Source organism: Pseudopipra pipra, chromosome 31 (assembly GCF_036250125.1).
Source record: "Pseudopipra pipra isolate bDixPip1 chromosome 31, bDixPip1.hap1, whole genome shotgun sequence".
Taxonomy (NCBI): Eukaryota; Metazoa; Chordata; class Aves; order Passeriformes; family Pipridae; genus Pseudopipra; species Pseudopipra pipra.
Window position 1 is genome coordinate 152,978 of NC_087579.1, and position 138,627 is coordinate 291,604.

The 138,627-nt window shown below is 50.4% G+C and overlaps 4 protein-coding genes across 6 annotated transcripts in view; 3 read left to right on the plus strand and 1 right to left on the minus strand.

Annotated features, from left to right (window-relative positions):
* The window catches only part of LOC135404319 (ankyrin repeat domain-containing protein 26-like), a 10,403-nt gene extending 3,675 nt beyond the window's left edge, over positions 1 to 6,728 (plus strand). Inside the window, exons 7-14 of the mRNA XM_064639038.1 lie at positions 1 to 3; positions 473 to 754; positions 1,289 to 1,512; positions 2,315 to 2,447; positions 3,249 to 3,530; positions 4,182 to 4,417; positions 5,095 to 5,307; positions 5,999 to 6,728. The exon at positions 1 to 3 is cut by the window's left edge and continues 91 nt beyond it. Of these exons, the coding sequence (XP_064495108.1) occupies positions 1 to 3; positions 473 to 754; positions 1,289 to 1,512; positions 2,315 to 2,447; positions 3,249 to 3,530; positions 4,182 to 4,417; positions 5,095 to 5,284 (1,350 nt within the window). The 3' untranslated portion in view covers positions 5,285 to 5,307; positions 5,999 to 6,728. The remainder of the gene's footprint in view (positions 4 to 472; positions 755 to 1,288; positions 1,513 to 2,314; positions 2,448 to 3,248; positions 3,531 to 4,181; positions 4,418 to 5,094; positions 5,308 to 5,998) is intronic.
* A 25,340-nt stretch (positions 6,729 to 32,068) lies between these two features.
* On the plus strand, positions 32,069 to 41,458 carry LOC135404320 (ankyrin repeat domain-containing protein 26-like). The gene is made up of 14 exons (XM_064639039.1): positions 32,069 to 32,405; positions 32,829 to 32,943; positions 33,193 to 33,366; positions 33,455 to 33,561; positions 34,232 to 34,322; positions 35,269 to 35,444; positions 35,615 to 35,708; positions 36,178 to 36,459; positions 36,994 to 37,217; positions 38,020 to 38,152; positions 38,955 to 39,236; positions 39,888 to 40,123; positions 40,801 to 40,946; positions 41,412 to 41,458. Exons 1-14 carry the CDS (start codon positions 32,188 to 32,190, stop codon positions 41,456 to 41,458), a joined length of 2,325 nt encoding a protein of 774 aa, XP_064495109.1. The 5' UTR covers positions 32,069 to 32,187.
* A 19,594-nt stretch (positions 41,459 to 61,052) lies between these two features.
* Positions 61,053 to 69,185, plus strand: LOC135404321 (ankyrin repeat domain-containing protein 26-like). Its single transcript, XM_064639040.1, has 14 exons — positions 61,053 to 61,270; positions 61,688 to 61,802; positions 62,052 to 62,225; positions 62,314 to 62,420; positions 63,091 to 63,181; positions 64,128 to 64,303; positions 64,474 to 64,567; positions 65,037 to 65,318; positions 65,853 to 66,076; positions 66,879 to 67,011; positions 67,167 to 67,238; positions 67,814 to 68,095; positions 68,747 to 68,982; positions 69,161 to 69,185. Exons 1-14 carry the CDS (start codon positions 61,053 to 61,055, stop codon positions 69,183 to 69,185), a joined length of 2,229 nt encoding a protein of 742 aa, XP_064495110.1.
* An 11,456-nt stretch (positions 69,186 to 80,641) lies between these two features.
* Positions 80,642 to 100,129, minus strand: LOC135404324 (butyrophilin subfamily 3 member A1-like). Of its 3 annotated transcripts, XM_064639044.1 has the most exons (11): positions 100,055 to 100,129; positions 99,453 to 99,517; positions 99,184 to 99,342; positions 98,876 to 98,941; positions 95,793 to 95,963; positions 95,132 to 95,473; positions 93,519 to 93,794; positions 93,088 to 93,189; positions 90,636 to 90,803; positions 89,107 to 89,157; positions 80,642 to 81,972 (listed from the first exon to the last, which is right to left on the minus strand). In XM_064639044.1, exons 5-11 carry the CDS (start codon positions 95,923 to 95,925, stop codon positions 81,416 to 81,418), a joined length of 1,629 nt encoding a protein of 542 aa, XP_064495114.1. In that variant the 5' UTR covers positions 95,926 to 95,963; positions 98,876 to 98,941; positions 99,184 to 99,342; positions 99,453 to 99,517; positions 100,055 to 100,129; the 3' UTR covers positions 80,642 to 81,415. The 3 variants fall into 3 exon arrangements, with proteins under 3 accessions (XP_064495114.1, XP_064495112.1, XP_064495113.1); XM_064639042.1 differs by having other exon boundaries at positions 99,184 to 99,517; XM_064639043.1 differs by lacking the exon at positions 100,055 to 100,129 and having other exon boundaries at positions 95,793 to 98,941; positions 99,184 to 100,032.
* Between the last annotated feature and the right edge of the window lie 38,498 nt (positions 100,130 to 138,627).

Below are 138,627 nucleotides of genomic sequence, written 5' to 3' on the forward strand. Positions count from 1 at the left end.
TCAGTAAGCTGGTGCTAAATTTGCCTTTTTGTGACTCTTGAGCCTAGTTGCCTCTTTGTGTGGGGAAAGTGTCAGATGAAGTTTTCCTGGAGAGCCTAGGGGAGCTCAGTTTCTGCCTTCTCCTCAGTAGAGGCTGCTCAGAAAGCAGCCTGGTCCTTTTGCCAGCTGCTACAAAAGCCCCGAGGGTATTTGCTGTGCTGGACACTGGAGGAATTCTTAGATTCTAAATGAGGAGTTTCATCCTGAGCTCCAAGGGAGCCGGAAGTATTGCTGCCAGGAGTGTCTCCCAAATTCTTAAGCAGGTCTAAAGTTTCTTCTTTCTGTCAGGGAATCTTTCAAGTGTTTTCTAGGCTGGTTTCCAGTAGAGGAGAGATACAGTTGCGATGGCCACCCCCTTGAGAAGTTTTCCCAGAATTCACTGCCTTCAGATGCCGCTGAGTTTCCTTTCCTGTTTTTTTTGTCCTGTGTCCAGGGTGGTGAACTTTCCCAGCAGCTGGACATGGAGCCTAGAAGAGGCATGCTGCTCGAGGCTCAAAAGCAGGCTTTGCAAGGAGAGCTGTCCAGTCTGCGTGGGAAGTGTGAAAACCTGGAGAAGAGCAAATGTCAGCTGCAAGAAGAGGTGGCAGAACTCGCTCATCATTTGGAGACTTTGGTGCTGGATGGCAGCCAAAGAGAAGAATGTAGAAGAGACGTGGAGGAACGAGCTGACCAGGAAAGAAGTCAAAAGCTACAAGACGTCAGCCTCGTTTTGCAAGTAAGTGAATTTCTCCCCAGCGTCCACAGGCACTACGTAAACTTCTGTTGTGGCCATGGGTTTTGGTGTTTTTCTTTTGCTCCTGTATTCTGTGGGTTAGCTTCTGTCTTTGCTGAAGACAGTGGCAGAAGGCAATCTGGTTGGGCAGGAGTGCTGTCGTGGGTGTGTCACGTGCCGGCAGGTCCCTGAATGCAAAGGCTGCCCAAGGCAGATTGTCAGGTTGCAGTGCTTGGGAGGTATCTCTGTGGGCTGCTCTGCTTCTCACTGCTCATCCTTGAATGAGTTTTGCAACTTGCAGCTGTCATGGCCAGACCTAGAGGGGCTGCTTTGTCCTTGTAGGGGGGGAAGGTGCTCCGAAAAGGAGTCACTTAAATGACAGGGGTGGGGGTGAGGGGGTGGACATGCTGCTGGGAGTGAGGAGGCAGAGCCGCCTCTCTGAGTAAGGCTGGGCCCTTGAAACTGGGTGCGTGCAATTTTGTGCTGGGCAGAGCTCTCTTTTTCTTGTGGTGGTTGAAGGTGCACTGTCTCCTTCAGGCACAGGCCCGATTAGGACAAATCAGAGACAGTCATTGTGATTCCGTGAGAATCCAGTTGGAAGACAGAATTAGAGGCCTCGAAAGTGAATTGGACAGGGTAAAAAGAACCCAACAAGAGAGTGCTTCTCGTAAAGAAGCAACGCAGGCAGAAATGACGATGTACAAAGACCTGTATCTGGAGGAAGTGAAAACCAGAAGATGCCTAGCCAAGAAAGTGGAAAGGTAAGTCCCTGCTTTTTTTGGAGTGGTAATAAGAGACTCCTTTTTCTTCCTGCATTTTCCTTGGAAATCCATCTTCTCCATCTGGCCAGCATTATTGCCCTCCACTGGCCAGCAGGGTCTGATGGAGTTGCCAAGACATTCTCCTTGATATTTGAAAAGTCGTGGCAGTCAGGCGAAGTCCCAGGTGATGGGAAAAAGGGAAACTCACTGTGCCCATCTTTGAAAGGGGTGGAAAGGAGGGCCCTGGGAACTGCCAAGCTGAGTCCAGAGGAGGCCAGCAAGGTGGTTAGAAAGATGGAGCAGCTCTCCTCTGAGGAAAGGCTGGGCCAACTGCAATACTTCAGCCTGGAAAAGAGGAGGCTTTGGGGTGACCTACTGGTGGCCTTTCGGTGTGTGAAGGGAGCTTACAAGAAGGAGGAAGAGAGTGCATTTCAAAGAGCATGTGGGGAGAGGACAAGGGGGAATGGCTTCAAATGGCAAGAGAGTAGGTTTAGATTTGATCCTAGGAAGAGATTGGTCCCTGTGAGGGTGGTGAGGACCTGCAACAGGTTGCCCAGAGAAGCTGTGGATGCCCCATGGCTGGAAGTGTTCAAGGCCAGGTTGGATGGGGTTGTGAACAACCTGGTCTCGTGGAAGGTGTCCCTGGCCACAGCAGGAGGCTTGGAACGAGATGATCTTTAAGGTCCCTGCCAAGCCAAGCCATTCTAGGCTTGGATGCTGTCTGTGGCGTTTCTGTGAGACTGTGGGGGAAAGGCTGGTTGTTCCTGTGTTTCATGGTTTTCTTAACTAATTTGCTGTGCAGGTTGGAAAAGCTTCTGAGGCTAGAGAGGAGGAAAGTCAGGCTTAATGAAGAGAAAGAAAGCCAGCCCCAGCTGGAGGAAATGAAGAAGAGTTATTCTGAAAAGGTCAAGGAAGTTGACAGATTACGAAGAGAGGTGAGCCTTGCTCTGGGTGGGGCTTTTTGGTTGTTCCTTCTTTTGAAAGCTGGGAGACGCTTTCCCTCTATTTCTTGTCATGTTGATGATTTTTTTCCCTTGTCTGCATTTTGGGTGTGATGGGCTTTTCTTAATGCTCCTTCTGCTGTTGCAGTGGGAGATGACTCTAAGTAATCCGGAGGTAGTTCTCCTTCTGGGGAAAGATGCAAATGTTAAGGACAAAGCAGTAAGGTGTAAGGGCTGATGGAGGCCAGGCTGTCCTGCAGAGGAAGGGCGAGGCGAGAGTGGCAGCCAGCCTGGCAGGGTGCGTGAGCTGAGGGGCCAGGGAGCCGTGCCACAGGCCCTGAGCAGGAAGAGCAGAACAGGTCCCCTGAGAGTGAGCGGGGTCAGCCAAGAGTGCAGATCTCCCGACTGGGCCTGAGGGATGGGCAGGTCCTTGCAGGACATCATGTGCATGGGCTGAGAGCAGTGGGGCCCAGCTGAGGCCTGGCTGCAGCTTGAGGGAGGCTGTGACAGCGTCCTCTGGGTGTGACAGATGAATTGCAGTGATTCCTTTGGAGTGCAGAAGCTTGGAGCATTTTTGCAGGAGGAACTCGGAAAGGATGGGAAGCTGAGGAATCCTATGACAAATGATGGGAAAGCTGTTCTTGCTGGAAAAGAAGAGGCTGGTTGGACTTTGTTTCTAGTCCTGAGGCAGCAGATGATGAATATAGTCTCCCTGGCCACCCCCTTTTGAGGTTTTCCCAGAATTCACTGCCTTTCCATCCCGCCGAGTTCCTGTTTTTTTCTTTCTGCCTGCAGGTTGCTGAACTTTCCCAGCAGCTGGACAGGGAATGTCAAAAGTGCACGCAGCTGGAAGCCAAAAATCAAGATTTGCAAGACGAACTGTCTACCCTGCGTGGGAAGTGCGAGAACCTGGAGATGGACAAATGCCAGCTGCAAGAAGAGCTGGCAAAACTCCGGCATCATTTGGAGACTGACTTGGTGGATCGCAGCCAACTCGAACAATGGAAAAAAGAGGTGGAAGAGCAAGCCGACCGGGAACTCAGACAAAAACTCCAGGAAGTCAATGAGTTTTTGCAAGTAAGTGAATTTCTCCCCAGCATCCACAGGCACTACGTAAACTTCTGTTGTGGCCACGGGTTTTGGTGTTTTTCTTTTGCTCCTGTATTCTGTGGGTTAGCTTCTGTCTTTGCTGAAGGCAGTGGCAGAAGGCAATCTGGTTGGGCAGGAGTGCTGTCGTGGGTGTGTCACGTGCCGGCAGGTCCCTGAATGCAAAGGCTGCCCAAGGCAGATTGTCAGGTTGCAGTGCTCGGGGGGTATCTCTGTGGGCTGCTCTGGTTCTCGCTGCTCATCCTTGAATGGGTTTTGCAACTTGCAGCTGTCATGGCCAGACCTAGAGGGGCTGCTTTGTCCTTGTAGGGGGGGAAGGTGCTCCGAAAAGGAGTCACTTAAATGACAGGGGTGGGGGATGCTCTTCTTGTCTTTGAAGAATCCTTTTCGCTGTGCTCTGTCCTACAGATACAGTGTGTCTTCCTTAGTAGCTTTGAATAAGAGTGCAAAGAATTGTTTGCCTTGGTAGCTGCTGGGTTCTGCCTTGGTTGCTGCTGGGAGTGAGGAGGCAGAGCCGCCTCTCTGTGCAGAGCTGGGCCCTTGAAAGTGGGTGTGTGCAATTTTGTGCTGGGCAGAGCTCTCTTTTTCTTGTGGTGGTTGAAGGTGCACTGTCTCCTTCAGGCACAGGCAGCCCACCAGGACACATTAGAAAAAATCCGAAGCAGTCATCTGGACTCCCTGAAAAACCAGTTAGAAGAGAGAATTAGAGATCTTGACCGTGCACTGGGAAGGATAAGAAGCAACCAAGCAGAAAGACCTTTTCAAAAAGAATCCACCCAGGCAGAAGTGGAAAAGTATAAAGAACTGTATGTGGTGGAAGCAAAAAGCAGAAAAAGCCTAGCCAAGAGACTGGAAAGGTAAGTCCCTGCTTTTTTTTACTGGTACTAAGAGACTCCTTTTTCCTCGTGCATTTTCCTTCTTAAATCCCTTTTCTACATCTGGCCAGCGTCAGGTGTGAAAGCATAACGTGGCATCTTTGTGGGGAAAGTTCCTTAAGACCTTGCCTTCATCAGACCTGTCTTCCTTTCTCTTTAGAGTTCCAGCAGTAACAGCACAGTAGCGCCACTCTGGCATTGCTGGTGTCTTTTTCAAGTTGCTGTTGTTTTAGCAGGCAGTCTTTTTGCCAGTCTCTAATCTCCTCATCCTGTGGGGGAGAGAAAAGACGAATCTTGTACCCTTTCCTGTTTGAATGAGGAGAGGCCTCTCGGAGAAGAGAGTTGGATTCTGTGAATCCAAACTAAGAAGGCTCTTGTTTGGCTTCGGTTTTGGCAGCGGGTCTGAGGGTTGAGCTTTCCTTGAGAAGGCCAGGGTAGGCCAGAGTTCTTCTGGAGGTGACACTGTCTGCTCCTTGCACTTGGTGTGATTTCTTAGAAACAGGCCCTGTGAACAAGCTCCGATCAAAGGATGTGCTGGTTTTGGACGGTCTTAATGCCCTTGGCTTTTAGAAGTGGGGTAATAGTGAAGGCTGTGGAGGGTAACTTTGCGAAAGCCTTCCTGCCAAAGATGACTCTGTGTGTGCTTGTGAATGTTTCAGAGCTAATGAGAGACTTGCAGAGGCCAACACCAAGCTCTTTTTGGAGCGCCACAGAAGCAGATCTGCAGTCCCAAGCAGCGCCGTCATCGGACACCTGGCTGCAAATCCACTTCTGGATTCAACTGGCCTGGGACGTCTTGGCACCGGTTTGGGACCGAGCAGAAGCCTGGGTCTCAGGCATCTGTGGTAAAGTGGAAGACTTCTGGTCATCAGGTTTGTCCAAATTTTCCAGAGTGGTCCAAGGCCCAAAAATACGGAACTGGAAGCAATGAGCTGTGGAACTCCATTCTTTGACAAGAGAAACCGTGGGAAAGAGCACTGTGGCGCAGGAACCTCCCCCCTAAGTTCTCCACTAAATTGACACATAGGGTGTGTGTGACCTATTTGAAATGGCTGATGTCACCGTGAGTGCCAAATGCCACCAGACATCTGTGAGACACCTTTTTCTTCATCAGTGATCTTCGTTCTAGCAGTTTCTTCCCTGGACCTTGCTTTAATCTGTTACTCTGGATAGGAGGCATTTGCTGGTGTAGTTCCTGCTACGTCTTCCTCCATGAAACAGCAGAGCTCCCTACTCCTTGGGAAGTCTTCACGGCCTTCTAATTTTGCAGCAATGCTGCAAGCTCTGCAATACCGCTGGTCCGAGTATGCCCTGTAGTCAGCAGTCAGTGTGATAGCACATCCCTGCCAGACTGCAGAGCATGATAGCAGGAGACGTGGAAACCACGCGCCAGGAGTTGTAATCAGCGGGACAGGCGCGTAGCATGGGATTGAGGCATGGGCAAGCAGGAGGCTTGGAAGCAGATGATCTTTAAGGTCCCTTTAAGGTCCCCTTTTGGGGTTTTCCCGGAATTCACTGCCTTTCCATCCCGCTGAGTTCTTTTTTTGTTCTTTCTGTCTGCAGGTTGCTGAACTTTCCCGGCAGCTGGAGAGGGAATGTCAAAAGCGCACGCAGCTGGAAGCCACAAGTCAGGGTTTGCAAGACGAGCTGTCTAGCCTGCGTGGGAAGTGGGAAAACCTGGAGAAGAGCAAATGCCAACTGCAAGAAGAGCTGGCAAAGCTCCAGCCTCATTTGGAGACCAGTGTGGTGGATGGCAGCCAGATCATGGCTAGGCTTGGCCAACGAAGATTTGGAAGGGCTCTCCCCACATTTGCTACAAGCGCGCTGGTGGCTAAAGAGGCCAATGCGAGACAGTCAAGATGGGTTGCAAAAGGCACAGCAGAAAGACTCCTTGGATGGGATCGGCAAGACACGATTCTTTCTGCGTTGTCTTCTCTCTTCGATGGTGATCCTGCGTGCGTTCTCAAAGGAAGCAGCAGCGTTAGAGACAGTGTGTCTGCAGACCTCTCGATTGGAGGCCAGAGTAGACCAGCGCTGGAGACCAATGTGGCCAAGGCTGAGATGTTGCTTCAGGGAGTCCTCGTGGCTCCTTTTGCGGGCTCCTCTCTTGCAGCAGCCAGTGGCAAGTTTGCCATAGATCACGATCTTAGGGAGGCGGTAGTCCTCCATCCTGGAGACGTGCCCTGCCCAACGCAGCCGTGTTCTCAGCAACATGGCCTCAGTGCTGGTAATTGCTGCCTGTTGTAGAACAGACGTATTAGTTCCGTAATCTGAGCAGCGGATGTTTAGGATTGTACAGAGACAGCGTTGATGGAAGCGTTCGAGGAGTCACAGGTGGTGGCGGTAAATGAGCCATGATTCGGACCCATCTGAGAGAGTAGACAGCACTATGGCTCTGTAAACCCTGATCTTTGTACTTTTCTTCAGGTGTTTATTTACAAGGACTCCCCGAAACAACCTCTCAGCCTTGGCCATATTGATCAACATAACTGGTCTACTCTGACCTCCAATCGGGAGGTCTGGAGACACACTATCTTTAACGCGGCTGATGCTTTTGAGAAAGCACGCAGGATCACTCTTGAGGAGAAAAGACAACGCAGAAAGAATCATGCCTTGCAGAATATATCTCCTAAGGAGTCTTTCTGCTGTGCCTTTTGCAACCGGCCGTGTCTATCTCGTGTTGGCCTTTTTAGCCACCAACGCGCTTGTAACAGACGTGGGTAGATCCCTTCCCAAATCTTCGTTCGTGAAACCTGGCCATGATGATGATGATGATGATGATTATTTCACCAGACTCTTTATGGAGTCTTCCGAAAGCTCTCGATGCCTTTGGTAACCTGTTGTGTCCCCTAGTAGGGGCAGTATCCAGTTCATTCTTCACGGGTTGTTGTGTAATGGACTGAATTGCTGAGTCTTGACCTACACGGTTGGTCCTGAAAAGAGTCTGAAAGTGTTCAGAGCATCAATTTAGAACGGCGGTTTCACCTGTGAGAAGCATTTGACCATCTGCGCTGAGTAGAGGGCTTTGGGCCTGGTCTGTCGGTCCATATGCTGTTTTCAAGGCCTCCTAGAATCCTCTGTGATCACCCGTATCTGCGCATAATTGAATTTTTCCTGCTAGATTGATCCACCCCTTGTTTTGGATGTCACGAAGTTGCTGTTGGAGGTTGCTGCCTGCGAGACGAAAGGCCGCTTTTCTTCCATGAGCAGATGGCTGAGCAAGGTGTGCTCGGTGGGCAGTTCTCTTTTTCCTCCACAAATCCTGGATCTCTTGACTGTTTTCATCCAAGCAGCCCTTGTTCTTCTTGAAGGAGAAGCCTAAGGATTCTTCAGAGGACTGCAGGATACTATTTTCCATAGGTTGCCCAAATGATTCAGGAGAGGGATCTATGGAATGATCCTGGAGCCTAGTTTGAAGGTTTGCCTGAAAGCTGTCTCTCCCTTTAGCTGATTGAAGATCTTTAACTTGGAATCTCCTGCTCGGAATACCGGCCCTTTTAGGTTTGAACTTAAGGTTGAAGTGAAGTTTACAGCCAAACAGAACACTAGAAAAGGGATGTGGAAGAATGCGCCGAGCAGGAAATAAGACCAAAACTACAAGTCTGGTTCTCTACTCAACTGGGCATCTTGTCAACAATTTGAGTCTGAACAACCTCAGTCTGTGAGGAGGCTCTTGACTCCCGCTAGGTGTTCTTATGCCAACTTGGTCTTGAATAAACTGAAGAGTCTAGTAGGTGTCCTTGTTTTCTTCTGTTGCCCCTGCCGACTTTGCTTCTGCCATTCCCCGATCCCAAGGCTGTCCCCTCTTCTTCCCTCTGCTTGCCTCTGGGACAGGTGGGGACCTGTCCAGCTTGGGCAGAAAGGGCCTGGCTGCCAGAACTGTCCCGACATTTGAGGAGAACTGCTGCGTTTGGTGACAGAATTGGAGCTCTTTGGACCTAGGTGGGAGGGATGAGGAGAGTCCTATTTTTGAAGGTTTATTAAGGCTTTCTTCCCGGGCCGGGAGTTAAGACTTCTCTCTCTACCCTTGGTCTGAGTGCAAATCAGTGCGGCAGACAATTTCAAGGCTGAAAGAGAAGCCAGGCCTGAAGGCCGAGCCAGAGCTCTCCTCTGCTCCCTTCAGCTCTGCTCACAGCTGCATCTTCAGCCCGTCCCAGAGGCCAGGCAAATGCATCGGGGACATGCGCAGTCACACATCCCCTTCCTCCGTGAAGGCTTGAAGCACAGTCGTGTAACGGCGGAGGGGTTCAGACAGAAATGCACACAAATCAATATGATTGGCAAAAATGTCCCCTTTATTAGAGGAAAAGCAGCTTATATGCTGCTTGTGATGCAGAGACATGTGATTCTTTTTCAGGTTACATTGGATACATAAGGTAAACACACTGAGCTGTACATTACTAATTGGACCACACCAGGTGTCCATAAAACTTGTTTTCCTGCCAGCATAACTCCTCCGTCACCCTGGCACAGGACCTGCAGTCATATTAGTGGCGCAGTATTTTTTTTACTGTCTGTACCCAGCCATGCCAAGGTGAAGGTCGCAGAAATGCAATGGAAACTGTTCACACAGTTTCTGTCCTCCGACAAATCCCCCGTTGAAGTTTGAACAGTTTAAATTGCATTTCTGTAACATTCCTTATTGTATCCACAACATCTCAATAAGCGCAAACATACAACAACACCACCATCACCAATAAACTCAACAACCTATTGACCCTAAGATGTGTGCTCTCAAAGTGTGCCTAAAAGTACTTCTTTAAATGTAGGGTTTATTCTTAAAACTTCCACTCTGTTCAGAACATCCTTGGAAATGGAATTCCATTAAACTCTGGGCCATATGTCTTCTGTTATTCTTTTTCACCCCTTGGCCCTCGAATAACACAATGACATGATCGTATATTAACACTGGATCTTCCGTTTCTATTGCACTCTTTGCATACCATTCTATTGCAGCCCAGAGAGTTTGTTCAGGATTTCTTGCCATTTTATGGGAAGGTATCGGTGTATTTGTTTATCCAAAAGTGTTTGTGTAAGTGAATATTCACACACATACATGCATACATTTTCATTCATGCACTTTCACACGGTGGCCACCATCATTCAAACACACTTCACACACACATACTTTTGAATCTCATTTTACTGTCTCATGAGTTACGAAACCATACTAATTCTCTAGTACCTTATGGTGTTAAAGCTTCTCCACCAAACAGGTGAACTTTCCTCCACCAATACCCAGTGAATAATCTAAGATCTTAACCTTCTATAATTATATGCTTAAACATACTAAAAAATTGTGCTCCAACAAAACTAAAAATACTGTGCCTTAACAACACTAAAATGTGCTCATAATGCTGACAAATTGTGCTCCTGTAATACTTACTTTAAAGTTCGTACACTCTCTTAAATCCTTAATTTCATGTGCTTAAAAAAAAATATACAAAAATATACTAAAAAGGTGTATATGACTAAGAAAAACTATGCTTATAATACCAAAAAGAATTGCGCTCCAAAAACTGTGTTCTAACAATATTGAGGAAACTGTTAGCCACAACAGCTCCTGATGTTACCATTGTTACCTGCAGAAAACAGCATCAACCTTGTTCTTTCTTTCCAAGGTTTCATTCATCATGCAGGCAGCTACCAACACCTGTGTACAAAAAAAACCTTAACATATGAAACAACTTTTGCAAATGAACTGAGGGGGTTGCCACCTGTTCTCTCCCCGTTTCTGTCTTGCAAAAGTGTTTTACAAATTCTTAAATCACTGACCCCTATACCAAATACATAGCATTGTCTGGCAACTTGGTAGTAGTTTTCAAACTGGACAAGCAATCCACCCTTTTAAAGTTTTTCTAGTTTGGATATGATATAGAATTTTACCCCAAAAATTGTTATTGCACAATCACATATAATCTTGGGAAGACTCGTAAGCCAAAAGGTTTCTGTCATATGCTGATTCCAAATAAATCTTGCTACCCACTGTAACACTACTGAGATGAAACACAAATACAAGCACTGCAAAATAGTTAATGTCTGATGTAGAGTTCCCAAACCACACCAGTCTGCCTGATCTTCACAAACATCACTGATGTGACATGAGCAGCACAGAAACAGAGCGTTGTATACAGCGACAACCCTTAGGCCTCAGGATGTTAAAAGTTCTATAGTTTTCCATTGTCTTCCTTTCCCCTTAGTGACACGTCTGCCCTATCTCAGTCAAGAAATCATCTTCTAAATCCGCATCTAAACAGACATTCCTCTGCTCCACAGTTTGCACAGGCAACACGGAGACAAAAGGTGTTTTTCGCAGAGTGTGATCTTTTGGCAGCTCTGGATGAGTTGTGGGGAGAGAATCCTCCTCTGTCCTAGATACCAGTGACAAGCAGTCTGCAGTGGAGCTGCTTTCCAAACAGCTGAATGTTTGTGTACATTCAGTGGTAGACCTATTTCTGTTTTCTCACTTTTTCCTCTTTGGCAAAGGCTGTTTGGTTCAAGTTGGCTGCCAGAATGCAGGAGTGCTTTTGATTCCTGAGTATGTTCTACCTCAGTGCTGGCTTCCTGCAGTTCATCTTTGTCCACTTCTTCATGCATCAGGCACAGATTTGTATTAAACTCACATTGAACTTCACAAGCTACAATATTAGTAGGTTTCTTTGGATTCTGAGATACACTAATGTCTTTAAAATCCTTTCCACTGCTGTCTTCAGTTACACTTTGGACTTTGGCTTCTGGATTGTCAGGTAAACTTTCAATCTGTCCGGGTGTAATTTCCAATATATTTTTTTTTTTCTAAGTTGATTGCACTACTGGTTAATTGGTTAATTATTTCTGCATCACTGTATGTTTGAATTCATAATGATTCAGTGAAGACAAGTCTTCATCCTTGGATTCATATTCTTTGTGAGATATGAATGAAAGCACCTCTGGCATAACCTCTGCCAAACTATCTGTGTTTGTTTCCATACAGATTATCTCTTTTTCAGACATCTCTACTGGTGCTGCAGATTGGCTGTAACTTGCACTGGCAGCAACAGCTGAAGGGTGACATCAATATGGTGTCTCCTGTGAGGAAAAAATCTGTCTCTGTTGTTATGTCTTCTGCAGATATTTGTCCATAATCCGTTTCTTGCATAGTTTTCAAATTACTCTCCCCAGACCTGAGGAGACAGTCTGTAACAGTTGATTCTGCTCCATGTCCAGCCAGTGTCTGAAACTCATAGCTGCTTACTAGAGAGCAGTTCTTATTTGCTAAGTCACTGAGAAAGAAACCTTCATCACAACGTGTTGGTATTTTTTGTATTGGCAAAAGCTGCCCATGGTTTCCAAATTGGATGTGTTTTACTGCAGATGTCTGTGTTGAGGTCATATTAAGAGCAAGTCCCATAGAAGATTCAGCAGTAGATGCACTGACAGATGCACTTCCCCTGCCTGAATCTGTCACACTTAATTGTGCCATCAAGTTATTATAGTCATTGTCAAGCTCATCTTTTGAAAAAGTTCGCATTTAAGTCTATGACAGTGAAAAAATACTGTTTGATCTTTCTGTTTAATACTCAGCCTTAAGCTACATGTGCAGTTCAGAAGGATATAGAAGGCCAGATTCCAGCTTGCAGCCGGTTCCTTAGATGTGATCTACATCATCTGCTCGTATTTTTAGTTCTTTTACCTATGAAATTTCGGTAAGAGAACAAAATTCACAACATAAGCAGCACAAAGGAAAACAAATAACTAGTTGTAAGAACATGTAACTCCATAATCGTGGAACAACAGCACAGAACAGGTAAAAACTACACCTGTTATATTAAAATCCTAAATCACTCACAGGTTTTAATTAATTTCCTGAATGTAAAGCTAACTAAATCTAGCTTTGAGATCGTTATATTGGGAGGCAAACTAGAAAAATTTTACTAAATTCAACCTGACTCTAGTAACTCAGCTTTATTGCAATCTCTACTGATTTCCTGACAGATTATCATGTGGTCTCCAGACATTTCTGCTTTATAAATCAAATGGGCATAAAAAGTTCTAATTCACGCATCAATAGTTTTGGAAAAGTGTAATTTAGCAATCTGCTCTTTTATCGGTATAAACACACGCATTTTGCATCTTGTTAGGTTATTTTAAAAATAATCTGAAATTCATGTAGTATAACTGTTGACATAACATCAGTGCCAAGAGAGATAAGTCAAACTTCACAGCATAGTGTGTGCCTGAGTAGTGTTTTTAGAAAAGCAATTAGGCTGTATGCTATATCAGCAGTTATAAAACATTTAAAAACGTATAATACGTTTCGTTTGACCAAACTGCTCTGTACATACTGTACGAATCCACGACAGAATTAAATATATTAAAATCTGAAAAAAAAAACCATGTACTTGCTGCTATGTTATAAATAGAATATTAACAATTGCTTAAACAGCACATGAAATGCAACTCAAAGTTGCAACTCTATCATAAACACAGAAGAAAAAAAGAAAGGAAAAAATAATGAATTCACTAAGTTTGACCAAGGAAAAGAAATAATATCAGACAGGAATGTAAACTAAACATCCAAATGTTAAAATCAGCTGAGTAAACCTTTTTAAATACAATTCTAAAGATGTGATTTCCACTGTCACAATAACTTCTCAGTTTATAACAGGAAGATAGATGTTTTACCTAAGAATTAAGGAAATCCTCAGCCTGCTAGCTTTCCATTTATCTTATTTGCAGATTTGTAGTTTTTGGTGTATAAGTTCTACTCTCTCCCTAGTCCTGAGAAACTGCTGGAGGTGGTTTGAGTCCCACCCAGTTGCTAAGCAACAAATGATCTCTATTGTGTGAACCTTATGTCTCCTGCTAAGACTGAACACGAAATTTGGGCAGAAGGTCTTTACAGGGGTAAAATGTAACTAAAAACAAGGCAATTCACTAAAGCTTTTATATAAAGGTTCATTCTCTGGGAAACTCTTAAAATTTCTTGCATGCTAACTTTTAGTAAAACACAATCTTTTAGTTTTAAGTTATCTACAAGTGAGTAGAAGGACTAAAGAGAGAGATTCTGCTTTCTGTTCTCAATTACCAACATGCCTGGATTCTGCGGGGCAACTCCCCCGCAAGCCAGTCACCGCCGAGCTGCTGTTCCCCGGGCTGCTCCGTGCGCCGTGCAGCTCCCGGGGATGCCCGCAGAAGTCTGGCTGGCTCTGCAGAAGTAGCTGTCGGCGTTGCCTCTGTCGCTGAGGTGCCTCTGCCGCCGAGGTGCCCCTGCCGCCTTTTGCCGTGGCTGCCAGCGCCGCCTCCCCCACGGCCGAGCTCGGCACAGCGGCAGCCCCAGCGCGCAGCTCCCAGCCCTGGCGCGCGGCCCCAGCGCCCGCACGCCGGACTCTGGCAGCTGTTTGAGTAATCCTAAAGGGAATTTTTATGCTGTTATGTGTACCCGAGACACTCTAACGGGAGGAAATTCTCCCGGACTCTCACCTCTGGGTTTTAAGTTACTAACAAACGTATGGTCGCTTCTCCACACATGCACTAGCACGGTACCGTTAGTAATACAGTGAGCTCACAACAACATTGGACACACAACACAATTAACACGAGAGTTAACAAAAATACGGGAAGGCAGTTCTCTAGCCTGCCTCTCCTGTCAACGAGAAGTGGCACTTTTTCGGTGTTGCTCGTTGTGCTAATATAGCATCTTCTAATGCAAGGTTCAATAGCTGCTACTTTCTTTCATGTGTACTATACCTGGAAACGGTGTGGGTTTTTTTTTTTTTTTTTTTTTTTTTTTTTTTTCCGAAAACAGCGTCTGTTGCCATGGCAGCGATTCAGTGGCTTTCTTCCGGGTTTCGTGGTGGCTTCAGGCGCCAGCGGTGCAGCGCCATCTAGGGACGCGGAGGCTCCCAGCAGTGTCGGTCCAGTTGACACATGCGCAGCAGCAGGCACAGAGAGGAGCGACAGTGTCGACCGCGCAGCCGCAAGAGAGAGCGGTGCTGCTGGCACGGCTCCGGCTTCATTCCCCGCAGCTAGTGATGTTCCTGCAGCCCCTACACGTCCTGCTGCTACATGCACGGTGCTAAACGGAGGTGATCCCGCTGCTGTTAAGGGTCCTAGCATTCGCAACTTCGCAGCCGCAGGCACGGGGATCCCCCCTACAGCAGACCGAACGGGGCGGGGACCCACCGTAGTCCCGGCATCTCCCGACAGAGCCGTCCGAACCTTCATGAGTTCCCGTCGCTCAGAACTTAACTCTCGTAGCGACTGAACTGCCAGACGCCAAAGCAGAGTACACTTTCCAGGGGTTCCTGACCCCGTAGAGATCTCGTCCCAAAACAATTCCTTTATAGCGTCCCTTGTGGACACCTGAAAGGCGGTTCGAGCAGCGGGAAGTAGAGTCCTCGCTCTCACCCATGCCATCAACCCCTTAGGGGCGGTTCCATCAGAAACAGGCTCTCCTAGAGAGAATATATATCGGAGGAGCGTTTCCGCGGCCTCATCCCCTTCGGATGCCGCGGGCCCCATGCTCTCTCCCTCGGTCGACTCACCGGGCCAGGGTGAGATTCCTCTGTACCATGCGCATGGCTTTGTTCCGTGATGCCGGGGACAGCATCACCTCCCACGACCGCTTCCCTCAGCTCCTGCCGTTCGCCTCGCGTCCCTGCAGAACTCGACGAAGCAGAACTCCCTGCTAAACGGGCGCCAGATAACGGCGGAGGGGTTCAGACAGAAATGCACACAAATCAATATGATTGGCAAAAATGTCCCCTTTATTAGAGGAAAAGCAGCTTATATGCTGCTTGTGATGCAGAGACATGTGATTCTTTTTCAGGTTACATTGGATACATAAGGTAAACACACTGAGCTGTACATTACTAATTGGACCACACCAGGTGTCCATAAAACTTGTTTTCCTGCCAGCATAACTCCTCCGTCACCCTGGCACAGGACCTGCAGTCATATTAGTGGCGCAGTATTTTTTTTACTGTCTGTACCCAGCCATGCCAAGGTGAAGGTCGCAGAAATGCAATGGAAACTGTTCACACAGTTTCTGTCCTCCGACAGTCGTGTTAAGATCCTGGCCTACAGGTGAGCTATTGCTTCTACTGGGTTGCCAGAGTCTTCCAGTGCTTTCGAGCCCTCCTCTTTGTGTTCTGGGCAGAAGACAATGGGTGAGCTTGTGGTAGCCATAAAACACAGGCAACTCCCTGATCCTGTGGGAAGCGGATGGGTTTGTAGCCCGCTGTAAGAGGGAAAGTTGGGAAGGATGCTGAAGCTGAAACCATACGCCGTTGAAATCTCAACCCAAACAATCTTTATTCCCAAGAGGTGGCCAACAAAAGGAAAAAACCCCAAGAGAGAGGAAGGAGGAGAAAAATAAGCCCTCGGTACGACTCCCCCAGTTGCCCAGGTGTTGCTTCTGAAGTTATCTTCCCGACCCAGAAGGCCTAGAATTGCCCAGAGCAGAAGCTGCATTCTGGGAGAGTCGGCAGGCTCACAAGATAGCCGGCGTGCCCGCCAAAGGCAACGTTGTCCTTTGATGTGAAGCTTGCGTCTGCCGAGCACGAGCCATCCGCTTTTTATCCAATTGATTGGCGATGTCCACCTGGGCAGGTGTGGTCAGCACCGCCCAGCCAGAGGCCTTCAGTCCCTCCCAAAGTTCTGGAAGCGGTGCCCCTTCTGCGCACGCGTGTGTCCTTTGGAATCCCCCCCGTGCTTGCGCGCTGTACTTCAGGGGGTCTTTTCTAAATGAGTCTGGGGGCGTACTCCATCACCCTCCTGTTCCCTTTTTTCTTCAAATGCCCTTGGAAGGTGATCAGGCAATAATAAGACACCAATTAATTGTAGTTTGTCCAAAACGCTTCCTTCAAGGACGAAGTTGCCGTTTCTCAGTGCTTGTTTTCTCCTAAGTTGGCAGGAAAAGGATAGACCCTCCCAGGCGGCTGGGCCAAAGAGAGACCAAAAGTATCAACATCCAATTAAGCCCCGATACAGCCGCAAAGAAAAAGGGAAATTTCTTCAGCCCGCTTGCGGTCCATTGTAGCGTCCCTCCCCTGAGCAAGCTGGTGCAGAAGTTGTGGGCCTTCACTTGGTGTTGTCATTGGGACCAAGTGGGACAAGATGTGTTTGAAAGTTTCTTGCTGCCCTGCTGTGTGCTGCCTGTTGGCTGGTGGAGCATCAGCAGAGCAGAAACTGACTGTTGGCATCTGGCAAAGCAGCAGGTGAGAGCAGTTGCGAGGGGGGGAGGGGGGGGCGAGGTATCTGCTCTTCAAGAGGGACAATGTCAGGGTTGAAAACAAGTCTGTGGGAAGGCAGACAGAGCTAAACAAGTCCCTGTAAGTCTGTAAATGCTGAACCATCATGGTGTGATGCAGGGCAGCCAATTGTGATATATGTTTATGAAAAAACACCAATGGTATTTTAACATGTATGTTATGCCCAGGGCTATGAGTCAGTGTTCTGTTCCAATAAAGGTTCTTTCCTCTCCTGTCTTGTTGCTTGGAAGTAGACTGTCTGCGTATTTTCTTTTATTGACCGCCACAACAATAACAGGACAAGAGAAAGGAGTTGGGGAATTGTCCTGGAAGTCTGGTCTGGTGGGCTTGGAGCACTGGGTGGGCATTTCTTGAGAGCTGTGGTGGCCCCCGCCTGCTTGGGCTGGGATGTCACTTCATGCTGAGCCTCATTTGATGGCAGTGTGCCCAGAGGCAGCCCGGCTCCAGGCTGAAGCAAAAAGCCAGAGCGGGTGATGGGGAGCTGCTCCAGCGCCTACCGCAGCCTGCGGCCCGGTGGGAGCGTCCCGGGCCCTGCCCCGGGGCGCCCTGAGGCGGGGCAGTGCCCACTCCCGCCGGCCGCCCTCACAAGGCCCAGGCCGCCTCCTTCCCACAAGGCCCAGCAGGGCCGCCCTCACACCTGCCCCGCCCTGCCCTGCCCCGCCCGGCCCCACCCTGCCCCGTGGCCTCTGTCACACCCCACGCTGACGTGCTGAGCCTTCCACCAGCCATTGTGACACCACAGGCGCCAGTCGGGCACGGCTTTGTTGGTACCCGCAGCCGGCGCCCAGAGCTGCTGTAGCCTCTCGGGGAGCAGCAGCACATCCCGCTCGGGGAGCATTGCGCGCCTGTATCGCCGTCTTGGCAGCTGCAGGCCACGACCACTGCGCAGGGCGACCTCGTCTGCCTTGTGCTTTCTACCCTGTGCCCGTCCTTATTGTCGTCCTTGTCCCCTTTGTCACCCTCCCCCTAAACCTCCCCCTCGTCCCAATTCCTCATCCCTACTTGGCTCCCGGCAGCCCGCCGGGGGCTTCTTGCACTCCTGCTGCTGGGAGCTCCAAGCAGGGCCATGCCGTGGCTTCTGAGCAAGGAGCGGCGGCAGTCGCCCTCCAGCAGCCGCAGTGGGCAGCCCTGGGCTGCCACCAGCTCCAGCAGCGCCTCCCAGCTCCGGGAGCAGGGGCTGGGCAGGCTGCACCGCGCGGCCGCCTGCGGTGACCTGGGCTGGCTGAGGCGGTGGCGCTGGTACATCAAGGTAGTCGGCATCGACAGGCGAGACCAGGAGATGCGGTGAGTTCTGGGCCACGCTGACGGCACAGCTTGGCTGCTCCTGAGCCAAGCTGCAGTAGTCCTGGGCAGCCCTCTCTTAGGGATAAGGCTTGAAAAATGAGATTTGCCCTGTCAGCTGGGAGAGGGAACTCTTGAGCTTTTCACTGCTCGGAGCTGCCGGCCGGGCTCCAGCGCTGTTGGAAAGGCGTGTTGCCCACCTGCCGCTTGGCCGTGGTCTCTCTGCAGGGCTGTTCTGCAGCTGCTCAACCCTCACCTGTTCTCTTCTGCCCTCTGGCTGATCAGCGCAGCATTGCAGCAGCAGCAGCAGCAGCAGGAGGAGCAGGAGGAGCAGAGTCGGAGCAGGGTCCCCAGGGTGCTGGGTAGAGACACAGCTTGGGCTCGTCCTTTGTCTGTCTGGGTTAAGAGTGTCTGTTTAATTTTTAGGACACCTCTGCATCTGGCTTCGGCCAATGGCCATGCAGATGTCGTGAGATATCTGCTAAGAAAGAACAGCCAGCCCAACCTCGCTGACAGCTTCAAGAGAACGGCCCTGATGAAGGTGTGTGGAATGCCTTCTGAGCTTGGAGGTGGGGCTTAGTGCTGGGGTGTTAAAGGGGAGGTGTCTGGCAGGATTCCTTGCAGCGCAGGGCCATAGAAACACGCCTATTGCAATGGGCACGGCACAGCCTCTGTTAGCTGATCTTTGCAGATGGTCTTCTATGGCAGCATTCAGGAGCTGAGGCAGTTGTGGGAGAGGGGGATGGATGTAAAAGTTGGAAGCCTTTCCCTTTTGGTGTGTTGTTGCCAGGCAGTCCAGCAGGAGCAGGAAGAATGTGTTGCTGTTCTGCTGGAACACGGTGCCGACCCCAATCTGGCAGACGCGGACGGCAACACTGCCCTTCACCTGGCTGTCCTCTCTAAAAATACAGCTGTAGCAGGGCTGTTACTGGAGCATCATGCCAAGAATGATGCTCAGAACCAGGTAACCTTGGCATGTGGCTAAAGCTGCTCTTTCCAAGAGCTGCAGAGCTTGTCTGTGTCTTTCTAATGGGGATTCTTTCTCCTTTTAGTGGGGATTTACCCCCTTGAAACTTGCAGCCTTGCAACAGCATGAGGAGATTGTGGAGTGCCTTGTGAGCAAAGCAGCTGACAGGCACGCTCAAGGCCAGGGGGAAAGGTGAGGGCTTTGTCAAAAGAGCACCCGGGCCTTCTGGGTAGTCTGCAAGTGTGAGTGAGACGAGGGGCGTGGCAATGAGCTGGGAAAAAGAAGGAGGAGCCCCGTGGAAGCAGTTCACTGGGTGACTGGTAAATACAGGTCTCTGCACTTGGCTGCTCTCGTAGCTTTGGGGCTCTCACCCTTTGTCCGCTGAGGTCTGCAAGAAAGCCTTGTCTGTGGTGCCCTTCCCCCCCACAGAGCCCGAGCCATGGGGAAACTTGCCAGTAGCTCAGCAGCGTGGCTGCTCTGCAGGCCAGGGGGGTTTGAGGCAAGGCAGAGTTGGTGCGTGAAGTGCTCTGAAGGGAAGCGCTGGGGGAAAGAGAAGCAACACTGTCCCAGGGGACACGAGGGGCTCCGAGCGCACCGAAGGAGAAAACTTGCTGCCATGGAGATGGTCAGGCGGTGGGGCCTTTGAAGAGCAGTGCAAGGAGCCCTGAAGAGCACGGCCTGAGCTGGTAGTTGAGGCTGCTTCAGGGAGGCCCCTTGTAAGAGAAATTCTCCAGTGCTTGCATGGACTTGGCTTTGCTTTCCCGGAGCTTGTAGGAAAGGGGGGAAGAGGTCTTTTGGGAGCAAGCAGGGGAAAAATGATGCAGGATAAGACATGTTTCCGATGAACTTTTGGATGCTTTAGGACTGCTCTTGTGGTTCCTGGAAGCCATGAGGCTCACCTGGAGGAAGATAATCTGCGCTTCCAGGAGGAGTTGGACAGGGCTGACGCGGAGGTATGGAAAGCCTGTCCCCACAGGGATAAACCTGGGGGTGCTTGTTGCTTCCTCTCCATCACAAAAAGGGACAAAACAGTATTCTGGGAGCCACTCTGACAGAGACCTAAGGAAGCGGCAGTTCCATCAGGCTTTGATCTGCCTCTGTCCCTCCGGCCCCCTGCCCCACAACCCGCCATGCTGAGGCAGAGCTGCCTCTCCTTAGGGTTTCACTCCTTACCGCTCAGGGGGGCAGGGGTTCCTCTCTTTCTGCTCCATTGGAGGTCTTCCTACTTTAAGAAGACTCCCCACGCAGCCCTGGCTCCATTCTCGACTCCAGGGCAGGTCTGTGGAGCAGTTCACCTGGCTGCCTTTGCTGAAATGGCAGTTATCAGCTCGTCAGTGATGCCACCCTTCCTGACCCCACCCCACTGAAGCAGAACTGCCTCTCCTCAGGCATCCACTGCTTCCTGCTCAGGGGCTGCTGGGCGCCTCTCTCTGCACTACAGTGCGGGTCTTTCCCACTGAAGAAAACTCCCCGTGCTGCCCTGGTGCAATCCTGGGCTCCAGAGCACGTGTGCCAGAGCACTTGGCCTCTGCCACTTGCCAGACGCCTTCCTTTAGGAAGATGAACTATTTCAGTGGTCTTTTCCTGGAGTAGCAAGCAAGGGAATACAGGAAGTGTCCCAGGTGACCAAAAAGGACGGAGGGGCAGTGTCGGTGCTTAGAAGCGTGCTGTAGGAAAGCAGTGGAGGGATAGGAGAGGCTGCTGTAAAAGAGGACAAAGGCCTACACTTTGTGTTCATGGGGCAGTAGAAGTGAAGCTTTGAAGGGACTTGAGTGGATTGCAGTTCTTTGGGCAGAGGGGATGCACACAGACATGCAGCACCTGAGTTCTTCAGCAGCAACTGGCTCCTCTCTGGAAAAGCTCCCCTGACAACTGTGGATTCTTCCCGTGATTTTACAGCTGCGGGAGGAGGAAGAAAAGCATCTTCAGTCTGAGCATCGCGTTTGTGACTTGAAGACTGCCTTGGATGACAAGGGAAGAGAAGCAATAACATCTTCCCAGAAACTGCAGGACCTCCCGTTGGCATCTTGCGAGACTAACATGACTGTAAAACAACTGGAAGAAGAGGCGCAAGAGTAAGAGAGTAACCCAGTGAAGCGAGGGCTCTGTGGCTTTGGGGGATTGGGTGGAAACAAGGGGAGAGTCAGTGGCATTTTGAAGGACACTTCTGCTGTGGCTTCTGTTCCTTAGCACAGTTTGTCTGGCATTGGATTTTCTGGTAATAAGAGCTGTATTTCTTCTTAAGCTTTGCAAGTGAAAAGAGCAGATTGGAAGGCACTGTCCAGCAGCCAAGCGATGGCGTTGAAGCCCTTCCGAGAGCCCTGCAAGCCTCTGCCTCAGTAAGCTGGTGCTAAATTTGCCTTTTTGTGACTCTTGAGCCTAGTTGCCTCTTTGTGTGGGGAAAGTGTCAGATGAAGTTTTCCTGGAGAGCCTAGGGGAGCTCAGTTTCTGCCTTCTCCTCAGTAGAGGCTGCTCAGAAAGCAGCCTGGTCCTTTTGCCAGCTGCTACAAAAGCCCCGAGGGTATTTGCTGTGCTGGACACTGGAGGAATTCTTAGATTCTAAATGAGGAGTTTCATCCTGAGCTCCAAGGGAGCCGGAAGTATTGCTGCCAGGAGTGTCTCCCAAATTCTTAAGCAGGTCTAAAGTTTCTTCTTTCTGTCGGGGAATCTTTCAAGTGTTTTCTAGGCTGGTTTCCAGTAGAGGAGAGATACAGTTGCGATGGCCACCCCCTTGAGAAGTTTTCCCAGAATTCACTGCCTTTAGATGCCGCTGAGTTTCCTTTCCTGTTTTTTTTGTCCTGTGTCCAGGGTGGTGAACTTTCCCAGCAGCTGGACATGGAGCCTAGAAGAGGCATGCCGCTCGAGGCTCAAAAGCAGGCTTTGCAAGGAGAGCTGTCCAGTCTGCGTGGGAAGTGTGAAAACCTGGAGAAGAGCAAATGTCAGCTGCAAGAAGAGGTGGCAGAACTCGCTCATCATTTGGAGACTTTGGTGCTGGATGGCAGCCAAAGAGAAGAATGTAGAAGAGACGTGGAGGAACGAGCTGACCAGGAAAGAAGTCAAAAGCTACAAGACGTCAGCCTCGTTTTGCAAGTAAGTGAATTTCTCCCCAGCGTCCACAGGCACTACGTAAACTTCTGTTGTGGCCATGGGTTTTGGTGTTTTTCTTTTGCTCCTGTATTCTGTGGGTTAGCTTCTGTCTTTGCTGAAGACAGTGGCAGAAGGCAATCTGGTTGGGCAGGAGTGCTGTCGTGGGTGTGTCACGTGCCGGCAGGTCCCTGAATGCAAAGGCTGCCCAAGGCAGATTGTCAGGTTGCAGTGCTTGGGAGGTATCTCTGTGGGCTGCTCTGCTTCTCACTGCTCATCCTTGAATGAGTTTTGCAACTTGCAGCTGTCATGGCCAGACCTAGAGGGGCTGCTTTGTCCTTGTAGGGGGGGAAGGTGCTCCGAAAAGGAGTCACTTAAATGACAGGGGTGGGGGTGAGGGGGTGGACATGCTGCTGGGAGTGAGGAGGCAGAGCCGCCTCTCTGAGTAAGGCTGGGCCCTTGAAACTGGGTGCGTGCAATTTTGTGCTGGGCAGAGCTCTCTTTTTCTTGTGGTGGTTGAAGGTGCACTGTCTCCTTCAGGCACAGGCCCGATTAGGACAAATCAGAGACAGTCATTGTGATTCCGTGAGAATCCAGTTGGAAGACAGAATTAGAGGCCTCGAAAGTGAATTGGACAGGGTAAAAAGAACCCAACAAGAGAGTGCTTCTCGTAAAGAAGCAACGCAGGCAGAAATGACGATGTACAAAGACCTGTATCTGGAGGAAGTGAAAACCAGAAGATGCCTAGCCAAGAAAGTGGAAAGGTAAGTCCCTGCTTTTTTTGGAGTGGTAATAAGAGACTCCTTTTTCTTCCTGCATTTTCCTTGGAAATCCATCTTCTCCATCTGGCCAGCATTATTGCCCTCCACTGGCCAGCAGGGTCTGATGGAGTTGCCAAGACATTCTCCTTGATATTTGAAAAGTCGTGGCAGTCAGGCGAAGTCCCAGGTGATGGGAAAAAGGGAAACTCACTGTGCCCATCTTTGAAAGGGGTGGAAAGGAGGGCCCTGGGAACTGCCAAGCTGAGTCCAGAGGAGGCCAGCAAGGTGGTTAGAAAGATGGAGCAGCTCTCCTCTGAGGAAAGGCTGGGCCAACTGCAATACTTCAGCCTGGAAAAGAGGAGGCTTTGGGGTGACCTACTGGTGGCCTTTCGGTGTGTGAAGGGAGCTTACAAGAAGGAGGAAGAGAGTGCATTTCAAAGAGCATGTGCGGAGAGGACAAGGGGGAATGGCTTCAAATGGCAAGAGAGTAGGTTTAGATTTGATCCTAGGAAGAGATTGGTCCCTGTGAGGGTGGTGAGGACCTGCAACAGGTTGCCCAGAGAAGCTGTGGATGCCCCATGGCCGGAAGTGTTCAAGGCCAGGTTGGATGGGGTTGTGAACAACCTGGTCTCGTGGAAGGTGTCCCTGGCCACAGCAGGAGGCTTGGAACAAGATGATCTTTAAGGTCCCTGCCAAGCCAAGCCATTCTAGGCTTGGATGCTGTCTGTGGCGTTTCTGTGAGACTGTGGGGGAAAGGCTGGTTGTTCCTGTGTTTCATGGTTTTCTTAACTAATTTGCTGTGCAGGTTGGAAAAGCTTCTGAGGCTAGAGAGGAGGAAAGTCAGGCTTAATGAAGAGAAAGAAAGCCAGCCCCAGCTGGAGGAAATGAAGAAGAGTTATTCTGAAAAGGTCAAGGAAGTTGACAGATTACGAAGAGAGGTGAGCCTTGCTCTGGGTGGGGCTTTTTGGTTGTTCCTTCTTTTGAAAGCTGGGAGACGCTTTCCCTCTATTTCTTGTCATGTTGATGATTTTTTTCCCTTGTCTGCATTTTGGGTGTGATGGGCTTTTCTTAATGCTCCTTCTGCTGTTGCAGTGGGAGATGACTCTAAGTAATCCGGAGGTAGTTCTCCTTCTGGGGAAAGATGCAAATGTTAAGGACAAAGCAGTAAGGTGTAAGGGCTGATGGAGGCCAGGCTGTCCTGCAGAGGAAGGGCGAGGCGAGAGTGGCAGCCAGCCTGGCAGGGTGCGTGAGCTGAGGGGCCAGGGAGCCGTGCCACAGGCCCTGAGCAGGAAGAGCAGAACAGGTCCCCTGAGAGTGAGCGGGGTCAGCCAAGAGTGCAGATCCCCCGGCTGGGCCTGAGGGATGGGCAGGTCCTTGCAGGACATCATGTGCATGGGCTGAGAGCAGTGGGGCCCAGCTGAGGCCTGGCTGCAGCTTGAGGGAGGCTGTGACAGCGTCCTCTGGGTGTGACAGATGAATTGCAGTGATTCCTTTGGAGTGCAGAAGCTTGGAGCATTTTTGCAGGAGGAACTCGGAAAGGATGGGAAGCTGAGGAATCCTATGACAAATGATGGGAAAGCTGTTCTTGCTGGAAAAGAAGAGGCTGGTTGGACTTTGTTTCTAGTCCTGAGGCAGCAGATGATGAATATAGTCTCCCTGGCCGCCCCCTTTTGAGGTTTTCCCAGAATTCACTGCCTTTCCATCCCGCCGAGTTCCTGTTTTTTTCTTTCTGCCTGCAGGTTGCTGAACTTTCCCAGCAGCTGGACAGGGAATGTCAAAAGTGCACGCAGCTGGAAGCCAAAAATCAAGATTTGCAAGACGAACTGTCTACCCTGCGTGGGAAGTGCGAGAACCTGGAGATGGACAAATGCCAGCTGCAAGAAGAGCTGGCAAAACTCCGGCATCATTTGGAGACTGACTTGGTGGATCGCAGCCAACTCGAACAATGGAAAAAAGAGGTGGAAGAGCAAGCCGACCGGGAACTCAGACAAAAACTCCAGGAAGTCAATGAGTTTTTGCAAGTAAGTGAATTTCTCCCCAGCATCCACAGGCACTACGTAAACTTCTGTTGTGGCCACGGGTTTTGGTGTTTTTCTTTTGCTCCTGTATTCTGTGGGTTAGCTTCTGTCTTTGCTGAAGGCAGTGGCAGAAGGCAATCTGGTTGGGCAGGAGTGCTGTCGTGGGTGTGTCACGTGCCGGCAGGTCCCTGAATGCAAAGGCTGCCCAAGGCAGATTGTCAGGTTGCAGTGCTCGGGGGGTATCTCTGTGGGCTGCTCTGGTTCTCGCTGCTCATCCTTGAATGGGTTTTGCAACTTGCAGCTGTCATGGCCAGACCTAGAGGGGCTGCTTTGTCCTTGTAGGGGGGGAAGGTGCTCCGAAAAGGAGTCACTTAAATGACAGGGGTGGGGGATGCTCTTCTTGTCTTTGAAGAATCCTTTTCGCTGTGCTCTGTCCTACAGATACAGTGTGTCTTCCTTAGTAGCTTTGAATAAGAGTGCAAAGAATTGTTTGCCTTGGTAGCTGCTGGGTTCTGCCTTGGTTGCTGCTGGGAGTGAGGAGGCAGAGCCGCCTCTCTGTGCAGGGCTGGGCCCTTGAAAGTGGGTGTGTGCAATTTTGTGCTGGGCAGAGCTCTCTTTTTCTTGTGGTGGTTGAAGGTGCACTGTCTCCTTCAGGCACAGGCAGCCCACCAGGACACATTAGAAAAAATCCGAAGCAGTCATCTGGACTCCCTGAAAAACCAGTTAGAAGAGAGAATTAGAGATCTTGACCGTGCACTGGGAAGGATAAGAAGCAACCAAGCAGAAAGACCTTTTCAAAAAGAATCCACCCAGGCAGAAGTGGAAAAGTATAAAGAACTGTATGTGGTGGAAGCAAAAAGCAGAAAAAGCCTAGCCAAGAGACTGGAAAGGTAAGTCCCTGCTTTTTTTTACTGGTACTAAGAGACTCCTTTTTCCTCGTGCATTTTCCTTCTTAAATCCCTTTTCTACATCTGGCCAGCGTCAGGTGTGAAAGCATAACGTGGCATCTTTGTGGGGAAAGTTCCTTAAGACCTTGCCTTCATCAGACCTGTCTTCCTTTCTCTTTAGAGTTCCAGCAGTAACAGCACAGTAGCGCCACTCTGGCATTGCTGGTGTCTTTTTCAAGTTGCTGTTGTTTTAGCAGGCAGTCTTTTTGCCAGTCTCTAATCTCCTCATCCTGTGGGGGAGAGAAAAGACGAATCTTGTACCCTTTCCTGTTTGAATGAGGAGAGGCCTCTCGGAGAAGAGAGTTGGATTCTGTGAATCCAAACTAAGAAGGCTCTTGTTTGGCTTCGGTTTTGGCAGCGGGTCTGAGGGTTGAGCTTTCCTTGAGAAGGCCAGGGTAGGCCAGAGTTCTTCTGGAGGTGACACTGTCTGCTCCTTGCACTTGGTGTGATTTCTTAGAAACAGGCCCTGTGAACAAGCTCCGATCAAAGGATGTGCTGGTTTTGGACGGTCTTAATGCCCTTGGCTTTTAGAAGTGGGGTAATAGTGAAGGCTGTGGAGGGTAACTTTGCGAAAGCCTTCCTGCCAAAGATGACTCTGTGTGTGCTTGTGAATGTTTCAGAGCTAATGAGAGACTTGCAGAGGCCAACACCAAGCTCTTTTTGGAGCGCCACAGAAGCAGATCTGCAGTCCCAAGCAGCGCCGTCATCGGACACCTGGCTGCAAATCCACTTCTGGATTCAGCTGGCCTGGGACGTCTTGGCACCGGTTTGGGACCGAGCAGAAGCCTGGGTCTCAGGCATCTGTGGTAAAGTGGAAGACTTCTGGTCATCAGGTTTGTCCAAATTTTCCAGAGTGGTCCAAGGCCCAAAAATACGGAACTGGAAGCAATGAGCTGTGGAACTCCATTCTTTGACAAGAGAAACCGTGGGAAAGAGCACTGTGGCGCAGGAACCTCCCCCCTAAGTTCTCCACTAAATTGACACATAGGGTGTGTGTGACCTATTTGAAATGGCTGATGTCACCGTGAGTGCCAAATGCCACCAGACATCTGTGAGACACCTTTTTCTTCATCAGTGATCTTCGTTCTAGCAGTTTCTTCCCTGGACCTTGCTTTAATCTGTTACTCTGGATAGGAGGCATTTGCTGGTGTAGTTCCTGCTACGTCTTCCTCCATGAAACAGCAGAGCTCCCTACTCCTTGGGAAGTCTTCACGGCCTTCTAATTTTGCAGCAATGCTGCAAGCTCTGCAATACCGCTGGTCCGAGTATGCCCTGTAGTCAGCAGTCAGTGTGATAGCACATCCCTGCCAGACTGCAGAGCATGATAGCAGGAGACGTGGAAACCACGCGCCAGGAGTTGTAATCAGCGGGACAGGCGCGTAGCATGGGATTGAGGCATGGGCAAGCAGGAGGCTTGGAAGCAGATGATCTTTAAGGTCCCTTTAAGGTCCCCTTTTGGGGTTTTCCCGGAATTCACTGCCTTTCCATCCCGCTGAGTTCTTTTTTTGTTCTTTCTGTCTGCAGGTTGCTGAACTTTCCCGGCAGCTGGAGAGGGAATGTCAAAAGCGCACGCAGCTGGAAGCCACAAGTCAGGGTTTGCAAGACGAGCTGTCTAGCCTGCGTGGGAAGTGGGAAAACCTGGAGAAGAGCAAATGCCAACTGCAAGAAGAGCTGGCAAAGCTCCAGCCTCATTTGGAGACCAGTGTGGTGGATGGCAGCCAGATCATGGCTAGGCTTGGCCAACGAAGATTTGGAAGGGCTCTCCCCACATTTGCTACAAGCGCGCTGGTGGCTAAAGAGGCCAATGCGAGACAGTCAAGATGGGTTGCAAAAGGCACAGCAGAAAGACTCCTTGGATGGGATCGGCAAGACACGATTCTTTCTGCATTGTCTTCTCTCTTCGATGGTGATCCTGCGTGCGTTCTCAAAGGAAGCAGCAGCGTTAGAGACAGTGTGTCTGCAGACCTCTCGATTGGAGGCCAGAGTAGACCAGCGCTGGAGACCAATGTGGCCAAGGCTAAGATGTTGCTTCAGGGAGTCCTCGTGGCTCCTTTTGCGGGCTCCTCTCTTGCGGCAGCCAGTGGCAAGTTTGCCATAGATCACGATCTTAGGGAGGCGGTAGTCCTCCATCCTGGAGACGTGCCCTGCCCAACGCAGCCGTGTTCTCAGCAACATGGCCTCAGTGCTGGTAATTGCTGCCTGTTGTAGAACAGACGTATTAGTTCCGTAATCTGAGCAGCGGATGTTTAGGATTGTACGGAGACAGCGTTGATGGAAGCGTTCGAGGAGTCACAGGTGGTGGCGGTAAATGAGCCATGATTCGGACCCATCTGAGAGAGTAGACAGCACTATGGCTCTGTAAACCCTGATCTTTGTACTTTTCTTCAGGTGTTTATTTACAAGGACTCCCCGAAACAACCTCTCAGCCTTGGCCATATTGATCAACATAACTGGTCTACTCTGACCTCCAATCGGGAGGTCTGGAGACACACTATCTTTAACGCGGCTGATGCTTTTGAGAAAGCACGCAGGATCACTCTTGAGGAGAAAAGACAACGCAGAAAGAATCATGCCTTGCAGAATATATCTCCTAAGGAGTCTTTCTGCTGTGCCTTTTGCAACCGGCCGTGTCTATCTCGTGTTGGCCTTTTTAGCCACCAACGCGCTTGTAACAGACGTGGGTAGATCCCTTCCCAAATCTTCGTTCGTGAAACCTGGCCATGATGATGATGATGATGATGATTATTTCACCAGACTCTTTATGGAGTCTTCCGAAAGCTCTCGATGCCTTTGGTAACCTGTTGTGTCCCCTAGTAGGGGCAGTATCCAGTTCATTCTTCACGGGTTGTTGTGTAATGGACTGAATTGCTGAGTCTTGACCTACACGGTTGGTCCTGAAAAGAGTCTGAAAGTGTTCAGAGCATCAATTTAGAACGGCGGTTTCACCTGTGAGAAGCATTTGACCATCTGCGCTGAGTAGAGGGCTTTGGGCCTGGTCTGTCGGTCCATATGCTGTTTTCAAGGCCTCCTAGAATCCTCTGTGATCACCCGTATCTGCGCATAATTGAATTTTTCCTGCTAGATTGATCCACCCCTTGTTTTGGATGTCACGAAGTTGCTGTTGGAGGTTGCTGCCTGCGAGACGAAAGGCCGCTTTTCTTCCATGAGCAGATGGCTGAGCAAGGTGTGCTCGGTGGGCAGTTCTCTTTTTCCTCCACAAATCCTGGATCTCTTGACTGTTTTCATCCAAGCAGCCCTTGTTCTTCTTGAAGGAGAAGCCTAAGGATTCTTCAGAGGACTGCAGGATGCTATTTTCCATAGGTTGCCCAAATGATTCAGGAGAGGGATCTATGGAATGATCCTGGAGCCTAGTTTGAAGGTTTGCCTGAAAGCTGTCTCTCCCTTTAGCTGATTGAAGATCTTTAACTTGGAATCTCCTGCTCGGAATACCGGCCCTTTTAGGTTTGAACTTAAGGTTGAAGTGAAGTTTACAGCCAAACAGAACACTAGAAAAGGGATGTGGAAGAATGCGCCGAGCAGGAAATAAGACCAAAACTACAAGTCTGGTTCTCTACTCAACTGGGCTGGAACATCTTGTCAACAATTTGAGTCTGAACAACCTCAGTCTGTGAGGAGGCTCTTGACTCCCGCTAGGTGTTCTTATGCCAACTTGGTCTTGAATAAACTGAAGAGTCTAGTAGGTGTCCTTGTTTTCTTCTGTTGCCCCTGCCGACTTTGCTTCTGCCATTCCCCGATCCCAAGGCTGTCCCCTCTTCTTCCCTCTGCTTGCCTCTGGGACAGGTGGGGACCTGTCCAGCTTGGGCAGAAAGGGCCTGGCTGCCAGAACTGTCCCGACATTTGAGGAGAACTGCTGCGTTTGGTGACAGAATTGGAGCTCTTTGGACCTAGGTGGGAGGGATGAGGAGAGTCCTATTTTTGAAGGTTTATTAAGGCTTTCTTCCCGGGCCGGGAGTTAAGACTTCTCTCTCTGCCCTTGGTCTGAGTGCAAATCAGTGCGGCAGACAATTTCAAGGCTGAAAGAGAAGCCAGGCCTGAAGGCCGAGCCGGAGCTCTCCTCTGCTCCCTTCAGCTCTGCTCACAGCTGCATCTTCAGCCCGTCCCAGAGGCCAGGCAAATGCATCCCCTTCCTCCGTGAAGGCTTGAAGCACAGTCCTGTTAAGATCCTGGCCTACAGGTGAGCTATTGCTTCTACTGGGTTGCCAGAGTCTTCCAGTGCTTTCGAGCCCTCCTCTTTGTGTTCTGGGCAGAAGACAATGGGTGAGCTTGTGGTAGCCATAAAACACAGGCAACTCCCTGATCCTGTGGGAAGCGGATGGGTTTGTAGCCCGCTGTAAGAGGGAAAGTTGGGAAGGATGCTGAAGCTGAAACCATACGCCGTTGAAATCTCAACCCAAACAATCTTTATTCCCAAGAGGTGGCCAACAAAAGGAAAAAACCCCAAGAGAGAGGAAGGAGGAGAAAAATAAGCCCTCGGTACGACTCCCCCAGTTGCCCAGGTGTTGCTTCTGAAGTTATCTTCCCGACCCAGAAGGCCTAGAATTGCCCAGAGCAGAAGCTGCATTCTGGGAGAGTCGGCAGGCTCACAAGATAGCCGGCGTGCCCGCCAAAGGCAACGTTGTCCTTTGATGTGAAGCTTGCGTCTGCCGAGTACGAGCCATCCGCTTTTTATCCAATTGATTGGCGATGTCCACCTGGGCAGGTGTGGTCAGCACCGCCCAGCCAGAGGCCTTCAGTCCCTCCCAATGTTCTGGAAGCGGTGCCCCTTCTGCGCACGCGTGTGTCCTTTGGAATCCCCCCCGTGCTTGCGCGCTGTACTTCAGGGGGTCTTTTCTAAATGAGTCTGGGGGCGTACTCCATCACCCTCCTGTTCCCTTTTTTCTTCAAATGCCCTTGGAAGGTGATCAGGCAATAATAAGACACCAATTAATTGTAGTTTGTCCAAAACGCTTCCTTCAAGGACGAAGTTGCCGTTTCTCAGTGCTTGTTTTCTCCTAAGTTGGCAGGAAAAGGATAGACCCTCCCAGGCGGCTGGGCCAAAGAGAGACCAAAAGTATCAACATCCAATTAAGCCCCGATACAGCCGCAAAGAAAAAGGGAAATTTCTTCAGCCCGCTTGCGGTCCATTGTAGCGTCCCTCCCCTGAGCAAGCTGGTGCAGAAGTTGTGGGCCTTCACTTGGTGTTGTCATTGGGACCAAGTGGGACAAGCTGTGTTTGAAAGTTTCTTGCTGCCCTGCTGTGTGCTGCCTGTTGGCTGGTGGAGCATCAGCAGAGCAGAAACTGACTGTTGGCATCTGGCAAAGCAGCAGGTGAGAGCAGTTGCGAGGGGGGGAGGGGGGGGCGAGGTGTCTGCTCTTCAAGAGGGACAATGTCAGGGTTGAAAACAAGTCTGTGGGAAGGCAGACAGAGCTAAACAAGTCCCTGTAAGTCTGTAAATGCTGAACCATCATGGTGTGATGCAGGGCAGCCAATTGTGATATATGTTTATGAAAAAACACCAATGGTATTTTAACATGTATGTTATGCCCAGGGCTATGAGTCAGTGTTCTGTTCCAATAAAGGTTCTTTCCTCTCCTGTCTTGTTGCTTGGAAGTAGACTGTCTGCGTATTTTCTTTTATTGACCGCCACAACAATAACAGGACAAGAGAAAGGAGTTGGGGAATTGTCCTGGAAGTCTGGTCTGGTGGGCTTGGAGCACTGGGTGGGCATTTCTTGAGAGCTGTGGTGGCCCCCGCCTGCTTGGGCTGGGATGTCACTTCATGCTGAGCCTCATTTGATGGCAGTGTGCCCAGAGGCAGCCCGGCTCCAGGCTGAAGCAAAAAGCCAGAGCGGGTGATGGGGAGCTGCTCCAGCGCCTACCGCAGCCTGCGGCCCGGTGGGAGCGTCCCGGGCCCTGCCCCGGGGCGCCCTGAGGCGGGGCAGTGCCCACTCCCGCCGGCCGCCCTCACAAGGCCCAGGCCGCCTCCTTCCCACAAGGCCCAGCAGGGCCGCCCTCACACCTGCCCCGCCCTGCCCTGCCCCGCCCGGCCCCACCCTGCCCCGTGGCCTCTGTCACACCCCACGCTGACGTGCTGAGCCTTCCACCAGCCATTGTGACACCACAGGCGCCAGTCGGGCACGGCTTTGTTGGTACCCGCAGCCGGCGCCCAGAGCTGCTGTAGCCTCTCGGGGAGCAGCAGCACATCCCGCTCGGGGAGCATTGCGAGCCTGTATCGCCGTCTTGGTAGCTGCAGGCCACGACCACTGCGCAGGGCGACCTCGTCGCTTTCTACCCTGTGCCCGTCCTTATTGTCGTCCTTGTCCCCTTTGTCACCCTCCCCCTAAACCTCCCCCTCGTCCCAATTCCTCATCCCTACTTGGCTCCCGGCAGCCCGCCGGGGGCTTCTTGCACTCCTGCTGCTGGGAGCTCCAAGCAGGGCCATGCCGTGGCTTCTGAGCAAGGAGCGGCGGCAGTCGCCCTCCAGCAGCAGCAGTGGGCAGCCCTGGGCTGCCACCAGCTCCAGCAGCGCCTCCCAGCTCCGGGAGCAGGGGCTGGGCAGGCTGCACCGCGCGGCCGCCTGCGGTGACCTGGGCTGGCTGAGGCGGTGGCGCTGGTACATCAAGGTAGTCGGCATCGACAGGCGAGACCAGGAGATGCGGTGAGTTCTGGGCCACGCTGACGGCACAGCTTGGCTGCTCCTGAGCCAAGCTGCAGTAGTCCTGGGCAGCCCTCTCTTAGGGATAAGGCTTGAAAAATGAGATTTGCCCTGTCAGCTGGGAGAGGGAACTCTTGAGCTTTTCACTGCTCGGAGCTGCCGGCCGGGCTCCAGCGCTGTTGGAAAGGCGTGTTGCCCACCTGCCGCTTGGCCGTGGTCTCTCTGCAGGGCTGTTCTGCAGCTGCTCAACCCTCACCTGTTCTCTTCTGCCCTCTGGCTGATCAGCGCAGCATTGCAGCAGCAGCAGCAGCAGCAGGAGGAGCAGGAGGAGCAGAGTCGGAGCAGGGTCCCCAGGGTGCTGGGTAGAGACACAGCTTGGGCTCGTCCTTTGTCTGTCTGGGTTAAGAGTGTCTGTTTAATTTTTAGGACACCTCTGCATCTGGCTTCGGCCAATGGCCATGCAGATGTCGTGAGATATCTGCTAAGAAAGAACAGCCAGCCCAACCTTGCTGACAGCTTCAAGAGAACGGCCCTGATGAAGGTGTGTGGAATGCCTTCTGAGCTTGGAGGTGGGGTTTAGTGCTGGGGTGTTAAAGGGGAGGTGTCTGGCAGGATTCCTTGCAGCGCAGGGCCATAGAAACACGCCTATTGCAATGGGCACGGCACAGCCTCTGTTAGCTGATCTTTGCAGATGGTCTTCTATGGCAGCATTCAGGAGCTGAGGCAGTTGTGGGAGAGGGGGATGGATGTAAAAGTTGGAAGCCTTTCCCTTTTGGTGTGTTGTTGCCAGGCAGTCCAGCAGGAGCAGGAAGAATGTGTTGCTGTTCTGCTGGAACACGGTGCCGACCCCAATCTGGCAGACGCGGACGGCAACACTGCCCTTCACCTGGCTGTCCTCTCTAAAAATACAGCTGTAGCAGGGCTGTTACTGGAGCATCATGCCAAGAATGATGCTCAGAACCAGGTAACCTTGGCATGTGGCTAAAGCTGCTCTTTCCAAGAGCTGCAGAGCTTGTCTGTGTCTTTCTAATGGGGATTCTTTCTCCTTTTAGTGGGGATTTACCCCCTTGAAACTTGCAGCCTTGCAACAGCATGAGGAGATTGTGGAGTGCCTTGTGAGCAAAGCAGCTGACAGGCACGCTCAAGGCCAGGGGGAAAGGTGAGGGCTTTGTCAAAAGAGCACCCGGGCCTTCTGGGTAGTCTGCAAGTGTGAGTGAGACGAGGGGCGTGGCAATGAGCTGGGAAAAAGAAGGAGGAGCCCCGTGGAAGCAGTTCACTGGGTGACTGGTAAATGCAGGTCTCTGCACTTGGCTGCTCTCGTAGCTTTGGGGCTCTCACCCTTTGTCCGCTGAGGTCTGCAAGAAAGCCTTGTCTGTGGTGCCCTTCCCCCCCACAGAGCCCGAGCCATGGGGAAACTTGCCAGTAGCTCAGCAGCGTGGCTGCTCTGCAGGCCAGGGGGGTTTGAGGCAAGGCAGAGTTGGTGCGTGAAGTGCTCTGAAGGGAAGCGCTGGGGGAAAGAGAAGCAACACTGTCCCAGGGGACACGAGGGGCTCCGAGCGCACCGAAGGAGAAAACTTGCTGCCATGGAGATGGTCAGGCGGTGGGGCCTTTGAAGAGCAGTGCAAGGAGCCCTGAAGAGCACGGCCTGAGCTGGTAGTTGAGGCTGCTTCAGGGAGGCCCCTTGTAAGAGAAATTCTCCAGTGCTTGCATGGACTTGGCTTTGCTTTCCCGGAGCTTGTAGGAAAGGGGGGAAGAGGTCTTTTGGGAGCAAGCAGGGGAAAAATGATGCAGGATAAGACATGTTTCCGATGAACTTTTGGATGCTTTAGGACTGCTCTTGTGGTTCCTGGAAGCCATGAGGCTCACCTGGAGGAAGATAATCTGCGCTTCCAGGAGGAGTTGGACAGGGCTGACGCGGAGGTATGGAAAGCCTGTCCCCACAGGGATAAACCTGGGGGTGCTTGTTGCTTCCTCTCCATCACAAAAAGGGACAAAACAGTATTCTGGGAGCCACTCTGACAGAGACCTAAGGAAGCGGCAGTTCCATCAGGCTTTGATCTGCCTCTGTCCCTCCGGCCCCCTGCCCCACAACCCGCCATGCTGAGGCAGAGCTGCCTCTCCTTAGGGTTTCACTCCTTACCGCTCAGGGGGGCAGGGGTTCCTCTCTTTCTGCTCCATTGGAGGTCTTCCTACTTTAAGAAGACTCCCCACGCAGCCCTGGCTCCATTCTCGACTCCAGGGCAGGTCTGTGGAGCAGTTCACCTGGCTGCCTTTGCTGAAATGGCAGTTATCAGCTCGTCAGTGATGCCACCCTTCCTGACCCCACCCCACTGAAGCAGAACTGCCTCTCCTCAGGCATCCACTGCTTCCTGCTCAGGGGCTGCTGGGCGCCTCTCTCTGCACTACAGTGCGGGTCTTTCCCACTGAAGAAAACTCCCCGTGCTGCCCTGGTGCAATCCTGGGCTCCAGAGCACGTGTGCCAGAGCACTTGGCCTCTGCCACTTGCCAGACGCCTTCCTTTAGGAAGATGAACTATTTCAGTGGTCTTTTCCTGGAGTAGCAAGCAAGGGAATACAGGAAGTGTCCCAGGTGACCAAAAAGGACGGAGGGGCAGTGTCGGTGCTTAGAAGCGTGCTGTAGGAAAGCAGTGGAGGGATAGGAGAGGCTGCTGTAAAAGAGGACAAAGGCCTACAGTTTGTGTTCATGGGGCAGTAGAAGTGAAGCTTTGAAGGGACTTGAGTGGATTGCAGTTCTTTGGGCAGAGGGGATGCACACAGACATGCAGCACCTGAGTTCTTCAGCAGCAACTGGCTCCTCTCTGGAAAAGCTCCCCTGACAACTGTGGATTCTTCCCGTGATTTTACAGCTGCGGGAGGAGGAAGAAAAGCATCTTCAGTCTGAGCATCGCGTTTGTGACTTGAAGACTGCCTTGGATGACAAGGGAAGAGAAGCAATAACATCTTCCCAGAAACTGCAGGACCTCCCGTTGGCATCTTGCGAGACTAACATGACTGTAAAACAACTGGAAGAAGAGGCGCAAGAGTAAGAGAGTAACCCAGTGAAGCGAGGGCTCTGTGGCTTTGGGGGATTGGGTGGAAACAAGGGGAGAGTCAGTGGCATTTTGAAGGACACTTCTGCTGTGGCTTCTGTTCCTTAGCACAGTTTGTCTGGCATTGGATTTTCTGGTAATAAGAGCTGTATTTCTTCTTAAGCTTTGCAAGTGAAAAGAGCAGATTGGAAGGCACTGTCCAGCAGCCAAGCGATGGCGTTGAAGCCCTTCCGAGAGCCCTGCAAGCCTCTGCCTCAGTAAGCTGGTGCTAAATTTGCCTTTTTGTGACTCTTGAGCCTAGTTGCCTCTTTGTGTGGGGAAAGTGTCAGATGAAGTTTTCCTGGAGAGCCTAGGGGAGCTCAGTTTCTGCCTTCTCCTCAGTAGAGGCTGCTCAGAAAGCAGCCTGGTCCTTTTGCCAGCTGCTACAAAAGCCCCGAGGGTATTTGCTGTGCTGGACACTGGAGGAATTCTTAGATTCTAAATGAGGAGTTTCATCCTGAGCTCCAAGGGAGCCGGAAGTATTGCTGCCAGGAGTGTCTCCCAAATTCTTAAGCAGGTCTAAAGTTTCTTCTTTCTGTCGGGGAATCTTTCAAGTGTTTTCTAGGCTGGTTTCCAGTAGAGGAGAGATACAGTTGCGATGGCCACCCCCTTGAGAAGTTTTCCCAGAATTCACTGCCTTCAGATGCCGCTGAGTTTCCTTTCCTGTTTTTTTTGTCCTGTGTCCAGGGTGGTGAACTTTCCCAGCAGCTGGACATGGAGCCTAGAAGAGGCATGCCGCTCGAGGCTCAAAAGCAGGCTTTGCAAGGAGAGCTGTCCAGTCTGCGTGGGAAGTGTGAAAACCTGGAGAAGAGCAAATGTCAGCTGCAAGAAGAGGTGGCAGAACTCGCTCATCATTTGGAGACTTTGGTGCTGGATGGCAGCCAAAGAGAAGAATGTAGAAGAGACGTGGAGGAACGAGCTGACCAGGAAAGAAGTCAAAAGCTACAAGACGTCAGCCTCGTTTTGCAAGTAAGTGAATTTCTCCCCAGCGTCCACAGGCACTACGTAAACTTCTGTTGTGGCCATGGGTTTTGGTGTTTTTCTTTTGCTCCTGTATTCTGTGGGTTAGCTTCTGTCTTTGCTGAAGACAGTGGCAGAAGGCAATCTGGTTGGGCAGGAGTGCTGTCGTGGGTGTGTCACGTGCCGGCAGGTCCCTGAATGCAAAGGCTGCCCAAGGCAGATTGTCAGGTTGCAGTGCTTGGGAGGTATCTCTGTGGGCTGCTCTGCTTCTCACTGCTCATCCTTGAATGAGTTTTGCAACTTGCAGCTGTCATGGCCAGACCTAGAGGGGCTGCTTTGTCCTTGTAGGGGGGGAAGGTGCTCCGAAAAGGAGTCACTTAAATGACAGGGGTGGGGGTGAGGGGGTGGACATGCTGCTGGGAGTGAGGAGGCAGAGCCGCCTCTCTGAGTAAGGCTGGGCCCTTGAAACTGGGTGCGTGCAATTTTGTGCTGGGCAGAGCTCTCTTTTTCTTGTGGTGGTTGAAGGTGCACTGTCTCCTTCAGGCACAGGCCCGATTAGGACAAATCAGAGACAGTCATTGTGATTCCGTGAGAATCCAGTTGGAAGACAGAATTAGAGGCCTCGAAAGTGAATTGGACAGGGTAAAAAGAACCCAACAAGAGAGTGCTTCTCGTAAAGAAGCAACGCAGGCAGAAATGACGATGTACAAAGACCTGTATCTGGAGGAAGTGAAAACCAGAAGATGCCTAGCCAAGAAAGTGGAAAGGTAAGTCCCTGCTTTTTTTGGAGTGGTAATAAGAGACTCCTTTTTCTTCCTGCATTTTCCTTGGAAATCCATCTTCTCCATCTGGCCAGCATAATTGCCCTCCACTGGCCAGCAGGGTCTGATGGAGTTTGCAAGACATTCTCCTTGATATTTGAAAAGTCGTGGCAGTCAGGCGAAGTCCCAGGTGATGGGAAAAAGGGAAACTCACTGTGCCCATCTTTGAAAGGGGTGGAAAGGAGGGCCCTGGGAACTGCCAAGCTGAGTCCAGAGGAGGCCAGCAAGGTGGTTAGAAAGATGGAGCAGCTCTCCTCTGAGGAAAGGCTGGGCCAACTGCAATACTTCAGCCTGGAAAAGAGGAGGCTTTGGGGTGACCTACTGGTGGCCTTTCGGTGTGTGAAGGGAGCTTACAAGAAGGAGGAAGAGAGTGCATTTCAAAGAGCATGTGCGGAGAGGACAAGGGGGAATGGCTTCAAATGGCAAGAGAGTAGGTTTAGATTTGATCCTAGGAAGAGATTGGTCCCTGTGAGGGTGGTGAGGACCTGCAACAGGTTGCCCAGAGAAGCTGTGGATGCCCCATGGCTGGAAGTGTTCAAGGCCAGGTTGGATGGGGTTGTGAACAACCTGGTCTCGTGGAAGGTGTCCCTGGCCACAGCAGGAGGCTTGGAACGAGATGATCTTTAAGGTCCCTGCCAAGCCAAGCCATTCTAGGCTTGGATGCTGTCTGTGGCGTTTCTGTGAGACTGTGGGGGAAAGGCTGGTTGTTCCTGTGTTTCATGGTTTTCTTAACTAATTTGCTGTGCAGGTTGGAAAAGCTTCTGAGGCTAGAGAGGAGGAAAGTCAGGCTTAATGAAGAGAAAGAAAGCCAGCCCCAGCTGGAGGAAATGAAGAAGAGTTATTCTGAAAAGGTCAAGGAAGTTGACAGATTACGAAGAGAGGTGAGCCTTGCTCTGGGTGGGGCTTTTTGGTTGTTCCTTCTTTTGAAAGCTGGGAGACGCTTTCCCTCTATTTCTTGTCATGTTGATGATTTTTTTTCCCTTGTCTGCATTTTGGGTGTGATGGGCTTTTCTTAATGCTCCTTCTGCTGTTGCAGTGGGAGATGACTCTAAGTAATCCGGAGGTAGTTCTCCTTCTGGGGAAAGATGCAAATGTTAAGGACAAAGCAGTAAGGTGTAAGGGCTGATGGAGGCCAGGCTGTCCTGCAGAGGAAGGGCGAGGCGAGAGTGGCAGCCAGCCTGGCAGGGTGCGTGAGCTGAGGGGCCAGGGAGCCGTGCCACAGGCCCTGAGCAGGAAGAGCAGAACAGGTTCCCTGAGAGTGAGCGGGGTCAGCCAAGAGTGCAGATCCCCCGGCTGGGCCTGAGGGATGGGCAGGTCCTTGCAGGACATCATGTGCATGGGCTGAGAGCAGTGGGGCCCAGCTGAGGCCTGGCTGCAGCTTGAGGGAGGCTGTGACAGCGTCCTCTGGGTGTGACAGATGAATTGCAGTGATTCCTTTGGAGTGCAGAAGCTTGGAGCATTTTTGCAGGAGGAACTCGGAAAGGATGGGAAGCTGAGGAATCCTATGACAAATGATGGGAAAGCTGTTCTTGCTGGAAAAGAAGAGGCTGGTTGGACTTTGTTTCTAGTCCTGAGGCAGCAGATGATGAATATAGTCTCCCTGGCCGCCCCCTTTTGAGGTTTTCCCAGAATTCACTGCCTTTCCATCCCGCCGAGTTCCTGTTTTTTTCTTTCTGCCTGCAGGTTGCTGAACTTTCCCAGCAGCTGGACAGGGAATGTCAAAAGTGCACGCAGCTGGAAGCCAAAAATCAAGATTTGCAAGACGAACTGTCTACCCTGCGTGGGAAGTGCGAGAACCTGGAGATGGACAAATGCCAGCTGCAAGAAGAGCTGGCAAAACTCCGGCATCATTTGGAGACTGACTTGGTGGATCGCAGCCAACTCGAACAATGGAAAAAAGAGGTGGAAGAGCAAGCCGACCGGGAACTCAGACAAAAACTCCAGGAAGTCAATGAGTTTTTGCAAGTAAGTGAATTTCTCCCCAGCATCCACAGGCACTACGTAAACTTCTGTTGTGGCCACGGGTTTTGGTGTTTTTCTTTTGCTCCTGTATTCTGTGGGTTAGCTTCTGTCTTTGCTGAAGGCAGTGGCAGAAGGCAATCTGGTTGGGCAGGAGTGCTGTCGTGGGTGTGTCACGTGCCGGCAGGTCCCTGAATGCAAAGGCTGCCCAAGGCAGATTGTCAGGTTGCAGTGCTCGGGGGGTATCTCTGTGGGCTGCTCTGGTTCTCGCTGCTCATCCTTGAATGGGTTTTGCAACTTGCAGCTGTCATGGCCAGACCTAGAGGGGCTGCTTTGTCCTTGTAGGGGGGGAAGGTGCTCCGAAAAGGAGTCACTTAAATGACAGGGGTGGGGGATGCTCTTCTTGTCTTTGAAGAATCCTTTTCGCTGTGCTCTGTCCTACAGATACAGTGTGTCTTCCTTAGTAGCTTTGAATAAGAGTGCAAAGAATTGTTTGCCTTGGTAGCTGCTGGGTTCTGCCTTGGTTGCTGCTGGGAGTGAGGAGGCAGAGCCGCCTCTCTGTGCAGGGCTGGGCCCTTGAAAGTGGGTGTGTGCAATTTTGTGCTGGGCAGAGCTCTCTTTTTCTTGTGGTGGTTGAAGGTGCACTGTCTCCTTCAGGCACAGGCAGCCCACCAGGACACATTAGAAAAAATCCGAAGCAGTCATCTGGACTCCCTGAAAAACCAGTTAGAAGAGAGAATTAGAGATCTTGACCGTGCACTGGGAAGGATAAGAAGCAACCAAGCAGAAAGACCTTTTCAAAAAGAATCCACCCAGGCAGAAGTGGAAAAGTATAAAGAACTGTATGTGGTGGAAGCAAAAAGCAGAAAAAGCCTAGCCAAGAGACTGGAAAGGTAAGTCCCTGCTTTTTTTTACTGGTACTAAGAGACTCCTTTTTCCTCGTGCATTTTCCTTCTTAAATCCCTTTTCTACATCTGGCCAGCGTCAGGTGTGAAAGCATAACGTGGCATCTTTGTGGGGAAAGTTCCTTAAGACCTTGCCTTCATCAGACCTGTCTTCCTTTCTCTTTAGAGTTCCAGCAGTAACAGCACAGTAGCGCCACTCTGGCATTGCTGGTGTCTTTTTCAAGTTGCTGTTGTTTTAGCAGGCAGTCTTTTTGCCAGTCTCTAATCTCCTCATCCTGTGGGGGAGAGAAAAGACGAATCTTGTACCCTTTCCTGTTTGAATGAGGAGAGGCCTCTCGGAGAAGAGAGTTGGATTCTGTGAATCCAAACTAAGAAGGCTCTTGTTTGGCTTCGGTTTTGGCAGCGGGTCTGAGGGTTGAGCTTTCCTTGAGAAGGCCAGGGTAGGCCAGAGTTCTTCTGGAGGTGACACTGTCTGCTCCTTGCACTTGGTGTGATTTCTTAGAAACAGGCCCTGTGAACAAGCTCCGATCAAAGGATGTGCTGGTTTTGGACGGTCTTAATGCCCTTGGCTTTTAGAAGTGGGGTAATAGTGAAGGCTGTGGAGGGTAACTTTGCGAAAGCCTTCCTGCCAAAGATGACTCTGTGTGTGCTTGTGAATGTTTCAGAGCTAATGAGAGACTTGCAGAGGCCAACACCAAGCTCTTTTTGGAGCGCCACAGAAGCAGATCTGCAGTCCCAAGCAGCGCCGTCATCGGACACCTGGCTGCAAATCCACTTCTGGATTCAGCTGGCCTGGGACGTCTTGGCACCGGTTTGGGACCGAGCAGAAGCCTGGGTCTCAGGCATCTGTGGTAAAGTGGAAGACTTCTGGTCATCAGGTTTGTCCAAATTTTCCAGAGTGGTCCAAGGCCCAAAAATACGGAACTGGAAGCAATGAGCTGTGGAACTCCATTCTTTGACAAGAGAAACCGTGGGAAAGAGCACTGTGGCGCAGGAACCTCCCCCCTAAGTTCTCCACTAAATTGACACATAGGGTGTGTGTGACCTATTTGAAATGGCTGATGTCACCGTGAGTGCCAAATGCCACCAGACATCTGTGAGACACCTTTTTCTTCATCAGTGATCTTCGTTCTAGCAGTTTCTTCCCTGGACCTTGCTTTAATCTGTTACTCTGGATAGGAGGCATTTGCTGGTGTAGTTCCTGCTACGTCTTCCTCCATGAAACAGCAGAGCTCCCTACTCCTTGGGAAGTCTTCACGGCCTTCTAATTTTGCAGCAATGCTGCAAGCTCTGCAATACCGCTGGTCCGAGTATGCCCTGTAGTCAGCAGTCAGTGTGATAGCACATCCCTGCCAGACTGCAGAGCATGATAGCAGGAGACGTGGAAACCACGCGCCAGGAGTTGTAATCAGCGGGACAGGCGCGTAGCATGGGATTGAGGCATGGGCAAGCAGGAGGCTTGGAAGCAGATGATCTTTAAGGTCCCTTTAAGGTCCCCTTTTGGGGTTTTCCCGGAATTCACTGCCTTTCCATCCCGCTGAGTTCTTTTTTTGTTCTTTCTGTCTGCAGGTTGCTGAACTTTCCCGACAGCTGGAGAGGGAATGTCAAAAGCGCACGCAGCTGGAAGCCACAAGTCAGGGTTTGCAAGACGAGCTGTCTAGCCTGCGTGGGAAGTGGGAAAACCTGGAGAAGAGCAAATGCCAACTGCAAGAAGAGCTGGCAAAGCTCCAGCCTCATTTGGAGACCAGTGTGGTGGATGGCAGCCAGATCATGGCTAGGCTTGGCCAACGAAGATTTGGAAGGGCTCTCCCCACATTTGCTACAAGCGCGCTGGTGGCTAAAGAGGCCAATGCGAGACAGTCAAGATGGGTTGCAAAAGGCACAGCAGAAAGACTCCTTGGATGGGATCGGCAAGACACGATTCTTTCTGCATTGTCTTCTCTCTTCGATGGTGATCCTGCGTGCGTTCTCAAAGGAAGCAGCAGCGTTAGAGACAGTGTGTCTGCAGACCTCTCGATTGGAGGCCAGAGTAGACCAGCGCTGGAGACCAATGTGGCCAAGGCTAAGATGTTGCTTCAGGGAGTCCTCGTGGCTCCTTTTGCGGGCTCCTCTCTTGCGGCAGCCAGTGGCAAGTTTGCCATAGATCACGATCTTAGGGAGGCGGTAGTCCTCCATCCTGGAGACGTGCCCTGCCCAACGCAGCCGTGTTCTCAGCAACATGGCCTCAGTGCTGGTAATTGCTGCCTGTTGTAGAACAGACGTATTAGTTCCGTAATCTGAGCAGCGGATGTTTAGGATTGTACGGAGACAGCGTTGATGGAAGCGTTCGAGGAGTCACAGGTGGTGGCGGTAAATGAGCCATGATTCGGACCCATCTGAGAGAGTAGACAGCACTATGGCTCTGTAAACCCTGATCTTTGTACTTTTCTTCAGGTGTTTATTTACAAGGACTCCCCGAAACAACCTCTCAGCCTTGGCCATATTGATCAACATAACTGGTCTACTCTGACCTCCAATCGGGAGGTCTGGAGACACACTATCTTTAACGCGGCTGATGCTTTTGAGAAAGCACGCAGGATCACTCTTGAGGAGAAAAGACAACGCAGAAAGAATCATGCCTTGCAGAATATATCTCCTAAGGAGTCTTTCTGCTGTGCCTTTTGCAACCGGCCGTGTCTATCTCGTGTTGGCCTTTTTAGCCACCAACGCGCTTGTAACAGACGTGGGTAGATCCCTTCCCAAATCTTCGTTCGTGAAACCTGGCCATGATGATGATGATGATGATGATTATTTCACCAGACTCTTTATGGAGTCTTCCGAAAGCTCTCGATGCCTTTGGTAACCTGTTGTGTCCCCTAGTAGGGGCAGTATCCAGTTCATTCTTCACGGGTTGTTGTGTAATGGACTGAATTGCTGAGTCTTGACCTACACGGTTGGTCCTGAAAAGAGTCTGAAAGTGTTCAGAGCATCAATTTAGAACGGCGGTTTCACCTGTGAGAAGCATTTGACCATCTGCGCTGAGTAGAGGGCTTTGGGCCTGGTCTGTCGGTCCATATGCTGTTTTCAAGGCCTCCTAGAATCCTCTGTGATCACCCGTATCTGCGCATAATTGAATTTTTCCTGCTAGATTGATCCACCCCTTGTTTTGGATGTCACGAAGTTGCTGTTGGAGGTTGCTGCCTGCGAGACGAAAGGCCGCTTTTCTTCCATGAGCAGATGGCTGAGCAAGGTGTGCTCGGTGGGCAGTTCTCTTTTTCCTCCACAAATCCTGGATCTCTTGACTGTTTTCATCCAAGCAGCCCTTGTTCTTCTTGAAGGAGAAGCCTAAGGATTCTTCAGAGGACTGCAGGATGCTATTTTCCATAGGTTGCCCAAATGATTCAGGAGAGGGATCTATGGAATGATCCTGGAGCCTAGTTTGAAGGTTTGCCTGAAAGCTGTCTCTCCCTTTAGCTGATTGAAGATCTTTAACTTGGAATCTCCTGCTCGGAATACCGGCCCTTTTAGGTTTGAACTTAAGGTTGAAGTGAAGTTTACAGCCAAACAGAACACTAGAAAAGGGATGTGGAAGAATGCGCCGAGCAGGAAATAAGACCAAAACTACAAGTCTGGTTCTCTACTCAACTGGGCTGGAACATCTTGTCAACAATTTGAGTCTGAACAACCTCAGTCTGTGAGGAGGCTCTTGACTCCCGCTAGGTGTTCTTATGCCAACTTGGTCTTGAATAAACTGAAGAGTCTAGTAGGTGTCCTTGTTTTCTTCTGTTGCCCCTGCCGACTTTGCTTCTGCCATTCCCCGATCCCAAGGCTGTCCCCTCTTCTTCCCTCTGCTTGCCTCTGGGACAGGTGGGGACCTGTCCAGCTTGGGCAGAAAGGGCCTGGCTGCCAGAACTGTCCCGACATTTGAGGAGAACTGCTGCGTTTGGTGACAGAATTGGAGCTCTTTGGACCTAGGTGGGAGGGATGAGGAGAGTCCTATTTTTGAAGGTTTATTAAGGCTTTCTTCCCGGGCCGGGAGTTAAGACTTCTCTCTCTGCCCTTGGTCTGAGTGCAAATCAGTGCGGCAGACAATTTCAAGGCTGAAAGAGAAGCCAGGCCTGAAGGCCGAGCCGGAGCTCTCCTCTGCTCCCTTCAGCTCTGCTCACAGCTGCATCTTCAGCCCGTCCCAGAGGCCAGGCAAATGCATCCCCTTCCTCCGTGAAGGCTTGAAGCACAGTCCTGTTAAGATCCTGGCCTACAGGTGAGCTATTGCTTCTACTGGGTTGCCAGAGTCTTCCAGTGCTTTCGAGCCCTCCTCTTTGTGTTCTGGGCAGAAGACAATGGGTGAGCTTGTGGTAGCCATAAAACACAGGCAACTCCCTGATCCTGTGGGAAGCGGATGGGTTTGTAGCCCGCTGTAAGAGGGAAAGTTGGGAAGGATGCTGAAGCTGAAACCATACGCCGTTGAAATCTCAACCCAAACAATCTTTATTCCCAAGAGGTGGCCAACAAAAGGAAAAAACCCCAAGAGAGAGGAAGGAGGAGAAAAATAAGCCCTCGGTACGACTCCCCCAGTTGCCCAGGTGTTGCTTCTGAAGTTATCTTCCCGACCCAGAAGGCCTAGAATTGCCCAGAGCAGAAGCTGCATTCTGGGAGAGTCGGCAGGCTCACAAGATAGCCGGCGTGCCCGCCAAAGGCAACGTTGTCCTTTGATGTGAAGCTTGCGTCTGCCGAGTACGAGCCATCCGCTTTTTATCCAATTGATTGGCGATGTCCACCTGGGCAGGTGTGGTCAGCACCGCCCAGCCAGAGGCCTTCAGTCCCTCCCAATGTTCTGGAAGCGGTGCCCCTTCTGCGCACGCGTGTGTCCTTTGGAATCCCCCCCGTGCTTGCGCGCTGTACTTCAGGGGGTCTTTTCTAAATGAGTCTGGGGGCGTACTCCATCACCCTCCTGTTCCCTTTTTTCTTCAAATGCCCTTGGAAGGTGATCAGGCAATAATAAGACACCAATTAATTGTAGTTTGTCCAAAACGCTTCCTTCAAGGACGAAGTTGCCGTTTCTCAGTGCTTGTTTTCTCCTAAGTTGGCAGGAAAAGGATAGACCCTCCCAGGCGGCTGGGCCAAAGAGAGACCAAAAGTATCAACATCCAATTAAGCCCCGATACAGCCGCAAAGAAAAAGGGAAATTTCTTCAGCCCGCTTGCGGTCCATTGTAGCGTCCCTCCCCTGAGCAAGCTGGTGCAGAAGTTGTGGGCCTTCACTTGGTGTTGTCATTGGGACCAAGTGGGACAAGCTGTGTTTGAAAGTTTCTTGCTGCCCTGCTGTGTGCTGCCTGTTGGCTGGTGGAGCATCAGCAGAGCAGAAACTGACTGTTGGCATCTGGCAAAGCAGCAGGTGAGAGCAGTTGCGAGGGGGGGAGGGGGGGGCGAGGTGTCTGCTCTTCAAGAGGGACAATGTCAGGGTTGAAAACAAGTCTGTGGGAAGGCAGACAGAGCTAAACAAGTCCCTGTAAGTCTGTAAATGCTGAACCATCATGGTGTGATGCAGGGCAGCCAATTGTGATATATGTTTATGAAAAAACACCAATGGTATTTTAACATGTATGTTATGCCCAGGGCTATGAGTCAGTGTTCTGTTCCAATAAAGGTTCTTTCCTCTCCTGTCTTGTTGCTTGGAAGTAGACTGTCTGCGTATTTTCTTTTATTGACCGCCACAACAATAACAGGACAAGAGAAAGGAGTTGGGGAATTGTCCTGGAAGTCTGGTCTGGTGGGCTTGGAGCACTGGGTGGGCATTTCTTGAGAGCTGTGGTGGCCCCCGCCTGCTTGGGCTGGGATGTCACTTCATGCTGAGCCTCATTTGATGGCAGTGTGCCCAGAGGCAGCCCGGCTCCAGGCTGAAGCAAAAAGCCAGAGCGGGTGATGGGGAGCTGCTCCAGCGCCTACCGCAGCCTGCGGCCCGGTGGGAGCGTCCCGGGCCCTGCCCCGGGGCGCCCTGAGGCGGGGCAGTGCCCACTCCCGCCGGCCGCCCTCACAAGGCCCAGGCCGCCTCCTTCCCACAAGGCCCAGCAGGGCCGCCCTCACACCTGCCCCGCCCTGCCCTGCCCCGCCCGGCCCCACCCTGCCCCGTGGCCTCTGTCACACCCCACGCTGACGTGCTGAGCCTTCCACCAGCCATTGTGACACCACAGGCGCCAGTCGGGCACGGCTTTGTTGGTACCCGCAGCCGGCGCCCAGAGCTGCTGTAGCCTCTCGGGGAGCAGCAGCACATCCCGCTCGGGGAGCATTGCGCGCCTGTATCGCCGTCTTGGCAGCTGCAGGCCACGACCACTGCGCAGGGCGACCTCGTCTGCCTTGTGCTTTCTACCCTGTGCCCGTCCTTATTGTCGTCCTTGTCCCCTTTGTCACCCTCCCCCTAAACCTCCCCCTCGTCCCAATTCCTCATCCCTACTTGGCTCCCGGCAGCCCGCCGGGGGCTTCTTGCACTCCTGCTGCTGGGAGCTCCAAGCAGGGCCATGCCGTGGCTTCTGAGCAAGGAGCGGCGGCAGTCGCCCTCCAGCAGCAGCAGTGGGCAGCCCTGGGCTGCCACCAGCTCCAGCAGCGCCTCCCAGCTCCGGGAGCAGGGGCTGGGCAGGCTGCACCGCGCGGCCGCCCGCGGTGACCTGGGCTGGCTGAGGCGGTGGCGCTGGTACATCAAGGTAGTCGGCATCGACAGGCGAGACCAGGAGATGCGGTGAGTTCTGGGCCACGCTGACGGCACAGCTTGGCTGCTCCTGAGCCAAGCTGCAGTAGTCCTGGGCAGCCCTCTCTTAGGGATAAGGCTTGAAAAATGAGATTTGCCCTGTCAGCTGGGAGAGGGAACTCTTGAGCTTTTCACTGCTCGGAGCTGCCGGCCGGGCTCCAGCGCTGTTGGAAAGGCGTGTTGCCCACCTGCCGCTTGGCCGTGGTCTCTCTGCAGGGCTGTTCTGCAGCTGCTCAACCCTCACCTGTTCTCTTCTGCCCTCTGGCTGATCAGCGCAGCATTGCAGCAGCAGCAGCAGCAGCAGGAGGAGCAGGAGGAGCAGAGTCGGAGCAGGGTCCCCAGGGTGCTGGGTAGAGACACAGCTTGGGCTCGTCCTTTGTCTGTCTGGGTTAAGAGTGTCTGTTTAATTTTTAGGACACCTCTGCATCTGGCTTCGGCCAATGGCCATGCAGATGTCGTGAGATATCTGCTAAGAAAGAACAGCCAGCCCAACCTCGCTGACAGCTTCAAGAGAACGGCCCTGATGAAGGTGTGTGGAATGCCTTCTGAGCTTGGAGGTGGGGTTTAGTGCTGGGGTGTTAAAGGGGAGGTGTCTGGCAGGATTCCTTGCAGCGCAGGGCCATAGAAACACGCCTATTGCAATGGGCACGGCACAGCCTCTGTTAGCTGATCTTTGCAGATGGTCTTCTATGGCAGCATTCAGGAGCTGAGGCAGTTGTGGGAGAGGGGGATGGATGTAAAAGTTGGAAGCCTTTCCCTTTTGGTGTGTTGTTGCCAGGCAGTCCAGCAGGAGCAGGAAGAATGTGTTGCTGTTCTGCTGGAACACGGTGCCGACCCCAATCTGGCAGACGCGGACGGCAACACTGCCCTTCACCTGGCTGTCCTCTCTAAAAATACAGCTGTAGCAGGGCTGTTACTGGAGCATCATGCCAAGAATGATGCTCAGAACCAGGTAACCTTGGCATGTGGCTAAAGCTGCTCTTTCCAAGAGCTGCAGAGCTTGTCTGTGTCTTTCTAATGGGGATTCTTTCTCCTTTTAGTGGGGATTTACCCCCTTGAAACTTGCAGCCTTGCAACAGCATGAGGAGATTGTGGAGTGCCTTGTGAGCAAAGCAGCTGACAGGCACGCTCAAGGCCAGGGGGAAAGGTGAGGGCTTTGTCAAAAGAGCACCCGGGCCTTCTGGGTAGTCTGCAAGTGTGAGTGAGACGAGGGGCGTGGCAATGAGCTGGGAAAAAGAAGGAGGAGCCCCGTGGAAGCAGTTCACTGGGTGACTGGTAAATGCAGGTCTCTGCACTTGGCTGCTCTCGTAGCTTTGGGGCTCTCACCCTTTGTCCGCTGAGGTCTGCAAGAAAGCCTTGTCTGTGGTGCCCTTCCCCCCCACAGAGCCCGAGCCATGGGGAAACTTGCCAGTAGCTCAGCAGCGTGGCTGCTCTGCAGGCCAGGGGGGTTTGAGGCAAGGCAGAGTTGGTGCGTGAAGTGCTCTGAAGGGAAGCGCTGGGGGAAAGAGAAGCAACACTGTCCCAGGGGACACGAGGGGCTCCGAGCGCACCGAAGGAGAAAACTTGCTGCCATGGAGATGGTCAGGCGGTGGGGCCTTTGAAGAGCAGTGCAAGGAGCCCTGAAGAGCACGGCCTGAGCTGGTAGTTGAGGCTGCTTCAGGGAGGCCCCTTGTAAGAGAAATTCTCCAGTGCTTGCATGGACTTGGCTTTGCTTTCCCGGAGCTTGTAGGAAAGGGGGGAAGAGGTCTTTTGGGAGCAAGCAGGGGAAAAATGATGCAGGATAAGACATGTTTCCGATGAACTTTTGGATGCTTTAGGACTGCTCTTGTGGTTCCTGGAAGCCATGAGGCTCACCTGGAGGAAGATAATCTGCGCTTCCAGGAGGAGTTGGACAGGGCTGACGCGGAGGTATGGAAAGCCTGTCCCCACAGGGATAAACCTGGGGGTGCTTGTTGCTTCCTCTCCATCACAAAAAGGGACAAAACAGTATTCTGGGAGCCACTCTGACAGAGACCTAAGGAAGCGGCAGTTCCATCAGGCTTTGATCTGCCTCTGTCCCTCCGGCCCCCTGCCCCACAACCCGCCATGCTGAGGCAGAGCTGCCTCTCCTTAGGGTTTCACTCCTTACCGCTCAGGGGGGCAGGGGTTCCTCTCTTTCTGCTCCATTGGAGGTCTTCCTACTTTAAGAAGACTCCCCACGCAGCCCTGGCTCCATTCTCGACTCCAGGGCAGGTCTGTGGAGCAGTTCACCTGGCTGCCTTTGCTGAAATGGCAGTTATCAGCTCGTCAGTGATGCCACCCTTCCTGACCCCACCCCACTGAAGCAGAACTGCCTCTCCTCAGGCATCCACTGCTTCCTGCTCAGGGGCTGCTGGGCGCCTCTCTCTGCACTACAGTGCGGGTCTTTCCCACTGAAGAAAACTCCCCGTGCTGCCCTGGTGCAATCCTGGGCTCCAGAGCACGTGTGCCAGAGCACTTGGCCTCTGCCACTTGCCAGACGCCTTCCTTTAGGAAGATGAACTATTTCAGTGGTCTTTTCCTGGAGTAGCAAGCAAGGGAATACAGGAAGTGTCCCAGGTGACCAAAAAGGACGGAGGGGCAGTGTCGGTGCTTAGAAGCGTGCTGTAGGAAAGCAGTGGAGGGATAGGAGAGGCTGCTGTAAAAGAGGACAAAGGCCTACAGTTTGTGTTCATGGGGCAGTAGAAGTGAAGCTTTGAAGGGACTTGAGTGGATTGCAGTTCTTTGGGCAGAGGGGATGCACACAGACATGCAGCACCTGAGTTCTTCAGCAGCAACTGGCTCCTCTCTGGAAAAGCTCCCCTGACAACTGTGGATTCTTCCCGTGATTTTACAGCTGCGGGAGGAGGAAGAAAAGCATCTTCAGTCTGAGCATCGCGTTTGTGACTTGAAGACTGCCTTGGATGACAAGGGAAGAGAAGCAATAACATCTTCCCAGAAACTGCAGGACCTCCCGTTGGCATCTTGCGAGACTAACATGACTGTAAAACAACTGGAAGAAGAGGCGCAAGAGTAAGAGAGTAACCCAGTGAAGCGAGGGCTCTGTGGCTTTGGGGGATTGGGTGGAAACAAGGGGAGAGTCAGTGGCATTTTGAAGGACACTTCTGCTGTGGCTTCTGTTCCTTAGCACAGTTTGTCTGGCATTGGATTTTCTGGTAATAAGAGCTGTATTTCTTCTTAAGCTTTGCAAGTGAAAAGAGCAGATTGGAAGGCACTGTCCAGCAGCCAAGCGATGGCGTTGAAGCCCTTCCGAGAGCCCTGCAAGCCTCTGCCTCAGTAAGCTGGTGCTAAATTTGCCTTTTTGTGACTCTTGAGCCTAGTTGCCTCTTTGTGTGGGGAAAGTGTCAGATGAAGTTTTCCTGGAGAGCCTAGGGGAGCTCAGTTTCTGCCTTCTCCTCAGTAGAGGCTGCTCAGAAAGCAGCCTGGTCCTTTTGCCAGCTGCTACAAAAGCCCCGAGGGTATTTGCTGTGCTGGACACTGGAGGAATTCTTAGATTCTAAATGAGGAGTTTCATCCTGAGCTCCAAGGGAGCCGGAAGTATTGCTGCCAGGAGTGTCTCCCAAATTCTTAAGCAGGTCTAAAGTTTCTTCTTTCTGTCGGGGAATCTTTCAAGTGTTTTCTAGGCTGGTTTCCAGTAGAGGAGAGATACAGTTGCGATGGCCACCCCCTTGAGAAGTTTTCCCAGAATTCACTGCCTTTAGATGCCGCTGAGTTTCCTTTCCTGTTTTTTTTGTCCTGTGTCCAGGGTGGTGAACTTTCCCAGCAGCTGGACATGGAGCCTAGAAGAGGCATGCCGCTCGAGGCTCAAAAGCAGGCTTTGCAAGGAGAGCTGTCCAGTCTGCGTGGGAAGTGTGAAAACCTGGAGAAGAGCAAATGTCAGCTGCAAGAAGAGGTGGCAGAACTCGCTCATCATTTGGAGACTTTGGTGCTGGATGGCAGCCAAAGAGAAGAATGTAGAAGAGACGTGGAGGAACGAGCTGACCAGGAAAGAAGTCAAAAGCTACAAGACGTCAGCCTCGTTTTGCAAGTAAGTGAATTTCTCCCCAGCGTCCACAGGCACTACGTAAACTTCTGTTGTGGCCATGGGTTTTGGTGTTTTTCTTTTGCTCCTGTATTCTGTGGGTTAGCTTCTGTCTTTGCTGAAGACAGTGGCAGAAGGCAATCTGGTTGGGCAGGAGTGCTGTCGTGGGTGTGTCACGTGCCGGCAGGTCCCTGAATGCAAAGGCTGCCCAAGGCAGATTGTCAGGTTGCAGTGCTTGGGAGGTATCTCTGTGGGCTGCTCTGCTTCTCACTGCTCATCCTTGAATGAGTTTTGCAACTTGCAGCTGTCATGGCCAGACCTAGAGGTGCTGCTTTGTCCTTGTAGGGGGGGAAGGTGCTCCGAAAAGGAGTCACTTAAATGACAGGGGTGGGGGTGAGGGGGTGGACATGCTGCTGGGAGTGAGGAGGCAGAGCCGCCTCTCTGAGTAAGGCTGGGCCCTTGAAACTGGGTGCGTGCAATTTTGTGCTGGGCAGAGCTCTCTTTTTCTTGTGGTGGTTGAAGGTGCACTGTCTCCTTCAGGCACAGGCCCGATTAGGACAAATCAGAGACAGTCATTGTGATTCCGTGAGAATCCAGTTGGAAGACAGAATTAGAGGCCTCGAAAGTGAATTGGACAGGGTAAAAAGAACCCAACAAGAGAGTGCTTCTCGTAAAGAAGCAACGCAGGCAGAAATGACGATGTACAAAGACCTGTATCTGGAGGAAGTGAAAACCAGAAGATGCCTAGCCAAGAAAGTGGAAAGGTAAGTCCCTGCTTTTTTTGGAGTGGTAATAAGAGACTCCTTTTTCTTCCTGCATTTTCCTTGGAAATCCATCTTCTCCATCTGGCCAGCATAATTGCCCTCCACTGGCCAGCAGGGTCTGATGGAGTTTGCAAGACATTCTCCTTGATATTTGAAAAGTCGTGGCAGTCAGGCGAAGTCCCAGGTGATGGGAAAAAGGGAAACTCACTGTGCCCATCTTTGAAAGGGGTGGAAAGGAGGGCCCTGGGAACTGCCAAGCTGAGTCCAGAGGAGGCCAGCAAGGTGGTTAGAAAGATGGAGCAGCTCTCCTCTGAGGAAAGGCTGGGCCAACTGCAATACTTCAGCCTGGAAAAGAGGAGGCTTTGGGGTGACCTACTGGTGGCCTTTCGGTGTGTGAAGGGAGCTTACAAGAAGGAGGAAGAGAGTGCATTTCAAAGAGCATGTGCGGAGAGGACAAGGGGGAATGGCTTCAAATGGCAAGAGAGTAGGTTTAGATTTGATCCTAGGAAGAGATTGGTCCCTGTGAGGGTGGTGAGGACCTGCAACAGGTTGCCCAGAGAAGCTGTGGATGCCCCATGGCTGGAAGTGTTCAAGGCCAGGTTGGATGGGGTTGTGAACAACCTGGTCTCGTGGAAGGTGTCCCTGGCCACAGCAGGAGGCTTGGAACGAGATGATCTTTAAGGTCCCTGCCAAGCCAAGCCATTCTAGGCTTGGATGCTGTCTGTGGCGTTTCTGTGAGACTGTGGGGGAAAGGCTGGTTGTTCCTGTGTTTCATGGTTTTCTTAACTAATTTGCTGTGCAGGTTGGAAAAGCTTCTGAGGCTAGAGAGGAGGAAAGTCAGGCTTAATGAAGAGAAAGAAAGCCAGCCCCAGCTGGAGGAAATGAAGAAGAGTTATTCTGAAAAGGTCAAGGAAGTTGACAGATTACGAAGAGAGGTGAGCCTTGCTCTGGGTGGGGCTTTTTGGTTGTTCCTTCTTTTGAAAGCTGGGAGACGCTTTCCCTCTATTTCTTGTCATGTTGATGATTTTTTTTCCCTTGTCTGCATTTTGGGTGTGATGGGCTTTTCTTAATGCTCCTTCTGCTGTTGCAGTGGGAGATGACTCTAAGTAATCCGGAGGTAGTTCTCCTTCTGGGGAAAGATGCAAATGTTAAGGACAAAGCAGTAAGGTGTAAGGGCTGATGGAGGCCAGGCTGTCCTGCAGAGGAAGGGCGAGGCGAGAGTGGCAGCCAGCCTGGCAGGGTGCGTGAGCTGAGGGGCCAGGGAGCCGTGCCACAGGCCCTGAGCAGGAAGAGCAGAACAGGTTCCCTGAGAGTGAGCGGGGTCAGCCAAGAGTGCAGATCCCCCGGCTGGGCCTGAGGGATGGGCAGGTCCTTGCAGGACATCATGTGCATGGGCTGAGAGCAGTGGGGCCCAGCTGAGGCCTGGCTGCAGCTTGAGGGAGGCTGTGACAGCGTCCTCTGGGTGTGACAGATGAATTGCAGTGATTCCTTTGGAGTGCAGAAGCTTGGAGCATTTTTGCAGGAGGAACTCGGAAAGGATGGGAAGCTGAGGAATCCTATGACAAATGATGGGAAAGCTGTTCTTGCTGGAAAAGAAGAGGCTGGTTGGACTTTGTTTCTAGTCCTGAGGCAGCAGATGATGAATATAGTCTCCCTGGCCGCCCCCTTTTGAGGTTTTCCCAGAATTCACTGCCTTTCCATCCCGCCGAGTTCCTGTTTTTTTCTTTCTGCCTGCAGGTTGCTGAACTTTCCCAGCAGCTGGACAGGGAATGTCAAAAGTGCACGCAGCTGGAAGCCAAAAATCAAGATTTGCAAGACGAACTGTCTACCCTGCGTGGGAAGTGCGAGAACCTGGAGATGGACAAATGCCAGCTGCAAGAAGAGCTGGCAAAACTCCGGCATCATTTGGAGACTGACTTGGTGGATCGCAGCCAACTCGAACAATGGAAAAAAGAGGTGGAAGAGCAAGCCGACCGGGAACTCAGACAAAAACTCCAGGAAGTCAATGAGTTTTTGCAAGTAAGTGAATTTCTCCCCAGCATCCACAGGCACTACGTAAACTTCTGTTGTGGCCACGGGTTTTGGTGTTTTTCTTTTGCTCCTGTATTCTGTGGGTTAGCTTCTGTCTTTGCTGAAGGCAGTGGCAGAAGGCAATCTGGTTGGGCAGGAGTGCTGTCGTGGGTGTGTCACGTGCCGGCAGGTCCCTGAATGCAAAGGCTGCCCAAGGCAGATTGTCAGGTTGCAGTGCTCGGGGGGTATCTCTGTGGGCTGCTCTGGTTCTCGCTGCTCATCCTTGAATGGGTTTTGCAACTTGCAGCTGTCATGGCCAGACCTAGAGGGGCTGCTTTGTCCTTGTAGGGGGGGAAGGTGCTCCGAAAAGGAGTCACTTAAATGACAGGGGTGGGGGATGCTCTTCTTGTCTTTGAAGAATCCTTTTCGCTGTGCTCTGTCCTACAGATACAGTGTGTCTTCCTTAGTAGCTTTGAATAAGAGTGCAAAGAATTGTTTGCCTTGGTAGCTGCTGGGTTCTGCCTTGGTTGCTGCTGGGAGTGAGGAGGCAGAGCCGCCTCTCTGTGCAGGGCTGGGCCCTTGAAAGTGGGTGTGTGCAATTTTGTGCTGGGCAGAGCTCTCTTTTTCTTGTGGTGGTTGAAGGTGCACTGTCTCCTTCAGGCACAGGCAGCCCACCAGGACACATTAGAAAAAATCCGAAGCAGTCATCTGGACTCCCTGAAAAACCAGTTAGAAGAGAGAATTAGAGATCTTGACCGTGCACTGGGAAGGATAAGAAGCAACCAAGCAGAAAGACCTTTTCAAAAAGAATCCACCCAGGCAGAAGTGGAAAAGTATAAAGAACTGTATGTGGTGGAAGCAAAAAGCAGAAAAAGCCTAGCCAAGAGACTGGAAAGGTAAGTCCCTGCTTTTTTTTACTGGTACTAAGAGACTCCTTTTTCCTCGTGCATTTTCCTTCTTAAATCCCTTTTCTACATCTGGCCAGCGTCAGGTGTGAAAGCATAACGTGGCATCTTTGTGGGGAAAGTTCCTTAAGACCTTGCCTTCATCAGACCTGTCTTCCTTTCTCTTTAGAGTTCCAGCAGTAACAGCACAGTAGCGCCACTCTGGCATTGCTGGTGTCTTTTTCAAGTTGCTGTTGTTTTAGCAGGCAGTCTTTTTGCCAGTGTCTAATCTCCTCATCCTGTGGGGGAGAGAAAAGACGAATCTTGTACCCTTTCCTGTTTGAATGAGGAGAGGCCTCTCGGAGAAGAGAGTTGGATTCTGTGAATCCAAACTAAGAAGGCTCTTGTTTGGCTTCGGTTTTGGCAGCGGGTCTGAGGGTTGAGCTTTCCTTGAGAAGGCCAGGGTAGGCCAGAGTTCTTCTGGAGGTGACACTGTCTGCTCCTTGCACTTGGTGTGATTTCTTAGAAACAGGCCCTGTGAACAAGCTCCGATCAAAGGATGTGCTGGTTTTGGACGGTCTTAATGCCCTTGGCTTTTAGAAGTGGGGTAATAGTGAAGGCTGTGGAGGGTAACTTTGCGAAAGCCTTCCTGCCAAAGATGACTCTGTGTGTGCTTGTGAATGTTTCAGAGCTAATGAGAGACTTGCAGAGGCCAACACCAAGCTCTTTTTGGAGCGCCACAGAAGCAGATCTGCAGTCCCAAGCAGCGCCGTCATCGGACACCTGGCTGCAAATCCACTTCTGGATTCAGCTGGCCTGGGACGTCTTGGCACCGGTTTGGGACCGAGCAGAAGCCTGGGTCTCAGGCATCTGTGGTAAAGTGGAAGACTTCTGGTCATCAGGTTTGTCCAAATTTTCCAGAGTGGTCCAAGGCCCAAAAATACGGAACTGGAAGCAATGAGCTGTGGAACTCCATTCTTTGACAAGAGAAACCGTGGGAAAGAGCACTGTGGCGCAGGAACCTCCCCCCTAAGTTCTCCACTAAATTGACACATAGGGTGTGTGTGACCTATTTGAAATGGCTGATGTCACCGTGAGTGCCAAATGCCACCAGACATCTGTGAGACACCTTTTTCTTCATCAGTGATCTTCGTTCTAGCAGTTTCTTCCCTGGACCTTGCTTTAATCTGTTACTCTGGATAGGAGGCATTTGCTGGTGTAGTTCCTGCTACGTCTTCCTCCATGAAACAGCAGAGCTCCCTACTCCTTGGGAAGTCTTCACGGCCTTCTAATTTTGCAGCAATGCTGCAAGCTCTGCAATACCGCTGGTCCGAGTATGCCCTGTAGTCAGCAGTCAGTGTGATAGCACATCCCTGCCAGACTGCAGAGCATGATAGCAGGAGACGTGGAAACCACGCGCCAGGAGTTGTAATCAGCGGGACAGGCGCGTAGCATGGGATTGAGGCATGGGCAAGCAGGAGGCTTGGAAGCAGATGATCTTTAAGGTCCCTTTAAGGTCCCCTTTTGGGGTTTTCCCGGAATTCACTGCCTTTCCATCCCGCTGAGTTCTTTTTTTGTTCTTTCTGTCTGCAGGTTGCTGAACTTTCCCGGCAGCTGGAGAGGGAATGTCAAAAGCGCACGCAGCTGGAAGCCACAAGTCAGGGTTTGCAAGACGAGCTGTCTAGCCTGCGTGGGAAGTGGGAAAACCTGGAGAAGAGCAAATGCCAACTGCAAGAAGAGCTGGCAAAGCTCCAGCCTCATTTGGAGACCAGTGTGGTGGATGGCAGCCAGATCATGGCTAGGCTTGGCCAACGAAGATTTGGAAGGGCTCTCCCCACATTTGCTACAAGCGCGCTGGTGGCTAAAGAGGCCAATGCGAGACAGTCAAGATGGGTTGCAAAAGGCACAGCAGAAAGACTCCTTGGATGGGATCGGCAAGACACGATTCTTTCTGCGTTGTCTTCTCTCTTCGATGGTGATCCTGCGTGCGTTCTCAAAGGAAGCAGCAGCGTTAGAGACAGTGTGTCTGCAGACCTCTCGATTGGAGGCCAGAGTAGACCAGCGCTGGAGACCAATGTGGCCAAGGCTAAGATGTTGCTTCAGGGAGTCCTCGTGGCTCCTTTTGCGGGCTCCTCTCTTGCGGCAGCCAGTGGCAAGTTTGCCATAGATCACGATCTTAGGGAGGCGGTAGTCCTCCATCCTGGAGACGTGCCCTGCCCAACGCAGCCGTGTTCTCAGCAACATGGCCTCAGTGCTGGTAATTGCTGCCTGTTGTAGAACAGACGTATTAGTTCCGTAATCTGAGCAGCGGATGTTTAGGATTGTACGGAGACAGCGTTGATGGAAGCGTTCGAGGAGTCACAGGTGGTGGCGGTAAATGAGCCATGATTCGGACCCATCTGAGAGAGTAGACAGCACTATGGCTCTGTAAACCCTGATCTTTGTACTTTTCTTCAGGTGTTTATTTACAAGGACTCCCCGAAACAACCTCTCAGCCTTGGCCATATTGATCAACATAACTGGTCTACTCTGACCTCCAATCGGGAGGTCTGGAGACACACTATCTTTTGAGAAAGCACGCAGGATCACTCTTGAGGAGAAAAGACAACGCAGAAAGAATCATGCCTTGCAGAATATATCTCCTAAGGAGTCTTTCTGCTGTGCCTTTTGCAACCGGCCGTGTCTATCTCGTGTTGGCCTTTTTAGCCACCAACGCGCTTGTAACAGACGTGGGTAGATCCCTTCCCAAATCTTCGTTCGTGAAACCTGGCCATGATGATGATGATGATGATGATTATTTCACCAGACTCTTTATGGAGTCTTCTGAAAGCTCTCGATGCCTTTGGTAACCTGTTGTGTCCCCTAGTAGGGGCAGTATCCAGTTCATTCTTCACGGGTTGTTGTGTAATGGACTGAATTGCTGAGTCTTGACCTACACGGTTGGTCCTGAAAAGAGTCTGAAAGTGTTCAGAGCATCAATTTAGAACGGCGGTTTCACCTGTGAGAAGCATTTGACCATCTGCGCTGAGTAGAGGGCTTTGGGCCTGGTCTGTCGGTCCATATGCTGTTTTCAAGGCCTCCTAGAATCCTCTGTGATCACCCGTATCTGCGCATAATTGAATTTTTCCTGCTAGATTGATCCACCCCTTGTTTTGGATGTCACGAAGTTGCTGTTGGAGGTTGCTGCCTGCGAGACGAAAGGCCGCTTTTCTTCCATGAGCAGATGGCTGAGCAAGGTGTGCTCGGTGGGCAGTTCTCTTTTTCCTCCACAAATCCTGGATCTCTTGACTGTTTTCATCCAAGCAGCCCTTGTTCTTCTTGAAGGAGAAGCCTAAGGATTCTTCAGAGGACTGCAGGATGCTATTTTCCATAGGTTGCCCAAATGATTCAGGAGAGGGATCTATGGAATGATCCTGGAGCCTAGTTTGAAGGTTTGCCTGAAAGCTGTCTCTCCCTTTAGCTGATTGAAGATCTTTAACTTGGAATCTCCTGCTCGGAATACCGGCCCTTTTAGGTTTGAACTTAAGGTTGAAGTGAAGTTTACAGCCAAACAGAACACTAGAAAAGGGATGTGGAAGAATGCGCCGAGCAGGAAATAAGACCAAAACTACAAGTCTGGTTCTCTACTCAACTGGGCTGGAACATCTTGTCAACAATTTGAGTCTGAACAACCTCAGTCTGTGAGGAGGCTCTTGACTCCCGCTAGGTGTTCTTATGCCAACTTGGTCTTGAATAAACTGAAGAGTCTAGTAGGTGTCCTTGTTTTCTTCTGTTGCCCCTGCCGACTTTGCTTCTGCCATTCCCCGATCCCAAGGCTGTCCCCTCTTCTTCCCTCTGCTTGCCTCTGGGACAGGTGGGGACCTGTCCAGCTTGGGCAGAAAGGGCCTGGCTGCCAGAACTGTCCCGACATTTGAGGAGAACTGCTGCGTTTGGTGACAGAATTGGAGCTCTTTGGACCTAGGTGGGAGGGATGAGGAGAGTCCTATTTTTGAAGGTTTATTAAGGCTTTCTTCCCGGGCCGGGAGTTAAGACTTCTCTCTCTGCCCTTGGTCTGAGTGCAAATCAGTGCGGCAGACAATTTCAAGGCTGAAAGAGAAGCCAGGCCTGAAGGCCGAGCCGGAGCTCTCCTCTGCTCCCTTCAGCTCTGCTCACAGCTGCATCTTCAGCCCGTCCCAGAGGCCAGGCAAATGCATCCCCTTCCTCCGTGAAGGCTTGAAGCACAGTCCTGTTAAGATCCTGGCCTACAGGTGAGCTATTGCTTCTACTGGGTTGCCAGAGTCTTCCAGTGCTTTCGAGCCCTCCTCTTTGTGTTCTGGGCAGAAGACAATGGGTGAGCTTGTGGTAGCCATAAAACACAGGCAACTCCCTGATCCTGTGGGAAGCGGATGGGTTTGTAGCCCGCTGTAAGAGGGAAAGTTGGGAAGGATGCTGAAGCTGAAACCATACGCCGTTGAAATCTCAACCCAAACAATCTTTATTCCCAAGAGGTGGCCAACAAAAGGAAAAAACCCCAAGAGAGAGGAAGGAGGAGAAAAATAAGCCCTCGGTACGACTCCCCCAGTTGCCCAGGTGTTGCTTCTGAAGTTATCTTCCCGACCCAGAAGGCCTAGAATTGCCCAGAGCAGAAGCTGCATTCTGGGAGAGTCGGCAGGCTCACAAGATAGCCGGCGTGCCCGCCAAAGGCAACGTTGTCCTTTGATGTGAAGCTTGCGTCTGCCGAGTACGAGCCATCCGCTTTTTATCCAATTGATTGGCGATGTCCACCTGGGCAGGTGTGGTCAGCACCGCCCAGCCAGAGGCCTTCAGTCCCTCCCAATGTTCTGGAAGCGGTGCCCCTTCTGCGCACGCGTGTGTCCTTTGGAATCCCCCCCGTGCTTGCGCGCTGTACTTCAGGGGGTCTTCTCTAAATGAGTCTGGGGGCGTACTCCATCACCCTCCTGTTCCCTTTTTTCTTCAAATGCCCTTGGAAGGTGATCAGGCAATAATAAGACACCAATTAATTGTAGTTTGTCCAAAACGCTTCCTTCAAGGACGAAGTTGCCGTTTCTCAGTGCTTGTTTTCTCCTAAGTTGGCAGGAAAAGGATAGACCCTCCCAGGCGGCTGGGCCAAAGAGAGACCAAAAGTATCAACATCCAATTAAGCCCCGATACAGCCGCAAAGAAAAAGGGAAATTTCTTCAGCCCGCTTGCGGTCCATTGTAGCGTCCCTCCCCTGAGCAAGCTGGTGCAGAAGTTGTGGGCCTTCACTTGGTGTTGTCATTGGGACCAAGTGGGACAAGCTGTGTTTGAAAGTTTCTTGCTGCCCTGCTGTGTGCTGCCTGTTGGCTGGTGGAGCATCAGCAGAGCAGAAACTGACTGTTGGCATCTGGCAAAGCAGCAGGTGAGAGCAGTTGCGAGGGGGGGAGGGGGGGGCGAGGTGTCTGCTCTTCAAGAGGGACAATGTCAGGGTTGAAAACAAGTCTGTGGGAAGGCAGACAGAGCTAAACAAGTCCCTGTAAGTCTGTAAATGCTGAACCATCATGGTGTGATGCAGGGCAGCCAATTGTGATATATGTTTATGAAAAAACACCAATGGTATTTTAACATGTATGTTATGCCCAGGGCTATGAGTCAGTGTTCTGTTCCAATAAAGGTTCTTTCCTCTCCTGTCTTGTTGCTTGGAAGTAGACTGTCTGCGTATTTTCTTTTATTGACCGCCACAACAATAACAGGACAAGAGAAAGGAGTTGGGGAATTGTCCTGGAAGTCTGGTCTGGTGGGCTTGGAGCACTGGGTGGGCATTTCTTGAGAGCTGTGGTGGCCCCCGCCTGCTTGGGCTGGGATGTCACTTCATGCTGAGCCTCATTTGATGGCAGTGTGCCCAGAGGCAGCCCGGCTCCAGGCTGAAGCAAAAAGCCAGAGCGGGTGATGGGGAGCTGCTCCAGCGCCTACCGCAGCCTGCGGCCCGGTGGGAGCGTCCCGGGCCCTGCCCCGGGGCGCCCTGAGGCGGGGCAGTGCCCACTCCCGCCGGCCGCCCTCACAAGGCCCAGGCCGCCTCCTTCCCACAAGGCCCAGCAGGGCTGCCCTCACACCTGCCCCGCCCTGCCCTGCCCCGCCCGGCCCCACCCTGCCCCGTGGCCTCTGTCACACCCCACGCTGACGTGCTGAGCCTTCCACCAGCCATTGTGACACCACAGGCGCCAGTCGGGCACGGCTTTGTTGGTACCCGCAGCCGGCGCCCAGAGCTGCTGTAGCCTCTCGGGGAGCAGCAGCACATCCCGCTCGGGGAGCATTGCGAGCCTGTATCGCCGTCTTGGTATCTGCAGGCCACGACCACTGCGCAGGGCGACCTCGTCTGCCTTGTGCTTTCTACCCTGTGCCCGTCCTTATTGTCGTCCTTGTCCCCTTTGTCACCCTCCCCCTAAACCTCCCCCTCGTCCCAATTCCTCATCCCTACTTGGCTCCCGGCAGCCCGCCGGGGGCTTCTTGCACTCCTGCTGCTGGGAGCTCCAAGCAGGGCCATGCCGTGGCTTCTGAGCAAGGAGCGGCGGCAGTCGCCCTCCAGCAGCCGCAGTGGGCAGCCCTGGGCTGCCACCAGCTCCAGCAGCGCCTCCCAGCTCCGGGAGCAGGGGCTGGGCAGGCTGCACCGCGCGGCCGCCCGCGGTGACCTGGGCTGGCTGAGGCGGTGGCGCTGGTACGTCAAGGTAGTCGGCATCGACAGGCGAGACCAGGAGATGCGGTGAGTTCTGGGCCACGCTGACGGCACAGCTTGGCTGCTCCTGAGCCAAGCTGCAGTAGTCCTGGGCAGCCCTCTCTTAGGGATAAGGCTTGAAAAATGAGATTTGCCCTGTCAGCTGGGAGAGGGAACTCTTGAGCTTTTCACTGCTCGGAGCTGCCGGCCGGGCTCCAGCGCTGTTGGAAAGGCGTGTTGCCCACCTGCCGCTTGGCCGTGGTCTCTCTGCAGGGCTGTTCTGCAGCTGCTCAACCCTCACCTGTTCTCTTCTGCCCTCTGGCTGATCAGCGCAGCATTGCAGCAGCAGCAGCAGGAGGAGCAGGAGGAGCAGAGTCGGAGCAGGGTCCCCAGGGTGCTGGGTAGAGACACAGCTTGGGCTCGTCCTTTGTCTGTCTGGGTTAAGAGTGTCTGTTTAATTTTTAGGACACCTCTGCATCTGGCTTCGGCCAATGGCCATGCAGATGTCGTGAGATATCTGCTAAGAAAGAACAGCCAGCCCAACCTCGCTGACAGCTTCAAGAGAACGGCCCTGATGAAGGTGTGTGGAATGCCTTCTGAGCTTGGAGGTGGGGTTTAGTGCTGGGGTGTTAAAGGGGAGGTGTCTGGCAGGATTCCTTGCAGCGCAGGGCCATAGAAACACGCCTATTGCAATGGGCACGGCACAGCCTCTGTTAGCTGATCTTTGCAGATGGTCTTCTATGGCAGCATTCAGGAGCTGAGGCAGTTGTGGGAGAGGGGGATGGATGTAAAAGTTGGAAGCCTTTCCCTTTTGGTGTGTTGTTGCCAGGCAGTCCAGCAGGAGCAGGAAGAATGTGTTGCTGTTCTGCTGGAACACGGTGCCGACCCCAATCTGGCAGACGCGGACGGCAACACTGCCCTTCACCTGGCTGTCCTCTCTAAAAATACAGCTGTAGCAGGGCTGTTACTGGAGCATCATGCCAAGAATGATGCTCAGAACCAGGTAACCTTGGCATGTGGCTAAAGCTGCTCTTTCCAAGAGCTGCAGAGCTTGTCTGTGTCTTTCTAATGGGGATTCTTTCTCCTTTTAGTGGGGATTTACCCCCTTGAAACTTGCAGCCTTGCAACAGCATGAGGAGATTGTGGAGTGCCTTGTGAGCAAAGCAGCTGACAGGCACGCTCAAGGCCAGGGGGAAAGGTGAGGGCTTTGTCAAAAGAGCACCCGGGCCTTCTGGGTAGTCTGCAAGTGTGAGTGAGACGAGGGGCATGGCAATGAGCTGGGAAAAAGAAGGAGGAGCCCCGTGGAAGCAGTTCACTGGGTGACTGGTAAATACAGGTCTCTGCACTTGGCTGCTCTCGTAGCTTTGGGGCTCTCACCCTTTGTCCGCTGAGGTCTGCAAGAAAGCCTTGTCTGTGGTGCCCTTCCCCCCCACAGAGCCCGAGCCATGGGGAAACTTGCCAGTAGCTCAGCAGCGTGGCTGCTCTGCAGGCCAGGGGGGTTTGAGGCAAGGCAGAGTTGGTGCGTGAAGTGCTCTGAAGGGAAGCGCTGGGGGAAAGAGAAGCAACACTGTCCCAGGGGACACGAGGGGCTCCGAGCGCACCGAAGGAGAAAACTTGCTGCCATGGAGATGGTCAGGCGGTGGGGCCTTTGAAGAGCAGTGCAAGGAGCCCTGAAGAGCACGGCCTGAGCTGGTAGTTGAGGCTGCTTCAGGGAGGCCCCTTGTAAGAGAAATTCTCCAGTGCTTGCATGGACTTGGCTTTGCTTTCCCGGAGCTTGTAGGAAAGGGGGGAAGAGGTCTTTTGGGAGCAAGCAGGGGAAAAATGATGCAGGATAAGACATGTTTCCGATGAACTTTTGGATGCTTTAGGACTGCTCTTGTGGTTCCTGGAAGCCATGAGGCTCACCTGGAGGAAGATAATCTGCGCTTCCAGGAGGAGTTGGACAGGGCTGACGCGGAGGTATGGAAAGCCTGTCCCCACAGGGATAAACCTGGGGGTGCTTGTTGCTTCCTCTCCATCACAAAAAGGGACAAAACAGTATTCTGGGAGCCACTCTGACAGAGACCTAAGGAAGCGGCAGTTCCATCAGGCTTTGATCTGCCTCTGTCCCTCCGGCCCCCTGCCCCACAACCCGCCATGCTGAGGCAGAGCTGCCTCTCCTTAGGGTTTCACTCCTTACCGCTCAGGGGGGCAGGGGTTCCTCTCTTTCTGCTCCATTGGAGGTCTTCCTACTTTAAGAAGACTCCCCACGCAGCCCTGGCTCCATTCTCGACTCCAGGGCAGGTCTGTGGAGCAGTTCACCTGGCTGCCTTTGCTGAAATGGCAGTTATCAGCTCGTCAGTGATGCCACCCTTCCTGACCCCACCCCACTGAAGCAGAACTGCCTCTCCTCAGGCATCCACTGCTTCCTGCTCAGGGGCTGCTGGGCGCCTCTCTCTGCACTACAGTGCGGGTCTTTCCCACTGAAGAAAACTCCCCGTGCTGCCCTGGTGCAATCCTGGGCTCCAGAGCACGTGTGCCAGAGCACTTGGCCTCTGCCACTTGCCAGACGCCTTCCTTTAGGAAGATGAACTATTTCAGTGGTCTTTTCCTGGAGTAGCAAGCAAGGGAATACAGGAAGTGTCCCAGGTGACCAAAAAGGACGGAGGGGCAGTGTCGGTGCTTAGAAGCGTGCTGTAGGAAAGCAGTGGAGGGATAGGAGAGGCTGCTGTAAAAGAGGACAAAGGCCTACAGTTTGTGTTCATGGGGCAGTAGAAGTGAAGCTTTGAAGGGACTTGAGTGGATTGCAGTTCTTTGGGCAGAGGGGATGCACACAGACATGCAGCACCTGAGTTCTTCAGCAGCAACTGGCTCCTCTCTGGAAAAGCTCCCCTGACAACTGTGGATTCTTCCCGTGATTTTACAGCTGCGGGAGGAGGAAGAAAAGCATCTTCAGTCTGAGCATCGCGTTTGTGACTTGAAGACTGCCTTGGATGACAAGGGAAGAGAAGCAATAACATCTTCCCAGAAACTGCAGGACCTCCCGTTGGCATCTTGCGAGACTAACATGACTGTAAAACAACTGGAAGAAGAGGCGCAAGAGTAAGAGAGTAACCCAGTGAAGCGAGGGCTCTGTGGCTTTGGGGGATTGGGTGGAAACAAGGGGAGAGTCAGTGGCATTTTGAAGGACACTTCTGCTGTGGCTTCTGTTCCTTAGCACAGTTTGTCTGGCATTGGATTTTCTGGTAATAAGAGCTGTATTTCTTCTTAAGCTTTGCAAGTGAAAAGAGCAGATTGGAAGGCACTGTCCAGCAGCCAAGCGATAGCGTTGAAGCCCTTCCGAGAGCCCTGCAAGCCTCTGCCTCAGTAAGCTGGTGCTAAATTTGCCTTTTTGTGACTCTTGAGCCTAGTTGCCTCTTTGTGTGGGGAAAGTGTCAGATGAAGTTTTCCTGGAGAGCCTAGGGGAGCTCAGTTTCTGCCTTCTCCTCAGTAGAGGCTGCTCAGAAAGCAGCCTGGTCCTTTTGCCAGCTGCTACAAAAGCCCCGAGGGTATTTGCTGTGCTGGACACTGGAGGAATTCTTAGATTCTAAATGAGGAGTTTCATCCTGAGCTCCAAGGGAGCCGGAAGTATTGCTGCCAGGAGTGTCTCCCAAATTCTTAAGCAGGTCTAAAGTTTCTTCTTTCTGTCGGGGAATCTTTCAAGTGTTTTCTAGGCTGGTTTCCAGTAGAAGAGAGATACAGTTGCGATGGCCACCCCCTTGAGAAGTTTTCCCAGAATTCACTGCCTTTAGATGCCGCTGAGTTTCCTTTCCTGTTTTTTTTGTCCTGTGTCCAGGGTGGTGAACTTTCCCAGCAGCTGGACATGGAGCCTAGAAGAGGCATGCTGCTCGAGGCTCAAAAGCAGGCTTTGCAAGGAGAGCTGTCCAGTCTGCGTGGGAAGTGTGAAAACCTGGAGAAGAGCAAATGTCAGCTGCAAGAAGAGGTGGCAGAACTCGCTCATCATTTGGAGACTTTGGTGCTGGATGGCAGCCAAAGAGAAGAATGTAGAAGAGACGTGGAGGAACGAGCTGACCAGGAAAGAAGTCAAAAGCTACAAGACGTCAGCCTCGTTTTGCAAGTAAGTGAATTTCTCCCCAGCGTCCACAGGCACTACGTAAACTTCTGTTGTGGCCATGGGTTTTGGTGTTTTTCTTTTGCTCCTGTATTCTGTGGGTTAGCTTCTGTCTTTGCTGAAGACAGTGGCAGAAGGCAATCTGGTTGGGCAGGAGTGCTGTCGTGGGTGTGTCACGTGCCGGCAGGTCCCTGAATGCAAAGGCTGCCCAAGGCAGATTGTCAGGTTGCAGTGCTTGGGAGGTATCTCTGTGGGCTGCTCTGCTTCTCACTGCTCATCCTTGAATGAGTTTTGCAACTTGCAGCTGTCATGGCCAGACCTAGAGGGGCTGCTTTGTCCTTGTAGGGGGGGAAGGTGCTCCGAAAAGGAGTCACTTAAATGACAGGGGTGGGGGTGAGGGGGTGGACATGCTGCTGGGAGTGAGGAGGCAGAGCCGCCTCTCTGAGTAAGGCTGGGCCCTTGAAACTGGGTGCGTGCAATTTTGTGCTGGGCAGAGCTCTCTTTTTCTTGTGGTGGTTGAAGGTGCACTGTCTCCTTCAGGCACAGGCCCGATTAGGACAAATCAGAGACAGTCATTGTGATTCCGTGAGAATCCAGTTGGAAGACAGAATTAGAGGCCTCGAAAGTGAATTGGACAGGGTAAAAAGAACCCAACAAGAGAGTGCTTCTCGTAAAGAAGCAACGCAGGCAGAAATGACGATGTACAAAGACCTGTATCTGGAGGAAGTGAAAACCAGAAGATGCCTAGCCAAGAAAGTGGAAAGGTAAGTCCCTGCTTTTTTTGGAGTGGTAATAAGAGACTCCTTTTTCTTCCTGCATTTTCCTTGGAAATCCATCTTCTCCATCTGGCCAGCATAATTGCCCTCCACTGGCCAACAGGGTCTGATGGAGTTTGCAAGACATTCTCCTTGATATTTGAAAAGTCGTGGCAGTCAGGCAAAGTCCCAGGTGATGGGAAAAAGGGAAACTCACTGTGCCCATCTTTGAAAGGGGTGGAAAGGAGGGCCCTGGGAACTGCCAAGCTGAGTCCAGAGGAGGCCAGCAAGGTGGTTAGAAAGATGGAGCAGCTCTCCTCTGAGGAAAGGCTGGGCCAACTGCAATACTTCAGCCTGGAAAAGAGGAGGCTTTGGGGTGACCTACTGGTGGCCTTTCGGTGTGTGAAGGGAGCTTACAAGAAGGAGGAAGAGAGTGCATTTCAAAGAGCATGTGCGGAGAGGACAAGGGGGAATGGCTTCAAATGGCAAGAGAGTAGGTTTAGATTTGATCCTAGGAAGAGATTGGTCCCTGTGAGGGTGGTGAGGACCTGCAACAGGTTGCCCAGAGAAGCTGTGGATGCCCCATGGCTGGAAGTGTTCAAGGCCAGGTTGGATGGGGTTGTGAACAACCTGGTCTCGTGGAAGGTGTCCCTGGCCACAGCAGGAGGCTTGGAACGAGATGATCTTTAAGGTCCCTGCCAAGCCAAGCCATTCTAGGCTTGGATGCTGTCTGTGGCGTTTCTGTGAGACTGTGGGGGAAAGGCTGGTTGTTCCTGTGTTTCATGGTTTTCTTAACTAATTTGCTGTGCAGGTTGGAAAAGCTTCTGAGGCTAGAGAGGAGGAAAGTCAGGCTTAATGAAGAGAAAGAAAGCCAGCCCCAGCTGGAGGAAATGAAGAAGAGTTATTCTGAAAAGGTCAAGGAAGTTGACAGATTACGAAGAGAGGTGAGCCTTGCTCTGGGTGGGGCTTTTTGGTTGTTCCTTCTTTTGAAAGCTGGGAGACGCTTTCCCTCTATTTCTTGTCATGTTGATGATTTTTTTTCCCTTGTCTGCATTTTGGGTGTGATGGGCTTTTCTTAATGCTCCTTCTGCTGTTGCAGTGGGAGATGACTCTAAGTAATCCGGAGGTAGTTCTCCTTCTGGGGAAAGATGCAAATGTTAAGGACAAAGCAGTAAGGTGTAAGGGCTGATGGAGGCCAGGCTGTCCTGCAGAGGAAGGGCGAGGCGAGAGTGGCAGCCAGCCTGGCAGGGTGCGTGAGCTGAGGGGCCAGGGAGCCGTGCCACAGGCCCTGAGCAGGAAGAGCAGAACAGGTTCCCTGAGAGTGAGCGGGGTCAGCCAAGAGTGCAGATCCCCCGGCTGGGCCTGAGGGATGGGCAGGTCCTTGCAGGACATCATGTGCATGGGCTGAGAGCAGTGGGGCCCAGCTGAGGCCTGGCTGCAGCTTGAGGGAGGCTGTGACAGCGTCCTCTGGGTGTGACAGATGAATTGCAGTGATTCCTTTGGAGTGCAGAAGCTTGGAGCATTTTTGCAGGAGGAACTCGGAAAGGATGGGAAGCTGAGGAATCCTATGACAAATGATGGGAAAGCTGTTCTTGCTGGAAAAGAAGAGGCTGGTTGGACTTTGTTTCTAGTCCTGAGGCAGCAGATGATGAATATAGTCTCCCTGGCCGCCCCCTTTTGAGGTTTTCCCAGAATTCACTGCCTTTCCATCCCGCCGAGTTCCTGTTTTTTTCTTTCTGCCTGCAGGTTGCTGAACTTTCCCAGCAGCTGGACAGGGAATGTCAAAAGTGCACGCAGCTGGAAGCCAAAAATCAAGATTTGCAAGACGAACTGTCTACCCTGCGTGGGAAGTGCGAGAACCTGGAGATGGACAAATGCCAGCTGCAAGAAGAGCTGGCAAAACTCCGGCATCATTTGGAGACTGACTTGGTGGATCGCAGCCAACTCGAACAATGGAAAAAAGAGGTGGAAGAGCAAGCCGACCGGGAACTCAGACAAAAACTCCAGGAAGTCAATGAGTTTTTGCAAGTAAGTGAATTTCTCCCCAGCATCCACAGGCACTACGTAAACTTCTGTTGTGGCCACGGGTTTTGGTGTTTTTCTTTTGCTCCTGTATTCTGTGGGTTAGCTTCTGTCTTTGCTGAAGGCAGTGGCAGAAGGCAATCTGGTTGGGCAGGAGTGCTGTCGTGGGTGTGTCACGTGCCGGCAGGTCCCTGAATGCAAAGGCTGCCCAAGGCAGATTGTCAGGTTGCAGTGCTCGGGGGGTATCTCTGTGGGCTGCTCTGGTTCTCGCTGCTCATCCTTGAATGGGTTTTGCAACTTGCAGCTGTCATGGCCAGACCTAGAGGGGCTGCTTTGTCCTTGTAGGGGGGGAAGGTGCTCCGAAAAGGAGTCACTTAAATGACAGGGGTGGGGGATGCTCTTCTTGTCTTTGAAGAATCCTTTTCGCTGTGCTCTGTCCTACAGATACAGTGTGTCTTCCTTAGTAGCTTTGAATAAGAGTGCAAAGAATTGTTTGCCTTGGTAGCTGCTGGGTTCTGCCTTGGTTGCTGCTGGGAGTGAGGAGGCAGAGCCGCCTCTCTGTGCAGAGCTGGGCCCTTGAAAGTGGGTGTGTGCAATTTTGTGCTGGGCAGAGCTCTCTTTTTCTTGTGGTGGTTGAAGGTGCACTGTCTCCTTCAGGCACAGGCAGCCCACCAGGACACATTAGAAAAAATCCGAAGCAGTCATCTGGACTCCCTGAAAAACCAGTTAGAAGAGAGAATTAGAGATCTTGACCGTGCACTGGGAAGGATAAGAAGCAACCAAGCAGAAAGACCTTTTCAAAAAGAATCCACCCAGGCAGAAGTGGAAAAGTATAAAGAACTGTATGTGGTGGAAGCAAAAAGCAGAAAAAGCCTAGCCAAGAGACTGGAAAGGTAAGTCCCTGCTTTTTTTTACTGGTACTAAGAGACTCCTTTTTCCTCGTGCATTTTCCTTCTTAAATCCCTTTTCTACATCTGGCCAGCGTCAGGTGTGAAAGCATAACGTGGCGTCTTTGTGGGGAAAGTTCCTTAAGACCTTGCCTTCATCAGACCTGTCTTCCTTTCTCTTTAGAGTTCCAGCAGTAACAGCACAGTAGCGCCACTCTGGCATTGCTGGTGTCTTTTTCAAGTTGCTGTTGTTTTAGCAGGCAGTCTTTTTGCCAGTGTCTAATCTCCTCATCCTGTGGGGGAGAGAAAAGACGAATCTTGTACCCTTTCCTGTTTGAATGAGGAGAGGCCTCTCGGAGAAGAGAGTTGGATTCTGTGAATCCAAACTAAGAAGGCTCTTGTTTGGCTTCGGTTTTGGCAGCGGGTCTGAGGGTTGAGCTTTCCTTGAGAAGGCCAGGGTAGGCCAGAGTTCTTCTGGAGGTGACACTGTCTGCTCCTTGCACTTGGTGTGATTTCTTAGAAACAGGCCCTGTGAACAAGCTCCGATCAAAGGATGTGCTGGTTTTGGACGGTCTTAATGCCCTTGGCTTTTAGAAGTGGGGTAATAGTGAAGGCTGTGGAGGGTAACTTTGCGAAAGCCTTCCTGCCAAAGATGACTCTGTGTGTGCTTGTGAATGTTTCAGAGCTAATGAGAGACTTGCAGAGGCCAACACCAAGCTCTTTTTGGAGCGCCACAGAAGCAGATCTGCAGTCCCAAGCAGCGCCGTCATCGGACACCTGGCTGCAAATCCACTTCTGGATTCAGCTGGCCTGGGACGTCTTGGCACCGGTTTGGGACCGAGCAGAAGCCTGGGTCTCAGGCATCTGTGGTAAAGTGGAAGACTTCTGGTCATCAGGTTTGTCCAAATTTTCCAGAGTGGTCCAAGGCCCAAAAATACGGAACTGGAAGCAATGAGCTGTGGAACTCCATTCTTTGACAAGAGAAACCGTGGGAAAGAGCACTGTGGTGCAGGAACCTCCCCCCTAAGTTCTCCACTAAATTGACACATAGGGTGTGTGTGACCTATTTGAAATGGCTGATGTCACCGTGAGTGCCAAATGCCACCAGACATCTGTGAGACACCTTTTTCTTCATCAGTGATCTTCGTTCTAGCAGTTTCTTCCCTGGACCTTGCTTTAATCTGTTACTCTGGATAGGAGGCATTTGCTGGTGTAGTTCCTGCTACGTCTTCCTCCATGAAACAGCAGAGCTCCCTACTCCTTGGGAAGTCTTCACGGCCTTCTAATTTTGCAGCAATGCTGCAAGCTCTGCAATACCGCTGGTCCGAGTATGCCCTGTAGTCAGCAGTCAGTGTGATAGCACATCCCTGCCAGACTGCAGAGCATGATAGCAGGAGACGTGGAAACCACGCGCCAGGAGTTGTAATCAGCGGGACAGGCGCGTAGCATGGGATTGAGGCATGGGCAAGCAGGAGGCTTGGAAGCAGATGATCTTTAAGGTCCCTTTAAGGTCCCCTTTTGGGGTTTTCCCGGAATTCACTGCCTTTCCATCCCGCTGAGTTCTTTTTTTGTTCTTTCTGTCTGCAGGTTGCTGAACTTTCCCGGCAGCTGGAGAGGGAATGTCAAAAGCGCACGCAGCTGGAAGCCACAAGTCAGGGTTTGCAAGACGAGCTGTCTAGCCTGCGTGGGAAGTGGGAAAACCTGGAGAAGAGCAAATGCCAACTGCAAGAAGAGCTGGCAAAGCTCCAGCCTCATTTGGAGACCAGTGTGGTGGATGGCAGCCAGATCATGGCTAGGCTTGGCCAACGAAGATTTGGAAGGGCTCTCCCCACATTTGCTACAAGCGCGCTGGTGGCTAAAGAGGCCAATGCGAGACAGTCAAGATGGGTTGCAAAAGGCACAGCAGAAAGACTCCTTGGATGGGATCGGCAAGACACGATTCTTTCTGCGTTGTCTTCTCTCTTCGATGGTGATCCTGCGTGCGTTCTCAAAGGAAGCAGCAGCGTTAGAGACAGTGTGTCTGCAGACCTCTCGATTGGAGGCCAGAGTAGACCAGCGCTGGAGACCAATGTGGCCAAGGCTAAGATGTTGCTTCAGGGAGTCCTCGTGGCTCCTTTTGCGGGCTCCTCTCTTGCGGCAGCCAGTGGCAAGTTTGCCATAGATCACGATCTTAGGGAGGCGGTAGTCCTCCATCCTGGAGACGTGCCCTGCCCAACGCAGCCGTGTTCTCAGCAACATGGCCTCAGTGCTGGTAATTGCTGCCTGTTGTAGAACAGACGTATTAGTTCCGTAATCTGAGCAGCGGATGTTTAGGATTGTACGGAGACAGCGTTGATGGAAGCGTTCGAGGAGTCACAGGTGGTGGCGGTAAATGAGCCATGATTCGGACCCATCTGAGAGAGTAGACAGCACTATGGCTCTGTAAACCCTGATCTTTGTACTTTTCTTCAGGTGTTTATTTACAAGGACTCCCCGAAACAACCTCTCAGCCTTGGCCATATTGATCAACATAACTGGTCTACTCTGACCTCCAATCGGGAGGTCTGGAGACACACTATCTTTTGAGAAAGCACGCAGGATCACTCTTGAGGAGAAAAGACAACGCAGAAAGAATCATGCCTTGCAGAATATATCTCCTAAGGAGTCTTTCTGCTGTGCCTTTTGCAACCGGCCGTGTCTATCTCGTGTTGGCCTTTTTAGCCACCAACGCGCTTGTAACAGACGTGGGTAGATCCCTTCCCAAATCTTCGTTCGTGAAACCTGGCCATGATGATGATGATGATGATGATTATTTCACCAGACTCTTTATGGAGTCTTCCGAAAGCTCTCGATGCCTTTGGTAACCTGTTGTGTCCCCTAGTAGGGGCAGTATCCAGTTCATTCTTCACGGGTTGTTGTGTAATGGACTGAATTGCTGAGTCTTGACCTACACGGTTGGTCCTGAAAAGAGTCTGAAAGTGTTCAGAGCATCAATTTAGAACGGCGGTTTCACCTGTGAGAAGCATTTGACCATCTGCGCTGAGTAGAGGGCTTTGGGCCTGGTCTGTCGGTCCATATGCTGTTTTCAAGGCCTCCTAGAATCCTCTGTGATCACCCGTATCTGCGCATAATTGAATTTTTCCTGCTAGATTGATCCACCCCTTGTTTTGGATGTCACGAAGTTGCTGTTGGAGGTTGCTGCCTGCGAGACGAAAGGCCGCTTTTCTTCCATGAGCAGATGGCTGAGCAAGGTGTGCTCGGTGGGCAGTTCTCTTTTTCCTCCACAAATCCTGGATCTCTTGACTGTTTTCATCCAAGCAGCCCTTGTTCTTCTTGAAGGAGAAGCCTAAGGATTCTTCAGAGGACTGCATGATACTATTTTCCATAGGTTGCCCAAATGATTCAGGAGAGGGATCTATGGAATGATCCTGGAGCCTAGTTTGAAGGTTTGCCTGAAAGCTGTCTCTCCCTTTAGCTGATTGAAGATCTTTAACTTGGAATCTCCTGCTCGGAATACCGGCCCTTTTAGGTTTGAACTTAAGGTTGAAGTGAAGTTTACAGCCAAACAGAACACTAGAAAAGGGATGTGGAAGAATGCGCCGAGCAGGAAATAAGACCAAAACTACAAGTCTGGTTCTCTACTCAACTGGGCATCTTGTCAACAATTTGAGTCTGAACAACCTCAGTCTGTGAGGAGGCTCTTGACTCCCGCTAGGTGTTCTTATGCCAACTTGGTCTTGAATAAACTGAAGAGTCTAGTAGGTGTCCTTGTTTTCTTCTGTTGCCCCTGCCGACTTTGCTTCTGCCATTCCCCGATCCCAAGGCTGTCCCCTCTTCTTCCCTCTGCTTGCCTCTGGGACAGGTGGGGACCTGTCCAGCTTGGGCAGAAAGGGCCTGGCTGCCAGAACTGTCCCGACATTTGAGGAGAACTGCTGCGTTTGGTGACAGAATTGGAGCTCTTTGGACCTAGGTGGGAGGGATGAGGAGAGTCCTATTTTTGAAGGTTTATTAAGGCTTTCTTCCCGGGCCGGGAGTTAAGACTTCTCTCTCTGCCCTTGGTCTGAGTGCAAATCAGTGCGGCAGACAATTTCAAGGCTGAAAGAGAAGCCAGGCCTGAAGGCCGAGCCGGAGCTCTCCTCTGCTCCCTTCAGCTCTGCTCACAGCTGCATCTTCAGCCCGTCCCAGAGGCCAGGCAAATGCATCCCCTTCCTCCGTGAAGGCTTGAAGCACAGTCCTGTTAAGATCCTGGCCTACAGGTGAGCTATTGCTTCTACTGGGTTGCCAGAGTCTTCCAGTGCTTTCGAGCCCTCCTCTTTGTGTTCTGGGCAGAAGACAATGGGTGAGCTTGTGGTAGCCATAAAACACAGGCAACTCCCTGATCCTGTGGGAAGCGGATGGGTTTGTAGCCCGCTGTAAGAGGGAAAGTTGGGAAGGATGCTGAAGCTGAAACCATACGCCGTTGAAATCTCAACCCAAACAATCTTTATTCCCAAGAGGTGGCCAACAAAAGGAAAAAACCCCAAGAGAGAGGAAGGAGGAGAAAAATAAGCCCTCGGTACGACTCCCCCAGTTGCCCAGGTGTTGCTTCTGAAGTTATCTTCCCGACCCAGAAGGCCTAGAATTGCCCAGAGCAGAAGCTGCATTCTGGGAGAGTTGGCAGGCTCACAAGATAGCCGGCGTGCCCGCCAAAGGCAACGTTGTCCTTTGATGTGAAGCTTGCGTCTGCCGAGCACGAGCCATCCGCTTTTTATCCAATTGATTGGCGATGTCCACCTGGGCAGGTGTGGTCAGCACCGCCCAGCCAGAGGCCTTCAGTCCCTCCCAATGTTCTGGAAGCGGTGCCCCTTCTGCGCACGCGTGTGTCCTTTGGAATCCCCCCCGTGCTTGCGCGCTGTACTTCAGGGGGTCTTTTCTAAATGAGTCTGGGGGCGTACTCCATCACCCTCCTGTTCCCTTTTTTCTTCAAATGCCCTTGGAAGGTGATCAGGCAATAATAAGACACCAATTAATTGTAGTTTGTCCAAAACGCTTCCTTCAAGGACGAAGTTGCCGTTTCTCAGTGCTTGTTTTCTCCTAAGTTGGCAGGAAAAGGATAGACCCTCCCAGGCGGCTGGGCCAAAGAGAGACCAAAAGTATCAACATCCAATTAAGCCCCGATACAGCCGCAAAGAAAAAGGGAAATTTCTTCAGCCCGCTTGCGGTCCATTGTAGCGTCCCTCCCCTGAGCAAGCTGGTGCAGAAGTTGTGGGCCTTCACTTGGTGTTGTCATTGGGACCAAGTGGGACAAGCTGTGTTTGAAAGTTTCTTGCTGCCCTGCTGTGTGCTGCCTGTTGGCTGGTGGAGCATCAGCAGAGCAGAAACTGACTGTTGGCATCTGGCAAAGCAGCAGGTGAGAGCAGTTGCGAGGGGGGGAGGGGGGGGCGAGGTGTCTGCTCTTCAAGAGGGACAATGTCAGGGTTGAAAACAAGTCTGTGGGAAGGCAGACAGAGCTAAACAAGTCCCTGTAAGTCTGTAAATGCTGAACCATCATGGTGTGATGCAGGGCAGCCAATTGTGATATATGTTTATGAAAAAACACCAATGGTATTTTAACATGTATGTTATGCCCAGGGCTATGAGTCAGTGTTCTGTTCCAATAAAGGTTCTTTCCTCTCCTGTCTTGTTGCTTGGAAGTAGACTGTTTGCGTATTTTCTTTTATTGACCGCCACAACAATAACAGGACAAGAGAAAGGAGTTGGGGAATTGTCCTGGAAGTCTGGTCTGGTGGGCTTGGAGCACTGGGTGGGCATTTCTTGAGAGCTGTGGTGGCCCCCGCCTGCTTGGACTGGGATGTCACTTCATGCTGAGCCTCATTTGATGGCAGTGTGCCCAGAGGCAGCCCGGCTCCAGGCTGAAGCAAAAAGCCAGAGCGGGTGATGCGGGAGCTCCCCAGCTGATGGATGCTGGTGATGGTAATGTATTAAATGAGGTCGCTGGTGATGTGTCTTTCTTAATCACCATAGACACTCTTTGTAGTAATGATTAGGTGCATTGCTAAGCTTATCCTTTTATAATTCCAGGCTTCTTTCATAATTCTTTACTGTTTTGCACTATTGTAAATTTTTACACTTATTCTTTAAAGGTGGTGTCTGTGTTTCTTGTGCTGATCCTCGTCCCCAGTAGCAAAAGAAGAGCTGAATCTTGGGGATGATGTGGCCTGGAGGGACACCCTTCCTGAAGGGATTTTGGGGTACCCTCTAGTACCTAGGGAGTTTTTGGGGTGCCCCAATCCTGAGGAGGGTACTGGGAGATTTGAGTGGGAACTCATGGCTCCAGCACTTGGAGTGGGGCACCACAAGGAGGGACACAAAGAGCTTATTTTGGAGAGGATCCTGCTGCTTTCCACCAATTTTGGGTGCTATAAACATCTTTTGGGGGTCCCCCTCCTCATTTTCAGGCACTGAGGTGAACCCATCCACACATGTTGGGCATCTACATTTTTGCAGGGAGGGACAAGGCTCCTTGTGCAATGGGACCAGCCCAGGTGATGTCACAGAATCACAGAATATGCTGAGCTGGAAGGGACCCACAAGGATCATGAAGTACAACCCTTGGCCCTGCACAGGACCATCTCCAAGTGTCACACCATGTGCCCCAGAGGATCATCCAAATGCTCCTTGAGCTGGGTCAACCTTGGTGCTGTGCCCACTGCCCTGGGGAGCCTGTTCAGTGCCCAGCCACCCTCTGGAGGAACACCAGGAGCATTCACTGAACACATACAGAGTAGGAGCAGGCCAACTGAAAGACTTATTTCTTATGTTCATGTGGCTGCTATTAACATGATAATAAATGTTCCATATTTAAGTATAATATAAGAGCATGAAGAAAAGTATCCAGGACATGATCAAAATTCACTTAACTAGGGTATTCAGTAAAGCAAGGCACAAGTTAGACAAACCATTTAAACAACTTGAACAAATCATCATGCTATAATGTTACCAGTCTATCAGAAGATTGTAGGTATGATACGAGCTAGGGCCCGTGGGGGAAGGGGGGGTGTCCAAAAAACATCAGCCTTTCATTTGCAGTCTTGCCAACCAGCCACTTTCTTGCTTTCTAACACACAGCTCTTCTTCTGTGAGTCTCAGAACCTCACACATTGTTATTTCATGATCACATAGAATCTTGTGTGGACTCGTAAACCAAGAGGTCTCTTTCATATGTTGCAGCTGTCAGAGAGGAGAGAGGGATATTCTAAAAAATTCTTGCCAGCTGCTGGAAAACTACTGGGACAAAACATATACAAACATGAGCACTGCAAAACAATCAGTGCAACAAAACAATACCAATTTTCATGAAAGGCAACAGAAATATAATAATTAATAATCATAGTATTGTCTGGTATTTTGACAGTATTATCTGAACTATACTAGCTGTCCATTTTTTTGGAGTCTTTCTAGTTTGGATACTATGAAGGAAGTTCACTGAAGATATCTCTAAAGCCAATGAGACATCTTCAAAAGTCACCTGATTTAGAATTTTGAGTTTGTTTTCAAATTTCAGCCAAATTCATAATACAAATTCAATTATATTATGACCTTCTTTATTAGAGCCAAATGTAAGTTTGATTCCAGCTCTGATTCTTGCTTACCAGCAATACAAACAATACATACAGAAAGAATAAGTTAAAATGGGCTAATGCATGGCTGTGGTTGCTGCCTTGATTAATGCAAAGATGACAAAAGCAATTAGAACAGTTTCCCCGATTTACTGTATCTTGCATCATCCTCCCAGCCCCTGGCCAAGCTCACTGGGAACCACAGTTTGGCTCCCCTGCTCAGGAAAACCACCATTGACAGATTGAGAATGGATACATTTTGATTTGTGATACAACCAAACGACATTTGGGCAGGCCTTGCGCTGCTCAGTATTCACTGGTCTCCTTCTGGGATTCTTAATAGACAGCTTCTTCATCTGCATCTGTGGGAAGGGCTGGGCCTGGTGGAAGGGCTGGGTGTGGACATGTTGGCATGGCCGGGGCTTGTGGGGAGGTGTTGCCCTGCCAAGACAAGCGCTGGCGATTCCCCACCAGAACTGGTGCAGCCAAGCCAAGATGATTGACTGCAGTCTTGGGGGGACTGTGGCAGGATGTTCTACCCCAATAAGGCCTCGAATTTGATCAGAGAATGCAAACAGTACAAGCTCGCATGCAAGTTCTACTGCTGGCACCAGGGTGCTGTTTTGGTGTTGAATTGTGCTGAAACAGGCCTGATTCACCAAACTTCAAACACACAGCCTGCTTTTTGAAGCAGGATTTGACAGATAAGCTGCTCACTGGCCTGTAAATCTGTGACTGCCAGTCCATCACTTTATACCTATAAAAGCCCAGTCCAATTTTCATATGGCAGAGTCTTCCACAGACTTCCTTGAACTGTGGAGCTTCTCCCCTGAAGCAGGGACACCTCTTCATGGTCACTCCCCAGGGATTAAGAGAGAGATGTGCCCACTGTCTTGTGTGGTGAGTTACATCAATCTCTATTTAATGATTGTTTCTTTTGACAGCTTTAATACAATTGCTTTAATATAATTGCTTTGCTAGAGTGCACTATACTACTTTCTGCTATATTATACCCTACTAGTAGGTTTCTAGCTTTCACACTCTGTAGTAAATAATTCTGATTAAGATCTTTCATCTGTTTATTTGTGTGTTCATTTCTCATAATAAATAATTCATTTTATATAAATATATTTCTTGACTGCGTTAACAGTTTCATTAATTTCCTGTATCCTGCATCATCCTGCCAGGCTCTGGCTTGGTTCACTGGGAGCCACAGTTCAGCTCCTCTGCACGTGGGAATTACTGATGATAAACTGAGAGTGGATATATTTTGATTCATTATATAACTATAATATTGATCATTTACAGTGATGTTAAAGGGATTGTTAGTAACAGTAATCACAACGTCAGGTGCGGCCAAGAAGGCAAATGAGTGAGAGACACACACCACGACTGAGTCATGCCAGTTAGTGTTCATGATACAATGAAATATCCCTAGAATATTGTCTTCCATGTGACATCTGGGCAGGACTTGTGCGGCTCAGCATTCATCAGTCTCCTCCCGGGATTCTTCAGGGACAGGCTCTGCATTTGCAGGATCGGATTGTGTGTCGGGTCCACTCATGACAACATTTCATCAAAGGTGTTGGAAGCCAAAAGGGTCATGTGGGAGACAAAACACAAGCTATCCCTTCCCCATGCTAACAACTCGACGGGACCTTATCATTAGGTATCTTCTTGTGGGTTTTGTACAATACTTATTGATCTAAATTCAAAAAATTCAGGGTAAATACAGCTTTATCTACTTGGGGTGTCATATTCCCCCTTTTTTGTTTTAAGACTATGGTTTTTAATACAGAGGACACATTTCTTGCACCTGGGATAGGCTCAGGTGATAAGATTATATTTATGATTTTACGGGTTTTTCTTTCTTTCTTTTTTTCTTTCCTTTTTTTTAGTGCTCATTTTCTCAAGTTTTGGCACTACATCGCTTATCACTGGTGAGCCTGGTTTTGTTCCTTCCCCCTTTCAAGCCAGTTGAAAGCTCAGTCAACAATCCCTCTGGCTCCTGTGCTAGAACTTTCTCCCCTCTGAGACTGGTGCATCCCAGGTATCAGGTATCAGCAGACCAGGTGTTGAGTCGATCAACCCATGGTCAAAAAACCCAAAATTTTTCTGATTACACCAATCTCGGAGCCACTTGTTGACCTGATGGATCTGCATATTCCTGTCAATATTATTCCTTGTTATCAGAAGAATCGAGGAAATCACCCTCTGTGCTCCTCATCTCTCTAGACAAAACACAGGAGGCCTCACAAACACCCTGAAAGGCCTTTCCAAAACCTTGGCCCAAGGTCTCAGAGCCAGTAGGAAAAAAGAGAAATTGGCTCAGGGCAGGAAGGGGAAAGTGCTGAACGTGTCTGAATTTCAGCTCCCTCCGGGTGCCATTGAGGAAAGGAGAGGGCTGTGGGTGTAAGGCCCAGCAGCAGAAAGTCCCCCATCATGGTCCCTTTCAGACAGATGTAGGAGAACAAGGTGTTTTTGTGCCCCATCCCAGTTCAAGGCTTGCAGGGTGAAGGAGGCAGCACTGGCAGAGCCTGATTTGCCCCCAGTGGGCAGATGAGTGAGCAGGCATGTGGCAGCTGCTCAGAATAACCACCCTGAAGCAAACCAGACACAGAGAGGAAAGGAAACACCACCTCAGATCTGGAGATGAGAGCCCCCTCAGCATGTTGGAGGGTGATCCCAGACAGGCAGGGGGGTCCTGCTGCCATCCAGATGGGCCTGAACAGGCTGGAGAAAAAGGGGCTGACAGGAACCTCTGCAAGGTCAGCAAGGAGAAGGGCAAATTCCTGTAGTGGGGAGGAACAAGGCCAGGCATCAGCACATGCTGGGGGACACCCAGCTGCAAAACATCTGGGCAGAAAAGGACCTGAGGGCTCTGCTGGGTTCCAAGCTGAGGAACCTGCTCTTCCCACAAAGGGTATCCCAGGCAATACTGGAGGAGTGAGGCCACAGGTTGAGACAGGGGATCTTTGCCTTCTGCTCAGCACTGGAGAGGCCACAGCTGCTGTTCGGGGCTCCCCAGGACGAAAGAGATACAGACAGAGTGGAGAGAGTCCAGGGAATTCCCACACAGATGACTTAGGGACTGGAGGATTTCTCCCATGAAGTGATGCCTTAAAATCTATATCATATAGATTTTAGTATAGCTTGCTAGTACCTGTAGACAGCTAGTAGTTTTGTGCAAAATTCCTAAAAGTTCTGTTTAATGCTTTTTGTTAAGATTTTCAATAGAAAAGGGATTTTAACGAGATGAAGAGTTCTCTATCAAAATCGGGAGGCGTATTGAGGGTGGTACTAAGACAGGAATGGCTTTGGAAGTGGGTGTAACAGGTGAGATAATGTCCAAATATTGTCATTAGATGACAGTATAAAGTTGTAACACCTATGTAGTTTGGGATGCACACTTTGGAAAATATTCCTGTGCATCTGGCTTGTTGTAATAAATGAGTGCTTTTGCTTCCTAATCCTCAAAAAGAATTTTAAAGAGTTATTTTCTGGCTTTTCAGGCATCAGAAGAAAGGCTGGGAGAGCAGGGACCGTTCAGCCTGGAGGGCAGAAGGCTTGGGGGGATCTCAGCACTGTTTATGAACACCTGAAGGAAACTCTTCCCAGAGGTGCCAGGGACAGAACATAATGCAATTGGAAAAACTGAAACACAGGAGGGTACCTCTAAACATCAGAAAACACTTTCTTACTTTGAGAGTGACCAAGCCCAGGTTCAAGTTCCCTAGAGAGGCTGTGGAGTCTTTGCCTTGGGGACATTCCAAAGCCATGTGGAGATATGTGGTAGGGTGACCTTGACTGGTTTCCAGGTGCCCACAAAGCTGCTCCATTACTGTCCCTCCTCAACAAATGTCAGCTCATAGACAAACAGGAAAAAGATACTAGGTTTTTCAGAAAAACTCACACTCAACCTGTAAGACCCCAGGCTCTTCTCATGAGCTCATTGAAGGGGTTTTATGTCAAAAGGAACCCGGTTTCAAAAATCCACCTGACAGATTTATTAAAAGGGCCTTCAGTACTTTTATACCGTGAGGCCACACACTGGAGAAATGCTGCAAAGCTTTTCAGGGGGTCAAAATAACACACTTTTACTGGCAAATTTTGGAAAAAGTTTAAAAGAAGCATTCAACCAACATAAAGCATTTCACAAAGCATTGATTTAGCAAATTCCAACCCATCCAAGTTTAAGTTACCCAAATATTAAGAAAAGGAAATTAAGAAGTAAAAAGAGAGAGAGAGAGAATTATAGCTACTGCCTTAGATCGAGCATAGAACCAGCTAACACAAATCCAAGAATGATAGGGCCATGCACATGGAGGCCCTCATGATGTTGGTCGTATTTGCTCTGGACTCCTGTGGCCATGACCCCCAGGTGGGGTTCTGGTCTGCCAGCCATTTGAGATCTGGGTTAGGGGTCCCCTGGGGTGTGGTGTGGGGCAGTGCTACCAGTGTGCCAGTGATTGACAGCTGCACGAGATGCTTTCATGGGGGCGGAGCACCACTGCACCTTGGCAGAATCTGATCTGTCCCCTCTCACACACACAGAGCTGTTTTGAGCCAGTAATAATATTAATAACTTTTTTTTCAGTCCCTCACACCACTTTTTTTCATACAAACATTAAAGTACATTTATTTTTCTTGAGCACATATAATTTCCCTCAAAACATTCTTCACTCTGATCCATAAGGCAAAAAACTCAGAACAGACCACTCTGAGAGATCTGTCCTGTCCTTCATTAGCTTTGTTCAGGAGACACAAATTAGGCAGCAGCCTGATTACAATGGGATTTCATCACTGGCTGTACATTACTGAGCTTTGAAATGTGGAGTAAACTATTGAACATCATCAAAAATCTACACTATTACCAGAGCCTGAGGATCATGGTTTGCAGTAGCAGAGTCTAAGGAGAAGAAGGGAATGAATTCATCTCTCTGGCTGCTGCCATCAGCAATGCTAAAAGTGTACAGAGCTGCTTCCTTATCGTACACATGGTAGAAAGACACCTCCTTGGCTAGGATGTCTAAGAAGATCCCAATGACTTCCAACTCCCCCCTCACACTCAGACGGGTCTGAGGATCCGTGTAGGCCCAATAGTCTCGCCCATCTGCCAACCCGATGACCCAGAAGCCATTCTTAGGGGTCAGAGTCAGTGGCCCTTTGCGAGTCACAGATTCCCGGGCAATACCCAAGGCCCAGTTTCTTCTTCCCCGAATAGACACTTCCCAGTAGAGCCTCCCATATCTGAATCTTTGCTTTGCCAACACAAACAGATGGGAATCAAATCTCTTCTCATTGCTGGAGAAGTCTCTGAAGATACCTTCCATGCCGAAACCTCCCTTTACCACTGTCTTCCCATCTGTAGATATTCCCAATCCGGGATGAGCTGTGGCAGCGTCCAGGGTGACAACAACTGCAATGGTCAGGTCAGGTCGTGAGGAGCAGAAAACAAGTTCTGCTTTTCTGAGCCTTTCTCTTCTGGGCCCTCATCCCCCTCCCATTTGTCCTTCCCCCCTCTCAATGCTCAGGTTCCCTGGGCAGCCTCAGGGTACCTCGAGTTTCTCCCCTCCCCTCCCGCCACGTCCCTTCCTTGAGCTGCTGTCACAGAGAGTGGCAGCCTGCACACCCCGAGTGCCAGGCACTCAGCCAGAGCTCCTGGGACTCCAGCAGGCAGCCCCAAGGAGGAGCCTGTGGGGCTGGACACCCTCTCCCTCCATCTCTGTGTTGCTGGGGAAAAGGACCAGGAGGTGACAGCAGCTGCAATTAGTTTTGGGTGTCAGGATTAACTCCTAGGTAAAGTCTGAAGATGATTTTCAAGCTTTAGGCAGTTTCTCCTAAATAACAGGACAGCACCAGTCTAGATATTGCTGCCACATGGTGAAAGAGTGATCTGCACTGCCACAAAAATGTTTCTTGCCTCAGTTTTCCATGCTCTGTAGGGGCGGGCCAAAGGTGGCACAGAGGATGTGCCAGGTACAGAGCCCAAGGAGCATGCCCCAGAGTTAGTAAACTGGTTGGTTAAGAAAGTCACATGATCTGTAAGGATAAAAGGGCGCGCGAGTTCGAATAAAATCTCTTTGTCTCACCACCGCACGAGGAGCATCATTTATTCCTTGTTATACAAGGGTCCATGCTACATATGGCGCTCGAACGGGACAAATTTAGCTTATATTAAGTGAGATAAATATCCTGAATCAGGAGATTAGCCGGTGACTCCGGGATCGTCTCGATTTTTCGGAGATGGGAGTCTTTACCGCAAAAAACTTTGACGTCAGTAAACCCCGTGGTCTTAGTGGCATCTAAGAGACGGATAGTTAGTTAGCGAGCTCGAAAAAGATTAGGTAGTGCACGGAAGAAGAGAAGAAAGAGTTAAGGAAGAAGCCGAGAGGTCAGAGCAGGCAGCCGGAGAGAGCGGAGTGGGTCCATGCAACATCAAAAGCGGTGAGTCTGTCTGGAGCGAACCCGCACGTCTAAGACTGATCCCTGGGCGAGACGTGGCTGCAGCTCGGAGCCCCGAGCTGCGGAGCACCTTAAGATCGTCAGGGAAAGGCCTGTTGATTCCCTAAGTGTCGGTCGTCTGGTAAAAGCGATATCTCGCTACCGACTGCTGCTGGATCATGTGCGAGAAGCTTTCGCTGCCGCCAGTACCATCCCAGCCCCACCGCGCGACCCCCGCATTGCCTTTCTGCCTAGCGGAAAGCGCAGAGCTCCGTGCCCGCTGCACCGCCGGCCGGCACCTAGTGCCTGTTGCCTAGCAACTACTAAACCCGTAGTTTGAAAGTACCCGAGAAGCGGCCGAGCCAAGCACGTGTGCTGGCCGCCCCCTGCGCGTCTTGCGCACCGGAGGAGACTTGGCCAAACTCCTGCCGGCCCCTGCCTGTTAGTGACGATAGTGTAGACCCTTCAAGTTGAAGAAAAACCTTTCAGAAACCGCGGAAACCCCAAAAGAACTTTTCGCCGCTTTTCGCCGCCAACCCGGCGCCTCGCGGCGCCCGCCGAGCCGCGCGCGCCGGGGACGCCCCGCGTCTGCGGACGCCGCCCCGCGCGGCCCCGGCCCGGGCGCTAGGACCGCGCGGCCCCGAGCACGCCGCCGGAGCCGCCCCCGCGGGTCCTGGCCCCCCCACCGCCGCCGCCGCCGCCGCCGCTGTCCCGAGCTTGCAGTCTGCGCCGGGACACCAGCCGCCAGCGCCGGAGCCCCACGGTTTGCCATCGCCGAACCAGCATCTGCCGAGCCTGCCCCCGCACCGGGACCTGCCCCGAGCTGCAGCCGCCTCCAGCCGTGCGCAGAACCGCCCACGCCGCCGGAGCAGCACCCCCCTCGCCGCAGCCGACACAGCCCGGACCTTCCAAAAGCCGCAGAAAAAAGACTGCAGATAGCCCAAACTGCTACAAAAGGACTCAAAACGTGTGCTCCCAGCCGCTCGAAATAAGGTAACATAAGACACCTGTTTCCATAGAAACCTCTGATACATTGAAACAAAACTCAGACTCTAGAGCTTTGCTAAACTTTGCAACATAAAGCAGTTTTACTCTGATAAACTCTGCCTGCACGAGGCACACAGAGAAAGACAAAACAGCCACACTACACCCCCCCCGCACACACTGCTGAAAGCAAGCACAGCACAACATAGTAATACAAACTCAGAAATCATACTGAGAGACACGGGAGCCACGTAAAACAAGTCGCTGGGAAGAGACAGACACTGCCATGCGAACTTCTGACCCCCGGGTCCACACAAGGCAGTCCTGTTACAGTGATGGGGAGAGTAATTTAAAGTATTCATCCCCTTTCGCTGCAAATGATCAGCGACCTCGTGCACAGCCATGGCCGCAGCCATTTTCCTCCCCCACACAAACTGTACTCCAACCTTTCTTTTCCGGCCGAGAGCCCAGCCCCGCCCCCCACTCGCCACCTGCACTGACCACCATCCCCCCACAGGGAACCGGGTTTGCCGAAAACAAAAGGGGGGAGGGATGGGAGGGATGGGAGGAATGGAGGGAGGGAGAGAAGGAAGGGGAGAAGGAGGGGGAGAAAGAGCTAAACATAGTTCCAACGGGAGGGATCAATAGGGCACAGGAGAAAATTTCAGCTAACATGTGGGAACAATGTCTGGACGAGGCAATACGAAAGGAAAGCCTGAATATTATTCAGGCTTGCCCAGGCGATATGAGCCTAAGCCAGCCCCCTCAGAGTCAAACCTTGTATGAGGCCGCAGAAATCCTGAGGCAATTGGTAAGTGGTTCTGGTCTGTCCTTAACCAATATATTTAAATATTTGGAGGCATTGAGTTACACCTACCCACTCACTACATCTGACTGGAAAGAACTGATAAAACTAGTTCTCAGTGACACCCAATATACAGTCTGGTTAGCTGATTTCCAGAAAAATTGTTCTATTCATAGGAAATACCTACAGGCAGACACCACGGCACATCAATCAGGCGGAAAAGCAAATTATAATTTAGATTCACAATCAAAATACCATAAAGAGATAGCCAGGCAAGCCCTAAAGGCTATGGAAAACATTATCACTGCAGATCAAAATGATTATCTGTCCAACAGTGGAGAGTTACAAAGTTATACTGAGTTGAATTTAAGATGTTTGGACCAGCTACAGTCGACTTTAAATAAGCAAATTGAATACAATGAAGCCAGAGAGATGCTGTACAAGCATTTAGCTTTTGAAAGAGAAAATGCAAGAGCCTTGCAGAGCTCTCCTGCAAGAGAGAACTGTGACTTTACTGAGCTAGTGCAACCCTATCAAAAGGCTAGCTCTGAGAAGCAGCTACCTGCCTCTCTAGCTGCAGCTTTAGATGCCCAGATGAGAACACACAAGGAAGTCAGACACACAACTAGTTGTTTTAGTTGTGGAGAAATGAATCACTATCAGGAGAGTTGTCCCTGGAAACCCCTAATTGCAACATTCCATAAACACCCTAGCAGCAGAGAAATGACTCAGTTGTACCAAGGGTGCCATACGCAAAACAAAAGATATGCTACAAGTATTGTATTGCTTGTAATAGCATTGCTAGCTGTACTCTTTTTTAGCACTACTGTTCATGTGCAAAAGAGAAAACTACTTAAGGCAAGCCACACACCAATAACCAGCCCCCAAAATAACCATGTACCCTGTACCCCAAAGAAGGGTGACAGGTGGAAAACATTACAGATGCTAACAGCGGAACACGCAGTCAAAACACATGCAGAAGCCTTGCAGATTGGACTGCCTCTATCTAAAAGGTTTCTAGCAAATTTGTCACAAGTGGTAACTGATTCAAAAAAATGTTCTTTTACCATTCTCTGTCACCCTGAGGATGCCCAGAAACCCCTCTTTCCCATCATGGTTTTAAGCAGTGCACAAACTATTCAAACTCACTGCTGGGCTGTACCTCCTCAGGAGATGCAAAATACCTCGATGAAGTATCAGACAGCCATAATACATCATTATGCAGAAGACACATTAATAACCAGTGCCACAAGAAATGAACTGCTAATTGTTCCTGCTGTTTTAACCAAAACTGCCCAAGGTGCAGATCTTCAGTTTGTTTCAGGAAGGATCCAACGACCACAATTCTGGACTTGCCATGGAAAAGATAACACAGCAAAAAAGCTCTACACAAGTGACGCAGCTCGAGGTAAAAAACATTTGTATTTACAGGAGTTGCAGAAACCTCAAAGGGCTACCAGTTGCTTAAAACCGGTTTTAGCCATAAACAGAGGGGACCTACAACCTCTCTTTGTGTTGCTAGGGGAGAACTCCAACTTAAAGTCTGACAAATTGTTGATTACAGAGGCAAACCAAAAATTAGAGAATTATACCAAGGTAACAAAGAGCAAACAAATCAGAGGAGATCCTGAAAGGCAAATCTGCCTAGTTTTTGTTTCCAGCAGGTATGAAGCATTGCAGCTTTGTTTCAGTGAGATCAAACTGAGAGAAGTCACTGTTGGTTCTAAAACAGCTCTTTCAGTCATACCCCACCACCTAAATCTGTGTAAGTTGCTATTGAGTTTGTAAGCTTGTCATTTAGGGCAGAGCACGACTGAGGATCTGGACGGAAGAAATCCTGCCTTTACCAACATTCCAGCTTTGAAAAGACAATTTGGATAGGATGACAGCTGAGGACGCTGGATTTCAAGATGCCCTGGCAAGTTTTGGTGGTAATATTTTAATCCATCTCCTTCAGCACAGATTGTGGCAGAAATCAACAGTTTACCTTTAAAGGCCACACCAGATGCAATACTGAACCAATGAAAGGCCTCAGGGCCTTCACATATGCATCTAGGAAAACACAATATGCTGCAATAGACTTAAATAAATCCTGCCACGGAACAGTGAGAAAACTACAAGCCATGAACTAAGCTTCTGTATAGTTCTGGACTGATTGTCATTACCTTGGGAAAATTTTAAAACAATCCTTTGATGTTATAATTGTGCTTATTATGCTATGAGGTTGATAATCTGTTTTGAAAGTTAATTTCCTTGAGATATTGTTAACCCTTACCTGTTTTTTGAAATGCGTTCTGATTGGTTCCTGTGAGTTACAAAAGGTATGATTTGTATACAAATGCACGCAAAATCACATCCTGACCTGCCACAGCCAATGACTGACAGAAACTGAAAAGCTGCTAAAGCAGCAATGTTTAACACTATACCCAGAGTTTTAAAGCAAACAATTGCTTCATTCATTCTCCATCAGAATACAGGTTCTCTAAGAGACCATTCAAATAACAATCAATAAAGCTACATCATCAAAGTATGCCACACTGTCAGGAAACCACCCTAGAGAGTTAAATGCAAATGAGGCTTGGCGATCAGAGATATACATTTTGAATTGGACATATTGAAATTGTACATGCAAATAGATATACATTCACAAAACATAACTGCTACTACATTCACTAGACAAAACACAAAGGTGTAAAACACATGAGTTAGTTGCTTAGCAAACCTTTGGTACTCTAAAATGGATTAACATTTATAATAAGCTGTTATCTTCCTATGAAATAGGAAAATTCTCACGTCAAGTATTTCACACTGATCCATAAAACAGTAAAAACACATATTGAAAAACGTGCTAAGTTTAAACAAAAGGGGGGAGAACTGGTGTAACCTGTAAGAACATCTGTATAAAACCATGTATGTTATAAAATTTTGAGTTGTGACAGTGCTGAAAGAAGCAGGTCTGAAAAGCAGCACACACCTCAGGCGTTTGTTTCTCCAAAGTTGCTAATCATAGTAAGATTTGATTTCAGGTCGATGGATGAAATGCCTAGGTTTGTGACATGGAGAGAAAGCTATGCCTAAAAGTTATAAGAAAGAACTCAAGCAGGTTTCTTCCAGGTGTGTAAAACCCTATTCAAATATGTGACCACAGCAACAGGAACCAGAGCAACGCAGAAGTTTGGAAAAGAGTTATGTTATGTTTTCAAGTTTACATTAGGAAAGGACCAACGTGGTGAAAAGCAGTCTCTGGAGTGTGTGTGTGTGTTCATGTGTGTGTTCAGTGCGGTGGCCACCGATGTATGATATGAGTGTGTGAATGAAAATGGTTGTGTGATTGGTCAAATAATAAAAACCAAACACCTCACAAATAACACTACCTCAGCCACAGGTCGCTTTTGAGAAATTGTAGTTTGCTAAGATTACCCTGTTCTTAAATAAAGTTTGAAATCCCCAGTTATAAAAACCTCAGATTAAAAAGTTATAAGTTTATAGACAGTTAAGATAAGCCCCAAGTTAATAAAGTAATTATCCAAGTTGCACTACCCTATAGGAATATAAGAAGGTTTTAAAAGGTTTACATTAGAGTTAAGCAACTGAGCAAGCAATGTGCCGGATCACTGCGAAGCTTAGTAGTTTTATAATGTTTTGATTGTTAAAATTGTTGTTTGCATTGTTGTTTGCATTTTTGTTCATACTGTTTTTGTGACTTCTTAATATAATTAAAAGAGGGGATGTGTAGGGGCGGGCCAAAGGTGGCACAGAGGATGTGCCAGGTACAGAGCCCAAGGAGCATGCCCCAGAGTTAGTAAACTGGTTGGTTAAGAAAGTCACATGATCTGTAAGGATAAAAGGGCGCGCGAGTTCGAATAAAATCTCTTTGTCTCACCACCGCACGAGGAGCATCATTTATTCCTTGTTATACAAGGGTCCATGCTACAATGCTCAGCAGTGAATGGGATGAACCCCTGGCAGGACTTGAGCAAGGAGCAATGGCATGAACTGAGCTCCTCTAGCTGTGCTCAGATTTAAAGAAGAAGGAGCTGCTCTTGCAGTGGAGCCAAATCAGCTCCAGACACTTTTCCTGAAAGACCACAGAGGCCAAAGCAGGAGTGGGAGGGGGGGCTGCAGTGGCCAGTGCAAGCCGGCTGCCCCTGCTTCCCACAGCTGAGATGCTCCTGACAGGCACAGGCAGGGCCTTTGGCAGCACAGGGCAGGGAAAAAAGTTATCAAACTACCCTTGATCTGAGCATATTCTTCTCCAAACAGTTCTCTGAGGGGGTTGGACATGTTTTCGAGAGCTGCACTCAGGCTCCGAGGACTCACCTGCACGATATCCTCTATGCTTCTCTTTGTAGTACTGTATTTTGAAAAGCTCTGTGGGAAAAGAGAAAAGCAGGCAATTAGTGGATTTGTCAAGGCTTGCTGGGCCCCAGTGTGCTCAGAGACAGCCCAAGCTGTTGGCCAAAAGGATGATGTTCTCCTGGAGTAACACGCTGCTTTTCTAACTTTGAAGCACTTTGAGAAGTCCGAGGCCATCCTCCAAAGAGAGCAAAGCCTGAGGCACTGGGATGCTTTGTCTTTTAGCAGCAAGAGCTCCAACTATCATTGAAATCAAGGTAGGAATTCTTGAGGAGAAGGAAAATGGCCTGCTGGTGGCAGGGGAGAAGGGATAGGAAACAAGGAGCTGAATTTCCCTGCAGGAGACCTGTTTGGTTTGCCACAGAATGGCAGGAGCTGTATTTTCACTGGTCCCATCTGCCTGCAAGGCTACCCCTTCCTCAGGCAGCAGCCCAGCTACTGCCTGAGTATCTCCTGGACACAAGACTCCAGATGTGCATCACCAGGGTTGCTTCTCCCCTGACCTGCTGGCAATGCTCCTCCTAATGCACCCCAGGATACCATTGTCCTCATCCACAAGGGCACATGGCTGACTCTGGGAAAACATTTTTTTCACCAGGACCCCCAGGTCCTTCTCGGCAGAGCAACTTTCCAGCAGGTCACCCCCCAGCCTGGAATGGTGCCTGGGGTTATTCCCTGTTTGGTTCTTTGAACTGCTTTGGATTGACTGACTGATGGAGGGCTGGGGAAAGAGCAGAGGCCCTGTGACCCTTCCCAAAAGGCCTTGACAAAGGCCTGATGGGCAGGATGGAGGGTAGGAACCAGCCCATTCCATCTCTCCATAATGAATCTGTGAGCCATGGGAGACAACACACTTTCCCATGAAGAAGAGAAGTGGGGAAAAGGAGAGATATGGAAGAAGGACTTCAAATTGGGAACCGTTCTGACATATCAGAGACAGAGAGAGCTCAGGACATGGGCTCTGTGCCCGCCCAGGGGAAGGTCCCCAGACATTGGGCAAGAGAGTGCCGGGTGCTGCCAGTGCCCTCCCCTGCCCCACCTCCTGCACTGCCTGCTGAGATGCCCCTGAGCTGAGCAGGGGAGCACAGGTAGGGGCTCCTCATGGGCACAGACATGCAGGGTGGGCACAGCCCAGCTTCCCCCAGCCTGGGACCAGCAGTGGAGGAGTAGGAGAAGGGCAATGGGGACAGGGAGAGAGATGGGGACAGGACTTCAAGGGGGAACCTTAACAAGTATCAGGGAATGAGGGGACCCAGAGTACACACTCTTTACAAAGATGAAGGAGAGAAGAGGGCCCTTGAGCTCCTGCACAGAAAATTTCAGCATGGAGGTGTTCCAGTGTCAGGATCACAAAAGCTGTTCCCCATGTAAGGACTGTCCTTCCCCATCCCCTTTGAGGAGCTGTGCAGGACGAGCTCACAGGACAGTTTGCCTGTAGAGCAGCTTTTGCCTTCAGAGACGTGAAGACCTTGCTGGGGAATGGCCCTGCTCACCTAGTTTGTTCTCCAGGTCTGTTCTGAGCAACTGAATGTCATGCTGTGTGGACTGCTGCATGTTCTGGAAATCTTCCTGCAGAGTTTGAATTTTCTGGGAGACTTCATGGAGGTCCCTCTTCCACATGGATTCCAGGGCCCCTGTGGTATTTTCCACCACTTTCATTTCTGTGAAAAAAGAGAGGTATCCCTATGACACTGACATTACCCCCTTGAAGATGAGACCACCCATCTGCCCTGCAGATGATAAAACTTCTCTTTTAAATTGTCTTTTTGAGGGTCTCTTCTCAGTGTGTTTTATTGTTCCTTCTCTCCCTCCTCACCTCAGAGAAACAAAGCTTGCACTTAAGGGGGCACCTGGAAATGGTTTTGATTTTGCCTTCTTTTTTTGTGCAGGCATGGGACAAGAAACTCAGACTCAGTTCCCACAGAGAATAATAAAATGTTAAGGGTTGGAAGGGACCTTAAAGATCATCCAGTCCCAACACCCCTGCCATGGGCAGGGGCACCTCCTGCCAGACCAAGTTGCTCAAGGCCTTATCCAACCTGGCCTTGAACCCTGCCAGGGTTGGGACATCCACAATCTTCCTGGGCAGCCTGTTCCAGTATCTCACCACTCTCACAGGAAAGAATTTCTTCCGAATATCTAATCTAAATTTCCCCTTGTCCTATTACTATAGTTCCTCATGCAGAGTCTCTCTCTGCCTTCCCTGTAGCCCCTTCAGATACTGGAAGGTGCTGTGAGGTCTCCACAAAACCTTCTCTTCTCCAGGCTGAACAGTCCCACCTCTCTCAGCCTGTCTCCACAGGGGAGGTGCTCCAGTCCTCTTATCAACTGTTTGGCCTCCTCTGGACTTGCTTCAACAGTTCCATGTCCTTCTTTTCTTGGGGCACCAGAACTGTAGACAGGACTCCAGGCAGGGTCTGACAGGAGCAGAGTAGAGGGGGAGAATCTCCTCCCTTGACCTGCTGCCCCCCCTCCTTTGGATGCAGCCCAGGATCCTGTTGGTTTCAGGGCTGTGAGTGCTCACTGCTGGCTCATGGTGAGTTTTCCATGAACCATCATTCACAAGGCTTTCTCCAAAGGGCTGTTCTTAATATGCCCTTCTTATTTACTGATTTGTGTGCTCCAAGCTTCTCTTTCCTCAGAGAATCTTTTCTAGTTCAGTGTCCTTGGAAAAGAACTCACTCATCCTTGGAAAAAAAAGGATGGGGCATCCCCATGCTTGTGCACCTGTTTGGCACCATGACTGATCTCTTCCCTGGCTTTTAAATCCTCATACTGAGCTGTCTGCCAACCAGCACCCCTAAGTCCCTTTCTGTGGAACAGCTCTCAAGCCACTCTTCTCCCAGCCTGGAGCTGCAGGGGGTTGGTGTGACCTGAGTGCAGGACCCGGCCCTTGGCCTTGTTTAACTTTGTGCATCAATAATGATGTTAAACAGGAGCGGCCCCAAAACTGAGCCCGGGAGACACCACTAGAGACCGGCCCCAACTGGATGTAATTCCATTCACCACAACCCTCTGGGCCCAGCCAGCAGCCAGTTTCTTACCCATTGAAGAGTCCACCCATCCAAGTCATGAGCAGCCAGTTTGTCCAGAGGTGTCTGCAACAGCCCCCGTCTGCCATGGCTTCATGAGCTGCAGTTCTCCCTTCCCTGTGTGCTCACAGTGATCATTCCCTGGGTGTTTATCATCCTCTGTGGGAACTCTCCAGGTCCAGGTCCATGTCCATTGCACAGATGCAATGACACATGCTCAGATGCAGCTTCAGCGCAGATTTCAGAAGATGCAAGTGGTGTGAGCTCAGGAGAGCTGCGAGGGAAGGGTCAGCCCTCTGCCCAGCCATGGCTGTGGACACAGAGATCTCTGGAGAGGCCCTTTCCAAGATGGGGAGGCACCATGGACACTTTTGGGAAAAAAGGTCCAGCTCTGATGAACAAGCTCCACTGGAGGCTTGGATAGATGAGCCCAGTGGAGGCAGAGGAAGGGACCCTTCTAATTCACCACAGGAAAAGTCCACCAACCCACCCTCCTCCCTCCTCTTGTCTGTAGGTACCATGCTCCCTCGAGCTCTCAGCTGCCTGTGGAGGCATCTCCCTTCTGCCTCTGGATGACAGAGGAGCACATGGAAAGCTCCTACCTGCAGGAGAGCTTAGGTGTGCTAATTCTACGGACCAGAGGCAAACTCTACATGATATTTCATGCTAATTGTCAGACCAGTCTCACAAGGGGCTGAGAAATGATCCCTTGCAGTCAAAGAGTGAAACTAAACCCCAGAAGTGATGTGTAAAACCCTCAGCCACTTCACCTGAGCCATCTGTTCAGAGCCTTCCTCTACCATGCAAAAGGAACACCCTCTGCCAGAGCAGGTTCTGCAGAGAACTTTCTCACAGGGATTGACCTCCCACAGCCTTCTGAAAACATGAGGTCCTGTGAACCAAGAGCCCTTACCTTGAAATACCAGAACAGCACCAGCAGCCAATGTGAGAAGGAATAAAGTGAGTAGTGTCCAGAAGGCAGGGACAAATGGAGACACATGGGGAAAAGCAGCACCTTTGAAAAGAAAAAACCTGAGTCATCAGTGGCAATATTCAATCTTTTCCCCAAAATCTGAGCACCCATCCAAAGAGCTCCTGTGGAGACGAAGGGACAAATAGTCCCAGTCAGTCCTACATGGGTGGGCAGAACCTGCCTTCCCTAGGGATCTGCATCTGGGGCAAGAGGGACCCTCACTGCAACCTGTCCTGCCTGCAGTGCCCCAGGTTGCTCTGGGATCTGGCTGGACTGGAGAGCTGTCATCTTCCCTGGCACTGGAAAGGGTCTTCCAGGGCTCCTGAGACAATGAACCTTCAGCAAAGGCTTCTCAGGGCGATGGGACTCACCTGAGAGACGTGCAATAGTTTTCTTCTCCATCTGCACCAGGGGGTTCAGGATTTGACAGGTGACTTTTCCCACTTCCTCTCCTGTAACTGTGACTCGACTCCAGACACTGAAGAGTTTCTCACTGTCCTGCTGTATTTCAGTGTCTGCAAACAGACCCTGCCCATCCTCAGTCACCCACTGGACAGTAGGTTGGGGGAACCATCCGTGTGATCTGCAGCCAAGCTCGAGCCCTTGCCCTTGAGGGCCCAGAATTTCAAGGAACACTTCCCCAGTACCTTAAAGGCAAGAGAGTTTGTGAGTGGGAAAAGTGTGTTTCCATGGAACCAGCTCTATCTTGGATTCACAGCTCTTGCTTCTTCCAGAAGTTGCTGCCACTTTCTCTCAGTCCTTAACCCAACCTTTGCAATGGTCTTTCTGAGATCCCCCACTCCATCTGCCATAAATGCCAAATTTCCTTTGGCTGAGAAAGAGCTACAGCGTGGGATGGGTTTGTCTCTCAGCTCCCCACTATCCCATGGAGCTGGCAGTGAGAAGGTGTGTGGTTTGTATCCCTCTTTTAGAATGAATCTGTAGGAGGCTGGTCCAAGTTTGAGGATTGTCAAAGCAGGACACAGGGCACTAAAGCCCACTCAGTTTTTTCCCTGGCACCTCCCCAGTCCATGCCGGCACTACAGGTGGGCACAGATGGTCACTGCCCAGGGACTGTGCCAAAGCTGTGCCAGGGTGGTGAGGGGGATGCACCACACATGGTTCTGAGTTCCACTGCTGGGTCAGAGCTGGATTTCATAGATATTTGTCCTGGGCAATAGTAGCAAATGGAAGGTCACTTCCAACCCAAACCATGATATGATTCAGTGCTATTTTTGCTCAGTGACTCCAGGCTGACCAGCTCCACCTGACATTATCGATCCCTGCACACAAACGATGCCAACTGTCCATCTGGGGGGAACTGGGAGCCCAGAACATCTCCTTAGCCCAGCTGAGGAGTCCCCAGAGGGAGGGCACCATTCCTATCAGTCCCACAGCCAGGGATGCTGAGCACTTGTCTATCTCCCAGGCAGGCTCACACCTCCCCAGCAGGGATTGCTGCAGCTCTCCAGCCCCACATGGGTCATAACAAGGCTCAGGCTTGGCATGGGGCTTGCACAACATCTCTTGCCACAGGAACTCAGCCCCAGTCTCTTTGCAGCTTTACCAAGCTATTCCTGCCCGCGCCATTTCACCACACAATGCAGCTGCCTTCCAACAGGCAGTGCAGGTTCCGTGTCTCCTGCAACATTCAGCTTTAAAGCTCCTTCCTTCTTGCCTAAAACTACCAGGGCTGCCATGACCCTCATGGGCCAGTCAGATCACCAATTCCCCTATTACCTCCTGGATGTTGGCACATGGGTTGAATTTTCTTGGCTCCTTACAGACCCCTCAGTGACTTAGAAATCAAGTGTCCCATGGATCAAAAAGCAGGAGCCATGTGGCCCAACGGCTGCTGTGAGTGGGGAGGTGACATGTTGGGTCATATGAGGGGCATCAGCTGGGGGACAGTGACTTTTCAGAGCACTCTTTTCCCTCTGGAAGAGCTTCCCCCCTTCCCCTCCCAGCCCAGGGAGTCTCCAACCTGCAATGCTGAGCTCGGTGGCTGTGTCAGCACTCCAGTCCCTGGATGTCACAGTGCAACTGTACGTTCCTTCATCTGCTGGCTGGACGTTCTTCAGCGTCAGGGACACGTTCCCAGTGGCAAATCCATCTCCTGGCATTGGTGCCCGCCCATGGTATTTCTGCATTGGTTCACAACCACACTGTCCATATGTGCAGATGTCCTCTGGATGTCCATCTGTGATCTTCTTCCATTGCACTTCAGGGTTGTCCAGTGGCTTTGTGGAAGAGATGGTGCAAGGAAGGATTGTATCCTGGCTGACAATTCCAACTACATTCTGGGGAGAGCTAAGCTCAAAATTTTCTGTGGAAATCAAACATGAGTGAGCATTTGGCTGGAATCAATCAGAGAATGTACTGGTGTGAAGGACACAGAGCACTGGGGGAACACAATGAGGAACAAATGACAGTTGCAAATATTCACTAATGACATTGGTCCCTTCTGTTCATGCACCTTCATCAATGAAGAATGCCAGAGAAAAAAATAAAAACCTCAGAGATCTTTTGGGGAAATTGTCAGTTCTGAAAAAATCTTAGGAAAGCAGAATTAATGGCCTTTGAAAATGGCTCACGTGTTCTTTTTATAAAAGATAAATTCATTGTGGTTTGGAGCATTTACTCACTTTCTCCTTTTCTTCTTTCCTCTGAGACAAAATTGTAACTGGGGAAATTGAAAAGCCCAAAGTCATAGGAGAGAGGGAGAAACCAGGCTGGAAGCAGTGTCAGAGCCAACGGGAGCCATCTCCTTTGGTCCATCCCTGCAGTCACAGAGGTGGGACAATCCTGCAGCTGACCTGGAACAGGCACAGAAGGGAAGTGGACAAGGAAGGGAAATCCTGTCCCAAAGCCCCCTGATCTCTCTCACCTGGCACTTGCCAGCTGTGACTTCTAAAGGTGCAAAGCACTCAAACAGTTGAGTTCAGACATCAAGAGAACTTGTGCCTTTCCAGAGATCTCAATTATCGTTGCAGCTTCTGGGAATTTCTCTCAGTCCAACGTGCTCCCAGGAAGTTGTGACAGGGGATGCAAGAGAGGAAAATTCAACCCAGCCCCCACTGCCTGCTGTGAAATTTGATGGACACCTTAATTAATACATCAGTTTAAATCTCCGGTCTGGGTTGCAGGAGTCTCTCTGTCCATGCTCTGAGCTGGGGGGAAAAGAAGGAAGACACAGTTTACCCCCTCCCATGCCTACATTTGGAGATGGGGAATCCATGGTGTTTGCTATCCTGAAGTTCCCTCTCCCTGGGCACCCTCAGGCTGCAGGGTGACAGTGCATCAGCTCCAGCACAAACCTGGAATCATTTAGGGACCTGCACCAGGGTCAGCTTTGCTGCACTACGCTAAAGATCCTTCCCCTCTCTGGCTCTGGCTCTCTCTGCGAACTTTTGACATTTCCAGAGTGGGACCGACAGTCCTTATCTCAGTCCTCATAGCAACACTTCTGGTTTGGTATCTTTATGACTTTATTGGTGTTCAATATTCCATGGTTAGTGAGCAGTGAGGAAGGTGAGACACCCTGATGGTTTCCAAGCAAGAGTTAATCACCCTGCACTGCAGTTCTGGATACATCCCTACTTCCCAGCCATAAGGTGGCCATAAGGTCTCACAGCTACATCTCATGGGACTAAATCAGATGCAGTTGGAACAGGCCTGGTGGTGGATCAAGGCAGACATCAGTAATTCTGGATTAATTCTTGTCCTGGGATGTCCTGCCATGTTTGGCCAGCTGGGTAAGCACAGGTGGAGTGACAAGGGAAGTGTTCAATTCACTTAGTTTTAATCACAAATTGTCCCTCTTCACTTGCTATGGACTTCTGGAGGGATTTCATCCAATTCACCACAGATCACCATGATGGGGATTTGTCTCTACTCTGATCTCCAGAGCAGAGGCTTTTTCCTCTGATCTCAGCTCTGTTTCTGGCACATGGAGATAAACAGGCACTCAGAGGTTTCTGTTCTGGTTTTGGACAGGATAGAGTTAATTTTTTTCCTTGTGGCTGGTGCAGGGCAGTGTTTTGGATTCAAGATGAGAATAATGCTGATCACATGCTGATATTTTGGTTGTGGCTCAGTTGTGCTCAGCCCAAGTCAAGGACTTTGCAGTGTCTCCTGCTCTGCCAGTAAGGAGCTGCACAAGAAGCTGGGAGGGAGCACAGCCAGGACAGGTAACCTGAACTGGCCAGAGGGATATTCCAGACCATGGAGCATCATTCCCAGTATATTTTCTGGGGGGAGTTGGCCGGAAGGGGACTGATCTCTGCTCGGGGACAGGCTGGGCATCAGTCAGTGGGTGGTGAGCAAAATTGGACATCACATGGGTTTTATTCTGCCCTCTCGCTCTCCCTCTCCATCTCCCTCTCTACTTTAAATTACAATTCTTATTATTAATCTTATTCTAATTATTTTTAAAATGTGTTTCAATTATTAAGCTGTTATTTTTTTAACCCACAAGGTTTATTGTTTCTTTCCAATTCTTCTCCCCGCCCAGGGGGTGCCGGGGGCCAGGGAGTGAGCGAGCAGCTCTGTGGTACTTAGTGGCCATCTGGGCTTAAACCAGGACAGTCTCACATCACTCAACAAGCCACAGGTCTTGGGGTGACATGACCACAGCCTCAGTTCCACCAACCACATGGCCCACATGTCCATAAACTCCACAGGCAGCTCAGGGCATTGAATGTCAAACTGCAACTGACACTAAACTTTGGAAACTGTCCTGTTAAATTCTGCTCTTCCTCCTGTTTTCATGGGCTTGGACAGGCACTAAGTTTGTTCTTTGCAGTCCATTATCCCATGAGGCCATATGAAATTTTGTCAGAGGCATTAATTTGGACATCTACTATGGGAAAGAGGTTAATCCTGATTAGAGATGAGAGGGCTGCTCCTCAGTCACCTAAAAAGAGGTCTCAGGGGCTGTTTCAGATATTATCAGGGTTGGATACTAAATCAGGCATTTGGGAAGGGGCAGATATGACACAGGACTTGAAGAAACCTCTTTGCCTCTAGATCAGGAGCTAGAGGCTTGGAAATGCAAAATGTCACAAGACTGGAACATCTTACCTATGAATTCCATCCAGAACTTGCTGAGACCTTACATACCTTGTTTAGCAACACAGATACTTCTTCTGACAAATGTCATGGTCTTTTCACATCCAACTTTTACAAATTTCCCTGTTATCCAAGGAGGGCTCAAAAGAAACCTCGCTGTTTAACAAGTCATTAGTTACTACTTCAGAGACCAAACCCACATTCCCAAACAAGCTGAATGCTTTTCAAAAGAAGACAAGTGAAAATAGACCTAAAAATCTCAGCACAACAATCAAACACAGAGTTCCTCTGTCCCCCAAGGCTTCATGTTCAACACTGCTGAACAGACACACCAGGACACAGTTTAAGCTCAGTAACATTCCTGCAGATGCAGCTGAGCCCTGGGTGCTCTCAGAGTTATTGTCATCCCAAATTCCCATAAAATCAGGGCACTTTCCTACTTTTTCAGCTTCCGGCAGGAAACAGTTCCAAGTGGGCACAGCTGGAACCAGCCTTGCTTATGGAGAAGAAGGTTCCAGAGTTATCATCAGCCCAGCCCTGCCTCAAGGCCCTGCCCCCAGGGGGTCCCTGGGCCCAACAGCCCTTTCCAGAGGGGGAATACCACCACATTCACCACTTGTTCAGGAGGGAGAGAAATAAAAGAGACCTGCTTACCTACCTGACTCAGGAAAGGTGAGCACTGATATAGGACAGCTATTTTTCCTCTTGCCAGAGAAACTTTCCCCTGCAGGAGGGAAATGAACAGAAGGATCAGGTTCTGAATTTTAAATGCAGCATTTCTGTGCCCAAGAGTTACTTTGCTGCCAGATGGTCACATCTCCTCTGCCATAGGAGGGCTCCGTGTTGGTGTTGTAGGGAATTAGGTGCAAATGGAGCTTTGATGCTACTGAGAAGTTTAAGACAAGCAAAGATCCTGCTCAATGCCCACAAACTGTGTCTTAGTTCAGAATTAGAGCTGGATTTTACCTGTTGTCAGGTGAGAACGATCCCCGTGTCTTCAATCTGTGGATCAGAGATGATCAAGGATTAACTCAGGGTGTGGCTCTGCCTGAAGATCACAGATGATTTTACTCTAAGACTGATGTTTCGCTGACAGATTACATAGAGAATGAAGGTGGGGTTTCCCTGGGAATTGACAGTCACCATTCAGAGAAATCAGCTTGAAATGGGAGCAATTCTGCTTTTCAAGGACTTCAGTGAACTGAAGTGCTCTTGTATTTTCCTCTTAGTCTTACTTTTCGCAGCTGTTTCTTCCTCCAAAGACTGTGCCAGAAGTATTTCTGTGAGAAAAAACTTCTCCCTTGAATTCAGAAGGACGGCAAAAACTCATGAAACAAAAAGAAAGAATTTATTCACCGCACTGGCTCTAGTCTCACACCGAGTTCTTTGGGGAGAAAAGACCCCTTGGGTTTAAATTTCATGCATTTTTATAGTTGTACAAAATCCCACCTTTTTCAGAGAAGCTTCATATATTCGCTTTTGCCTAAAAAGTTTTCTTGTCTCTGAAAAGGGGCTTTCCCTTCTTTCTAACTGGCCACTGGCCATCCTCTGTCAAAAGTGAGGGATCTTCCTTTGTTCTTAGCCCAAAGAGAGAAAAGAAACCCCTGTGTACCAAACTCTCACGTGGCCCCGAAAGATTTTAATTTTGGGAATTTTTATATTTCCCTTAACTGGCTGAAAAAGACCCTGACACCCAAGTCCACTCTGAGACTTGGATATCTTACAACTTCGCGATATGCCTATAAACCCATATTTTTATTTCTGATATTTCCAGCTGGGGTTAACAAGGGAAGTGACTGAGAGAGTGAGTAAAAAAAAAAATGAGAGAGAAACGCACCGATCTACTGCTCTTTGTGGTTCAGCTGCTGCAGCCACTCACGTAAAACTGCCCACAAAGTTTTTTGGCGCCCTCTTAGAGGAAGTGAGCCCGGGGGAGGGGGGAGGAAGAGGAGGGGGAGATGATGCAAACATCCTGAACAGGAGTCTTAAGGGGTGAGAACTGAGCTCATGGCTCAGAACATACTGCCTCACCTCCATGGGACCCTCTCTTACAATCACAATTTCCCTCTCCCAACAATCAGAATGCCTGAGACAAAACGTGCTGGTGCCTGGTCCTCCACAGCGCCTGAAGGAGGGTCAAACTTTGTGAGCAGCTCGGGCTGGAGCAGGTTTGCTGGCTGGACCTGAGACCCTGCGAGGGTCAAACACTGGAGCAGTTCATGAAGAACTGCAGTCGGTGGGAAGTGACACTGAGTGTGCAGAGAGAGAATCACTCATCTTCAGTGACTGTCCCTGCCTGGGAGCTGGACCCACTGCCTGGGAGGAGAAAGGCACAGGCTGAGAGCCTGCAGCTCCCCCAGGTACTGCACAGACTCAGCCACTGTGGGGACCCCGTGGTCCACTGTCTATCAACTGTGGGGATCAATAAATGAATGCCCTGCCCAGCTGTGGCTCTGCATTAGATGTGGCACCACCACTCTCCCCTTTCTGTGATGCTGGTGCAGGAGAGGAGCAGGATGCTCTCCTGGGACTGGGAGGAGTGTCCCTGGTGCCAAAGGCTGGGCTGAACTGCCCACTGAGCTCCAGCATTCCAAATGCCAAGGGATATGCCACGGAGCAGCGCAGGGTCCCGTCCCTCACCTGGGGGCTCTGCAGCCTGGGAGTGTTTCCTGCCCGTGCTCCAATGCCAGGACTCACCTGTGACACTCAGGTTCTGGGGAGCACTGAGGGCAGAGTTCCTCACTCAGTTGCTGTTGTCTCTGTGCTGGTATCCACATGTGTATGTGCCTGTGCTCCCCCTCATCATGGTGAAGAGCATGTGATGGCTCCTGTTGCCCTTTAAGGCTGTTCACCCGCACCACATCCTTGCAGAAGACAATTTGGGTGGCAGAAGACTTCCAGCAAATTTGGCACCAAAACAAAACCTATTCATCCTCATGTGCAGCAGTGGGATCGTGTGGAATGCAGAAGCCAGGAAGTCACCTGGAGAGATGGCAAAGGGATGGCCAAGGACAGTGTCACTGTAGTGTTCCACATGGATCCAAGTGATTCTGCCAGAAGAAACTGGGAGTGGTAGCCAAGGCCAAGGGGGACCATGTGGTTTTCTTGTCAATCCTGTTGTGCAAGGTGGAAAGGAGATGAAGAGGAAGCTGATGTTACAGGTCAAGAACTGGCTGTGATGCTGATTTGGGCAACAGTTTTGGGCTCTCTGATCAATGGACACTGTTTGTAGCTCAGCATCCACTGGGCAGAGCTGGGACCCACCTCACCAAGCAGGACAAAACTACTTCTTCCAGTAGAATGGATGAGCCTGTAAAGAGGGCTTGAAACTGGGAATGATGGGGGAAGGAGAGATGAACTGGCTGTCCTGGGAGGGAGTGACAGACTGGGCTGATGAGCAAAGGCCAGGGGGTGATGGGACAGAAATGAAACACATCCAGATGAGGCTCCAGCAGGGTCACCTCCAGCAATGGTATTTTCCCCAGGAAGTGCTGACAGTGCTCCACTGTGGAGAAACCGCCAAGCCCTTTCTGGGCAGTCCTTGTGCTGAGGGGCTTCTGGGAAGGGCCTGTCCACTAATGCAGCCCCTGTGGGGAACAAAGAGGGTGAGACAGAGACCTGGGTGTGGTTTCAGGGATGTGGCCTTGTTGGGATCAGGGAGATGTGATGCAACGGCTCCTCTGACTGCTCTTTTGTACTGGAGCCACACAGGATTTTAGGAAGGACAGGCAGGGAAGACGATGATGAAAAGTTACTTGTTGACGATGGTCAAGAATGCACTCAGGCAGCAATTAGGCAGGCAAGGTACAAGGCAACTTTATTTACAATAGGCTTAGATTTATATTCTTTTCCTCTGTCCACGTACAAGCATATTATATTTCATTGGTCAGGTACTTCTGTTCACTCGCCTAAACTCATCTTTTGATAGGTGGTCGACACTTCTTCACGTGCTGGCAGATCTCAAAACCAGCACCTGTTATTTACAGCAGTTTTTCTCCTTTTCTGCTTTCTCATCCTGGATTGTTTACATTCCTTACAACTTCACAGCTGCAACTGCTCAAATTCAAGGCCTACCACAGCTTGTTATGTGAGAGTCCATGGAGCTCCCCTGGGGATGGATGAGGAGCCAAGGGAGAGCTCCTGGGCTAGGAATAAAGAAAGGAGAGATCTAGGTGACATTACAGTGGGATTCTGCTCCAGGCCATCTGAGCAGGAAGGACAAGGGAATGAGACCTCTACAGACAGGAGCGGCTTCACATTCACAGGGTCTGGACCTTCTGGTGAAATTCAACAGTTCTAAAAGCTACTGGAGGGACAGCACAGCAGGATAGCACCAATCCACCAGGTTTCTGGAACTTCCTCTTTCGAGGGATAGAGGAGCTGATGAGGAGTGGGGCTCTGCTAGACCTTCTACTCACCAGCTGCAACAGACTTGCTGTTCTGCCAGCCCGTGCCCAGGGACCTGCCCTTAGCTGAGCATATCAAGCCTGGCTTTTGCTATGGGAAACGTTTTGCTCCTCTGAATTCCCCCCTCTGGATGAGATTCTGGCCAAGTTGCTCCAGGTGTCCCTGCTTGGGAAGGGGGTTTGGACCAGATGATCTCTCCAGGTGTCTTCCAGCCTCAGCTTCTCTCTGTCTCTATGATTCTGTACAGGGCACAAGAAATGTCAAACCACAAATTTCAGAATCTGCAAAGTCAGAGGTAGCTGGATCTGTACCAATTCCTGTGTGTGTTTAACTTTCACTTCCCCTTGGCTGTTTATTTTCAGGCATAGTGATAGAAAGTGCATAAGAAGATGAGTGGTGTGATCCAGAGGCACAGAATACTTCTGAGCTAGTGAAGTATTGACCAACAAAAAATATGGAAGTCAGGAAGATGTTCAAAAGTGTTTGGAAAAATCATTATAGTGTCTTGTCTGCATCACTTTATTCCCTAATTTTGGTTGTAGTTGAAGAAATACCTGAGCTGAAATTTCAGTGTCCTCAGGAGAAATCATTAAGGGAATTGTGTGTTGCTTCCTATTTTTTATGTCCAGCTTTCATTTCATTTTTCCTGAGCTGGACCTCCCAGCCCCCTGCATTCCCTGGGCTCTCTGTGTTGGGAAGTGTTGGTGCTGCTGGAAGACTCGGATAATTTTTAGAGCATTTCTCCCTCCTGTGACTTGGTGCCTGATCCTCCTAGAGATAGAGAGGAATTGAGGTTGGAAGAGGTCATCTGGCCCAACGCCCTGCTCAAGCAGGGACACCTGGAGCCACTTGTGCAGAACCTCATCCAGAGGTTTTGAAGATCTCCAAGGACAGAGACTCCATCACCTGCCCGGGTAACAGTGTCTGTCTCAGGGACCAGTCTGGGGCTCATTGCTCATGTGGCTGTCGTTGCTACATTTCTCTCTCCATAGGACATCCCTTGCAGATGTACCTTGGTCGGGTAAGAGGGAACAGGCACAAGCTGCAACATGAGAAATTCTGTTTCAATGTGTGGAAAACTTTTTAGTGCTTTTTATCATGAGGGTGATCAAAGATTAGAATAAGCTGAGTAAAATCCATCCACAGAGATTTTTTTCCCTTGTTGCTACAGGGTAAAGGGGAGACTGGAAATAACTCTGTGAAGCCACTGCCTCTGGCATTGCATTATGGCCATAACCAGTGTCAGGTTTGCAAAGATGATGAGACCTGAAACCAAGTCCCAGCCAAACTTCTACAGACTGAGACCCCAAAATACAGAGGTGTGAAATTAAACACACCTGTGCATGAGTGCAAATAGTGCTCAAATCTGGAAATTAATATTTTTCAATAAAATGGGGACCTGAGTGGGGTGGGATGAGAGATGCCTTGATAAAGAACAGTAAAGTCGTGGGGTGCTGATAGAGATTCCAGGGTTTAACCCAGGATATAAAATGGGATTTGCTCCTCCAGTTTGAGATGCCTCATAGGCAGGTTAGGGATGTCAATTCTAATGCTGATTTAGTTGTTAAAAATCTCAGTAAGAATTACTACCCATGAATATTCCTGACCTGTAAACTCAGACTAATAATAAGCAGCTATTTTGCCTTGAGATAAATGAGGTGCAATAGAACAACGTGCTCCAAAACCACCGTATAATATCAGTTATCAGGTGGGACATCTCTGCACTGGCTGAAGGTGTAAAAAGTCAAGTCCATTTGTGATGAAAGCTCCCACAGTGCTTTCAGGTTTTGGTGGCAGTTGTTTTGAACACTGTTTGCACCCTGTTTCACACCCCACCTTTGCTCTCTGTTCATCTGTTCTGCAACAACTCACTTGTAACTGGGCTCTGAGCTGTGTCTGTTTTGTGCCCCAGGGATGTGCACGAGCTGCACCAAATGTGACCCTCTTCTGCCAGTGCAACCACCACAGGGTGGTCCTGCAGCCCTGGACTCTCAAATCCTGTGTGACACACATGTGCAGGACCTGCAGCTCCAGCTGTGCAAGAGCTAGAGCAAAGCCCTGTCTCCACTTCTGTGAACTAAAGCACTCACTAGGGAGACACAACAGAGCCTTCCCTCCTTCTCAGTCCCCAATCTCCTGCCTTCATCTGCCAAATGAGCGGCAGGGGGACTCAGGGGAGCAAAAGGTTTCCCATAGAAAAAGCCAGACTTGATATGCTCAGCCAAGGGCAGGTCTCTGAGCACAGGCTGGCGGGTCACAGTGCCCTTGTAGAGGCACCGTGGTGGGCAGAAGAGCAGTGCCTTGTGGGTGGTGAGTAGAAGGTCCAGCAGAGCCCCACTGCTCATTGGCTCCTCTATCACTTGGAGGAGGAAGTTCCAGGAACCTCCTGGAATCTGTGTCCTGCCATGTTGTCCTTCTGTGTGGAGACGTAGAAATACCACAAAATAACACGGATGTGGAAACGTGAAGCTGCTCTTGTCCACACAGGCCTCCGTGGCCTTGGCTACCACCCCCAGAGCTGTGGAGCCTCTTGTGCCCATGGCCAGTTTTCCCTTGGAGAATCCCTTGGCTCCATGTGGGAGAGGAGCTGGGAGGAGCAGTGAGAGCAGGGCAGAGCAGGGTGGGGGCCAAGGGGCAGGAGGGCTTTGCAGGGAGGATGCTGACCCAGAGGGACAGGCAAACATGGCTCGTGCTCCGGGCTCGCGGTGTCCGGAAATGAAAGCGGGGGCTCTGCAGGCTCAGCGGCCGCAGTGGGGGCTGAGGCAGGGCCCCCACTCACCACAGCCCCTCCTCGTGGGAAAGGCCCTGCCGGCCACAGATGTGCAGCAGGACCAGTCCCAGGTGCTCTGCAAGGCACAGGCCAGGCAGCTCTTGAAGCGCTGTGCAGAGCTCAGCCCACAGCAGACACTTCCAGGAGAGGCTGTTCCTGCAGTGCCCAAACAATGCTGGGGCAGCTGGGATGTGCCAGGCTGTCTCCTGCTCGCCCAACCTTCCTCCTCCTCCTCCTCCTCCTGCTGCTGCTGGTGCTGGGTGAGCTGGGGGCTGGCTGTGCCTTGGGGCTGAGCACTGGAGGGCTGCTGAGCAGGGCAGGACAGGGCCTGTGCTGGGCACAGGGCAGGACCCAGGGAAAGGGTGTGTGGAGCAGCTGTGCAGCAATGAGGGGCAGAGCTGCTTTGGGATTGCTTCCTCCAGCTCCCATGGACCTCCAAGCAAAGGGTGTACTTTCACATCCCTTAAAGAAAATTCAGGTCGTAGTCTAAAACTAGTCAGATGCTGAAGTGCTTTAGGGCATGAAGGGCATCTACTTGGAACCAAAATCCGAACCAAGATGGGTTTCTGGAGATGTCGAGACAGGAGACAAAGGAGAGGCAGGATGGAGCCCCATGGGTGGGAAGGTGCTCACCCAGCACAGACTCAGCAATGGGAATGTGGACAGGGGCACAGGGCTTAGCTGGGTTGCTGCCCCTCTGACCAAAACCCTCTGTGCCCCACGGTGCAGGTGCCGGTGTGATGGCCCAGGACATCTGCAGCTCCCCAGGGGATGGTGAGTACGGAGAGAGGTCCTATAAAGGGAGTTATGAGGGAGGGGAGATGGGAAGGGAGAAGGCTTTGTTCCCCCTTTGTGCACCCCAGGAGAGGAAAGTCTTCTCTACTGAGATCCAAGCCATTGGCCAGCTCTGATGAAAATAACACTCTCCCTGTCCATCCCTGTGCCATCTCTCCAGGTGATCTACCAGCTCCTGCCCTCTCTGTGACCCCCATTGCTGAACAGGAGGGGGAAGAGGTTTATTTTCGGTGCCAAATTGCCTGGAAGTCTCCTGATACCCGAATTGTCTTCTGCAAGGACGGGGTGGAGGTGCACAGCCTGAAAGCCCGACAGGGAAAAGAGACCTACTCCATGCTCTTCCCTATGACGAGCGGGAGCACAGGGACATACACGTGTGGATACCAGCACAAGGACAAGAGCAACCGAGTGAGGAACTCGGCCCTCAGTGCTCCCCGGATTCTGAGTTTCAGAGGTGAGACATGGAACTCACTGGGGCATGTGCAGGCAACTCTCGTAGTCCCCACAGATCCCATGTGAGTGTGGGGACCCTGCCCTGTCCCATGGCACGTCCCAGGCTCTTGGGATGGTTGGAGAGGGAGGTGTCTGGCTGTGGGACACTGGGGGGGTCTGGGATCTATCAGCAGCCCCCGACATGCACCCCAAGCTCAAGCCATCCCACAGCAAAGGAGCCTTTTGCAAGAAGCTTGCTTGCAAGAGAGACAGTTTTGGTTGGGTTTGTGGTTCCAGGTGGATTCTTCTGGCTCCCTAAAACACTTCAGAATCTGCCAAGTCTCACACCATGAACCAAACTCCCTCCGAGGGGTTGGAAATCACCCCCTTTGCTCAGAGGTCCACGGGATCTGGAGGAAGCAATTGTCCTCCTGCCCTCCCCAGAGCAGCTCTGCCCCTCATTGCTGCATGGCTGCTCCACACACTCTTTCCCTGGGTCCTGTCCTGTGCCCAGCATGGGCCCTGTCCTGCCCCACTCAACAGCCATCCAGTCCACACTTCCCACCTTCCTCCTGCACCTCTGTGTCCAACCCCCCACCCTTTTCCAGACTCACAGGCACCCACAACAGGATGGTGGGGAGCTCAGGTCAGGAGCTTTGACACCACCTCCCCAAATTGTCCTAAAACAGCTTCCTCCCCCTGTATGAATCCCTGACAGGGAAAAACAGTCCAGCTACACAACGCATCCCCCTGCCAGTTTGGGCAAGGATTGATGGCATCAACAGCATCCTCTGGAGAGAGGGATGGAGCCAGAGGACAAGAAATTGCAGTTCAGGTGCCTGCAGCCCTCCAGGTCCCACCTGCCCAGCTCAGCCCCAGGCTGCCCTTACACTGTTTGTAGAGGACAGACAAGGCCTGGCCTTTCTTCATTGGTTTGACTGGGTTGAAACAAAAAAAAATCTCTGTGGTAGGAAACAGTTGTTCCTTCATAATGAAGTGTTTGAGGGCGCTGTTCTGATCCCCCTCAATTTCTCTCTCTTCAATACGCTTGGGGGCATTTTGGAAAAGAGGATTAAAAATGTCTCTGGCTTATCATCTGCATTTTTCTTCCAAACTGTCATGTTTTCCACACGCTCCACAAATTTCCCATGTCTTCTCTTCTCTGGGATCAACTGCCACTGGTTTTGGTTGTTTAAAGCCCTTTATTTTCATTTTCTCACTGACTATCCAAAATTTGCTCAAGACTGGAGAATAATGGTTTTGCTTGGAAGGGTTCTACCCTTCCTGGGTAGGGACAACTCTCAATAAACCAGATGGCTCCAAGCCCTGACCAGACAATTTTGACCACGGGAGTTGCTCGGGACACATTTAGAGACTCACATTGAATTTTTGGAAACATCCTTCAGGGTAAGTACATTCCTCCAAAATATGTTATGGTCTATGTAAGACCATTGTCTAATCCATGCTAAGTATTTTGGTCATGGTGTGAGACTTGGCAGATGCTGAAGTGCTTTAGGGAGCCAGAGGCACCCACCTGGAACCACAAAACCAAACAAAACGGGCTTGGGGAGGTGTCAAGCCTGGTGATAAGGCAGAGGCAGGATGGAGCCCATGGGTGGAAGGTGCTCAAATAGCACAGACTCAGCAGTAGAAATGTGGACAGGGGCACGGGGCTGAACTGGGTTGCTGCCCCTCTGACCAAAACCCTCTGTGCCCCACGGTGCAGGTGCCGGTGTGATGGCCCAGGACATCTGCAGCTCCCCAGGGGATGGTGAGCACAGGGACAGGCCCTGTAAAGGGAGGTGTGTGGGGTGGGAGATGGGAAGGGAGAAGGGCTTTGTTCCCAGTGTGTGTGACCCCTTGGAGAGGGGGTCTTCCCTTCCCAGATATGAAGCATTTTCCACCCCGCAGTAACACTATCTCAGTCACTCTCTGTGCAGTCTCTGCAGGTGACCTCCCAGCTCCTGACCTCTTCATAGTTCCCATTGCTGCACAGGAGGGGGAAGAGGTTTTGTTTCAGTGCCAGATTGCCTGGAAGTCTCCTGATACCCGAATCGTCTTCTGCAAGGACGGGGTAGAGGTGAGCAGCCTGAAAGCCCAGCAGCAGAAGGGGAGCTACTCCATGCTCTTCCCTATGACGAGCGGGAGCACAGGGACATACACGTGTGGATACCAGCACAAGGACAAGAGCAACCGAGTGAGGAACTCGGCCCTCAGTGCTCCCCAGAACCTGAGTGTCACAGGTGAGTCCTGGCACTGGGGAACAGGCAGGATAATATCACAGACTCCCCAGACCCCATGTGAGGCAGGAGACCCTGCCCTTCCCCATGACGTGTCCCCAGACAGTTGGGATGCTGGGGGTCAGTTCATTACAGCCTTTGGCACCAGGGACACTCCTCCCAGTCCCAGGAGAGCATCCTGCTCCTCTCCTGCACCAGGACCATGGAAAGGGGAGAGTGGTGGTGCCACATCTAATGCAGAGCCACAGCTGGGCAGGGCATTCATTTATTGATCCCCACAGTTGACAGATCAGGGGTCCCCACAGTGGCTGAGTCTGTGCAGTACCTGGGGGAGCTGCAGGCTCTCAGCCTGTGCCTTTCTCCTCCCAGGCAGTGGGTCCAGCTCCCAGGCAGGCACAGCCACCCATGGCCAGTGATTCCCTCCCTCCCACCCATTGTTTCTCAGCATTGGGCCAAGGCTGCCCAGGACACTGGGAGGTTCATCAGCTGGGATCTTGCTTGGCTCTAAGGGCATATCCTGCTCTCTGCTGCCACTTCCCATAACTGCCCCTCTTCCTCAACAGCTTTTCTACCTCCAGCCATGAAACCTCAGGGCCTCCAGACCTTTTCCCCACATCTTGTGATAGGCTTGGTGACCATCTTTCTCCTCCTTCTGGCTGCAGCCACCTACTGTTTTGTGAGGAAAGGTGAGTGATTTGGGGATATTGAGGAGTAAATTTGAGGCCGAAATTGCATCCTGATGTGGGGCTGCTGCTGTCTGACGTTTGCTGGTTTAGGATGGCTGGATCCTCACCTCATTTCTCAGGAAGCTGAGCCTCTCAGGCCTTTCCTTTTTCAAATGAGGCAAGTAAAGCTGCTGAGATGACCAAGACTTTACTAAAGGGGTGCCCTGCCCCAGGCACACATTGGCTCCCATCCTGTGGGCACAAGAAATGAGTCTCTGAGCTGGCCTGAATGGAGCCAGCACAGCTCCTCCACACTCTGGCTGTGCACAGCTGCTGAGAGCTTGGGAGAGGCCAGGCTGGGAAAGGGCATTCCCAGTTGTGTAGAATGGGCTTAAAAATCCCTCTCCCAGTGAGGTGTGGAGGTTCAGCCCAGCATCTTCACTGCACAGCCCAGAGCATGGAAAGCTGTGCAGGGCTGTGCAGGAACTCTGCCTCCCACCTGTCCCTCTCTTTTCCTTGCAGGGGCCTGCAGAGAGAGATGCCAAAGGTGAGCAGCAATCCCCGTGGGCTGTGGGGCTGGGGGGTGATGGACATGGGGCATCCCAGCCCCCTGGGGTGGTCCTTAGGCAGGGGCAGCCTGGTGTGTGCCCGTGGGTGGATTCCCCCATGGTGCAGGCAGGGAGGAGCAGGGCTTGCCCTGCCTTGACTCCAGCCATGGACCCGGTGCAAGACAACATCATCCATGGCAATGACTCCAAAGGGCTCATCAGGGTCTGGACACAGACCCCCAAACCCTTTCCCACAACTCTCTCCAGGCAGCAGCAAGTTCTCAGACATGAGGCTGAAGGGACTGAGGACAGTGAAATGCACTGTGAGTACCAACCCCTCCCTTTGGGTGACACACGGACCCCTCTGTCTGTGGAACCCCCCTCTTGTGTCCTGGCTGCCTCTGGCACCACCAGCAACCCTGAGACCATCAGCCAGCTGTGGCACTGCCTCAGGAGCTGCACTGAGTTATAGGGACCTGCCCCAAACCCCCTTTCCATCCTCTCCATCTCTCCCCTCATTGCAGGGCCTTTCCCAACTCCACATGCAATCCCAGCAATTAACGTCCCAGCAGGATTTGCAAAACAACTGCCCACTGAACAAGGGCAGATTTCTCCCCACATTGTTGCTCCCCAGCTTCTTCCCTGCACACAGGGCCCAGCTCCTGCCTGCAGAGGAAGGGTGAGCAGAGACTCCCATCCCTGCTCTGCATCCACAGATGGAAGGGCAGCTTCCTCTGCTGCCAGGAGTGGGGTGAGATTACAGGCAAACAGGGCAGGGGGTCAGTGCTGACCCCAGGGGATTTGCTGTTCAAAGGCAGGGTGGGGCTTGTCCCTCCCAGAACAGGAAGCAAAGGCTCACTCTGTGCTTTTTGCCCCCCACCAGACTCCACCATCGCCCACGTTGGACGTAAAGGGGTGAGTTGTGGCACAGCCTTGGTGCCAAAGCAGGGAGCAGGGCCCTGGGGATTGTATCAGGGTCTGTGCAGGTGGGTTGGGCTGGGGAGTCTCAAAGGGCCAACCCCACCAGAACCAAACGAGAACCACTTGGGGAAATTATACTTTTTTTAACCAAAAGTAAATTATTTTGTCTTGTTTTCTTCTGCAAGCACTTTCCCTTTAAAAATGGTTCTCAAGTAAATGCCTAATGTAAAATTTGTGTATATTCAAGTGGGAAAGAAAGATAAAGAACCCAAGTTTTGCAAAAACAACAACAAAAAGCAATTAGAAACACAATATTGATTCCAATTAGCCATTATTCCTGCTGCCATGTTAGTCAGTCCTAGTTATGCAGCTCTCCTGCAGCCCAGAGCCAGAGGCTTGTGCAGGGCTTGCAGCCAGCAGGGGAAATAACGGGCTCTCCTTTTCCCTCTAAAGCCTCGTGTGCAAGAGCTGAACAGCAGCACAACCTATGCCCTGGTGAGGCCCTCCCGCAGCCAGCCCAGAGAGCGCTCCAGCACGGCCAGTGCCCAGGGAGAATGGCCCAGCCCAGCCTGTTCTCTCTGACCGAGCTCCTGAGCTGGCAAAACGGGGCTGGGGGATCAAGGCTCGGCTTGCTTGGCCTTTGCTGGGCTGGGCAAGAGCTGGGAGCTGGGAGCCTTGTGGCTGCTCCTCCAGCTCCTCCTCTCACCATGTTCTCCCCTTTTCCCTTCCCAACCCCATTTCCACCCCCCACGGCACAGGGGGTTTACAGACATCCCTGCAGCTCCCAGCGGGTTTGTCCCTGACCCCAGGAACCTGCCCTGGGCCAACCCCTGGGCTCGTCTGCACCAGTTCTGGTGAGGAATTGCCAGTGCTTGTCTTGGCAGGGCAACACCTCCCCGCAAACCCTGGCCATGCCAACATGTCCACACCCAGCCCTTCCACCACGCCCAGCCCTTCCCACACCCATCAGAAATATGTTCTGAATGCCTTGAACCCAAAGGATCTCTGTGACTTGCACATGTATTGGCAATGTCTGATGGATAAATCCAGATCAAATCTATTCCCTGTATTGTACATGGACATGTGAGCACCTCGAGTGAGGAGGAACATCAAAGTGATTGGGAGAGATTCAAAGCCTGGAGGGACTTATATGGAGCCTGAAGGAGCTAATAATTGATGGACTTTCATGTTATTCCCCAGTTTATTACCGTGTTCAATGTACCCCCACAACCATCCCTACGTTAATCCCCTTGGTCTGTACTGTTCAGGGCTTGTCTGGACTTGCCCTCACGTTTTCCCTCCAAAAGTTGTTTACCCCCTTACTCTCCCCTGGTTTCCTGCTCATCTCTCACGGATTGGCTGATGGATGCCGCAGTGCAGAGTGAACTCCCATTGGCCCCCTTCCCTAGATACTCCTAAATTCCTCCCATTTTCTCTGTGTTCCCCAATCCTGTTATGCCCTGAGACGTCAATCCCATGCTCCGCCCTAGTTATTAGACCTCCCCTTACCCGAACCTTATATAAGTCCTTGTTCCCCACAATAAAGTGTCCATTGCACCCTGACCTTCTACCGTGTCAGAACCCTTTGTGCAGTGTCGTGTCCCTATTCCCTTTCCCTTCGGGCCGTGGCACTCGAGTGAAGACATCTCCATCCCCCTGTGTCAAAAGGAACCTGTGTGTCCATAAACTACGTGATCCAAGTCTGGGTGTGCTCTTCTCTGTGCCCACAGCGATGCTCCCTTGGATGCACAGGTACACAGGGGCACAGGCCCTGCTGTGCTCACAGGGCTCTGTCTGTGGGGGTGTGCAATGATCAGGTGCTTCTGCTCCAGTGGAGAACAAACATGGATTTCTCTCCCAGACTGTACCTCTGCCTTCCACAGTCCCTCCCGGAATGGGGTTGAGCTGCCTGGTGACAGCCCTGGAGGTACAAAGGGGTGGCTGGAGAGACATGAAGGGACTCTGGAGGTACAAAGGGATATAAAGGGGAGATGTCTCTGGTCTGAGCTCAGTTGAGACATCCACCAGACCCTCAAAGCTTCATACTTGTACTTTCCTTCTGTCTCTCCTCTCTTACCTCTGCTTTTCTTCCCAGACTTCATTGTCTGCCAAGTGTCGTCTGTAGCCCTGGCTGGACCCAGGATGACCTTTGCCACTGGAGTGTTAAAATACCATGTAATGTCACAATCCAGAAACCTGCCCTGTCCTGGGCTCATCCCCACAGTGTGGGCAGCAGGTGAGGGGGGATTCTGCCCCTCTGCTCCTCTCAGGGGAGACCTCACTTCCAGTGCTGCCTCCAGCTCTGCTGCCTCCTGTGCTGTGTTGTGCTTCTCTCCAGGAGCCAGAACAAGGATGTTTGCACCAGAAAAGTGTTGTCCTACCTCTGTGTGGCCCCTTCTCCAGCCCCATCTCACAGTGTGTCATTATCAACAATCTTTGGTTGTCTCCATGACCATCCAGCTGTCGGTGTTTTAGATACAAACACCAGCCCCTGATCTTCTGGGCTTCTACAACCTCACTGAGTGTACACCTCACTGCCCACTTGTGTGACCCCTACTTTGTCAGCTTGTCTATGGAAATGTTACTGCAAACATTGTCAGAAACCTCAGAAAGTCAAGATAAACAACATCCACTCCTCTCCCACATCTATGAAGTTTGTCACCTCTCTGAAGTTTGTCACCTATCTGAGAGCACCTCAGTGTAGAAGCTCTCATATAGGTTGAGGTATGTTTTGCCCTTTGTAAATCCATGTTGACTGTTCACAATCACCTTCTTGTCCTTTGTGTGTTTGGAAATGATTTCCAGGAAGAAACCTTCCAAAGCACTCTGGTCAGGTTGCCTGGTCTGCAGTTTATCTGCATCTTCCTCTTGCTCTTCCTGAAGTCGGAGGTGGCATTTGCTCTCCCACTCTTTAGGATCCCTCCCTGTCGTCATGACCTTCCTAAGACAATCAAGAGTGGCCTTGCAATGTCATCAGGCAGCTCCCTCAGCATTTGGGGGGATAACCTATGAACTGACCTATGTCACATTTCTTCGAGGCTCCCTAACCTGGTCCTCCTCCACCACAGGTAACACCTTCCCTTCTCCTTCCTCCTTTCAGTCTTTCATGGAGAGAACTTTGTTTTAATGTCTCCATTTCCCATCTTCCTCAAACCTTCCCAATATCATATAATTCCTAGGGCAGCAAGAAATAATTCTGGCACAGTATTTCAGGGAAAAGACAGCTGTGAAAAGTGACAGTAAGAGCCAAGGACAGTGGGAATCCACTGTCAAATCCCAGGGAAACCCAACCTTAATTCCCCATATAACTTGGCAAAAAAGCATCAGTCTTGCAGAAAAAGGACAGTTGATCTCCAGGCAGAGCCTGGCAGTCTCAGCACTACGTGCACAGCAAGAGCTTTCTGGACGGGCACATTTGGTCTGGGAGGAATCTTCGTCCGTATTCACTTTTGGCCCTCGGTTGGCCGATTTAGGAACGGGGTCCTGCCCACCAACGATTGACTTTCCAACCAGGAAAAAAAGCCTGACCCTCCATCTCTCCTCTGACGTTGGTGCAGCGCTGTCGGTACTATGTGCACAGCAAGAGCTTTCTGGGCGGGTACCTTTGATCTGGGAGGAATCTTCATCTGTATTCACTTTTGGGCCTCGGATGGCTGATTTAGGAATGGGGCTCCTGCCCACGAACGACTGCCCTTCCAGCCAAAAAAAAAAGCCCAGACCCTCTGTCTCTATCATGGTGTTGGTGCAGCACTCTGGGCACTACGTGCACAGCAAGAGCTTTCTGGACAGGCACCTTTAGTCTGGGAGGAATCTTCGTCCATCTTCACTTTTGGCCCTCGGACGGCCGATTTAGGAACGGAATTCCTGCCCACCATCGACTTCCCTTCCAGCCAAGAAAAAGCCCTGACCCTCCGTCTCTCTTCTGTTGTTGGTGCAGCACTTTTGGTACTATGTGCACAGCAAGAGCTTTCTGGATGGGCACCTTTGGTCTGGGAGGAATCTTCATCTGTATTCACTTTTGAGCCTCGGATGGCTGATTTAGGAATGGGGCTACTTCCAACGAACGACTGCCCTTCCATCCAGGAAAAAGGCCTGACCCTCTGTCTCTCCCCTGCCATTGGTGCAGCACTCTCGGCACTATGTGCACAGCAAGAGCTTTCTGGGCAGAAAAGGGAGGGAAAAGAGGAAAAGGAGAAAAAAGCCTTACTTGAGAATCCAGACATCCTACCATCGGTCAGGAAGAAGTCCTGCACCTTCTATAATGCGGGTAGATACTGGGGCACCCACTGGCAGACAGGGGCACTTGTAGCGCCAGTGGCACTGGTGTTCCTTTCCCCATGCTGAAGGCCCATGGTGGTGCTGAGTTGCCCTAACTGGTGCTGCACTGCATTCCACACTATCAGATGTGTGAGGATCTTCAAATAGAGAAGATCTTCAAATAAAGTGTCTTATGTTTGAAGCATCACTAGCAGTGCTCTTTGTTTCTACTGCAAAAGAAGAGTTTTGTTTATTTTTGTGGTTTACTTTAAAAAAAAATCTTTTATGTTTTTCATGTGTTTCTAAATATAGTAAAAATGTTCTGTTTTTTTTTCTGCTTCCCTCTTCTGTTTTTTTTTCTTGTTTATCACATACTCCCCATCTCTCACTATCTTTTTGAACAATGCATGGTTTCTAGAGCAGCTAGAAGAGTTGGAGAAGGTGTTCCATGAAGACCACTATCCCGACAGTGAGAAGAGGATGGAGCTTGCAGCTGCGTTTGGTGTGATGCCAGAGCGAATCCTGGTAATGCCTGCATGAGGGACAGTGGGTTCTGTGCAGAAAAGGGATGGACAGGGACTGGGACAGGGACTGGGACAGGGAGGAGGTGACGACTACACCTGCCACTGGTGACAAGGAAGAGAGCTCACAGGCATGGACACTGCTCAACCCCACCCAAAATGGCCATGGAGTCTGGGGTTGCATATCTTCCCATTTCCTAAGGTGAATCATATAATGGCTAGATAAATGAGGCTAAGGAGATCAGAGTTAATCTCTTTTGTCTTGAAAATCATGGGCAGCAAAGGAAATTGATGTTTGGGGGTGTCTTTCTGCTATTATTTTTCTGTTTGCGATGAATTGTGCAGGTTCTTGGGAAGAAAGGTTTCTTGAGGTTCCTTTCTGTCAAAGGAAGGTTTTTGGGCTCACCTGGTGATGTGTGGAAGCAGTCACTGCTGATTCGTTGCCAGTGTCCCCATGTGTAGATGTTTTCCTTCCTGAATGCATCCTTTCTTTCCAGTCATCAGATCTGGTTTCAGAATCGCAGGGCAAAGTGGCGGAAATCAGAGAAGCTAAATGCAAAAGGCAACAGAAAACATCCAACATCGTCACCTCTGTCACATGATTATGGATGGGGGACCTACTCTGTTTTCTCATCTTTCCACAACAGGTACCTAATGAATTAAATGTTTTCCTTTGCCATTCCCCCTTTACATTTAAACTATGGAGAGCTGACAATCGAGTTGGACCTCGGTAGCTCGTCAGATTTCTTGGCAAATTGTAGTAGACCCTCTTAAAAGAAAGGTTGAAATAAATCTGTTGAGATTGCTGTGGCTAAAGTCATGTGGAGAACAAGGGATGCGATAGAAAGGTCTATGGATCACCCCTTCATTTTATGTTTTTGTGAATGGTCAGGAGCCCATTGCATTTCCCACCATTGCTTTCCATTTCCATGGATTTTCACTTGGTGATGGAAGTGCTGCTCGCTTAGATCAGTCTTACAAAGTCATGGGCTTCTCTGAACAAATATAAGGTAGCACCTTTCATAGGTGAGCAGGAGATATTTACTGGGGGGGGGAAGGGAGTATGTGAGAGGATAGATAGTCTTTCAAGGGGTAGTGAGTGAATGTGTGAGGGAAGAAATTAGTTTCCACAGGGATATATTTGTGGCAATCTGGAGTGAGAAAACAGAATGCAAAGAGGAAAAATTAAGTTAAAGATTGGAGACCGCCTGACTTATTTCATCGCATTGTCCCTGCTGCCTGTCCTACACTGGGGACTTGAGGCTGCTTCCCCAAATACTGTCAAGACAGCATTCCTTGCACACCTAAATCAGCCACTGCTTTCTTTTTCCACCAGCCAGTTATGTAGGATCTGCCCATTGTAGGGTAGAAGGGTATGTATTTGGTCATAATGCCTTGCCTTGTCTTCTGGTTCATCCTCACACCCTTTTTGCTGCCTCCAGGGTACCTCCTCTGCCTGTGTCTCTGCTGCCTGATGTTGCTCGTGACCAATCTGCCATGCTGGGAGGAAACGCTGCAGCTGGGAACTGCTCCAGCCTGCTCAGAGCACAGCTTGCGCCACTCTCCTCTGCCTCAGGTGATACCCTGACCAGCATGAGTGTTTTCCATAACTACAGCATTGGCTGGTGGAGCTAGGATGTTCCCAAACACTTTAGGGAAGGTCATGTGAATGCCCCACGCCATCAGTGCAAAATGTGACACCAGGTCACTGGACAGGCTGAGAAAGTTGGGATTGATCAGCCTGGAGAAGAGAAGGTTGTGTGGAGACCTCACAGCACCTTCCAGTATCTGAAGGGGCTGCAGAGAAGCTGAAGAGGGACTTTTCATCAGTGACAGGATGAGGGAGAATGGCTTCAAACTGAAAGAGGGAAAATTTAGGTTAGATATGCAGAAGAAATTCTTCCCTGTGAGGGTGGGGAGGCCCTGGCACAGGTTCCCCAGAGAAGCTGTGGCTGCCTCATCCCTGGAAGTGTTCAAGGACAGGCTGGATGGAGGTTGGAGTAACCTGGGATAGTGGACAGTGTCCTTACCCATGGCAGGGGGTTGGAACTGGATGTCTTTAAGGTCCCTTCCAACCCAAACTTTTCTATGATTGGAGGTATAGCAGCTCTCTGCTAATTGAGTCTGTACCGGCTATGTACCAGCACGGTGGTGCTTCTGTGCTGATGCTGGAGCCAAATTTGCAGTCCTTGTTCATGTCCTAGCCCAAGCCAGCAAGGAATTCTGAATATGACTTCATAAGGATAAGTGATAGGGGCATTCTTCCATAATAGCTGTTTGACACTGGTCCTGCTGCTCTAAATGATGATGAAAGTATTACTCTGGTTATGACGTTCTTCATGGCAGATACACACATCCCATACTCTGGTTTAGATGGAAACATTCGGGCTACAACCAGAGTCAGGTGAGGTGTGTGAGGAAGGTGCACTGTACAAACTGTTGGTGTTATAGAGGCTCCCTCAGGTACTCCATACCTTTAAATGTCCAAGAGGGTTCCTTGGCTTCCCCAGGCAGTGCAAGTTTCCATTTTGTGCAAGACCTCGAGGGAGGGAGACTAGTTGAGTTCCAGAGCTGACGCTGAATTTACTCTCAGTTGCAGTGGAGCTGGAGGTCAGTGGGGTGTGCTGTTCGACCAGGGTTCTACCTGTGCTGTGCTTAAAGATTGATGGCAACTAAAGACTGTTCAGTTGTTTATTCATGTGTGGAGTACCAGAGCATTCCCTGGAGTCAGGAATGCTCCCTAAAGCATTTCCTATGTATGTTTACATTTCCAAGTTGGCACAATTTAAAAAGATTTCCAAAGTGATGAGGACTTTATCACTTCCTTGGGAGGGATATCCCAAGCAATATATGTGCTGACATATAATACTACTGTGTGCATTTTTCTGCTTCCCAGTGTAATTCATTCATTGGAATTTCTGCTCCCTCATTTTATTCTAAATGTGCCAGTATTTAGTTATCAGTATTAAGGCCAGTTCTTGCAACTCATTTTCTAATAATGACTCAATTTTTTTTTTAATAGTGCTGATACCTTAAAAGTACTTTGGCACTGTAGAAAGTACCTGTAAGGTTGTATCAGTAAGCTTATAATGCTAATAAATACTTATGTGTGCTAAAAGTACGTAATTGAGATACCTAATTTAGTATTTCTGTCATTTAAATTTGCCTGTCATCCTCTCAAGGCAAGGGCTACTTTAGTCAATCCTATGACCTATTTAATCAATAGGACTGTAATTCAGTTAGTTTTGGTTTTTCCACTCCTTACAGCAGGGTAAATATGGTCAAAGTGTTTGAATACTTCACTGCTTCCCAGAGTTCTGAAGCAGTGTCATCTGTTGAGCCCTGTATTTAATTAGAATTAGATAAAGACTAAGGTTTTGCAAAATAATTCATTTAAAGGAAACAAACCAATTATCCTCTATGATTGGATTTCTATGCTGTAGGAACCTCTGCTGGTTCCTAAAATACATCTGCAGATGTGTTATTTAGTCAAGAGAGAATATAATAGAATCATAGAATGGTTTGGGTTGGAAGGGACCTTAAAGATCATCCAGTTCCAACCCCCTGCCATGGGCAGGGACACCTTCCACTACACCAGGTTGCTCAGAGCCCCATCCAACCTGGCCTTGGACACTTCCAGGGATCCAGGGGCAGCCACAGCTTCTCTGGGGAACCTGTGCCAGGGCCTCCCCACCCTCACAGCAAAGAATTTCTTCCTGATATCTACTCTAAACTTTTTGTTTGAATCCATTTCCTCTGTTAGAGAAATAGAAGTTTCATTCAGGGATGTGATCTTGTCCTCTGTTTTCAATGAGCCATTTCTTTCTGGGGAATCTGCACGCTGGGATGCAATTCTCCATGTGGAAAAGACAAGCAATCCTCCTGATAGGAGAGAAAGGTCCCATCTGAATTCTTGGTGCAGTGTGTAAGGAAGAAAAGGGGCAACTGAATGTCCCTGAGGGTGAAATGGGTATGTGGAAAATGAGTGATAAAGAGAGCTGGGTTTTTACTGCTGGAATCCTTTCAGCTTGCTGCTGACTGCCTCCTATTGCATTTGCTGTGTGTGCATCCAGCTTTTAGGAAACACAGACTTCCTCTGCTTGTCTGAAACCCCTGTGTCTTCAGTGATAGGGATGTGTGAAAATGAGAGTTTACTTCGTTCCACTAGATCTGTGTGAGGGAACAAGCCTCCCCTTGTTCTCTTTAAATCAGGCTGGGCAAGAAGTAACGAAATCTATTTGTGTCAACTAAGGCTGGTAAATACTTTCCAGATACAGATCTGTTTGAGGGGATTAAAAAAAGTACCTTTTCTAAGTCACTGTTCAGAAAAGAGGCTTGCTTTGGTAGTGCACACGAACTGTGAGGTTTGGTGAGTGGTTTTGAACCCAGTTGCCTGAGGGAAGGGAGGAATAAGGTCTGTGTAAAGAGCCACATTCTGCTCTCTTTATTTATGAAACCCACCTTGCCCTCCAAATTTGTTCAACTCTAATCAGATGGAAGTTAGAAGTCCTAAAAATTACATTCCTACAAGTCATGGGAGAACTGGTGCCTGGGCAGAGTAGAGACCTAAGTTGGTGCACGCTTTGAGGGTGTAGAGAGTCCTCATAGAAGAGAGATCTGCAGGGCGCAGTGGCATGGAAAGCTGCAGTTGCAGTTTTGCCTTAACTAGATGCAGGGTAACACAGCTATGGGGAATAAAACAATAAAATTTGCTTTTTGTTTGTTTGCTTGTTATCTAGCATTGCATAGGCAGACTTTTCTCTTTAAGAAAGCAAAAACTGAAACAGGGAAAATGAAAGACAATGTGACCTGAATTCATTAATTAAAAAAACTTGCCGAGAAATAGAGCCATCCAGGGTCCACCTGTTAGCTTTATTAGAATATCTCAGAACATGAAGGAGGCAAAACTTGAATAGGATAAAATCCAAACTAGCTGAAGCAAAATAAAAGAGGAAACAAATTAGAAAAAAAAAAGTTATCAGTTTACAAGGCAAAACCAATTTCTTAGTAATGTTAGATTTCAGCAAAATAATTTGTGACCTGTGCATTGTGGTGCAGTTATGCCTATAGATTTTGGCCAGCTGGAGTGGCTGTTCAGGTGCTTTCCTTGGTACCAGTGTCCACTTTCAGCAGGACAAGAAAATGATGAGGACAGTATAATCTGTTATCTGAGACCTTTACCTTTGGAGAGTGTTCAGTGCTGCCTTTTCCACTGTTTTTCTTTGCTTTGGCCAGTACTTCTGACTGTTGATTTGTGGGTTCTTTTTTTTTCTAATGTCCCACCGTTTTTTCCAGTTTGCCAAACAAGCTGATTAAAAATGTCAGCACGTTGTATTTGAGATGTATCTTACCTTGATGGCAGTTATGGCTTCTGATTTGGGTATTGGGCACACTGCTTTCTGTGAGAGCCTTTTGCGCCTCAAAACTTCCATTTTGAGCTTGCTTTGGTCTTAGAATTGTTTTTTACTACTTTTGCTGGACAGCATGCTTGAGATTAATAGATTTTTTTGACACTGGCAGTTCTTTAAAGTTTTTCTTGTTTTCCTGAGATTCCTTACTGATATAAATATATCTGTGATTCACTGACTTAAAGCATTGGCTTATGATTTTTTTTGAGTTAACCCTTTAGAAAGAAAAGTTCCTCTGGTTTGTGGGAGGAGATTTTTCTGCCCTACTGGTGATTTTGCAGGAAATCCTTTGTTTCATGTGGCTGTATTGTGAGGACACCTGTCAGGAGCCCAATCTGTGCAGATAACTGTCAGAGGTGGAATGGTTGTGGAAGTCTTGAGAGCAATTGGATGAAGCTGGATATGATCTGTCAGAGAAGAGTGAATAAATAACAAGCTCTAATGATTTTGTGGGAAATATCCCTCTCTTTAAATTTAGAAAGACGGCATAAACTTAGGGAACAAAGAAACAAGGAAGAATTTATTCAACACATTGGGTCTTTCCCGCACCGAGTTTCCAGGGAAAAAGACACCTTCGGTTTAAATTCCATACATTTTATAGTTTCGCAAAATCCCACCCTTTTCATATAAGTTTTAATGTATTCATCTTTACCTAAAAAGGTTTCTTTTCTCTGAAAAGGGGCTTTCCCTTTTTCCCAGTTGGCTGCAAGCCATCCCCTGTCAAAAGTGATGGATCTTCCTTTGTTCTTAGCCCAAAGAGAAAAGGAACCTCGTGTACAAAATGGCCCTAAAAGATTGAATTTTTAAGGATTTTCTCATTTCCCTTATCCCGCCGAAAGAGACCCTGATACCCAAGTTCAGCTCTTGGAACTTGGATATCTTACAACTTCACGATACGTCTATTTATAAAAAAAGCCATATTTTTATTTCTCAGAATTTCACTCACAGGATTCTGGCTTTTGAACAAATTGCTTTAAAGCTGATGATGTGTAGCTGACATGGCAAGCAGGAATCATATCTTTTGAACAAGTGGTAGGTTCTGGCCTACTGAAAATCCAGAAGAGGATCAGACTGACAGGCTTCTCAAAGCAATGCAATTAGAAACTGAATTGGTTCATTGACCATCACTCCAATTAAATGAAGAGGCCATTGCTCCTAAGTTTGATTAATATTTTTTTTCTACTTTCAAGATGTCATTTGCACGAAAGGCTGTAATTACTCAGTATTAAAAGAAACTGTGACATCAGTGTGTGACACAGGCTTGTGAAACCAGGCCCTGCCGTAAGTTCATGGATATATCTCTAGGACAAGCCTCAGTCTCCTTCACGACTCGTGAAAGACAGACATCCCAGTCATGCCGACAGAAAAACACACATCCGTTTCTGTTACTTTAAGACTCTGTCCCGCTCATTGGAAGCTGTTTGCGCTAAAGAATGGATCTCTGAACTCTGCCAGGATGTTGAGGAAGCAGCTATAGTAGGGGTAAGGCAGCTGTGTAGGTGGAGACTTAGAACAGACATTCTTGAGTTAAAGCACATGTCTTAACCAGGGCTGGTTCAGAGATCTGAAACTGCAAATTATTAAATTGCTCTCCAAAAATTCCCAAGGCTGTCTCATGGACTGAAAATCCAGAAATAATGGAAGTGATAAACAAAAATCCTGCTGTTACATTCCCATGCTCACCGGAAAGCCTTCTGAGGTTATTTATCTCTATATCAGTGTCAGGAAAAGCAACAGAATAGTAAAATGTAGGTATTATCTCAAGCCAGTGATCAGAATTCTCCATCAAACAATTCTGGAATCTTCTGTAAATATGTCAGATTTAGTAGATATTGCTTCTCTAGGAATTGTTTATTCCCACTGCATTTGTGACTTTATTCAGAAGGCACAATTTCAGCATCTGTCTTTGAAAGGACTGAGAAGCAGAGGAGTCTTGAGAAAAGGCTAAACCAACTCTTCAGAGGCCATGGGTGTCCTTTCACAATCTCTTTGCCTGGGGGTCCTATTGCCATGACCCGCAAAGATTATCTACACCTAAGTATTGCAAATATTTCAAAAAACAACTTAATTTTTAGTAGATGTGAAAGTGGGATTAGAAGTGACTTCCTGGGCTGCTTGTATTCATCCTGAGGAAGACCAGTGCCATCTGCAGAACAGCTCACCCTAATGTCATTATTGAACTGAAGCTTTACCTGGATGTAGACTGGTTTTCAGGTAGGTATGTTTCATAATGTTTGTGTGAACATTCTGGGACACGATGGTTAGGAGAACCTGTGCAAATGAAGGTTTTAAAAAAAAAGTCAGGAGAGATCTTCAGTTTCATTTCTGGCTAAGCCATTTTGATTTTGAGGACACTAAATATTGGCTTCCTTGTGCTTTGTTGTGTGGGAGTATATCTGTGCTATGTCAAACACCGGGAGTGGGACAGGTATATCAGAGATGCTGCCTGACATGGATAAATAGTGTGTTCAAACAGAAAAAATAAACCGTTGAGAATTGCATGGGCATGTGAATGCTTGAGAGATGCCATCCTAGCTCTTGCTCCGATTTTCTAAATGAGCCCAAAATCGAGGTTATTGAAACTTGAAAAGTTTTCATTGAAACATCATGATTCCCTCTCTCCATGGTTGCAGAGAGTTGGAAAAAACTGCATGTGGGAAGATGCAATAAGAGAGACAGAAATGCACAGTGTGATGGGGAATCTGGGAAACAGTGCTATGAGGTGTTGAAGTGGAATCTCCTCATCAGCTCTCTGGGCTTGCATTCCAAAATTCTCCGAAGGTTGCTAATGCTTGCTGTGGCATCTTTAAGTTTTATGCTTGAGGCCTTTCATTCGTACCTGGTGGAGTGCATTTGATGTTACCCTGTATGCCTGCAAGGGTGAAGTACAACTGTAAACTCTCCATAAAGCTTTCCTAGAAGTGGGAGTAGACCAGCTTTACCTGAACAGTCGGCTGGTTCAGCCCAGCTAGACTCGAAAAATCATTTAAACTTGTGAAGAGAGAAATCATTTGCTAATTGCCATAATGAAAGAAAATCTTGTTCTCTTGCCCCATGTGCAAGCTCCTTGAACTTCTGTGTATAGTTCTTACTCTGGATCACCAGCATATGTAACTCTGACCTTTAATGTCCTCTATTGTCCTGTTTCCACAGAGGCTCTTCTGTAAGAAACTCTTCCTCTCTCATTTTCCAGCAGTGACTGAGAGAGGTCGCCAAACAAGATTCTAGGAACCAAAAGGTGTTGGTTTCTTTTTCTGTGTCCCAGCTTCTTTTTCCAAAAGATCTTCAGTTGACATCTCTGCTCTTTTAATTTTTGTTTCTGGCACGACTCATCTGAGCGAAAATATGGTCAAAACAATGACCGAGGATGTGGATGTGCACGTGCATGTTTTTGTTTCTTACAAGCCACAGTTAAATTTTTCAAAAGGGTAATCTTTCAAGTTGAGTGCAGCACACTCCTCCCAGAGGACAGTAGTGATGGAAGATGACTGGGGTATAATTCCTGGCTTTTTTCCAGGAAGTACTTTGCTTCACTTAGCTGCCTTCTTGAGAGCTGAATAAATATAATATGTAGAGGCTGAAATCATGAAGGTAGTTTTATTTAGCCAATAAACACAATCCTGTGCTCCAGAGAGCTTGCTAGTACTTCCTTGTGCTTCTCTACAGCAATGCCTGTACTTGCTCACTTTTATTCCCACCAGTTAATGTCTGGCTTCTTGCTTTTCTGTTCTGCTCCTCCTTCCCTCTGCTTCCTCCTGTTCATTCCTGCTATGACAGCCCGGTGTGACAGTCTCTCTTTTCATTCACAGCCTCCTCGGTGGCAGGAACAGTGGCATCTTGTGAAGAAGTTCAGGCGAAGATGTCGCTACAGCTCGGCTTCAACTCCAGCAGAGTGGACAGCTTCAACTCCAGCAGAGTGGACAGCTTCAACTCCAGCAGAGTGGACAGCTTCAGCTCCAGCAGAGTGGAGTGCTTCCCGAGCCTTCCCGGCCCTCCTCCCGTCCGCAGGACCACCAACCTGTCCTTCAACCCCACAGCCCTGCTGTTTCCATGGCGCTGGACACTCCCAACAGTGAATGCTGGTTGTCCAGTCAGGAAAATGGCTCCAGGGAGGCCTTCACTTACAACATCCAGAATCAAGAGTAGGAACAGATGAGAAGGGAAAATAAAAAAAGCAAAGCCTGGGAGAAGCCTTGTGAGGGTGAATGTGGGACATGGGACAAGGAATTAGGTGGGAGCATAAGTGAAAAGTGAGGTGCAGGAGTGACAGTATCTTTTAAATGAAGCGTGAAAAGATGCATGATGTGCATAGTGGGACAGGGCACCTGCTGTGAGACAAGCAATACCTCTGGTCAGAATGCTTCCAGAACTGCATACCTGTCAAGCAAAAGAGAGGATGTTTCAAACTTTGGGGTGTGCTCTGGAGAGTGGGAAGATAATCCCCACTAATGCCCGTTGGTGAAGAATCCTGCTGTGATACCACTTGGCTCAAGTGGTTTCTGTTGCCCTTGTCCTGGCATCTGGGAGGAGGAGTTGGAGTCAGATCAGGGTTGGCAATAACACAGTTGTTTACTGTATGGGTTGCTGTAGCTGTTGACCCTACTTTAATCTCTGGATTGCCTCTCCTTGCTCTCTGGAGCTTTAGTCCACCACCCTCCTGCCCTTACCCTGAGCAGCTGGAGACTGCAGGGAACCTGGAGACCACGTACTGCCAGTCCAGCAGCCAGGGGGGAATTTACCAGCTGTCCCAATATTCCCAGTAGCACCAGCTCTCCCAGTTCTGCCAACTGCCAGATCACCTGGTCACCAATTTGCTCTCCAGTGACCAACTCCCTCCTCCAAAACCCCCTGAGTCCCATTCAGCTTTCCTGGCCTTACCTGGTAACACTGGAGCAGTAACCTCAGCAAGTGGAATAGTTGGAGGTAGAAAGAAAAACAGGCTTCTCACTCTGTTGGGCTTCTGCAGAAACCAGTTTGAAGTTTCATATCTTGGGGTAGTGCAAAAGAAGAGAGAGACAGAAGCCAGCAGAGTATGCATATAGAGTCTTTCTTTTTCTTCCTCTGGTTTGAATTTGCAACAGATTAAGGCACTTCTGCATAATTTTATGTAAAGTAACTAGGTGAAACTGGCACCGTTGATCTCCTTGTGCCCACTCTGCCCCAACAACTACAACTCAAACCAAAGCTTCCAGACTGTTTTTCCTGGTGGAAAGAGCTGCTGTTCCCTTTTTTCAGCCCTGCGCTGCAATGACCGGTCCCACCTCCTAAAATTTAAATGCAAATGAAGATTCCTGCCAGAAAAAAGGTACCACCACAGAAAGCTCCTGGCTGCCCAAGAAATGCCCAGGCTGCCCCACCAACTGCACCTCCAAGCCAAAGCTTCCAGACTTTTTTTCCTTAGGGAAAGAGCTGCTGTTCCCTTTTTTCTGCCCTGTGTTCAATGGCCGGTCCCACCTTATAAAAAATTGAAAGCAAATGAAGATTCCCGCCAGACAAAACGTGCCATCACAGAAAACTCTTGCTGCCCAAGAAGTGCCCAGGCTGCACCAACTACACCTCAAACCCCAAGCTTCCAGACTGTTTTTCCTTAGGGAAAGAGCTTCTGTTCCCTTTTTACAACCCTGCTCTGCAATGGCCGGTCCCACCTTTTAAAAAAAAAAATCCAAATGAAGATTCGTGCCAGACAAAAGGTGCCACAACAGAAAGGTCTTGCTGCCCAAGAAGTGCCCAGGCTGCCCCACCAACTGCACCTCAAAGCCAAAGCTTCCAGACTGTTTTTCCTTAGGGAAAGAGCTGTTGTTCCCTTTTTTCAGCCATGCGCTGCAATGGCCGGTCCCACCTCCTAAAATTTAAATGCAAATGAAGATTCCTGCCAGACAAAAGGTGCCACCACAGAAAGGTCTTGCTGCCCAAGAAGTGCCCAGGCTGCCCCACCAACTGCAGCAGAAGCGAAAGGATCCAGACTTTTTTTCCTTAGGGAAAGAGCTGCTGTTCCCTTTTTTCAGCCCTGTGCTGCAATGGCCGGTCCCACCTTTTCAAAGATTGAATTCAAATGAAGATTCCTGGCAGACAAAAGGTGCCACCACAGAAAGCTCTTTGTTGCCCAAGAAGTGCCCAGGCTTCCCCAACAACTGCACCTGAAACCAAAGTATCCAGACTTTTTTTCCTACGAAAAGGCCTCCTTTTCCTTTTTTTCAGCCCTGTGCTGAAATGGCCGGTCCCACCTCCTGGAAAATTGAATGCAAATAAAGATTCCTGTGAGACAAAAGGTGCCACCACAGAAAACTCTTCCTGCCCTAGAAGTGCCCAGCCTGCACCTACTATACCTGAAGCCAAAGCATCTCGACTGTTTTTCCTGGTGGAAAGATCTGCTGTTCCATTTTTTGTGCCCTGCGATGCAATGGTCTGTCCCACCTTCTGCAAAATTTACTCAAAATGAAGATTCCTGCCTGATAAAACGTGCCACCACAGAAAGCTCTTTGATGCCCAAGAAGTGCCCAGGGTGCCCCACCAACTGCACCTCCAACCCAAAGCTTCCAGACTTTTTTTCCTGGTGGAAAGAGCTGCTGTTCCCTTTTTTCTGAACTGTGAGTCAATGACGTGTCCCACCTTCTGCAAAATATACACCAAATGAAGATTCTTGCCAGACAAAAGGTGCCACCACAGAAAGTTTTTGCTGCCCAAGAAGTATCCAGGCTGCCCCACCAACTGAAGCAAAAGCGAAAGGATCTAGAGATTTTTCCTTAGGGAAAGAGCTGCTGTTCCCTTTTTTCAGCCCTGCGATGCAATGGCCTTTCCCACCTCCTGAAATTTGAATGCAAATGAAGATTCCTGCCAGACAAAAGGTGCCACCACAGAAAGGTCTTCCTGCCCAAGAAGTACCCGGCCTGCACCAACTACACCTGAAGCCAAAGCTTCCAGACTGTTTTTCCATGTGGAAAGGGTTGCTGTTCCCTTTTTTCAGCGCTGCTCTGCAATGGCCTGTCCCACCATTTTAAAGATTGAATCCAAATGAAGATTTCTGCCAGACAAAAGGTGGCACCACAGAAAACTCTTGCTGCCCAAGAAGTGCCCAGGCTGCCCCACCAACTGCACCTCCAAGCCAAAGCTTCCAGACTTTTTTTCCTGTTGGAAAGAGCTGCTGTTCCCTTTTTTCAACCCTGCACTGCAATGGCCTTTCCCACCTTCTGAAAAATTTACTCCAAATGAAGATTCTTGCCAGACAAAAGGTGCCAGCACAGAAAACTCTTGCTGCCCAGAAGTGCCCAGGCTACCCCAACAACTGAACCTCAAAGCCAAAGGTTCCAGACTTTTTTTCCTGGTGGAAAGAGCTGCTGTTCCCTTTTTTCAGCCCTGCGCTGCAATGACCGGTCCCACCTTTTGAAAAATTGAATCCAAATGAAGATTCCTGCCAGACAAAAGGTGCCACCACAGAAAACTATTGTTGCCAAACAAGGGCCCAGCCTGCACCAATTACACCTGAAGCCAAAGCTTCCCGACTGTTTTTCCTGGTGGAAAGAACTGGTGTTCCATTTTTTTCTTCCCTGCGATGCAATGGCCTGTCCCACCTTCTGCAAAACTTACTCCAAATGAAGACTCCTGCCAGATAAAAGGTGCCACCACAGAAAGATCTTTTCTGCCCAAGAAGTGCCCAGGCTGCCCAACAACTACACCTGAAACCAAAGGATCCAGACTTTTTTTCCTGGTGGAAAGAGCTACTGTTCCTTTTTTTCAACTCTCCTCTGCAATGGCTGGTCCTACCTCCTGGAAAATTGAATCCAAATAAAGATTGCTGTCAGACAGAAGGTGCCACCACAGAAAACTCTTGCTGCCCAAGAAGTGCCCAGGCTGCCCCAATAACTGCAGCAGAAGCGAAAGGATCCAGACTTTTTTTCCTTAGGGAAAGAGCTGCTGTTCCCTTTTTTCAGCCCTGTGCTGCAATGACCGGTCCCACCTTTTGAAAAATGAAAGCAAATGAAGATTCCTGCCAGACAGAAGGTGCCACCACAGAAATCTCTTTCCTGCCCAAGAAGTGCCCAGGCTGCCCCACCAACTGCACCTGAAGCCAAAGGATCCAGACTTTCTTTCCTGGAGGAAAGGGCTGCTTTTCCTTTTTTTTCAGCGCTGCTCTGCAATGGCCCATGTAGATCCAAAAATTGAATGCAAATGAAGATTGATGCCAGACAAAAGGTGCCACCACAGAAGCTCTTGCTGCCCAAGAAGTGCCCAGGCTGTGCCACCAACTGGCCCTCAAAGCGAAAGCATACAGGCTTTCTTTTTTGGGATAAAGGCTGTTGTTTGTTTCTTTTCAGAATCCTGCACTCGTCTCTGAAAATTGAAGACAAACGGCACTTTATCCCAAATATGAGGTGCCCAATCCATGCGTCCCTTGATGCTCTCCCAGTGCCACATCAGGATCCTGTGCAGGAACATTTGCTGCGTTGTCTCCTATGGCAAAAGCAGGTGTTCCCGACTCCAGGGCTCTTCCCCGATCCAGTATGGCAAGAGCAAGGGACGGAGTATCTCGGCACCTCAGTTACTTCTGGCAAGAGACTCCATCCCTCCCAGAGCCTTTGGGAGACCTGCCGGAGTCACACACAGGAGCCCCTCTGGCCAGGTCTCCCTGCTGCCGGGGAGGGGCGGGGAAGAGCAGAGCCCGCTCCTCGCCGAGGATGCACATGGCAGCAAAAGGCTGCGGGTAGGAGTGGGAGCCCAGGCCATTGCCGTCTAAGATTCCCAGGAGCAGGTGGCCCAGCAGCTCCTGTCCCCAAGACACCGGTTCTCAATCCACGGCTCCCGGGAAGCTGCGGCTTTGCCGGAGGAGAAGATCCTTTCTGTGGTGCTGGACAAGATCGTCCAGTGACGAAGGCAAGTGTTTCCAACTCCAGGGCTGTCTCTTGAGCCGCTTCTAGAGTAGAATATCAGGGAATATCTCCGCATCTCTGTTCCTTCCTGCGATAGCCTCCATCCCTTCCCCAAGCTCTGGCAGTCCTGGTGGACTGCAGACAGATTAGCCTCTGCCTAAGGGGCAAAATCCAGCCTATACGGCAAGGACTTCAAGTAGTTCAGTTTTGAGCCAGTAGGGCACTGCAGTACTGTTGTGTAAACACTAAATAAGGAGAAGGGGAAGGAAGAAAATAGAAACTTTTTTTTTTTGGTTGCAAATAGGTTTTTTTCACGTGGGTTTAGGGTGGATATTTGGGAAAGGTTCTTCCCTCCGAGGGTGGTTGGCACTGGACCAGGCTCCCCAGGGCAGTGGTCACAAACCAAGGCTGGCAGAGTTCAGGCACACGGTGTGACTCTTGGGGTCGGTCCTGTGCCGGGCAAAGGCTTGCACTCGACGCTCCTCGTGGGTCCCTTCCAACTCAGCATGTTCTGTGATGGTGCGATGAGTTCCCTCTCTTTCAACACTTTTGTTCTTTTTAGGGCTCCTCGCTGGCCGGGGGCCGAAGCGCGCCTTCTGCGCGCCTGCTTCCCTGGCCGTTGTGGCGGCCGCAGCCAGGCGCTGAGTGCCCGCTCGCCGCGCGGGCACGGCCGCTGGCTCCAGGAGTGGCGGGGCAGCGCCGGCGCCTCGAGGATTCCCGGGATTCCCTCGCCGGTTTCCAGGCAACGCTCCCCGCGCGCTCCTCGCTCCACGGCCGAACGTGCGCAGCCAATGGGAGGCGGTGGAGTGGGCGGGGCGAGGCGGGGATTGGGCGGGGCGAGGGCGGGGCCGAGAAGGGCGGTTGGTGGGGTTTGGGTGAGGGTGGGAGCGGGCGGGGCCGGGAGCGGGGGCGCTGCCGCTGAGCGGCCCCCGGGCAGCGGCCCCCGGGCAGTGGCCCCGGTGCGCGGCCCCGGCGGAGAGACCCCCGGCGAGTGGCCCCCGGTGCGTGGCCCCGGGGGAAGGACCCCCGTGCGCGGCCCCCGGCGAGTGGCTGCTGCTGAGCGACACCCGGCGAGTGACCCCCAGTAAGTGACAGCCGGTGAGCGACCCGCGGTGAACAACCCCTGGCAAGTGACCCCCGGGGAGTGAGCCCCGGGGAGGGACCCCCAATGAGTGAGCCCCGGGGAGGGATCCCCGGTGCGCGGCCCCCGCGGGGTGTCGGGCCGGGGCTGGGCGCGTTCCTTCCCCGTGCAGAGCCGAGCGGGGCCGTGGCGGGAGCGGGGCCGGAGCGGAGCCGGCCGGGGGGGCAGAGGGGAGCCCTGAGCCGCCTTCTGCCGAGGGGGCTGCTGGAAAGGAGCCTGCGCTGGGAGGCCCGGGGCACGTGGCCCGAGGCTGAGGCAGGGGAGCTTCATGTCAGCTCCCGGAGAAAGGTTTCTCGCTGTGTTTTTTGGAGGGGCTCGGGCACTGCAATGGGTTGCCCAGGCGGAGCCAGCACCCCGGCAGGTGTTTCAGAGGCGCCTGCATGTGGCCATGGGTGACACACTTTAGTGGTTTGGGGGTTCCTGGGCCAGTGCTGGGTTGACAGTTGGACTTGATGGAATCATGGAACGGGCTGAGTTGGGAGGGTCCCACCGGCACCGTGGAGTCCAGCTCCTGAGTTTTAGGCACCACCAAAGGAACTGAATCTGCATCGAGCTGTTTGGCTCCACAAACTCTTCTGCCCCTAGTCTACACTGCAAAGTAAAACAAAACAGACCATCCAAAATAGAGGCCTGTGTTCCCCCCAAAGGGAAGGCAGGCAGTTACAAACCAGGACAGTAAATCAAAGCTCAGAACATACGTTCTTGGTCCCCCCAGTTGTCTGACACATCAAACCAGTCCTCTGTTCATTACCCGTGTAGAACTCTCATCAGGAACCCCAAACTTTCTTGTGTGTATTTGTATAGATATGTATAGGTAGATAGATATAGATACATAGATATGTATAGGTATACATTTGTGTGTATCTCTGTAAGATTCTGTATCTTTGGATGTGATATTGGCATGCTATTGTTGTGTGGCAACAAGTGGACTTAAAAGGTTACAACAGTTTAGGAGATCACCTTTCTGCTTATGGGTTCTATTTTTTAAAGAAGGTAACAAGAAAAGGACTCTTTAGCCAAATATAAGTTAAGACATTAATCAGAGCTACTGTATGGATTTTTATTTCCAATTGTACAACAAGTCATTCAACTATTTGCATACTCCAAAGCTGGGTTGGAAACTTCTCCCTTCAGAAATAAGAAAAACTGTTTTCCGAGGCTGTTACTGACAGCCATGGCAGCGTTTCCAATAACAACTCTCCATTCTTGAAATGCAAAGCCTGAAAAATGAAACAAGCGTTAACCTGGAATTCTTGTTGCCAGCACTGATCTGGACAGAAGTTCTTAGAGAGTGGAGCAAAGCTAGCACCACAAATAACCTTGGGCTCTCTAGCACCGCTCTGCATTCATTGGTCATGGCACCAAAGTTTTGCTTTTCAACCCATCTGCTAAGGAAACCTTGCCAGAAAAGTGAACTTATAACACTACTTTTCTTAAGAAGTTAGGAGGCCTTAATCCAGTGTACACAGATGAGACCCTGAAATAGGAGAGAGGCCAGTTGCTGATGATCAGTGCAGATGAGGAATCAGCTCTGCTGAGTAGGCTTCAAGCTTTGTGATTTTTACAAGTGGACTATTTCAAATCTGTTGTAGAAGAAACACTCTTTTCTGTTTGATCAACTTTCCACTTTTAGAATACTGGAGTTTATCCCTCAAATTCAGCCTGTAGTTTCAAAAGATAAAAATCCTTCGAGGAAACCTTTCAGCCTCAGTAGCCAATTGCAACATGCCCAGGGAAGTTCAGCAACAGCACCATTCAGTAAATACACTGTTCTGGACCAGCCATCCCAGAGAGATTGAGCTCCAGTGCTAAACCCCATAGAGTGTCAACTGCCATAAGAGCTGATTTTTGGCTTCGCTGAGATTCTCTCTTGTTTCCTTTGGTGTACCTGGAACATCTGGAGCAAGGGGTCAGGGCAAAAGTACATCCTTAGCAGGGTCAGTACAGATCATGTCACAAGAGTATCGATTTCTGTAATTAGGGAAGGCAACTAGATACAGGAATTTAATTTTCTAGCCCCTCTTTCTCGACTACCGGTGTCTTACTTCATCACGCCCTGTGAGCAGTCCCAGCGCTCTGTGATTGATGCCATAAGGGACTTGCTAACAGGGAACAAACACCTCCTAGAAAAAAGGTGCCACCACAGAAAGTTCTTGCTTCCCAAGAAGTGCCCAGGCTGCCCCACCAACTGCACCTGAAGCCAAAGGATCCAGACTTACTTTCCTGTGGAAAAGAGCTGCTCATCCATTTTTCAGCCCTGCGCTACAATGACCAAAATAACTCCCAAAATTGAATCCAATTAAAGATTCCTGCGAGACAAAAGGTGCCACCACAGAAAGCTCCTTCTACCCAAGAAGTGCCCAGGCTACCCCACAAACTGCACCTGAAGCCAAAGGATCCAGACTTTCTTTCCTGGGGGAAAGGGTTGCTGTTCCCTTTTTTCAGCCCTGCGCTGCAATGGCCTGTCCCACCTCCTAAAAATAGAATCCAAATGAAGATTCCTGCCAGACAAAAGGTGCCACCACAGAAAGCTCTTTGATGCCCAAGAAGTGCCCAGGCTGCCCCAAAAACTACACCTCAAAGCCAAAGCTTCCAGTCTTTTTTTCCTTAGGGAAAGAGCTGCTGTTCCCTTTTTTTAACCCTGCGCTGCAATGGCCTGTCGCACCTCCTGAGAAATAGAATCCAAATGAAGATTGCTGCCAGACAAAAGGTGCCACCACAGAAAGCTCTTTGCTGCCCAAGAAGTGCCGAGGCTACCCCAACAACTACACCTCCAAGCCAAAGGTTCCAGACTTTTTTTCCTTAAGGAAAGAGCTGCTGTTCCCTTTTTTCAGCCCTGCGCTGCAATGGCCGGTCCCACCTCCTAAAATTTAAATGCAAATGAAGATTCCTGCCAGAAAAAAGGTACCACCACAGAAAGCTCCTGGCTGCCCAAGAAATGCCCAGGCTGCCCCACCAACTGCACCTCCAAGCCAAAGCTTCCAGACTTTTTTTCCTTAGGGAAAGAGCTGCTGTTCCCTTTTTTCTGCCCTGTGTTCAATGGCCGGTCCCACCTTATAAAAAATTGAAAGCAAATGAAGATTCCCGCCAGACAAAACGTGCCATCACACAAAACTCTTGCTGCCCAAGAAGTGCCCAGGCTGCACCAACTACACCTCAAACCCCAAGCTTCCAGACTGTTTTTCCTTAGGGAAAGAGCTTCTGTTCCCTTTTTACAACCCTGCTCTGCAATGGCCGGTCCCACCTTTTAAAAAAAAAAATCCAAATGAAGATTCGTGCCAGACAAAAGGTGCCACAACAGAAAGGTCTTGCTGCCCAAGAAGTGCCCAGGCTGCCCCACCAACTGCACCTCAAAGCCAAAGCTTCCAGACTGTTTTTCCTTAGGGAAAGAGCTGTTGTTCCCTTTTTTCAGCCATGCGCTGCAATGGCCGGTCCCACCTCCTAAAATTTAAATGCAAATGAAGATTCCTGCCAGACAAAAGGTGCCACCACAGAAAGGTCTTGCTGCCCAAGAAGTGCCCAGGCTGCCCCACCAACTGCAGCAGAAGCGAAAGGATCCAGACTTTTTTTCCTTAGGGAAAGAGCTGCTGTTCCCTTTTTTCAGCCCTGTGCTGCAATGGCCGGTCCCACCTTTTCAAAGATTGAATTCAAATGAAGATTCCTGGCAGACAAAAGGTGCCACCACAGAAAGCTCTTTGTTGCCCAAGAAGTGCCCAGGCTTCCCCAACAACTGCACCTGAAACCAAAGTATCCAGACTTTTTTTCCTACGAAAAGGCCTCCTTTTCCTTTTTTTCAGCCCTGTGCTGAAATGGCCGGTCCCACCTCCTGGAAAATTGAATGCAAATAAAGATTCCTGTGAGACAAAAGGTGCCACCACAGAAAACTCTTCCTGCCCTAGAAGTGCCCAGCCTGCACCTACTATACCTGAAGCCAAAGCATCTCGACTGTTTTTCCTGGTGGAAAGATCTGCTGTTCCATTTTTTGTGCCCTGCGATGCAATGGTCTGTCCCACCTTCTGCAAAATTTACTCAAAATGAAGATTCCTGCCTGATAAAACGTGCCACCACAGAAAGCTCTTTGATGCCCAAGAAGTGCCCAGGGTGCCCCACCAACTGCACCTCCAACCCAAAGCTTCCAGACTTTTTTTCCTGGTGGAAAGAGCTGCTGTTCCCTTTTTTCTGAACTGTGAGTCAATGACGTGTCCCACCTTCTGCAAAATATACACCAAATGAAGATTCTTGCCAGACAAAAGGTGCCACCACAGAAAGTTTTTGCTGCCCAAGAAGTATCCAGGCTGCCCCACCAACTGAAGCAAAAGCGAAAGGATCTAGAGATTTTTCCTTAGGGAAAGAGCTGCTGTTCCCTTTTTTCAGCCCTGCGATGCAATGGCCTTTCCCACCTCCTGAAATTTGAATGCAAATGAAGATTCCTGCCAGACAAAAGGTGCCACCACAGAAAGGTCTTCCTGCCCAAGAAGTACCCGGCCTGCACCAACTACACCTGAAGCCAAAGCTTCCAGACTGTTTTTCCATGTGGAAAGGGTTGCTGTTCCCTTTTTTCAGCGCTGCTCTGCAATGGCCTGTCCCACCATTTTAAAGATTGAATCCAAATGAAGATTTCTGCCAGACAAAAGGTGGCACCACAGAAAACTCTTGCTGCCCAAGAAGTGCCCAGGCTGCCCCACCAACTGCACCTCCAAGCCAAAGCTTCCAGACTTTTTTTCCTGTTGGAAAGAGCTGCTGTTCCCTTTTTTCAACCCTGCACTGCAATGGCCTTTCCCACCTTCTGAAAAATTTACTCCAAATGAAGATTCTTGCCAGACAAAAGGTGCCAGCACAGAAAACTCTTGCTGCCCAGAAGTGCCCAGGCTACCCCAACAACTGAACCTCAAAGCCAAAGGTTCCAGACTTTTTTTCCTGGTGGAAAGAGCTGCTGTTCCCTTTTTTCAGCCCTGCGCTGCAATGACCGGTCCCACCTTTTGAAAAATTGAATCCAAATGAAGATTCCTGCCAGACAAAAGGTGCCACCACAGAAAACTATTGTTGCCAAACAAGGGCCCAGCCTGCACCAATTACACCTGAAGCCAAAGCTTCCCGACTGTTTTTCCTGGTGGAAAGAACTGGTGTTCCATTTTTTTCTTCCCTGCGATGCAATGGCCTGTCCCACCTTCTGCAAAACTTACTCCAAATGAAGACTCCTGCCAGATAAAAGGTGCCACCACAGAAAGATCTTTTCTGCCCAAGAAGTGCCCAGGCTGCCCAACAACTACACCTGAAACCAAAGGATCCAGACTTTTTTTCCTGGTGGAAAGAGCTACTGTTCCTTTTTTTCAACTCTCCTCTGCAATGGCTGGTCCTACCTCCTGGAAAATTGAATCCAAATAAAGATTGCTGTCAGACAGAAGGTGCCACCACAGAAAACTCTTGCTGCCCAAGAAGTGCCCAGGCTGCCCCAATAACTGCAGCAGAAGCGAAAGGATCCAGACTTTTTTTCCTTAGGGAAAGAGCTGCTGTTCCCTTTTTTCAGCCCTGTGCTGCAATGACCGGTCCCACCTTTTGAAAAATGAAAGCAAATGAAGATTCCTGCCAGACAGAAGGTGCCACCACAGAAATCTCTTTCCTGCCCAAGAAGTGCCCAGGCTGCCCCACCAACTGCACCTGAAGCCAAAGGATCCAGACTTTCTTTCCTGGAGGAAAGGGCTGCTTTTCCTTTTTTTTCAGCGCTGCTCTGCAATGGCCCATGTAGATCCAAAAATTGAATGCAAATGAAGATTGATGCCAGACAAAAGGTGCCACCACAGAAGCTCTTGCTGCCCAAGAAGTGCCCAGGCTGTGCCACCAACTGGCCCTCAAAGCGAAAGCATACAGGCTTTCTTTTTTGGGATAAAGGCTGTTGTTTGTTTCTTTTCAGAATCCTGCACTCGTCTCTGAAAATTGAAGACAAACGGCACTTTATCCCAAATATGAGGTGCCCAATCCATGCGTCCCTTGATGCTCTCCCAGTGCCACATCAGGATCCTGTGCAGGAACATTTGCTGCGTTGTCTCCTATGGCAAAAGCAGGTGTTCCCGACTCCAGGGCTCTTCCCCGATCCAGTATGGCAAGAGCAAGGGACGGAGTATCTCGGCACCTCAGTTACTTCTGGCAAGAGACTCCATCCCTCCCAGAGCCTTTGGGAGACCTGCCGGAGTCACACACAGGAGCCCCTCTGGCCAGGTCTCCCTGCTGCCGGGGAGGGGCGGGGAAGAGCAGAGCCCGCTCCTCGCCGAGGATGCACATGGCAGCAAAAGGCTGCGGGTAGGAGTGGGAGCCCAGGCCATTGCCGTCTAAGATTCCCAGGAGCAGGTGGCCCAGCAGCTCCTGTCCCCAAGACACCGGTTCTCAATCCACGGCTCCCGGGAAGCTGCGGCTTTGCCGGAGGAGAAGATCCTTTCTGTGGTGCTGGACAAGATCGTCCAGTGACGAAGGCAAGTGTTTCCAACTCCAGGGCTGTCTCTTGAGCCACTTCTAGAGTAGAATATCAGGGAATATCTCCGCATCTCTGTTCCTTCCTGCGATAGCCTCCATCCCTTCCCCAAGCTCTGGCAGTCCTGGTGGACTGCAGACAGATTAGCCTCTGCCTAAGGGGCAAAATCCAGCCTATACGGCAAGGACTTCAAGTAGTTCAGTTTTGAGCCAGTAGGGCACTGCAGTACTGTTGTGTAAACACTAAATAAGGAGAAGGGGAAGGAAGAAAATAGAAACTTTTTTTTTTTGGTTGCAAATAGGTTTTTTTCACGTGGGTTTAGGGTGGATATTTGGGAAAGGTTCTTCCCTCCGAGGGTGGTTGGCACTGGACCAGGCTCCCCAGGGCAGTGGTCACAAACCAAGGCTGGCAGAGTTCAGGCACACGGTGTGACTCTTGGGGTCGGTCCTGTGCCGGGCAAAGGCTTGCACTCGACGCTCCTCGTGGGTCCCTTCCAACTCAGCATGTTCTGTGATGGTGCGATGAGTTCCCTCTCTTTCAACACTTTTGTTCTTTTTAGGGCTCCTCGCTGGCCGGGGGCCGAAGCGCGCCTTCTGCGCGCCTGCTTCCCTGGCCGTTGTGGCGGCCGCAGCCAGGCGCTGAGTGCCCGCTCGCCGCGCGGGCACGGCCGCTGGCTCCAGGAGTGGCGGGGCAGCGCCGGCGCCTCGAGGATTCCCGGGATTCCCTCGCCGGTTTCCAGGCAACGCTCCCCGCGCGCTCCTCGCTCCACGGCCGAACGTGCGCAGCCAATGGGAGGCGGTGGAGTGGGCGGGGCGAGGCGGGGATTGGGCGGGGCGAGGGCGGGGCCGAGAAGGGCGGTTGGTGGGGTTTGGGTGAGGGTGGGAGCGGGCGGGGCCGGGAGCGGGGGCGCTGCCGCTGAGCGGCCCCCGGGCAGCGGCCCCCGGGCAGTGGCCCCGGTGCGCGGCCCCGGCGGAG

Coding starts and splice junctions, on each gene's coding strand:
- LOC135404320 (XM_064639039.1), top strand. CDS start 32,188: ATGCCGTGGCTTCTGAGCAAGGAGCGGCGGCAGTCGCCCTCCAGCAGC. Junction 36,460..36,993: donor ACGTCAGCCTCGTTTTGCAA/GTAAGTGAATTT, acceptor TGTCTCCTTCAG/GCACAGGCCCGATTAGGACA. Junction 40,947..41,411: donor CCTGGGACGTCTTGGCACCG/GTTTGGGACCGA, acceptor CTAATTTTGCAG/CAATGCTGCAAGCTCTGCAA.
- LOC135404321 (XM_064639040.1), top strand. CDS start 61,053: ATGCCGTGGCTTCTGAGCAAGGAGCGGCGGCAGTCGCCCTCCAGCAGC. Junction 66,077..66,878: donor CTAGCCAAGAAAGTGGAAAG/GTAAGTCCCTGC, acceptor TTTGCTGTGCAG/GTTGGAAAAGCTTCTGAGGC. Junction 68,983..69,160: donor CTAGCCAAGAGACTGGAAAG/GTAAGTCCCTGC, acceptor CTTTCTCTTTAG/AGTTCCAGCAGTAACAGCAC.
- LOC135404324 (XM_064639044.1), bottom strand. CDS start 95,925: ATGGACCAAAGGAGATGGCTCCCGTTGGCTCTGACACTGCTTCCAGCC. Junction 89,158..90,635: donor AGACCTGGAGAACAAACTAG/GTGAGCAGGGCC, acceptor CTTTTCCCACAG/AGCTTTTCAAAATACAGTAC. Junction 81,973..89,106: donor GCATAGAGGATATCGTGCAG/GTGAGTCCTCGG, acceptor TGACCATTGCAG/TTGTTGTCACCCTGGACGCT.